The following is a 105,603-nucleotide window of genomic DNA, read 5'->3' as shown; positions in this document are numbered from 1 at the left end:
GAGGCGCCAGCGCGGGCCGCGGCTCCACGCTGACAGGATTTCTGAGCCCATCCCTCCAGGCGGGGGGAAGAAATGGCCCCCGAGCACCCTCCGCTCTCCCTCGACCCGCCGGGGACCCCATCCCCGCCGGCCGGGCTGAAGGCAAGCCTCCGCCTCAGGGTCCCCCTCCTCAGCCCCCTCACGGCCCCGCCAAAACGTCGCCCCCCGCCCGCGCCCCCTCCTCGCCTCCCCCCCTCCCGCCCTGGCGGAGCCGCGCTGCATGCCGGGAGTTGTAGTCCCCGCCGCGGCAGGGCGCTGCCCCCGCTATCGCTACCGCTCCGCGACTGGGAACTACCACTCCCAGGGTGCCGCGCGGCGGGGCCGGCTGCCGCCATTCCGCCGACCCCCGTCCCCCGTCCCCCGTCCCGCAAAAGGGCATTCGCCCCTCCGCCGCGCTGTGGGGTGGGGGGTGACCGGCCGCGCTCCCGGGTTGTTCCGCCGGTGGGGGGGGCGGGGGGCATCCCGGGGCGGCGGGGCCGAGCCGAGCCCTCCGTGCTGGCGGGGGCGGTGCTCCCGCCGGCAGCCGGGACTTCCTGTGACAGCCCATTTCCTGGTCGGATGGGGCCGGCGGGGGGTGGCGGTAGCGGTGGCGGGGTCGGTCCCTGACGGGCTCGGTGGCCGCCGGGAGCTCCGCCAGGCAGCGATGCGGGCCCCGGGCCCTGCCGGCAGGCGGTCTCCGCCGTGACCCGCCGCGGGTCAGCCGGAGGGGCTGCGGCAGGCAGGCGGGCCGGCCCTGGGCGCCGCTGCGGGGGTGCATGGAGGCACCCCCCGCCCGCAGAGAGGTACCGGGCGGGGGGCCCTGTCAGTCAGGGCTTCCCCTGAGGGGGCTGCGGTGGCCCAGGCCGTGCCGTGGGGGTAACCGCCTTTCCCCTCCCGTTATCCCCCCCTCCCCTGTGGTTTTGCAGGTGTGAATCCCCCGGAGGACAGCGCGCCTGCTCTGCTTGGCCCCCACAAGGCGAGCGGCCCCGGGTCCCCCCTCGCCGGCCTCGGCCGGGCTGCAGGAGGAACAAGGAGAGGGGCTTGGGACCTTAAAAATAGCGTCGCCCCCATAACCAGGCAGCTGCTGTCGCCTGAGAAATGAAGAAGTTTTTCGACTCGCGTCGGGAGCAGGGTGGCTCTGGCCCCGGATCGGGCACCAGTGGCGGTGGCGGTGGCAGCAGTGGCCCGGGCAGCGGGTACATCGGCAGGGTGTTCAGCATCGGCCGGTACCAGGTGACGGTGGACGAGGTGCTGGCGGAAGGTAAGACCCCCAGTCCCTTTTGCGGAGTGCTCTGCCTTTGCTTCTTTTCCCTCCTCCTTTCCCTCACAAAACTGGAAAGGGAGGCTTTGGCCTTTCCCCTGCCCTCTCCCTCTATCCCTAGCTCCCCCAATATTTCATTGTCCTTGACGGACTTGCAATCCGGTGGCATCTGCAAGCTGACATTTCTGGTCTTCCCGTGTGTAGTGTGGGTTTGCTGGATTTGGTTTGGGTTTGTTTTTTTTTTTTTAAAGGCTTTACAAATTGAGGGGATTTCAAAAGGTAATTGTTTCCCACCTTCCCTAAACTGGGAATTTAAAAAAAAAACAAAACAAAACAAACCCAAAATTGTCAAATGTTTGGCTGCAGAGCAAGGTGCTGTAAATAAAGAAGGCAGTGGCCTTCACTCTAACTTTCTTCAGCTGGTTGCCTCCTTTCCTACACTAAGCAGAGAGGAATAAAACACTGGAGTAAACTTCTTGTAGCTATGTCATGCACATAGGTAGTCTGAGTAGAGCAAGCTGTGATCTGGGATGAGGGATTTCTGGCTTTGCAGGGGAAGCAGTAATCCCAATTGCATTTTTTCAAAATAAAACAGTTAAAAGAACTAAAAATGAACAGTAGGGATTATAAAACTCTTTACATGTACAGTCCTTGCAGTGCAGCAAGCTGCTGGTGGTATTTTTTTTAATTGTAACCAGTACTGCTGCTTTAACTATCATTTTACATTTCATTTTGGGCTATAAGGAACCTTATGAGTGGCTCTGGCTGGTAACCTTAGCCTCGACCTTCAGAGAGGTGTTGGCCTCCTTAGACCTGCTCCTGGTCCCTCTCCTTTGCAGCATCCTTTGCAATTTCAGTCAAAACAGTGTTTTGTTTTGATCTTGTAATTGCGAAGGAGAGGGTAGCTGCTGTATGAGAGCTGAGTGGGAGGACCTGTGTTGGCTTCTACAGAAAGAACCCTAAAATGGAAAAGGGACTCTGTACGCTGTGTGCGTTCAGGTTTGTAAAAAGTCACCACAGTGTACAAGAAAATAGATCTGTGATCATCTTTCAGACATGGTTTCTGATATGTTCTGCTGCATGCTGAGCTGAGAGGAGCACTGAAAACAGTCCTTCAGCTAGTCACTATAGTGATTTTTTTCCTGACTCGAAATTTGCAATATCGGTTTGCCTTGGCTGATATTTCTAAGGCCCTTTTGGCCCTAGAAGCTTAGGAACTATATGAACTAAATGTGAGAAGCTGTCACAGTCTTTTTTTAATGCAGGTTGGCCTCATCCTGGTAACATGGGAAAACAGAGGCTTTTTTTGCTGATGAATAATCTGTTGGCAGGTTCTGCCCCGGTGCTGACAGCACCAGGAAGCGAGCCTGTGTGTCACTGGGCTCTCTCCTGCTTGGCAGGCCTAAGCTACAGCCACCAAAGGTGGGAGGTGGTAGCACAGATTGTGCAGGAGAAGTGCTTCCCCTCCGCACCTTGCTGTCCTGGAGGATCTGCTGCTTGTGGGGGCTTTTGCCGGTGACTCCTGGTTTCTTGACTGGCCTCTGGGATGGAGCATTGCCTAGGGTTGGCTACAACTCTTAGATCGGCACGCACAGGCCAAGTGAGGTGCAGGAGGCCTGTAAAATGGGTGCTGTGTTCTCTTCCTGCCCATGCTATAAGGCAAAGGAAGTTCTTTTGGTGAAATGTGCTATGCAGGTGTTTTCCTCACAGTTAGTCTCCTGGTGCGGGCAGTCTGAAATCCCTCTGCATGGTGAGTGAAGTCTCCAAAGGGACAAGAGTAAGGTGGCTTGTAGGTTTGCAGGTTGTCACCTTTTGATGGGAACAGAGGGGTGAAAATGCCATTTCCTTTATAGGAAGGGTAGGTCATCTGGGGTGTCAATGTGGGTCAGAAGCACTGCAGCTTTGCATACCTGTGGCCTTTTGGTGTAGCTGTGTGTACTCCCCAAGTGCTGGTAAACAGCATTTTTTAATTGACTTGGCTGGAGACCTGGGGAGCTCTCTGGCAACCTGGTCCCTGCACTACTGATGTCCGAGTCCTCAGCTGGAAAACTTTTTGTATCTGCAGTGAATTTTGGTGGTTCAGCAGTGTTGAAAAGGCAACTTATGAAGTCTTGGCTATTTCTGCTAAAAGGAAAAGTCCCCTGTGAAACGCTTTGGAGGAGGAGGAGGAGTATCCTGTCTGGGAAAGAAACATCTCTCGTCCCTGTTGCTTTAGAAGGGAGAGGAAAGGCCTGTGTTTTGGTGCAGCATGTGAAGCCTAGAAAAATGAAGGAGATGTAAGAGTGGTTTAAAAGAAAGAGTCTCTGAAATGATGATGGATGGTGTGTGGGGATACTTGAGTTGCAAGCCTGAGGAACTGGTTCAAGCAGAAGTTTTTGAATTAAAGTGTTGGGATTTACCTCTGGTTGTCAAAGCTGTGACTGGTCACTCAATTCTGCTGAGCAACCCTGCTGAAGATGACTGCTCCCTGGCCCAGGATGGGAGTCCTTAATGCAGGCGCTGTGAAGTGTGCCAGATGGCAGATGTCTCCACGTGCTCACAGTCTCTTGCGTAGATCCCCCAAAATATCTGCTGCGGTTAGGTACGCCCCCCACCCCCTTAAAAATAGTTGTGTCTGGATACTTGCTTTCCTGGGCAAGGAGGAACGTGTCTTCCTTTTGGAAGGAAGTAGATGGGAATAATATAGAAGGAACTTGAATGGTTGTTTGTCTGTGGTGCTATAATACCAGTGAATCAGGTGGGGGTTTTTTTTGTTTGTTTGTTTTACAAACAGTATATGGCAATAGGTGATTGATTCTTAGTTGGGTCTTTGTAGTCATCTTGCTCTAATCCATATAATAGCACAAATAATCTCTTGAAAAATTCCCCACAAAGTTTGCATGAGGATTAACTGCTGTGGGAGGTCAGCACTGCTGGCCTTGGAGTTCTGCAAGGCCAGGGTTAAAGTCGGTGGCATCATCGTAGTGTTCCAGTATGGGCTGAGCGGGGGTCGTTACTGACTTTAAGGTGACTGGTGTTTCCCGGAGCTGAGGTGAATGCCCAGGAGGCATTTGAGTGTGTGGGTGAGTCAGGCTACTATCTTACTGTTTTGTTTATGGAAAGAAACCAAAACAGTGTGATCAAATTGGATGCTGCTTTTTGTTTCTGCCTGTGTGTAGGGAAAAAAAAAAAACAACAAAAAAAACCCCACCCCAAAACCTCACCCTGGAGCTATAAGGAGGACGGTGTCCCTCTGATGAGGACCAGAGCAGCAGAAACATTGAGAAGCATGTTGCCAGAAAGCAGAAATTTGCTAAGGAGTTTGTGGGATGTGCCAGTGTGGCAAAGTACCACAAGCTACATGTGCTCCCCTGAGCTAAAGCTGACAAGGTGGGGATAGCCCCAGTGTCCAGTTTTCAGGGGGCTATGTTTTGTGTTACTCTGTGTACCTGCAATATTGTAAGAGAGTGCTGAATCGATCTAAGGTACGTCAGCGTTGATGGGGTGTGTGTTTGAGCTAGGATTTTGCTTGTCTTGGTCTATTTCTAGCAAAAGATACAGGCTGTGCTTCTTCAGGTCTGTGAAAAGTCACTTTTTCCATTAGTAGTATTTTTCTGAAGGTGCTACTTGTAGTCTTTTCCCCTTAAAATGTGTAAGTTAGGGGATTCAGGTTTAATAATTGTCAGATATTTCACTGAAAATTTTTTCAGATACCTGCCTCTGTGTGTGCTGCTAGCTAATGTATATTTCAAAGTATTTAATGGTAGACATTATAAAACAATGCAAAATCAGCTTAAATTGGCCAGCTATGTTTTTTACTCCGTTTTGAAAAGACAGATGTTGCGGGAAGGTTTCATCATGATTTTCTTTAGCAGACCTGCAGGCCAATGCATGCATGAAGAGCTTGGTAAGGCTGTGAATGCACAACCTGTGCCCAGTGGGGGAAGGTGGTCCCTTGAGCTGCCTAAATGTGTGGCTGGGCTAATTGCAGAGGACTTCTGCTGACCCCTGCCTGGCTTACCCTCAGCGCTTTCTTTCCCTAGAGTGTGCAGCACCATAACCTGAAGTCCCTAAACTTACACGTGAGCTTCTTCTGAAACAACTTCGCCTTAAAACAAACCCCACCTGAGGTAAATTTTGCAGATTTACATGATCCTCAACCCAATTCCAGTGTGGTTGGGTTCAAGACACCACTTTGAAATGTATTTTGTCAGTTACTGACTTCTAGCTTCTGCCAAGTGCCAGCTGGTAATCAGCTGACCAGTGACATTTGGATTAGGAGTTAAACTATTTCTCCTCTTGGAATGGGACATGTGATTTCCCTGCCCACCCCCCCCTCCCTCCCCCCTTGCTTTTCCTGTGTACCTTGTGAGGCAGGGCATGTACAGTGTGCTCTGCACTGCTAGGTAGGATATTGGCTCCTCTCTGTTTTAGTAGTCTGTTTTTTTGAGTGTACAAGCCAGGCAAACTGGTGAAGAATCCCAACTGAGTGTTATTTGGAAAATGTTGAGGTATCCCAAGTGCTTTGGTGCTTTTAGCAGCACAGATTTTGCTGAGGCAGAGTGTGTGCCATGTCCCTAGATGTAATCAGGAAGGAAAAGAAGGTGTTAGTGGATTTAACTGTGTAATAAGTTGTATAGCCCAGAGACTCTTGTCATCTTAGCCTCACTTGTAAGCTTTACGCAACATGTCAGAGAATGAGTCTGGGATTGTACATGGGGGTGGCTAGTTTCTTACGTAACAGCTATATGACCTAAAAGCATATTTAATGGCAGTGTTAGTCCAGTGCGGTCATGAAAGGAAGTTTTCTGCAGTCATCTTCCTAGGAAAGAGCCCTCCATGTTAAAACAAAGTAGTTTCTAATTCAAGCAGTCCTGCAACAGGCTTACGAAGTTGTCAGTTACTTAGTATAAGAAAGCTTAGTTTTGGGTTTCTGGCTGAGGAAAATACAGGGTTTAACTATCCAGCTCAGGTCTTGCAGAAGTGTTCTAGTAGTTAGTTATGTGTGAACAGGTAACTAACCTCTGGTTGCAACACCAGCAAGGACGTTTTGGATCTAAGGGGAACAACCATAATGTTACTGTCATGGGCCTTCTCCCCTTTGTAAAGGAGCTTGTCAGCAGTTGAAGAGAGCAGGTGGTAAGTTATAAATGTGCTGAAGACAAGCTGGAATCCCCTTTGGGTTTAGCACTTGCTGTCTTCTAAGCTCACCCACCTGCATCAATCATGGCTAATAAGGGGTCAGAACTGACTAGGTGCTGCACACTTGCATTGAGACTGGAAGCTGCTTCCTTTGAAGGTGACTTTTTTCAGTGAAAATAGTGATTTGGGCAGACTGAGGCTGTGCCTGTTGGAACAGCACCTTGCCAGCTGCAGGGCTTGCTGCTGCTTTTCTGGAAAGTCACAACCAATTTGCCTTTATTTGTACTAAGTAAGTGTTAACTAGTGTTTCACATGTGGAAGGAGACAGGAAGTCTCTGAGGAGAAACATGCCATAAGCAAACCCAGTTTACAGAGGAGTTGTCCCCTGATAACGAGAGGTAACTGAATAAATAAGTTTCCCAGGAAAGGATGCTTGCCTTCTTGGATGGGGGGGAAGCGCAGGATGTCCTTGTGGTGGTATTGTATTGGAAACATACCTCCTTAAATCAGATACTGGCTGCTGTACTTTTTTTGAATGTAGGAACAATACTGACAGTGATTTACAAGCACAAGGAAAAGATTTGGAAAGGCTTGAGTGAAACACAGTTGCCAGGTAGTTCTCTCTCATTTGTGGCTTTTTATCATTATGGAAACTTTCCTCTTCTCCTTTTGTAGGAGGTCCGGGAATTGCCACTAAATGAAATGAAGGTTATTGTTAGCTGCCTACAGTATGATGCAGTAGAATGAAAGCAGAGGAGAGCTGCTGCAGCTCCTCTAACATGAGGAGCTCTCACTACCCTGTTGCCAGAGTATCTGAGCCCTGGCACTGCCTACGAAAATGTCCTTCCGTTCCTTTTAGGGCTGCTGGGAAATAATATACTGAGATATGAAGGTGAAGCAATGCAGAGTATGTGCGGCCAAGTCAGGAATTGATCTCTGGCCTTCCAGATTGAGTGGTTTAATTGCAGTCTGTGTTTTCTCTCAAATGCTGCCTCTGTGTGTTTTAAATGGGTGTGCTCTTGGCGCACATGTGATTTGGGCATAAATTTACGCTTGCTCTGTGGCAGAACCCATGCTGACATCAGGACCCCGGGCCATGTGTCACAGGATTGGATTAAAGACTTTTTTGGAACAAGATACTCATAGCATCTGGTTTGCTTCATGATTTTGCAGAAACAAATTACGTACCAGTGACGGGTGATCTCATAGATGAAAAATAAAAAAAGCCATCAGCAGCCGAGTTCCCCAAGCAGAGATGTATGTGTGCATGTACATCCACCCCGCAGTTGAGCTGGAAGTTGGCTGGTGCTGTGATGAGGACAGGTAGATCTGATCTTCATTCATTCACTGTTAGGACATGCTGGTTTTACTTTGTATTTGGTGTTCGTAGGGCTGTAATAGGGAGGTGACCCCAAAATGTGCCTGTGTGAACTTAAAAAGCAGTCTGGCATGCTGTTCTCGAGGGTGTGATAGTAAAATACATGGTCTTCTGAAACTATGTAAATGCACAGCTGTTATTCAGATGGTATCTTAGCTTGTATCTTCTTCTGTAAGCTAAATGATGCTTGCAAGCTTGACATGCTTTTGGTGCACAACTCTAATGACAGCAGTAAAATAAACTCGGAGCTTGTCTCTTAAAGAAGTGCAGAATGCTTCATGAGAAGCACGGTGTGGCCTGGTTCGTGTGGTCTTTCCCTGAACATCAGTTTCTGTTCAAAGCACCATAGCAAGCAAGAGGAACCCTTGGTTTCATGTGGTTTACCTGTTTTTGTGACGTTACTGCTGTCTTGGATTGTACATGGAAGAAGCTATTCAGATGCTGCGGGAGTGAGAGTGATATAAAACACAGACTTTCAAAGTGTTTTAAAATACTTAAAATGAACACAAATAATCAGGGCTGATGTGAGAGGAGCACAGAAGTGCAGTCCTATTGCTTTATGTGCCTTGCCTGCACAACCTACCTGCTAAGTCAGTGATACTTTAGTTACCTGTCATGAGCCTCTGAAGGATTAATTGCTTCTGACTTGGGAAATGCTTCAGAAATAAAGACCTTCTCTCCAGCGTTTAGCTGCTGCTTTGGAGGAGTGAGCTGGATCGATAGGAAATCCTTGCCTTATGACTGCAGTGTGTTCACATGAAGATATTTGTGGCTGCTGTTGATCCTTGGGCTCTGGTCTAATAACTCTCTTCAGGACCTTTGGCAAGAAGTGTATAATACCAGGGGCTATGCAAATGATTGGTGGCATGAAAGATACGGTGAAATTCTTAAAGAAAATAATCCTTTAAGTTGGGAGAAGGATCTGTGAAAGCACCTGTGTGCGTGCATATACTCATGCGCTGACACACCTGCCTTTCTTTTTTTACCCAGATACCGTAGCACCTCTTGTTAGGCAGGCATATGTGTGGTGTGTAGTTGAATAACACGGAATAACCATCCCTCTGGGATTCAACACAAATAGGCGGGAGTGCATTGGCTGGAGGGAAGAGGCAGTGCCATGTCTCTTTGGGGAGAGAGCTGGGTTAAGGACAGGAGATAAGCAGAGATAAATACATTAGGATGGCTCAGTGGCTGGAATGGAAAGGTTTTCTCTTTGAAGGATCCCTGTTGCTTTGAGTAGAGTTCTGCAAATGTCCTGTTAGGCGACTTACAGAAGAGGTACCTGCTAAACTCATCCCATGTCTCTATTCCTTATTTCCCCCTTGCAGTGCAGGTATTGTCAGCAGGATGCTCGTGACTGTTTGGGAGCAGGTGATGGGGATGCTAGCTGATGTGCACTGAGTATTCCCTGGGGATTTCAGCAAGCGCTGCTTGCAATGTTGAGTGTGTTCTGACTTAAGCTCTTTGGTAGCTGCATATTCATTACGGTCCTTTCACAAGTCAGCAGATGTAAGATGACACAAGAAGCCAGCCCCAGTTGTCAACTGGTAAGATCCTGCTGGTTCTTATGTTCTTTTTTTTTTTTTTATTGATTATGTTTGTAAGGAAATAAGTGCATTGCAGAGCACTGATGTTTGGATTGTGGGGTGGCAAAAGGTGAAGGAGGGACAGTATGGCAGAGAGAAAGGGAAGGGGCAGTACAGACTTGGGTCAGACTGTCCTGGGGTGACTTGAGTGAATATTTCTGGCAAGAAAAATTCTGCTGAAAGTCAGAGCCTGTCTTTTGGTCTTTACCTGTTGCTTTTGAGTTAGAAGATGTACTTAGCTGTGTGAATATGAGTTTTCCCTTCTGTTTCTATACCTGATTACCAGTTGTAGTTTGAACTGTTGTGCTGTTGCTGCCCTTCAGCGACCACAAAGACCCCTGTGTACTAGGTGTCGTACAACTTGTGGTTCTGTACGTGGTTGTTCCCCTTCTGCTCTCTGCAAAGTAGACAAACAGATGGTGGAAGAAAGGCTTATCAAATTATTTTACAAATGAGAAACTGAAGCACGTGAAGATGTAGCGATTTGATAAGGGCTATGTAGGAAAGCAGTGATTAAGCCTTGTATTAAATGCAAATGTAACTCCTTGTCTGGTGTTTTAACCACAGTGTCATTAATATTCATGTCACCATAGTATTGAGGAACTTTTATTATGGACTAGGGCCCTGTGTCACATAATGCAAACACAGAACAAAGACTGCCCATACTCCTGGGAGGTGCCTGGCTGCCCTCGCCTGTGCCTGCTGAGGCTCAACATTTGCGTTTGGTACCAAAATATGCTCGTGTGCTGCTGCCTTAGGAGACATATTCAGAAAGACACATCAGTAGGTGCAAGCAGCTGTAATCTTACAGCTGATCATGACATGATAATTAACACAGTATCTTCTAAAGATCTGATGTTATTGAGAGACCACAGGAAACACACAAACTCAACCTTGCTCACACAGCATTCAACAGAACATGTGACAGGATTAAACATGTATTGGATTTTTTAAAATTTAAAATGATGCTATTTTTGGAGTGGGACAGATGGTGGTATTCTACCTTTTGCTTTTGTTTTAAACTTAACAACATAAGAATCATATAGGTTGTACCTTTCTTTTCCTGCTACCAAGCAGGCTAGAAATGCATATATTGATATATTTTGTGTAAGTTGGGGTTCTCAAGCACTTATGTAAGTTCATTTGAGCTGATGAATTAAATCCCTAATAATTATGGGGCTTGTGAGTGACAGTCACAAGACTACAGGTTCTGGACCCCTGCAACCCTTTCCTGTTTCTGGACATCTGATAAATGAACAGGCAGGCACATGTCTATTCATATCTCCTTCCTCACCTGTGTATATGTAGAAAAACTCAAAGCTGTGCTTCACGTAGGGCTGGTTTCTGCCACCCTCCGCTGGCCCTGTGCTGAGTGATGGATACTGTGTGCTCCTGACTGTACCTAGTGGTTTGAATTCCCCGAGAGCTGCCTGGTGGGATAGTAGATACCTCTCGCCATGCTTGGCATGTACTGAGGAGTTGAAAAGTTCATTGCTGTCTTCAGGGTTCGATTAGCATATACACTTCTAGGGGAATATTATGTAGTCCTTAAGTTGTGTTTTCCTGTTACTCAGTGAGATGGCGCTTCTGTGGCTCAAGAGTATATCTGTGGTTATATGGGAGACCTGGAAAGGTTGATATCTGGATTCCTGGGTTTAGGCAGAAGAAACTTGTTTGAAACAAACCTCCATACACTGTTGTGAAGCTCTTAGAGTATCATGTTAGCTGTGAGCTTGACCTCCTCCTAGAATGTATGTATTAGGGTTTCTCTTGTGTTTTTCATGCTGCTTTGCTCAGGGATGTCTGGGTGCTACCATAGTAATCAAAATTCCTAAATGTCTGACTTGTCTGTTGCCATGAGCTCTCTTTGGATCCTTGCATAATTGCTTCCCAAATGGAGTTTGCTGTTACCATAGCACTTAAGGTCTCCAGTAAGCCCGCTCTGGCTGGCCCTTGCAAGCAAGTCCAGTTAAAAACCAGTCCCAGGCCTGGCCAGCTGAGTATTGCTTTCTCCTTCCTCTACACCTCCAGCTACAACCTGCTCTCTGCTCAACTAGTTTCATTTTTTCTCTCCTATCCAGTCGACATGATTCACTGCTTTCTTGCCTTTCCAGTAAAGCTTTTCAGCTGCATGCAGTTGCTGCAGGTTCTTGCTGGCTTTGCAGTTCCAGTCATGTTCACTCAAAAACAGTCATGCTCTGCAGCATGTTTATGCCATTGCTAATTTCACTTGAAGATGAACGAGGTCTCAGATGCTATTAGCAGCTGCTTGGAATAATAGCAGCTGAAATGTGCTTTTTAGAGGGCTGATTGATAACTAAATAAATGATTTTCTTTTTTTTTAAGCTGTGAGTTATTCATGACCCATTAATTTTTTTTTTTCAGTCTTATAGTGGAAGTTCAAGGACTAAAATTGTCACAATAGAGAGAGACTGAGTCTGCTTTGCCAAGTAATCTACTTGGAGGCAGTGTATCTTGCTGCACAGTAATAAAATACTGCTCCATCAGCTTTGGGTTTCCAAGTCTGCCTGTCAGGGAGGAATTGAGTGGATGCAGAAGACTGTAAAGCAGAGCACATGCCTAGCAAATCTACCCACGTGAACATCTAAACGTGCTTCCTGCTGTGAAGGCCAGTACAGTTCCATAGCCTTTAGTGAGCTGTTATTTGTTATGAAATTGCTGTCACAAATACTGTGAGACTTAATACCCCTAAATTAAGGTGTCCAGGCTGTGTTCTGACTGTGTTCTTGGAGGATGGGTAGTGTGACAAGGTGTTGCTGCCCGTGGACTAGAGCTTTTGAAAAGGGAATGCAAAGTTAATGCCCAGGATGAATCTTGCCCACTGATTATTTTAGGCTTCTAATACACTGTTGCATGGCAGAGATTAATTTCTGTCCCCCTGCCCCCCCCCCTTTTTTTTTTTCTTTCTCCCTTTCTCTGCTATATTGTAATTTACAGCTTCCTTTTTTTACTTTCTCCATGGAACTGGCTGGGAATTGAAGGAGTATTGTCTAGGGCAGAGGAGTGGCTCTTAAAGATCTGAGACAGGGCCCTGTAATGAGACAGGGTCCTGAAAAATGCAAAGAAATGAAGCTGAACAACTTTAAATCAGACCTATCAAAATAAAACCCGGAGAAGTGAGGAAGAGGCAGTTAAGCTTTTTCCATGTCATCAATGCAGTGAAAATGCCTGTGACTATATAAATATTTTGTGGCTGTTTGCAATTGTGAGTGTGATAGTTAATAAACTAAATATTCACCCCCCAAACCCACAACAATCCCTAACCAACCAGTCTTGCTATCCTAAAAGTAGGAGAGGTAAAGACCTTGCTTCTATTCTGTATGGGGTGACATTTCTGGTTGTATTATTTTGCACAATTTAGGCACTTGTGGCCGTGACTGCCACGCTAACATTAACTGTGATGTACTGCCTATTTAAAAAGAGCCCAGAAGAGGGTGGAGCCTGTAAATCTAAATCTGTCTTGTCATGGCCTAGATATTGCAGCAATGACACTAAGCGAGGGCCCTGTAATTATGTTGGTAATATTGGATAATCACATTAGGATTCTCAGCTATGGTAAATCTGCATAGGGCTAACTATGTCCCTGCTTTACTCTTGCTGAGAATCTGACCCACGAGCTCTATGTGAGCTTAAGCCTTTCTTTTACCTGGGGAGAAGTCCTTTGCTCTGTTAGATATGCTAGCTGTTCTATTAAAGTTTGTCTGGTGGTATTTAAAGACTAGAGCTTAAGCAGTGCTGCAGCTGGAGCTGTGAGAGCTACTGCTTTCTTCGGCTGGTAGTGAGAGGAGTTCTAAAAAGCAGGGCTTTGCCTGCACACCTTGGGCTTTTTTGCAGTATTGGATGCAAGCCTTTGCCTTGATGGTGTGTGCTGTCTAATGGATGCACATGACTCTGGAGATATCTTTGTAGCTGGTTTTTTTTTTCCTTTTTATCTTTCCCCCTTTCCACTAAATCAGTTGTGCAGCAGTTGCATTTTGTATCCGGCACAAAGCTGACACAGATCCTGGGCTTTCTGTGCCCAGCGAACTTGCTCAGCATGAAGCTGCCTAACAGACTGTTGCTGGCCAGCAATGGAGGCTCCTCTTCTTTTAAGCCAATAGAACATGGAAACTATATTGCTCGTATGTGCAAATTTACTTTGTGGAGACCAAATTCTTTCCAGCTCACATGTGAGCTGCGTGGAGATTTCTTGCTGCTTAAAACGGTTATCACTGGTGGAAGAGTGCAGAGCCTCACGCCTAAACCTTGTGACCTCTGGAGCTGTAGGGTTGCATGTGTAATTTTCTGCCACAGGCTGTCTGTGTGAAATGGAGGATTGAATGTGAGTTTATGACCTGCTCTGCTCAGAACTGGTGTCGATGTGAATATGAACCAGGGGAACACAGAATCTACCTTGATTTCCTAACACTGCTTTCCTCTGGCAGTAGGACCAAACCTGTGAAGCCCCAGCCTCTGCTAGGAGGAAGTGAGTTGTGTACATGCTTGCTCTGCAAGGAGGGAAGGCGAGTTGGTGATTTTATGGGGCTGCTGCCGAGCAAAGTTTGAATATTCTTCGAGAGTTTGTCTTATGCCAGGAGGATGCAATCCTTGGATAGCTTGACACACAACCTGTGTCCATGTTCCTTGTATAGTTTCTTTAGCTAAAGTATCAATAGAAATATTTATGAAATGAAAAGCTGCATTTCCTGTAAGTTCAGTTTAACTCGGGGCTCTCTTGACTTTTTACAGTTGTGTCACTGTTATAATCTTCTTTTGCGTATGATCTCTGTTCAATTCCTGATCTTGTTGCAAATATACCTGCTTTGCTAATTTTCCATCTGCTTAGTATCTCATCTGGGGAGATGCAGGTTTCAGCTAGTTCTCCTGATATTTGTGCCTATTTCAGATTTCCTGTCTTGAAATACTAGGTGTCCTTTATGTTTTATCTAGGTGCTATCTACTTTCCCCGGAGTTCTGAAGCTCTGATTCACTCCTACAGCCACTTAAAATGATCAGAACATGGTCGAAATTTGAGTGACTGTGACCATTGCTGCTTACACAGATGAAGCTCTTTCAGCTGGAGTTAGTGGTTTGCTTTTTATTCTTTGCCCTCCAGATAACTCTTAAATGTTCAGACTATTTAATTGGCGGTTGATGTTTCAAGATCTGATTTGATAAATTTCCCAGAGCAGTTCTATCTCCACTCCAGTGTGAAGCCTTATAAAGTGCTGTTTAGGGGCAATGGAAGCAGCTCAAAGGAACAGACTAACCCACAACTGAAAGCTCAGTAAACCAACCAGAATCTACACTGATTTTTTGTTTTGTTTTAATGGTGTTTCACTCCCTGCACAGGTGAATATGGGGAGGTAAGCCATTGAGAGCTGTATCTTTCCTCTTGGAAATGAGCATGGGGAGCTTCCCAGGGACTGCTGCCGTGTGTGAAAGGAAGCATGGTACTTTGTTTTCTGTGGTCTCATTTGCCTCATAGCTATTAGGCCTGCATGGACTATAAGGACTCATATCTTTTTGTTTTAGAGCCCTTGAGCTGAAGGAGAACACCTGCAGTACTGTACAGAGACCCTAACTTTCTATCCTGCGGAGACCAGTGGTTTGTATTCCTGATACGTAGAGTTCATCTTAATAGGTTGCTCTAAATACTACTCTAGGAGGTGCTGGGGCAGGCATTTTAGATTGAAGTAGTCCCTTAAACTTGGCACTGTTATGCTTTAGCATAAGTCACGTGACTTAAAAAAACAAAAAAACCCCCAAACAAACCAAAAAAACCCCCCAAAAAACAGCTAAGTAAAGCTTGTTATTTCCTTTGAGGTAGAAAATCTCAGCTGAGAGTAGACCTGTTTAGTTTACCATTATCTGCTTTTCTCAGCTGGAGAGTCTGTTGGCAGGGGATAAGGGTTTTTGTTTTGTTCTTGTTCAGAACTGGACTCCTTGGTTTATAACACACATGTACACACACACAAACATGCACGTTGGTTGGAGTTAGAGGAACTTGGGTGTAGTAAGACCAGGAGATCTGTATTCAGGCCTTCCTGGTTCCGCAGAGACTACTGCTTGTTCTGTTGTCTGTGCAGCGTGTCCTGCATTTCACCCCTCTGTTCTCATTGCCACCTTCAGAAAGTCATTCAGGTAGCACTTAGAGCTGTGGGTTTCTGTGTATGAGCCTGTTCTGTTTCAGCTGGTGGCTGAGCACACCCTGTCACTACTTTGTGCTTGAGCTTGCAAGCTGTTGACATGGCTTAGCCTAGGTAAAGAGCATCCTAATTTTGTAGACTGGATTGTGGGAAACAAATACCAATTATGTCCAGGTACTCCTGAGACATGATGCAAGCTTGTGCCTCTAGGATAGGCTACATGTTTTCTGTGCATGCAACTTGAGGGTGAATAATCTTTGCTTATATGGATATAAAATAACATGTAAATACCCTAATGTAACCAGAGGATTATGGAATTGGGTGGGAGAGTGAGTCGAAGGCATTAATTAAATCCCAAACTCCAAGTGTCATGATGAACAGTCTGACATGTAGTAATAAAACAGCAAAATACAAACACAAAGGAGAACATTATTACAACTGCCACTGTTTCAAGTCTTTTTAGTCTTTTTGTGCTAGGTAATCTGGAAAAGACACTCTGCATAGCATACTCCAGCTATGCAGGAGGTTGTGGAGAAAAGGCTGGCAGTAGCTTGTTGATGTCTGTCGTGTATAGGGTAAGAATCTGGGGTTGAAATCAAGTCAATAGAGTTTGGTGAGACTTCCTGACAGTAAGGTAACAACACCCAGGAATTAACTGTTCAAGAGCATGTGGAGAATGTGTAAGTAGAGTAGCTAAAGAACAGGTTAGACAGACGTGTCAGGAGTGACTGTGGGCAATGTCAGTCGTGCCTATAAGTGAGAGGCTGAGTCAGGTGAAATCCTGTGCCAGACGGTGACGCGGTGACACAGGGCCACACTTTTTCAGTGAGACAGTTCTGTGTTGCTTACCAACATCCTACTACAATTTGGAGAGGGTGAAATGAGGCTGCAGAAAGCCTCCCTCTGTCTGTTAATCTTGTTATCCTCGACCTACCTCCATTTGACTCCACTGGGGCAAGAATAAAATCCTCTTTCTTTATGCAGATTTTGTATGTTAGTCATAAAGCTATAAAACCACCGGAGAGAGAGAGAGAGGGAGACGTTTGAGGCCCAACATGCTCACCTTTTGGTATGCTGCTTAGGTGGAGGTGACCATGAAAAAGGAAGAAAATACTGGAGGCCATGCTAGCGATCCTGTAGTTATCTGTTTAGCTGCAGCGAGTCTGGTGTCTTTGCTCAGGGAAAACTGAAGTGCCCCTTTGCCTGCAGGCTTTGTAGTAGCAGACTACCTCCTACTGCTTTCTAAAAAAGCAGAGGGTGTAGAAAATGCTGTTTGACTGTATCAGTGATTAATCTTTCGCCAGACCGAAGCAAGCTTGTGAGTAACAGATCTAATGCTCGGTTTCAAGACTGGATTCTTGGCAACAGGCAGGGCCCTTTGATACCTGGCAATACTGGGAAACCTCTAAAAGTGTTTCTTCATGTTGGTAGTGTGTTATGCCATACCCAAAATGTAATGTCAAGGGTTTCTGGGTGAAGCTTCAGTCCCATCCTGTTAGGATGACCTGCTACTATCTCTTACTATGAGATGCTGCGATTTGAGGGGTCTTTTCTGGTCTTTCCCTGGTTGGACACCTTCAGGTGTCCTTCCAGCACAGATTTGCTTTCTGGAGATGGCCTGCAGAGCTCATGTCTGCAAAGCAGGGCACAGGGACGTGAGCTGTGTAAGCAGGGCCCTTGCTTCATACTGCTGCTATGAGTAGTATGTTGTCACACTGACCTGTGTGTTCTTTGGTCAGTTTCTTAATTTTTTGCCTTTTTTGTTAATCACAGGTTCTCCTACCCTAGTGGCATCCTTTTTAAGACCATGACTTAAAGAACAGAGGATCTCTTTGCAAATTGCTTCTGTTTCTGACAATCTCCATCTCAAGGAAGTGGGAGCAGAGATAGCATTCCAGGTTGAACTCAGGAAATCATAGCTTGTATCAGTGTCGTCTTTACTTTCTTTGATATAGCTGTGATCTTGGATGTTACAGCCCTAACGCAAAGTCGGCCTCATTACTGTGGCTTTTTAATTAAACCTCAAACCACTTTAAAAACAAATCTTGAGGGAGTTGTATTTTTCTTTAAAGGTGTTAATGCTGACATCTCTGCCTAACTTTAAAGGTGGTGTAGATGCTTCATAAAGCAGAAAAAACAATGTGCAGTGATCCTGACCATTCCAATTCTTTGTTATGTATCAAAGCAGAACACTTCACAGTACTGATCCCAGTTTGTGGGCACATTTGGTAATAAAAAGGGGTAATATTGGAACAGAAAAGTTATTTTGGGGTGAAATTTCCGGTCCTGGAAACAGAGCTCGTAAATGATGGAGAAGTTGCATCAAAAGGGGTAAAATGGGATTTAAAATTGTACCTTTTTTAGCAGGTATGCTGCAGTAATACCCTCCTGCTGGGCAATGGAAGAGTGGAATAAAAGATAGCTGAAAGAATATGTTAGTGCAGATTAATACTGACAAAAATAGCACTATAATCCTAATACCCATCATAGTTGAGTAGTGGAGCTATAATTAAAATAAAAAGCCCATATAAAAATTAACCAGCAAATATTTGTCTGTGTGGAGGGTAACACAAGATAATCACACATGAGACATGATCAGTAAGGGACTGGTGCCCTTCGCTTTCCTTCCCATTATTGCTGTGCTCTTGGGACCAAGTGTGCTGCTTTTTATAGGAGCTGCCAGGCGAGTCTCCTCTTGACAGCGAGACTCACGTTGTGATGCACAATAATGCTTTCTAGCAGTAATGGGAAGTTTTTCTGAAGGTCTCTGCTGCTCAGCAGACCCAGTGTGGTCTGAGGACAGAATCCCAGGGCACCTTGGTGTTTTTTCTCTGTCTTACAGATGAGCCACTTGTCCATCTTCATCCTTGGTTTATAGGTGGGGAGAACCAAGACTGGGTTATTCTTTCACCTTTGTTGAAAGCTGGCACTAAGAGCTGTAGGAGAGAAGCACTGGCACATCTGAGTGCTTTTCACTGATGTGTTTGCCGAGCTTGATGCTAATGTTAGCCGAACTTGGCTGTTGTCTAAAATAATTATGGATGATTGTATTGCTTAACTCTGCCCAAAGTGTTTTCCTTGGCCTTTTTTCTTTGTGGTAAAGGGTAAGTGACTCCAAAGTTGAGGTTTGCTGAAGCCATCTCTGTCCCTGGAAAAGATGCCCCAAAAGTTTGGTGCTTTATGATCAAGGATCATATCCTAGAATCATAGAATAGTTTGGGTTGGAAGGAATGACTGTTGTGTATACACAACTAGGGAAAAACTTTTTTTTTGTTGTCAAATGACTGCATGTTATGCCAGCTAGAGAGAGGTGTCAGAGGTGCAGGATGGCTTTCTCAGTACAGCGGCAGAGAGAAAATGGTTCTGGTGTTGCCAAGTGATGATGTCCAGTGATGGGTAATGTGCAGTGTCTGTGTGTCAGCTGGTTGTGGCTACGACTGTGGGGAAAAGTAAGTGCCGGGAACTACGTTTTAGTAAAGCTTCGGGAATGGTGAGCTGCAAACACCCTGTGCAAGGGAGTTGATATGATTTTCCTGTAACTGGATCACAGCATCCTGACTTGGGGGGGTGGCAGGGGTGGGGAATAAAAAAATTGAGTGAGCCTGCCCGTTGTACTTAGGAAAGTAAATGCCAAGGAAGTTCTTCTGGCTTATGAGATAAGGCAAAATATGACATAATTCTTGATGGATAAGAATCGGTAAGTATTTGGATTGTGCAAAGGAGTGGCTTCAGCAAAGCACTTAAAATTAAGTGCCTGCTAGCACAACCGGAGCTTAAAATGCCTTGCTGGCTGTCCCTGGAGGCTAAATATTCCTACAGCAGTTGTTGGGGACATCTGAAAAGCACTTGGCTGTCCCCTCAGCTTCAGTACTAAAGCATGGTGGGCTGTCTGGCACGCAGAGCTTTGAGGTGGATGAGATAAAGCTAAAACACAGAAAGCTGGAAACAATTCAGTGGAAAACCACATGCATTGTTTGTCCAGCTCAGAAAAGAATTTCACCCCTGAAGAATAAAGTTTTTAGTGGCATCCAGAATGTTTATCAGGAACTATGGTAATTCCAGATATTGTTAATTTGTTTGTAGAACGGTGATGAAGAAAATCCAAAAAGAAGCAGTGATTATTTTTAAAGTTGGAATTGGTGACTTGATAGTTGGCTCTTTCAAGCCCAGTGATTTGACTAACTTAACTGAAGAGAGGAGTGATTCCTCCTCCTCAAGTTATCCAACATAACCTTGGAAAAAAATGAGGGATGTGATCGAAGACAAAACTTGAATATGTTTGCAGAGGGAAGACACATCTATGCAGTGGAGATGTTTTTGTAGCTGTTATTGCAGAGCTCAAACATGCAGCTGGGAGGTCATCACGCTACATGTCTTGTTTGCTCCCATGCAAACAGCACTTAATGTCTCTGGGAGGTGCTTTTAGAGTGGATTTTAAAAGGAGGTGTTCTGCCTAATTGTGTTTGGATGAAGCTAGTTCTATTTTGTAGGCGTACCTGCTGTCTCTTGCAGAGGGTGGTGGATTAGCATAGCAAGGTAACGCAGAAAATGCAGTGTGTTTTGGGAACACTAATGGCTTGTGAAAAGGCCTTTGGTCCTGCAGATTGTGTGAAATCTAACCTGCTTTACTTTGTGTGTACAGGGCAGAGGCCAGCCAGTCCTCTTCTGGACTATGATTAACTCAGGTGAAGTGGTCTGTTGAGTTGGTGCTTCAAACAGTCTGGCTACGGTTGAACTTGCTTTATTTTGGCTCCGCATGAGCAAAACAGACTTTCTGTGGGGACCCGTTGTCTGGCAGGCACAAAACCTGCCTGCAGTAATACCTTGTTTTCTTCTCTGCTGTTTAAATAGTTATCTGATAGGATGCGTTTGAAGATCTGGAGCAGAACTTCAATGCAGCTCAAACAGCTGAGTAAGTGATTGTGTGTGAAGATACAGTAATCGTGCTGGTAGGAAGGGGGTTCTTGGGACAAGCTATTTCTGATGGTTTCCCTACCACCACCAATGGTGCTGTCCCAGGAGGACAAGGTGGATCTGTTATTCCAGGAGACCTTGAGTGTGCTGGAGGGCAGTTGTGTCCATCGAGGGTAAAGCGTGCAGTGTTCAGCGTACAGTTTGTCTGCCATAGCAGCACTTACTGAGCTTGGCTAATTTATATGTTCACCAGTGAAAGGCAGCTCTGGAAGTGCGTATCATAAAAGGGTGATGGGAGGAGCAACCCATTTCTCTGTAAACTTCCGGACAATAACATTAGTTAGTGTATCTTGCTTGGAAGAAGCTTCTTGTGCTTGTTTGCAGATCGGCATTGCTGGCTGCCTGTGACTTGCTGGTTGCAAGAGGATTGCAGGCTTGCAATACATGTGAATCACTTAAATGCAGCAGAGTGCTATCTTCTTACCTTGCGAGGTGCTGAGAGAGGGTATCGCGTGCAGCTTTGTGTGGCTGGTTTTACCTAGTTTAGAAGTGCTTGTCTGGCTGTGAAGAGTTCTGCATCCTGCTGAAATTACAGAAGAGCTGAAAATATAACTACCAGCACTGGAAACCGGCCAGTACACTGACACAAACCTGCGTGGAAAATTGCTCTGGCATCTGTATTGACTGGAGATAATTGGAACTTCCCCGTTTTTTGGTTGTTTTTTGTTTGTCCTTTTTTTTTTTTTTTTTTTTTCCCCAGCTTATCCTAAAACCAGTTAGCAAGAACAACAGTCAGGCCAGAAGCCTGTAGCAAGATAACTGTGTTCCCATGCTGTTGTAGAGGCAGATGCAGGCCGAAGTGCAAAAGACAGTGATGGTTTCCCAAGAGACCTATGGCTGTGGCTGGCTCTAAGCTGATGATGATCACAATACTGACTGTGTGCTGCCTGTTCAACAATGTTAATATGTCTTACACATGAGTATATAAATAACTTTTTATGTCTTAGAATGAGAGTGGTATTTTAGCTTCTGCTGGCTTGTATAGGAAAAGAGTTGAATTTCCTTCAGAACTTTAAATCACAGGCACTTGTTTATGAATGCAAGGGAGGACTGTCCTCTGAGCTGACTCTCAGGCTTAGTGCTTCTCTCCCTTCTGGTGCTTGCAAAGTCTCTGGGTTTATTTGCTCTGTTTCATCTGAAGCCTGGACTGGTCTAATGCCTTTTGCTTTCCATACGTGTACTGGAAAAAAGACTCTACTAGCAAAGACGTGATGATGTTCCTAGTGCCTGGATGGCTTTGCTTCTAAGCTCTGCCTTGTGTGTGACCCACCCTCCCCGGCCACGTGTGGCGTAGGTATCTAACTTCACTTGAGGCAGCGCATGCTCTTGAGCTGACCTTGGTTGGCTTGGAGTTACATAGATCCTGGCATGTCTGTCTATTGTATTGGAGCTGGCATAGTGCAGTAGAGCTGGCAACTTCTGGCTGTTGGAAGGGTTATATTGCTTGCCATTCACTGAAAATAGAAGTAAATGGTCCTGTAATGTGCATTTGGCAGTGCTTCATAATAATTGCTTGTCAATTTGCCTTTGATCTATTTCCTTTCAACTTTTCCCAGATTTAGCAAAGTTGGGGGTTGGACTGGAATAAGGAGGGAGAAGTTGGTTGTGGTCTGAGGCTCTGGAAGCTGAAAGTAGTCCTTGAGGCTGATGAGGTGGTAATGTTGTAGATATGTAGTGTGCAAGGAGGAATGGTTAACCAGGGGGAGCAGCTGTTAGCAAGATAGTTAAAAGCTAAAGTAAGTGTATTAATTTCAGCATGATGCTATGAAAAACCGTCAGAGTTCAGATGAGTGCTGGGTGGTTTGTCTAAGCAAAACCTGCTTGTTCAGTGCAGTAGTGACCAAGCAGACAGCAAGAGCTGGGCAGCACCTGTCCTTACTGCTGCAACCCATAGGAGAAGACACCCATCAGCTTCTGCGAACAGGTCCCTCTTCTCCTGCATAATGCTGCATGGTAGGTGAAAGAAAACTCTTAAAGCCATTAGAAAGTCTTTGTTAGGCAGTGTTGGCTCCAGTCCAGGTGCTTGGTAGCTCGGTCCCTTCCTGGGCTGTGCTGAACGGCATCGCTGTTCTGGGCTAACGCTGCCAAGTGAAAATTTCAGCCATCTATTGGGTCCTCCTTGCCCTCTTCTCTGTCATATCTTTCTGAAAAATGTGATCTGCCTTTTCTGTCTGCTGCTTACCAACAAAGTTGCTGCTTTTGAGGTAGCTGTGGGAATACAGGTCCTTCTGGAACTCTTCTTTTAGCATGAATCTGAAGTATTGGCCACAGTTGCCAATAGAAAGGTTTCAAGTGTTTCAGAATGCTTCAGGTGTATTAGCTGGTAACCTACTCATGCACCTTAACCCCTAACCTTAAAATAGGTGATGTGGTGTTACTGTTAACCTTTTCTGCAATGCAACAGTTTCTGGCAAGTGCTATTTTCTTTAGCAGGATGTGCAGTTTGTGAGCAGTCACTAATAAAAGTGTGAGGGACTTGGGAGGTCCAAAGCTCCAAAATCATCTCTTGTGCACAAGAAACATAAAAGGAAATCTCTCTAGGTCTAGGTACAGACCACTAAGGGCATCCCTGCCATTTCCAGGCATTCAGATATATGGTGGTTGTTGCATGAGAAACCTATAAGCAGATACACCTATAGCTCTGACCTTGGCCTGGGAAGACCTGCAGCCTGAAACACTCCTGGAAGGAGCTGGATTCCTGTTGTAGCTCTGATTTGCTCTGGTGCATGGATGTGATCAAGCCCTGTTTCTGTAAATATGTGTGCAATGCATGCAAGCTTGTGGCCTGATCTCTTTGCCCTGCCTGTGCACCTGCTGCCCTGTCCTTTGGAAGCCAGTTTGCAGGTGTAAGTTCTTGGTATTCTTAAAATTGGCCTGTAAGTCCTGCTATCTTGTATTTCTAGAGCCATTTTTGTATGAGGAGCGTGGCAAGAAGCCACTTTTCTTTGTGCTCTTTTTCTATCCCTTTCTGCTTCCCTCATCTTCCTGCTGTTTTACGGAGTGTTTCGCAGTCCCATTCTCTGCATGCAAAACTGGCAGTACTAAAGCCAATTAGCAGTGGAAGGTGTAATAAATGCAGAGAAATTCAAATTAGGGTGATATTTTTCACACCATTTCTGATTTAAATGTGGAATGACTACCTGAGAGAAGTTAGACATTCTTGATTATGTTGTGCCTTTCTGGACTAAATCCTGGATACAGTCAGAACCTGGGCTCGGTAAACTGTAGTTTGGAAGGAATATTGTGGTCTGTTTTAACGGAGGTGATCGGACCAGATGACGTATTTGTTGTTTAGAGAGTAAAACCTGCACCCTCTCTTGAATGGATGTGGATCATCAAATTTTGCTTCTCTGATGGCAGCATCGCTTACTCTAGATTGCTGTGCAAAAATTGCTGTATGTACCCTGATTAAATCAATACTTGTTTTCTCTGGAGAGAAGCATGCTGCTTTTATTAGTAGCAAAATTGTCATGCTTTAATCTGCAGTCAGTGGGAGTTTAATAATAAAGTAACCAAATTGGTAGGTGTATTTGCAGACAAAGTAAGTTAAATGATTTTGCACAGCTTCCATGTGTGGTGTCATCAGCTGAAGTTTGCAGGAGTTAAAGGTAAGGGAGAGAAGGACATGAGGATGTAATTTTCCTACGACTTGTGTAAGTACTGTGACAACTCTGCAAATGTTGCAGGCTTCCTCTTCCTTGGATGCGGCTCAACCTGACGTATTCATCTCTCGCTGCTCCATCTGGAAGATGCTCCAGGCCATGTTTCTGTCAGGTCCCGATGTGTTGATGTTGCAGTCCTGTATCAGAAAGCATTAACTTACTTAATTTGTATTTATTTATTTTAGATTCTAAATTTCTCTTTCCTTGGAGCTCTCAGGATGGTTTAGCTATGTTTTCTGTTGCATAGACTACAGTTTTCTTTGCCACTTGGCCCTGGTTGCATGTAAGCAAAATAGCCTGATGTACATATTCTAGTGAGGGTGCTCTAGGAGTGACTGACTTTGTTAATTAGCACAGGATCCAGACTAGAGGAAAGGTACCTTGCCCAAAACTTTGCTAATGAGACATGAGCAGTTGGTCTGAAGAGGTACCAGTCCCGCTTCAGCTGAAGCAAAGATTTAGAAGATGAAGGTCCTTGAATTTAATGGATCTGCTTTTCTTTTTTAAAAATTTTAATTCATCTATTTTTGCTGCTCAGCTCATGTTTCCTTCTGCTGAGTGTGGCACTGTAAACAGAGATGCAGTATCCTGCTGGCCTCCAGGCCTGGCAGGAGGAGCTGTGGGAAGGGAACTGAAATTCTGGAGAGGATGGATGACTTCTGACTTTCTCATTTGGCAGAAGAAAAAAAAAAAAAAGTCTGTGATTCCCAAAAAGTTTTGATGATGACTGACACTCTGTAATAAAAAAAAAAGACAATTTTTTTTTTTTTTGGTTTAATGTTTTCTCTAGATTTTATCTGTGGTCCATGGAAATATTGTGCAGAAATTAAAAAAAAAAAAGTCCAAACCTGATCTCTCCAATGATTTTAAAAAGCATAATGTGTTAAGAAAGTAGGGATTGAGGAAGTGGTGCTGGTTATGGGTCCCTTATTTCTTGCTGGCTCCATTGTGGGTTATAAGAGGGGCAGGGGGAAGCAGTAGAGTGCTGTTTTGCTTTTTTCAACATAGACATCCTTTAAGCTAAAGATAGCACAGTGGGATGTGCAGATTTGTTCTCCAGAAATGAGACAAATGTGGCTAGGGTAGAACAATAAGGCTACTGCTGCGGGTTTAGGAGTTCTTAAAAATGACTTGTAATTTGAGATCCTCAAGTTGAAGCAGCTTAAGGGAGAGAGTCGGGGTTATTTTTGTGTCTGAATTTGAGCACTATAAAGAAATGAGGCCCTCCAGAGTTACAAGGGTTTTAAAACCCTCTCTGGCAGGAGTGAGCAGCATCTGTATGGCTTCCTGTATTGCAGAGCCATGTCCCATTTTTCTGAATTTGAATATCCATTTTGCAGCCTGGTTATAGTTTAAGACCTTTAATTAAAGTCCTGACACTCTTTTTTTTTTTTTCCTTCTTTTTTGTTTTTTTTTTTCTTCCTTCTGTTGCATCTTTTTGCAACTTCTCTGGGGCTGTGTCATGGTTTAACCCCAGTCAGCAACTAAGTACCACGCAGCTGCTTGCTCACTCCCCCCCACACAGTGGGATGGGGGAGAGAATCAGGAAAAAAAAAAGTAAAACTTGTGGGTTGAGATAAGAACAGTTTAATAGGACAGAAAGGAATAAAATAACAATGATAATAATAACAATAAAATGACAAGAATAATAATAGAAGATTGGAATATACAAAACAAGTGATGCACAATGCAATTGCTTACCACTTGCTGACTGATGCCCAGTTAGTTCCCGAGCAGCGATCTGCACCGCCAAGGTGAAGTCCCCCCAGTTTATATACTGGGTGTGATGTCACATGGTATGGAATATCCCTTTGGTTTGTTGGGATCAGCTCTCCTGGCTGTGTCCCCGCCCAACTTCATGTGCCCCTCCAGCCTTCTTGTTGGCTGGCCATGAGAAGCTGAAAAATCCTTGATTTAGTATAAACACTACTTAGCAACAACTGAAAACATCAGTGTGTTATCAGCATTATTCTCATACTGAACCCAAACCACAACAGTATACCAGCTACTAGAAAGAAAATTAACTCTATCCCAGCCAAAACCAGGACAGGCTGTTTCCAGTTAGTTCTGCTTCTAAAAGTTGGTGGGGCTTCCTTCGAAAACCTGGTCTAGTTCCTATGACAAACTATGATGTGTAAAACTAAGGTTTTTGCATGCTAAGAGAGATTTTTGTCTAACAGCTCTGGTGCTGAGAGGCATGTTATTTGCATGTGTAACTTCTGTGGTTGTTTTGGAAGATGGGCTGTAATGGGTGCCATAAAAGCTGTCTGATAACAAATGGGGAGGGTTATACTTTGAACACAGTAGCGCCGTCTGGTCATTTGCTCTTTTTCAATCTTTTCTTAGTAAAAATAAATGCCAGTTTTAGTAAAAGCTTCAGTGGGCCTTTTGGCTGTGGTGTTTGATTGGTTAACAGCTTGTAAGCACCAGTTGTTGCAAGACTGCAGCTGTCAAATGCAACCTATTTTAACAGTAAATTTTACCAAAATACGGCTTTCTTCCTTGTCACATTTTACATGATGGGGAGGAACTCATTTAAGTGCTAAATTAAGTGCTAATAGTAATTATGTACAAACATGTAAAATGTAACTATATAAGTCTTGTTGATCTGATGGTTTGTGGCAGCTTGTAAAGAACGGGATTCACCAAAGGGCTCAAACTTTTAAAATGAGAATTCTTTGGGATGTGACTAGCTTTTTACGGTGTGTGACTACAGTTCTTGGTGTCGTGGGGCTTCTGAATGCTACAGCAGCACTGAATCATAACTTACTATTGAGCTGATTCTTTAGAAATCCTTAAGCATAAAAGAAATATGTGCTGTAAGGTAATGGAGAGCAAATGAAGTGCTGTTAGGTTGTGGCATCGACAATGTCGTCATGCTTCTCTTTTTAGCATTGTGCAGCACTTCTTGGCTACTTGATACATACGACTTTTTTGTTCTGATTCATTCTGATCTTTGGAAGCCAGGTACAAAACTTTGATGCCTATATACCTCCATCCTCAATCAGCTTCCTATTTCTGTCCAGGACTACAAATGTAAAACTCATATATTTTGATGCATTGCTAACAGAGATGAAAGGCTTTCATCCTAAACAAGTCAAGTATGTCCTGGGAGTCCTGACTTTACTAATAGCAATGACCACAGAATGAATTGTGTTAGTTTTTCTTTTTTCCTTGTTCTTCTGTCCTTTTTTAAAAGCACTAACATCAAACCATGTGTGGGAGATGGGTTTCTTCTGCTTCTTGCACAAATGAGCTTTGTAATGTAACTTAGATGTTTCAAAAGTTGGGAAGCCTTTTAAGTTTAGGCCTTTAGTAGTTCAGTGGGTGATCTGTAGCTCTGATTTCTGTCCAAGGCAACGTTGCTGTTTATACTTCAGCTTTCTTCTTCATAATGGAAATTAATGGAGCAATGAAGGACTGTCTGGCAGGACAAGTAACTGGTGTAATTGTTTGTTTTTATGGAGATGTTAAATGTTAACTTTGCTTCCATTAATTGCCCCCTTGGATTCCCTTTAGTTCCCAGAAATAACTGTCTAGGCAGAGTTGGAAGCTCTGGAGCTAAGCGCATGTAAGGGGTGCTCCCACCACAGCTCTGTTGGTAGCTGCCGAGTGCCCTCCCCCTTCTGACTGTACTCTGAAGGCAGATGGAGGCAGGGACAAGGTTGGAAGCAAGGACCAAGAGGTTTCTTTGTTAATGAATAGGATGATTTTATGTCTTCTGCAGGAGGATTTGCAATAGTGTTTCTTGTGAGGACTAACAATGGAATGAAATGTGCCCTGAAGCGGATGTATGTCAACAACGAGTACGACTTGCAAGTCTGCAAAAGAGAAATCCAAATCATGGTAAGTCACCAGTTCGTACGGGGGCCCCAGACTGGGAGTGGAATGGTGTGAGAGCCTGCTCACCTTTTGCCTGTGATCTGTGTAGCACCATGTCGCAAATTGTGGGTTTTCTTAGCAAAACTGTCTCTCTTTGGAAAGACCTAACTCCTGGAGTTATGTGACTATGTGAAAATCTCGTGTTGAATTATTTAAAATGTAAATAGTTTCAGTGGACAAGAAAAACATGGTAGCTGAAAAAGCAGAGGGAACTTCAGGAAAATGCGGGGAGGAAAAAACTCCTGAGTCAACCCCACAACTTAATGGGAAGAGGAAGAGCTGAAGAGCTGAGCATGGTTGGGTGTGTTAGACTTCAAAGTCTAACAATCTTCAGTTCAGGGCTAAAGTCTTCAGCCTTTTAGACTTCGTCAGAAAAGGCTGATGATTCTGATGTAACTGTCCTTGAACTCGAATCAGTGCATGAATGGAAGACCTCCATCCTGAGATGAATTTGTATCACAACAGCTTCTTATCTTTTGGGTTGGGATGAAAGCTGTCTCTGTATTGGAGAGGTTGATAGATTAAAACAGTATTTGTGGGGTAGTTACTGCCTGGGCTTTTGAAACCGGGAAGTATTTATAATAAGCACTCGGATGTTTCTCTAGATTATTGGGTACAAGGAGTTAGATGATAGGATAGCTATTTTTAAAGAGCTGTTTTAAACTTAGTGTCTCTAAACAAAGAAAAAATTGAGATGATCCAAATAAATTTTCTTAGTCTTGTTTGGAGCCTGGTAAACATGGAAAGTGCCACTTTTGAAGTTGTATTCAAAGATATTGATGAACATTTAGAGCAACTGTGAGGTGGGGAAGGAAATAGACAATCCTCATTCTGCTAATTTACAACTTGAGTTGTAGGTTTGGGTAGATGATCTTCATATCAGAAGCTTTTATCTGTAGCAATTCTGGATGTGTTTTTTTGAAGTAGCTTTTACCTAGGCTAATACCTTTAAAGTTAACTTCTGGAGTTTGTGTGATAGTGCACTGAAGCTTTTGGGCATGCTTTGTCATTGCCATAGCTAAAGCTACATGGGAAAATTTGAGATTAGATCTTACATCAAAGGTTTTAGCTGTGCTCACAAAGCTTGTTTACTGGGATTTTATTTGCCGGTGCTTTCCACTGTCTCCATGTCTTTGGTGCCTCTTTGAAATGTGTGGCTAACCTGGAAATTGAGGGCGAGAAGTATGCTTCTTACTTGTCAGGTCCACTTGCTCCTGTACTGAATCTTATTATCAGCACTAATATTTGCCCTGAAGAACCAGTACGTCACTAAAAGGACATATTTTCTTCTTTCCTAGCTTTTGTGCAATAAATAAGTATTTTAAACTTAACTGCACTTTTTGCAACCCTACAGCATTACAGCAGAATGTGGCCAGCAGAATCTTGATTTCTTTTATTGGTGAAGCTGAACATTGCACTGGACTGGCTATCACACCTGGGAGTGTGTGTGAAGCTGGCAGTCCCAAAGGAATGACTTTTCCCTCCAGGTTTAGCATGTGTCATGGATAAGTCATTGATACGAGAACTTGTGCTTTAATCCACCGAGTTACTTAAAATAAGGTACTTCTAAAAGCAAGGTTAAAATTTATTTTATTACCTTAGTGGTTTTTTTTGAGCATGAGAAGATTTGAGATATTGTTTGCCAGCAGAAGAGTGGAAGGAGGTGAGAACAGTAAGCACAACATGTAAAGTGCATGGCCACCACAAAACATCTGCCTTGTTCTCCCCTCCCCATAAAGGAGGAGCAGCTCCAGGTGGCTTGGCCTGGGCCATCTGAGAGAACATGCAAAAATGTGGACTGATCACTGAACAAGTTAGTTCATCAGGTTGGCTGTTTCTCTGCTGTTTGTCTCAAATCCTTCTGGAAGGAAAACAGGTAGAGACAGACCTCAGGTTTGTTCGAGTTTTGCGTGACGATTAATCCAAAGTGACAGAAGCTTGCGCCTACACAGGAGAAGAGCTAGGAAAGCTGTGCAGTGTAGAGGAACCAGATTAAAATATTGCTCACTCTGTATGGCTGGTTTATGCTTTGAATTTATTTATCTTACAGAGGGATCTATCTGGCCACAAGAACATTGTTGGATACATTGATTCCAGTATAAACTCAGTAAGCAGTGGTGATGTATGGGAGGTGCTGATACTAATGGACTACTGTCGAGGTGAGTGTGGGCTCAACATATTACTCATTGGTAGATTTGTGCCTTTTCAGTGCTTACAGGAAACTTGCACAACATCTTCCTTTAAAAAAACCCAGAACTGTTCCTAGGCCTAGCCCTTCCTTGGCTACCAAGGAACCATTCTGAACAAAGCAAAGCCAAAACTAGGTGTGGGGAAGTGGATGATATGTGAAGCTATGCTGACTCTGTTAATGGGATTGGTACCGCCTTTGTCCCTGCTCAGGGTGGTCCTAGATCCTTTCTGTTGTGAAGGAGAACCCTTAAATATATATCTGTTTTCCGTAGGCTGGTCCGCACAAGAAGTGGCTCTTCTAAAGCTACCAGGCTGTGGAATGAAATTCTTTTTCACTTTACATCATATTGCAAGCTTTTTTCCACTTCAGCCTGACTTAGGATTGTTCTGGAAGAAGCATGAAATGGATAATGTGAAGCTGAAAAGTACTCCTTTTACCTCTGACCTTTTTGCTTGGCTGTCTCTAGCCAGACAGGCTCTTCCAGTCTTTTCCAGCTGTCCCAAAGCTTTGATCTCTTGTGGCTAGGATGTGGTGTTTGGAAAATGACGCATGTGCTGTGCTCAAATGCTTCTCGCAGGAATAGTGTTAAGCAAAAATAATGTTTTGGCCAGGTGACTTCAGAAGTCTGTGGCTGTTTTGGATGGTGGCAGCTGATGGAAACAGGTATTCTTGGGATTGTTCGGCTTTTAACTGAAGCCAGGTACATTGTAGCAAGAACAACTAGATGCTAAAATGCCTTTAAACGTGTATGGTACAGCTTTCTGTTCTGCCATGCCTTCTTTGCTGCTTTGTTTTGATGCAGGAATCTTGACTAACTTGCACTGGTTTTGTTTGCTGGTAAAAGGAAGAACCTTACTTGTAGTTTTGCTGAAGGAATCATTACGTAAGCTGCCTGTAAGCTTAAACCTAAAGATCACAAGGCTTGTTGTAAGAAATAGGCCTGACAGTGCTAGTAAATACATACTCAGCTCCATGTTGCAGACCCCACTGTGGAGTGAAGTGCAAACTATAGCAATTTAGAATGTACTCCCTCCAGCTGCATTAGCCTCCCCTCTGTGCCAGACTTTGGGCTGATGAAGTAAAATCCATCTTTCTAAGGCCTTTCCTTCCATCTGAAAGGAGGAGATCTGCAAGGTGGTATTTTTCACGTAGCTTGCTTTTGCCAGATGCTCTGCTTGGCATACACCTGTCTCTGTCTCCAACTTTCAGACTGAAGCACAGGAGCTGCTGTTATACGTTGGATTTTCCCTTGTTACTTTCCTGTTGTGTCAAACAGTTTCCAGACCAAATCAGTGTGTCTTTGTGTGCATAACTACACTCATTTTGAGTGCGAAATGTTCACAGCTGTACTGTTTTTTTAAGCTCAGCTTTTCTTTTGTACCATGGAAATAAAGTTTTCTGATACTTGTGATGTGAAATGATACAGTTTTGTTTTGCCAAAGGTTCAGAAAGGAGTTTTTTGTTCTCTCTGTATATGGGGTGTTTTGAGGGGGGAAGAATCCTCTGTGTGGATTGTTTTGGAAAGGCTTTGACAGCAACAAAACCTCAAAGTCGAGGCAAATTCAGGACTCATTCATGAAAACTTGCTTTTGTTTCCCTGGAGTTTCCCTTATTATAGATGGATTTTTAGGGTTTTTTTGCCAGTCTGTGACTTTAGCCAAGCCACTTAGTAGTGTATGGGTTTTTTGAGTGTATCCCTTTTTCCTTCCTCTTGCTTACATGTGGCAAACTATTTTGTGGACTGTGGGTGCCCCAAATTCAGCCTTTTATTCCTTTAGTCTGACAAAAACGTCTTATTTTGAAGAAGAAAGAAAAAAATGCAACTTAGGCAGAATTACATTTGAGTCTTAACACAGCCAGGTGAATGTGGGCCTTAGAAGCTAACTTGCTGCTCTTGAAGCACTGTTCAAAGATGAGATGAGATGTAATGCCTGCCAGCAGATAGGGAAAGCCCCCTGGGATTTAGGTGAGGAAATGAGAATGAAACAAGATGAGTAAGCAGATTGCAAAAAACCTCTGGGGAAGGCTTGGTGCAAATTTTGAATTTGAACTCATGAACTACTTGTGCGCTGACTGTACAGCCACAGTTTGATGGGGAGCAGACTAAGACAAGTTATCTCTGGTAAGACTGGGGCTTAGACCAGGCCAGACCTCATTTTGCATACCTGCTCTGATTCTTGGTGTCTGTTTCTCCTCAGGAGGTCAAGTGGTGAACCTCATGAACCAACGCCTGCAGACAGGGTTTACGGAGAATGAGGTCCTGCAGATCTTCTGCGACACCTGTGAAGCTGTAGCCAGGTTGCATCAGTGTAAAACGCCAATAATCCACAGGGATTTGAAGGTGAGTTGTGGACTCTAGTAATACAGCAGGGAGCGTGCATCCTCCTTAACGTGTGTGTCTGCTGCCTACGCCATGGGAGACAGGCTTTGAATACCAGTACTGTGTTTCTGTTGTTAGTAATGAGGAAAAGTGAACATAAATACTTCTCTCTATTGGAAGATAAAAAAAGGAATGAGCCTCTCATTGCTGCTTACCATATGTTTACCATCTATAGATCTACTTAAAAAACACAAATGTTTGTGAATAATTCTGTTTTGCACAGGAGATGTGCCAGAATGTATCTGATGAATTATTCACGGTGATTTTCTACCTCCTGAAACACTATTGATGTTATAAGGTAGTTCACAAAAAGCATGCTGTAAATTTGTTTCCTGGACCCACATTAAAAGGATCCCTCCAGAGATGTTGGCCTTGGGGCAGGAGTCATAAGAAGCTTTTGAAACTGGCCTCTAGCTCTCTGTTGACCATGAAAGTGCATTGTAAAACTCTGTGTGCTTAGCTGGGAACAGAGCTAGGCCAGCGGGGAGAGCTTTTGAAAAATCCCATGCCTATAATCAAACAAACAAACAAAAAGATGTTCCCTTTCCTCTCAACTAGCTCGTAAAATGCCTGAATAATATATTCAGCCAAGAAGGAGGCTCCTGTGTACATTTGAAATTCAGATGTGCTTTGTGGGTCAGGTTCTTTTTTCAGAGCCCTCAACAGATGTTTGTTTTGTGCTGTTGGCCATCGTTTTATAGGAGCAAAAGACGCCACATGTGCCAATGAGAGCCAGGTAGCGCAGGGGAAAAAAATCTTCAGGGTATGCTTTAGCATGTTTCAAATGATTGTGACCCCACGGCTCAGTCAGTTTGAGTATATGAAACAAGTCTGACATCTGTTTTTCTAGAGTGAAACAGGTGGAGTCTTATAAATTTGAGGCCTGGATTTAAAGTTGTTAAGGTCTGTGGGCGTCTTGCAGGAGTTTGTATAGGCAAGGAAAACTGGGGTGAGAGGATGAGGCTTAGGAACAGGGACCTCTCCAGTTGATATTAACCCCTGCTGTTACCTTTTTGGCGGATCCCTGGGGTTTTTTAATAAAGAACAAACTCATTGTGTGGCATGGAAATAAATTCTGGCACATTTGTGATGGATTAGTGAGTTGATCTTGAGCATTACTTTCTACACGGAGTTGCAGTTGAAATGGACTGTTACAGTCTGATGTCCAGCCCACTACTGTGTGCTTAGATCAGTAAAGTTTTTGCAAGGCCTGGCTCTTGGTAAGCTGTGCCCAAGGTCAGAGAGTTGGCTCTTCTCTGCTTTGAGACATGTTTCCCAGTTGAATATTGTATTATTTCTGTCATGATGACCTCTGGAGCTCTAATCGCAATTGGGGATCTAAGTACTAACACAGAAGTAATGATTTAGATATGTTTTGACTTTATTTGAGTTCAAATTTAATAATGCCAAGGGGGACCTGCAATTCCAAGAGAGATCAAGGGCCAGAGAAGTTTTGCACAAGTTCTGAGTGTAACAAAAGGTATCTGTTGGCTAGGTATTTTGTTGGGGTGAATATAACCCTGCTGAAGAGTGGGTAGATGTTGACTTTGCAGACATCTGTGTGGGGATTGGAGGCTTTTTTTGCCTTCCAGCTCTTTGATGTTGCTCTAATGCTGGAGGTTCCTGCCCAGAGAGCTCTGCCAGCAGAAAGAATCGTGTGAAGAGTCTTTAAGCCCTTTCAGACAAACACAGCTGGATTAGTTTCAGTGGCCTGTGGCTGTGATTTTGAATTAACCCAACAGGATTTGCCTGAAGCAGAACAACTCCTGTTGGCACAGTCTCCAGCTGATGGGAAGTTGTCTTTAAACTGAAAGAGGGTAGATTTAGATTAGATATAAGGAAGAAATTCTTCACTATGAGGGTAGTGAGGCCCTGGGACAGGTTGCCCAGAGAAGTTGTGGATGCCCCATCATTGGAAGTGTTCAAAGTCAGGTTGGATGGGGCTTTGAGCAACCTGGTCTAGTGGAAGGTGTCCCTGCCCCATGGGAAGGGGCTTGGAACTAGATGATCTGTAAGGTCCCTTCCAACCCAGACCATTCTGTGATACAATTCTATGAAGTGACCAACAGCTGGGGACAGCAGCACCTTTAAGCAGCATGCCTATAGGCAAAAGTGGACATCTCGCTGCAAATAAAGGGCAGGAAAAAGGTAGTATGCCATCTCTGTGTGTGTTTAAGGTTTTCTTTCCTGATCTGATGGTTAACTCTCAGGTGCTGTGTCAGTCTGTCCCTGTGTGCTTATGGCATGATGTGCCTGTACAGGGTGTGATGTTTAGTTTGATGTGCTTTGATTGACTGCCACAGGCCATGTATTGACGCTGCTTTTTCCCAAAAACTAGGAAGCCCCTCGTGCTGCCTCTGCCCTAGTTAGGACCCCTGTAGAGGCAGTGTAAGCTTACTGGCAGTAGGCTTGCCTTGTGTGGTTACCTTTGCTTGTTCTTGCAGATATTTTCCTCACCCTCAGGATTCATAGCCATTGCTGCTGCAGGGCAATCCCTAAAAAGTTTATTTTTGTTCTTCTCTCTCTGGAGTAAGAACACTTCCTATACCTTTAGGTTAGGCCTTTTAACAGCGAAGAACAAATGGCCAAACCTTCTTCTGGCTGTTATATTACCCTGGTTGTGAAGTCTCTCCTTTGAAGTTGGAATCTCTGCAGAGAAACTGTAATTGTCAGACCCCAGAGGAGTATTTAGTGAGGTGGAGGGAGGGGAAAATCTGTCTAGGACTGATGATAACAATTTACGCAGCTACCCTATACCTAGTGGCAGTTGTTTGCATAACTTGTTTTATATTTAACCTTGTCTTCCCAGTCTCGCATCCTATAATGCATATTGCTCAAAGCCCCGGCTTAGAGCCAACTTTGATTTCTACAGCTCAGAGCCTTCTGCAGTGAGAGGTCTCCCACTTCTACCTATGATGCTTCTGCTAGTCTGAACCCATCTGGTTGCAGGAGTAGATGACTGGCTTGCAGATGAGTGGCTGATTTGTCTTGTAGTAGACACAGCAGGATACAGCAAAATACTGTGTCAGTCAACCTGGAGGATGCTGTTGATCAAAATATCTTTCTCTTTTCCTTTCCCTACTTTCTGAATTAACTAGAAGGTTGTGCTCTCATGTTAAGGATTTAGTTTCTTCTGCTTTCATTTTAGCAAGAGGCCTCCCAGTGTTGCACTTTGTGGTGTGATAAGATAGTCACGCAGTGCTGCTGTTATCTCTGTGCTTTCTTCCATCAACCTTCTTTGTAATGCCAAGTCTTGCCCTGATGCCACCAACAAGCCTTTGCCTGGAATTTGTTTGAGCGGATCTGTGTTGAGAGTGTGATATGTAAAATTGTTCAGTCCTCTAATGGTAAACCTTTTTATCAACTGTGTTTAAGAATATGCCTGTGCCAAAATCAGTTAGTGCTCTGAGATGTCACACTGCATTCATTTCTTTGCTATGAAATACTAAATAAGCTTTCAGAAGTAAATAGTGAATAAATAGTGAATGGTGCCAGGGGAGGAAGGGAAGTTGAAACACCTCTAAAGAGACCTGAAGGCACTGGAAAGCAGTCGGAAAGTGTACCTTGGTCGTGCATCCCTCCCAGATTGCTACCTGAACTTAAAAATACCGGCCTTAGAAGCCATTGGTTTCGTGAGAGGATAATGCGTCTTGATTTTGCTAGTTAAACCCTTATCCCTTATTCCTTGTCACTCTGTGTCTATGCAGTGTTTTACTAAAGAAAGGTGTGTGTTTCAGAGAGCAAAGACAGAAGCTAGCTACATTCTGTAACTAACAAAACTTCAGGCAACTCATAGTTTCCCTTGAAGATTTTTGTTTGGCATCTAAATCTGACTTTGTCAGTGTTGGGCATGTCAGAGACTGCAGCCAGAGTTGTAAGTGCTCTGCAGTGCTGAAAACTGGATTATGGCTTTTTGAGTGTTTGACTGGAAGAAGGCATGTTCATACTCTTTTAAAAAGACAGCTTTGTCTGGCCTGGCAGTCAGTAGCAGTAATTCAGGTACTTTGTTTTGCTGCTCTTTTTTTTGGTTTTTGTTGTTGTTGTTGTTGGTTGGTTGTTTGTTTTTTCCTGGAAGTTACTGAACAAGCCTGGTTGCTGGATAGTCCAGTGCTGATGTTTAATAATACTTGGAGGATGTTTTGGTGAGAAGTCATGTCAGATTTCTCAGCCAGATAAGTGGAAGGATTCTTCTGGAAACATTTGAGTATTTGCAGGGAATAGGGACTAATGCTGTCAGTGTTGATCTGCTGGGGAGAACATCTGTGTGCAATGCTTTATTCAAAGCAGATGGATAGCAGAGGGGGGGAAGGGGAGTTGTTTAACCCTTGGTTTCAAGCCAGCATTTCCCCCCTCAGCTGCTCTAATTTGGCTGCATTTTCTGATACTTAAAATGCTGACTACTTCTTTTTCTTTCCTTCTTGTAAAGATCATCCTCGATGGGGAGCTCTACATAAAAAGATTTTGTTAGCGAACAACTTATGTAGTGATTTTTTTGAAATATATGAGCAGTATGTTTTATCTTGTTGTTGTATCTGAGCATTTGACATTGATTGAAGATAAATATGTTAAAAATTGTGTGCATTCTCTTGAGAGAACACACTGTTAATGCCACTGTACAGATGAGGAATTGGAATGCAGGGATGCTCTGCCAAAGCAAGGAACTGAACCCAGGTTTTTCCACATCTCATATCAGTGTTGAAACATTTAGACAGCTTTCTTGGGTGGATGCAAGCTAGACTTTTGTTAATGCATGATTAAGTGTGAGTATTTGGGGGAAAGGCAGTGACTCTGCTGATTTTATTTATTTATTTTTCAGCTATCCCAGGTGTTTGTTTCAGCATTTGTTTCAGTTGTCTGATTCAAGCTACCAAATAATATTTAAAAGAAAGGGGTCATCTTCTCAGCAGCCTGGAGGAACCTCTGCTGATACAACCACTGTCTAGGGAGTATAGGGTACCCAGCACATTCTGATAATAAGCAACTGAAGTGTGAGCATAAGCGGAGGTTTGTTTTGAATGAGACCCAAAGTGACAGGTGAAATGCAGGCAAAGAACTGGAGATGTATTACAATTTCAGAAAGCATAGAAGTGTGTGTGCTGTCATCCATTTGCCTCCTCTCTGCCCCACTAGGCAGCAAGGAGTTACAGCCCTTTATAAAGCTGTGGACAGCTTGTATTAGCTGTCCCAAATTCAGATGCCAGACTGTGGGTCATGGTAGCTCAGGGAAGTTGAGCACTAAAGACACTGGGACACAGTTCTAGTCCTGAAGCACATAGTAGTCTTAGTAGAGGCAAGGTGATGTGCTTGCAAAAGGAGAAAGGAGGGGTGGCAGGATGGAAGACAGTGTTACAACTATGCTTCCACGATTTGACTTCTATTTTACGAGATGTGACAGAGTTTTGATGCATATTTTCTTTGCTGTCATGTTATGCTTTTATGTCAGATGTGTCTGATATGTCTTCAGGCACTAAAAACCCTGGCTCATCTAAAGAAAACAAATGTTTTTGTTTGTTTTTTTTTTTTTCTCTGAGTGATTCTGTATTTGTCTGTGATGCTTTCAGGTTGAAAACATCCTGCTGCACGATCGTGGGCACTATGTCCTGTGTGACTTTGGAAGTGCTACTAACAAATTCCAGAACCCTCAAACAGAAGGGGTGAATGCGGTAGAGGAGGAGATCAAAAAGTAAGTGCACTTTTTCTTTTCAACTCAGACATAGTTTGTATTTGAAGGGTAATTTTTTTCTTGTACTGGGACTAAATTTTACTCAGGCCTGTTGCAGCAGATTGGATGCTGCTGCACAGAAGTGTCTGCTGCAGGTAAATAAGTGCCTAGGGGAAGGTGAAACAATAAATTGAGCTTGATGTAATTGCTTTGGACCTGAAAGACTGAGCATAGTAATGCAGAGAAGTTGCCCACCTTGACAAAGTAGTGACATGCTCTGTTATGTATGGGGTCAGTCTATCTCTGTCCCTCATCTGTCTTGGCTTCTTTGAACTGCAGTACAGCAGATGACAAAATCCCTGTCCTCCGTGAGCCACTCTTCATAAATCCTTGCAGTGACTAAGGGAACACATGGCCTAACTTCTCAGCTCTCAGAAAATGTAAGGACCTTGAGGTGTTTTATCTGGCTCCTTCTCTTCTCCCCATGCACGACCAGCTATAGTGCTAGCAACTAGGTGCACCCTGATGCCTTTAAAAAGGGAACTTGGCTGTTCAGTAGGACCTAGATCAAGAATGGAGCAGACTCGAGGTCCTTGGTCTTGCTTTAGTTTTAACAACATCACTGCTGCAAACTTTTCAGTTCTCTTTAATACAATATTCTGGCTAGAAAACAGCATGTTAGAAATGTGTGCAAATGCCTCCTTTTTGTTAGGATTCAATTACACCTGCATGGATTTCCTAGATTGTTTGACTGAAGTTTTTAGAGCTCTCCTAGTCTGACTTTGCAGTCCCTTTGGAATACCCTATTTGTACACTTATTAACAAGCCTGCAAAACCTTTGCCTTTAGCAATGCTTTCTTGTGATCAAGGTAAATAGCATGCAAGGTGTCATAGCAGAAATTATACACCTACTGATAGGAAATCTTATCATAAGAGTCTCTTAAACTGTGGCACAGTTTCCAGCTTTTCTATTTGTAGTAATTTGTTAAAGTGAGGCAGATTCTAGCTATAGTTTGAGATAGGAAATAACCTTTCCCTTGTTTACAATGACTCTGAGCAGGAGTCCTGGTATGGAAGTCTATTTATCAGGAGCCACGTATCTGGTTACAATCTTTTTAATATAGTTGGGCAAAGCCCCAGCAGTGAGGACATTGCAGAGGACATTTGACTACTGACCCTGTTAATACTCTGAATGCTTGAATATTTCTGTTCTAGTTCTTAAAATGTACTGTTTTGTGAGTAAATTGCTTGCTCTGGAAAGGATCTTGGTTACTGCTTTGGTTTCACAGGGCAGTTTGCAGTGGTTAGTATTTTATTGTTAAAGGTATATAGCAGATGCTGCTGTTAAAAGATTTTTCCAATAGATTGTCTTCTTTAGTATCCCTTTCACTAAAATGAATAGGGAAAGAGTGAATTATGAATTATTTGGAAATATGGCACAGTGAAAATGCATCTGATATCCGCTTTGAACTCACTGATAGATCTTTCTGCTACAGGTACACTACGTTATCCTATAGAGCACCAGAAATGGTCAACCTGTATAGTGGCAAACTTATTACTACAAAAGCAGACATATGGGTATGTATAAAAACTGCTTAACATCATACAACTGGCCTGCAGCTTGCTTTCATTACTGTAATGACAGGGTAACTGTCTGGCTGGGGCTAGCCTAGTTTCTGTAAGAGACTGGACAGTTTCTGAATAAAGAGTTCCTCTGCTTGACATTTCTGATGAGTTACTGCTGAGCAGGGTGGTTTGTGGATAAAACCTGCATGCTTCTTTGCATGCTACCTCCCATGTGGTTTTAATTTAGAACAGTGCAAACCTGATTTTGTATCTTAAGAGTTAAACCAGAAAATTCAGAGTATTGTGACTTCTTGTGCCTGGGTTGGGTTGCAAGCATGTGAAATCAAAGTTACTGGTCAGAATTTAGTAGAAAACTGCAAAAATAGACCTCGCCCCAGGAGCAATCCTGGACAGTGTAACACAGGTCTGAGTTGTCAAACCTGGCCAAAGACCAAGCTTTTGCACTGCTCTTTCTAATGATCAGTGCAATCTTGCCATGCTTTTCATCTTGAGAGCAAAATGCAACTGTGGTGTAATCCATTACTAGCTAACATGATCAAGGATAGAAAGCTTCCCTTTAGTTGGGATGGAGATGAAAAAAAGTCTGTGCTGTTTGTAGTGGCAATTCAGCAAATGGGAGGTGTTTAAAATGCTAATTCAGTGCATGTTTGTATGGTTTCTGAAGCCCTGAGCTAGGAAGTAACAAGGCAGCAGCAGTATAAGGAGAGTTTTAATGTATCCTCAATAGCTCTGCATCTGCATATACAAGAGGGAAAATTGCTGGCGTGACCTCTGCTGGGAAGAGTCCTCTGTCCTCTCTGTGAGCTCAGCTTGGAGTCAGGAATGCAGCAGCTCCTGTGGGGCTCTTGCACTGCTGAGTTCAGCAGGAGGTTTGTAGAACTGGGCCCTGTACCAGTGCTGGGTCACTCGCCTTGGTGTTAGAGACCCAGAGAGGGAAGGTTACAGCTGTACCAGCATGAAAAGATTGTCAGGGCCTCAAAGGCAGCCAGAGGAGAACCAAGGATTTGTGCTCCTTCCTGTGATAATGTGGAAAGGTGGAGACCCAAAGGCTGTCAAATAGCTCACCTCTTCCTGGCATGGAAGGAATTCTGTTCTAGTGACCCATGGAGTGTTTCCAAACGAGCGTGTGGTGGTGTGCACAGTGGGGCCTCAACCACAAGGCCTGTTGCAGCGCTTGTCCTGCTGGAAACCTCCCTTTCCTTAAACCTCATTGAGGTTATTTTAAACTAGAGTGCAATTTAATTGTGAACTCCTATGACAAGATATAAGCTGATGATGAGTTGCTTAGGATTAGGAAATGTTTCCCCCTCTCCCCTCTGAGATGGTGGGAGTGTTTCATAATTAGCCCTTTGTGCAAAACTTGTATTTTCTTTTGAAATAGGTGGTGATTCTTGCTGTCAAAAGCAGCACGGAAATAGATGGAAGGGTGATAAAACCTAGCAGCCTGCAGACTTATCTGTATATCTCTCCCTGGTATATATTTATAATGGTTGAAAGGTTGTTTGAACTTAAGCCTGGAAACAGTTTGGTTTTTTCTTTGTCAGAATAAATGTATTAAGGATGATGGTTATCATTTATTTTTGCTATTACTTTGCTTTTCCCTTCCAGTATGTGGCGGAAACAGGCTTTGCCTGTTTAATGACGTGAAGGGTTACACTATATGGAGCTGTGGGGGGTGTGTGATGATACTCACACAATCCCCCAGATTACAGGATCTCAGCCTGGCGAGGGAGAGCTCTTCATGTATTTATCTTCCCATAAAACTATGCTTGTTTTCAAGTCGATCACAGGGATGTTAAAATGTAGGCCTGACATCATGCAGGACCCCTATAGTAGAACAAGCTGGAGCACTTTCCCTGTTGTTTACAATGGTATTTGAATTGTGCCATTCCCTGGTTTGCTTCAGTTTAAATCCTTTGCTCTGTTCTCTCTCTTCAGGCCCTTGGCTGTTTACTGTACAAGCTGTGTTACTTCACCTTGCCATTTGGGGAGAGTCAGGTGGCAATCTGTGATGGCAATTTCACCATTCCAGATAATTCTCGGCACTCGCAAGACATGCACTGCCTCATCCGTGAGTGTCTCTGACAGTGGCATAATCCACTTCCGCAGAATCAAAAAAAATAGCAGAGGTGTTTTGTTCCTATATTCCCTACTCCTACAGTAAAACAGCTGGTGTTTCTCTTCTTCTAAGAGACTTGCTTTATCCACAGGGGTGGATAAAGTGATCTTTTAGTAGCTTGGGAGATCACTCTTCGAAAGAAATTATGACGAAAAGAGATTTCTGTTTGGCTAGGCTGTAGTGAACTCTCTGGAAAGGCAGGAAAACAGGCAGCCATTTGGTTTAAGAGTCCTACAGAAACTTGCACAATGAGCCTATTTATGCAGAAACGTATTTCTCCACTAATAAATCTATTTGGATAAGGAACTGAAAAGAACCACAGTGACTTAGACTAGTGATAAGAATTCATCTTCTATGAATTGAGAAACAGAACTGAAATGATTTATAAATAACCCACTGACTAGAGTGAATGTGTAATTAAGGGTACAATGCACTACTGGCAAAGCTGGGGCAGCTCCCTTGTTTTCAGCACAGCATTTGATTCCCGCCCCCCCATTCCCTAGCCACAGTCTTGACTAACAGAGAGTTGAATGTGTTTGCAGAGCAGCCTGGTATTTTCTTTGCTTATGTGGTCATATATGTGGCTGGCCTGTCTTCTTCCCCGCTGACGCACTGGGGTTGGATCAAGCTCTTTTACTTCGGGTTCACTTGGAAATGCAGAAGTCGAAACCAATGCTATTCCCTGACCAGGCAGGCTGCATTTCCCCTCCTTGCCCTAGAGCCTTTGATAGCAGCTACAAATTGTTCATAGCTGTATTGAAAAATATCTCCTAGTCCATCCTGACTGTCTGTCTTGCCCCTTTCTCTCTGACCCTGATGATCAGCTCAGCCCCGCTGACCACTGACCGGGTGCTTTGAAAGACACAGGGCACCCTGTTAGCATCTGGTTATACCAAATGTAGCTCTGCCACAAATGGGTCATGTGAATCTGTCTGTTCTATTGCTGATAGTAGCATCTCTGTCTTTTAAAGGGTATATGCTTGAGCCAGACCCTGATAAGAGACCTGATATTTATCAGGTCTCCTACTTTGCATTCAAGCTGGCAAAGAAGGAATGCCCAGTCCAGAATGTCCAGGTGAGTAGCAAAGGAGTGGACTGATACAGGGCTTTGTGGAAGGAGACCAGGGGTGGCAATTGGTGAATATTGAGTGTTCTGCTGTATTCTGTTGGTTGTTCTCCAGTCCTGTAATTAGGAGGGTCTGTCTTTTTTTTTTTTTGTAACTAGCAGCACTGTTTTGGGTTGGGTTTTGGGGGATGGGGGCAGGAATCAGGGTTTTGTTTCAGTATGTTGTTTATTTCTGTTTGTCCCTGATTTACCTCCTCACCCAGTTACCAGTATGAGGCCAACCAAGAGATCTTGTGCATGTGAACATGGAAAATTAGGCCATGCTTGTGAAATGGATTTGATTTCCAGGCACACTTATTAGCATGCATAATTTGTGCTGTAGTTGGTTTTAAACATAGCAGTTTTGTCTGCTGTCTGGCTGGGACTAGCCAACTTGCATTTGAACCACATCAGACCTTACACAACCACCTGCCCCTTCTTAGTGTATCTTTATAGAATTCAATTGAAAAAATAGAGTTGACAAGTATTTTCTTATGGTGTTACGGACATCTGTGACATGACACTTTATTTTGTTGTTTCCAGGTAAGAAGAAACCTTTTTTTTCCTTTTTTTTTTTTCCCCCCATGTTCAGGTGGTTATTTATGGTCTTTATGAATAAGATATGGTTTTAGTACTATTGTGCCTGTATTTTTTATAGCAGTATTAATAAGTATTGCTGCTATTGTCCCCAGGTTGTCTTTTAAAAATACCCAGGTTGTGCTATGAAGCTTTGTGTTTGGATTCCACGTGTAGTAAATGGTCAAAAAGCTGAACCGTATTTTTCCCTTGTAAAGACTCTCCCAAACTACTGTCTTCTCATGACATTAACACTGAGGGCTTTGTTCTGTGTCCAGCATGAGGAATAATTGCTTTGGGGATCCCCCAATATCCCTGTTTCATCGTGATGCTTTTGCAAATTATTTCTGACTCTGTTTTCTGCCCTCAAAATACAAAATTTGGTGTTTTTGGGATCTGCAGAACTCTCCAATCCCCGCTAAACTCCCAGACCCGGTTAAAGCAAGTGAAGCTGCTGCGAAGAAGAGTCAACCAAAGGCCAGGTAACCACCTCTGTATTATGCTCAGCCCTCTCTCTTTTTACTGTCTGTTGTCTTTCTGCTGTTTATTAGGAAAGATGATTAGTATGTTTAGCTGTTGCCTTGTGGGCTTACATTTACACGTGCAGACAAACACTGCAGTCCTGAGGCTTTTGCTTCAGTGACATAAATAACCATTGATCTAATTGATCTGAAAGGCAGAAAACGCAGATATTAGGGGAAATTTTTCTGCATGGTGGGGGTGGGGGTGAGACTTCGGCGATGCTCAGCATGACTCAACACCTAGGCTTTTTGTATTGAAGACATTGCTTGACGGCAGCACTTGAAGTTCATGCACTTAGATGAATCTAGTGTGTCATCCATCTGGAGACAGTACCTGGAGTACCTGAGAGCAAAGTCAGGAGAAAGACTGCAGCTGGCCTGCAGTGGGCCTGGAATTGGCCCAGAGAACATGAGTCTGCTGAGAAACCGCACTGGGGACTATTGCTGTTTGAGTTTGACCCTTGGCAGATGATAACCTGACCCAGTAATTACTGTATGAAATTGCTGTGATTTCTGCAAGAGTCCTATAATTTCTTCGGGGCGGGGGATGACGATGACACGGGGGGTGGGGAGCGGGACAACACACAAAAGCCCAACCAGTCTCCATCTGAAGAGCCCAATTAGTGGGGAAACCACTGTACTGCTGTGGTTTTCTCCTCTCCTGCTGCTGCTTGCTCTGCTTATGATACTGTAATTGAGACTTGTAAATTCTGTTGGACAAAACCTGTACCTTATTTTACTGCAAAGTGAGCAGTACAGCAGTGGGCACTCTAAAACCAGCAGTTTTCTTCAGACTCTGAAATAGGGCGTCTTTCCTCTTGTCTGTCAGTCCAAGGAGTCTGCTTTGTTTGTTTTTGTAATTTAGTGCAGCTACTCTCACATTAGTAGAACAACTTGATATCTAACAAGCAAATGTATCCACAGAAGGGTAGGGTGGTGTCTGCCTGCTTGGCTCTGTTGCTGTGAATTTTTGGAGCTCAGTAAATATCAAGCAAAGATCAGAAGAGGTCCAATGACCTGATTCTGTAGTAGATGTACTAAAGTTAAGTTACGTCTAAAGATGGCAATTTAGACAACTCTGCCCAAAGGTACCAGCTGCTCTTAAGCTAATTTATGTCCTTCATCTGCTCATCCAGTGCTCTAAGTGGATTTAAACAATATTTGTAGCAAATATTCAAATGAGTTGAGTGATTTTGACAAGTTCCAGCTGTCCAGCAGGAGAAGATGCCACAATTGGCAAAGTTGTCAAAACGATAGTGTCGGGTTAATTGTTGTGAATGCATCTGTTAAGTTTTACTAAGCTTGCAGTTTTCTGGAAAGTGTTGATGTGTGTGTCTGGATGCCCACAAATGCTTCACCTTTATTAGTCACATACTGCTAAAGTATGGATGAGTTTTTAAACCCCTACTGTGTCTTCCATGCGCCAACTATCGGGCAAACAAAGACTGTGCTCTTCCTTCTATTCCTTTCTGTATTTTGTAGGCTGACAGATCCCATCCCTACGACAGAAACTTCCATAGCACCTCGCCAGAGACCTAAAGCAGGACAGACACAACCCAACCCTGGAATTTTACCCATTCAGCCAGCCTTGACACCTAGGAAGAGACCCACAGCTCAAGCAGCCATTCAGGCACAAGGTGAAACCATGTTCCTCGTGCGGTGCTTTCCTGCCAGGCACTGCGTACTGCAGAGCCATGGTGTGTGTTGATCTAATGGATCTGTCTTTTTTTTTTTTTTTTTTTTTTTTAATCCCCCCTACTAGTTGCAGGACCTGCTACCCTGGGCAGTGGTCAGCCTTCGCTACCTGCAAGTGTCCCCCAGCAAAAAGCAGCACCTCAACAGGCTCCAGCACAGCCACAAGCCAAGCAGGCGCCAGCTCCGCAGCAGGCCTCGCAGGTGCAGCCCCAGGTCCCTTCTACTCAGCCACAAGCCACACCTCAGCATCAACAGCAGCTTTTCTTGAAGCAGCAGCTTCTGCAGCAGCAGCAGCAGCAGCAGGCTGCCTATTACCAGCAGCAGCAGATGATGCAAGCTCAGCAGGTAGGTGTGTATGGCCGTGTTTGCTGCATGCTTCCCGTGCTAGAGGTCTGCAAGGCCGTACCTTTGCATTTATGGCAAGTGCCCTGTTTTTTTGGGGGGGATACGTGCAGTTTTTAGGCATTTTCCAATGTGTCTAGTGAGATTTTTTTTTTTTTTTTTTGCTATGCAAGGCTGGCATTTTTAACTGTCAATGTGGAAGGCCTTGGCATAGTTTTGTCATGTACAAACACAAAATAAGCAATGCTGGTTAAGTTTTTACAGCTCCAAGTGTTTCAGGGTCTTGAGGTCAATGCTCAACTGATGAGCAGAGGGGTACAATTTCTCTTCTGCTCTCTTTGTAGTACAAGAAGCCTGGCATGCCTTTTCAACAGTAAGATTCAGGTCTGTGAATGCATGAGGAGTTAGATGGGATGTGTCTAGATGACAGACTTGCATGCTTAACTGAGGTGTTTATAGCAGCATAGATCTCTGCTAAAGCATATTTAACAGTGGAAGCAAAGGGACAGTGAATCTTCCTATCCTGTGGAAAGGTTTGGATTTGATAAAAATGGAGAAAGGAGTTTGGGCCCACAGGACAGTCTGTGCCATGGGAACCACATACAGGCAGGTGTAACACAGAAAGGATCTAACGTTAGACCAGAAGGCTGTTTTTCACCACTCCTTTGCAGATGGTCTCCAAACCATTGCAGCCTATTACTGCTTTGCCACTTGCAGTGGCTGTAACTGTTCCTGTGGCTGGCCCCAAGTTTTGGTGGTGGTACCCCTGTTCCCAGCTGTGCAACAAGCAACTCAACAACTGGTTGTTTCCCAGTTCCCAGTGATGCAGCAAGGAGCGCCAGCACAGCAGCAGCTGATGCAGAACTATTACCAGCAGCAGCAGCAACAGCAACAGCAGCAGCAGATGATGGCCCAGCAGGCAGCAATGCAGCAGAAGACAGCAGTAGCAGCAGTTCAGCAAAAGCAACAAGCCCCAGCGCCGCCGCAGCCCCAGGCCCAGCAAAGTGCAGCCCAGCCAGCGCAGCCACAGGAGCAAGTGGTAAGAGCCTTGCGGGAAGCAGTGGGGCAGCAGGATTTGGAGGACTGGCAAGTGTTCTCCTGCCAGGTCCTATAGGCCGGGAGCACCCCAGCAGGGTGGCTGGCTTTTCAGACCCACAGAGCCCAGGTAAACCGTGCTCTAGGGCCTGCTGGCCCCTAGTGCATTATTACTGAGTCGCACATGTCAGCACTAACCTTGCTACCTCAGACACACGTGCAGTTGTTTGGATTGCTCTTTCCAATGGGATGCTGGACTCTGGAGTTGTGCTCTGGGTCCATAGAAAGAAGATGAGTAGATGATGAGTAGAAAGCAGATGAGAAGATATTCTCTCTATCCCTCCCCTGTCACATTGCTCTAGAAGATGCGATAAACTCTTTGAAAAATTGTTTGTACTCAACGCATCACGATGGGCACTGGGCAACAGAACTACTTGATGTTGCTGCTTGTGTGGAAAACTTCCATCTTATATTCAGGGCTCTGATGCAAAGAAGGGTGCAAGCAGCCTTCCTGGTTGTTTTTGGCAGTAGGGTAACTTTTTGCTTTAATGAATACTATGGAAAGGAGACTTTTCAAAGCACCGTATCTAAAAATAAATAAATAAATCAGCCACTTTACTAATCATCCGAACATGTGTCCAAAATAAATGCTCTTTACTTAATGGAAAATACGGCTGTCTGCAACAGGGAAATAGCCAGCTGTCCGCAGTGTTAAAGGCAGGGGAGCTGTGCCAGAGGGCAGGATCCCCATTGCCAAAGTGTCTCTACAGTATCTATGGGAGGAAGCTGTGCCTTTTGCTTTCATTCCTGTGCAATTCCCTCCACTCTTGCTTGTTTTTGGGAGTGCAAAGGGATGTCCCTAACTCTAGTTGAGTGTTGGAAAGAAAGCATGTGCAGGCACCAGGCAAGGGGAAGCTGCCTGGTATTTTGCTGTACCAGGTTGCACGTGTGCAAAGCAAACGGTATCTGATAACAAACCACTTCAGGTACACAATGTTTGAGTCCAAACTAAGGGCAATTTGTGCTTGCTTGTTCATGAATTGCCAGTTATTCAGGACCTAATTAATCTCTTGAGCATACTTCTTTTGAAGTGACATCAGGAATTAATTTGACTAATAAACTCCATAAGCCAGTGACCTGAGCAATGCTAGGGATGCGTTGTTTGTTTTGCTCTCTGGTGTGTCTCAATGCTCTGTCATATTCACCCCCTTTTCTTTTATATTAATTTTCAGCACTAAGCTGATTGTTAGGGTAGGTGACAAGCTTGGAGCTGTTGTATTCCTGGTCTTGTTATTCTTTTGCTGAATGACCTGGGGCAAGTCAGTTTATTGAAATTGGTGGGAGATTTTCAGTGCATGCAGACAGGTTTTCGATGGTGCCCATTATTACCCTGTTCCTTTTAGAGGAGAAATGCCTGAAACAGAGTATTGAAGTGCATCTCTTAAAGAACTTTGCTGTGATTCACTAGCACGGAAACAGTTTTAATTTTTTTAAATCAGCTAGATTGAAAATTAGCCTTATCCCCCTGGAAGGCTGATCAGAATGGACGCATCTGGACACTTCTCCACTCCTGCAGCAGTCAGGAGGGAAAAAGTAGTGGTCGGCTCATTTAAAAAACGATAGTGAGACATGGTTTCTACAGAGCAGAGTCACTGAGCAGAAGATACCAAGCCAGGACCCGTCAAAACCTTTTCATGTTGTGAGACTTCAGCTTAATAAGCTCTGCATTCATTTCTGTGGCAATTTTGGCACTGCTTTTTTATTTCTCAGCACCAAATGTACTGTTCTGCAGTGACCTATATAGCAAGATGTAAGGTGGGTGCATCAGAAGCAGTCAGGTCAGTTTGCTTCTCAGCCGCAGTGAATTAGTCTGCCTGAAAATGCCAGATGAAAAGCAAGACAGCTAACTACTTTTTTGCCTTTCCCACTGTAGTTAAGCACCACACTGGGGATGTAACTCTTTTTGTCATTGCCCTCTTAGGTCTTTCCAAGTCTTTCATCTGTCTTCCTTGGTCAAAAATGGCCTGGGATGATATGGGGTGGGGAACAGGGAGCTAGGGCCCAGGCAGTGAAGGTGATGTTCACAGCTTTCTGCTCTCTGCATTCTAGTTTTCCTGCTTTAAATCCAACCATTATACTTCACTGACAGACAAATTTTGAAAAAATCACATAATCGGAAGTGATGCTGTTGTTTATCACTACAAGACAGTATTTCAAGTATTTATGGGTTTGCAAGTTTAACACAAGAGTGAGGTAATGGAAAAATAAGATCAGTCTGAGGAAACCCCTTGAACTTTCTAGAGGGTTTGTGGCTGGGCTATCTTGGCTTACACCTAAACCAAACGTGCCTGTTTTTCTCCTCCAGATTTTAATGATAAATGTTGCTCCTGTGGTCCTTGCCTTTTTTTTTCTTCCCCCCCCCCCCCCCCCCCCCCCCCAAGAGAAATCTAAGAAAGCTTCTTGCACAAGATTTCTGCAGAAGACCTGTATTCCTTTAGGGATTTGACCCCAATCACACACTGTATTCCTTTAGGGATTTGACCCCAATCACACATTATCTGCTGGAAGAAGCGCTGCTCCTCACCTTACCCCACTCCTTGTGTCCCTGTGACAAGACTCCTGCACACTATGATCTTGACTTCTGTTTTTTTACCTCTGTCCTGGATCTCGGCCTCTTTACCCATGAGCAAGTTTGAGACCAGCTAGCCTTTAATGACAAGCACTAATAGAGGCTTTGCCTCCAGAGTTACACCATAGAAAGGGGGAGAAAGTCTCTGCTTGTGCAATTGTAGTAATCCTGAAACACTATAGATCAGTGAATTACCTCCTGTCCCCGATTCTGTTGTTGGTTTGTTTTTTCCCCTCCAGACTATCCCCAATCCATCACTTGAAGGTCAGATCCTCCAGCGTATAGCCATTTTTTCATCATGGCTGTTGTTCCTGAACAAGGACGTACCATTTTACTTGTTCTCCTAGATGCAGGCACAAATGAGGCAACAGCAAAAACCTCAAACCACGCCCCCCCCAGCAGTGCAAGGTCAGAAGCTGGGCTCTCTCACCCCTCCGTCCTCTCCCAAGACGCAGCGTGCGGGACACAGGAGGATTCTGAGCGATGTGACCCACAGTGCGGTTTTTGGGGTTCCAGCCAGCAAGTCTACCCAGCTTCTTCAGGCAGCTGCTGCTGAAGCCAGTCTCAATAAGTCCAAGTAGGTGGCTGGTCACTTGGTGTCAAAGGGTATGGAGGGGAGGGGGTAGATGAGGCTCTTCAGAGATTTCCTAGGTAGCTAGGAAATCATGAATGAGATGAAGGTAGGCAGCAAACTCTGAGGTTTAAATTAGTATTTGCCTTCCAAAGACAACAGTTTAGGGCTTGGCAGAAAGTTGCTGAAAAAATTCCCCAAGGGCAGAGGTCCTCCCTAGTGCTTCTGTGCTCCCCAAAAGCTAAGCAAGCAGGGTGTTCCTCTGGATTACAAAAGCTGGTGTCGTTTCAGCTGTTCCACCAGTAGCCCTGGTGCATGCTTCACGCTTGCTGCTTAGCATCAGCACTTCCCCAGGAGTATTTGCTAGCTCGCTTTTATAGTGCCTACAGGCAGGAAGCCTCCACGTGGGGCAATGCAGAAAATTGTTTCAAATGGGATGCTTATGATGCTTGTTTTAATCCCTGACACCAGGATGCTCAACCAGGTTAAGAGTAGATAAGGTTAATTGGTCCCAGGTTTCTGGGTATGCAAGTACAATAACTTGTGCTGAGTGTTTTAAGTAGGAAGTAATTATAATGCAGTAGCTTGGACCAGCTCATAGTGCTGGCCAGAGGATTTCAGATGGGTTATTAATGATTGTTGTTTGGTTGGGATGATCACATCCAGATCTGCTTCCACCACACCCTCGGGTTCCCCAAGGACCTCACAGCAGAATGTCTATAACCCGCCTGATGTCTCCACGTGGAATCCGTTTGACGATGATAACTTCTCCAAACTCACAGCTGAGGAGCTGCTGAACAAGGACTTTGCAAAGCTAGGTGACGGTAGGTTCATGGAGGTGGTTTAATGCCAGCCCGCTCTCAAAATGGAAGATGGCATGGAAAGATGATGCTTTCGGTCGGATGCTGCTGGGGTGCTCCCATATTATCATGGTCCTCTGTGCCTGTGAGAGCTAAATCCTTCCAATTTCCCTTCTCAGTCCCTGTCCTCTTTGAGCAATTACACTTAAATGAGTATGATCCTCAAAGGGAGAGGTACTAACTGCTTTTAAAGTGGCCTTGATCTATTGGTTGTAGAAGCTACAGTTTAAACTCTGCTTCACCTGCAAGGTATGATTTGCAGGATGGGGCTTAAGTCACATGCTGGAATAGTGTCCTAAAAAAATCTAGTTAAGCAACCTACCTTTGGAATGGAAGTTTTTCCCCTAAAGCTGCGTCTGGCATTTCAGGGAAAGCTCCGGAAAAGATGGGCAGTTCCACAGAGAACTTGATTCCAGGTTTCCAGCCGGCTTCATCTGCAACCCAGGCAGATGCATTTGGTGGCTCTTCCTTCACTGCTGGATCAGGTGAGTTTGTGAACATGTCCTACAGGACAATACCTTGGACAGCACTGCAGAAAAATGGCAAATCGTTGTCATAGCCTCTTTGAAAGGAAGGTAAAACTGATATAAATTGAGCTGGGCCTTGGCACTGAGAACTGCAGGATAGGGTTGGCACTTCAGTAAAGAAGGGAAGGTAGGAACGGCTCACGTACTTGTCACGGTTGGGTAGCAGAGACAGGAGGCACTGTCTATAGGCAGAGGTGAGGCTTTTGGTGAGGGAAGAAACTAAGTGAGCCTCTTAAGTTTGCAAGAAAGCTTCTTAACATGTTAAAGTTCCATGCAGTTCATAATTAGAAGTAAAATATAGAGTGTGCAATAAGGAAATTGGAGTCGGAGACTTTGGTCAGACGTGCTGGAGGATATTCCTTGCCTGCAGGTGTTAGGCTGTATGAAGCAGGGGAGCAGGGATAATACTGTCTCTGCTGCAGAATGAGGAGAATAGCAGACACAGGAGTGCGCAGGGAAAGTCCTCAGAAGAGAGCATGGTTAGTCTCGTAATTGACATGTTAAATGGTGAAGGCAAGAAGTTTTGCACTGGCTGTGCTGTCTGGGTCCAGGGGCCAGGAGTCCTTGGCTGGTCTAAGGAGCTTTTCGGCAGAGGTCTCTGCATGTGTGACCTTGTCTGGTGCCTCCTTTGGTACTTGGGTACCAAGGTTTTGCCATGAGAAGCCCCTTCTGTGCCGAAAAAACTCTGTGAGTGCTGCTGCTTGTTTCTATTTCTTCAGCATCAATTCTCACTGAATGCAGCAAAGACCTGCCAAGCACAGTATTGGAAAACTGCTTTCAGGAGCCCTAAATGCAAGTAATCCTCTCCCCTGTCTTCTGTAGCCGTTGTTACTGGTGACAAATGCAACTGCTTGATGCTTCCTCATGTAAGCGCACCAACCCTTGGTGAGAGGAGTCCTGGGAAGAGACTGAAGAATCCTTTGTGGGGCAAGAAGTGACAAATCCATTTATGCTTATTTCTATTTATAAAGAGAGATTTAGAGGAGCTTATAACTGAGCTTGGTATTGTTGACTCTTACCTGAGAATTAAGAAGTTGAAGTCCATGACGCAAGAGTGCTCTAGGGGGTTGCTTTCTGAGTTTGTCCAGCTGTTCAGTTCCCTGTGAACAGTTTATGATGTTCCATCAGTCTTTCTGGAGGGATGTTGAGTAGCAGCAGCTCCAGATTCAGCTGTAATGTACCTTCTGCAAAGCCTGAGAAACATCTGCACATTCCGGGCTTTCTGGACGCTGTAACGTTCAATTCTTTTAGTAGTTGTCTTTAAAATGTGCCCCTTGACTTTCCTGTCCTGCAGTTTGGCATAGGAAGGTGTCTTGGAAATTCTTTTGGTGCTGGCACTGGGCTGGGCACTTCTAGCCCTTTTCTTTTTCTTTCCTCATAGATAGGAGCCTGTCTAAGCCTGTCTGATGCAAGATGCTGTATCTTTTATTTCAGACAAAGAGGCCCAACATGGGGGCTGGCCTGCTGTGTGTCCTTTGTTAAGGCATTTCACCTTTTGTGGCGCTGTAAAGCGAGATAATAGTACTTCCCTTTCAAGGAATGTTTTGAGATCTGTGGGTTAAATTGTGTTGGAGAGCTACATGGTAATGGTTGTTTGGTTTTGGAATTTTTTTTTCTTTTCATTAGCAACATAAACTTGTTCTGAGCGTGGATGCGTGTGTCGTTCTTGTCAGGCTGTAGCTTGGGCTCTGTAATATTGAGCTGTGCCTGTGCTGAGATTTTGCTTGATGCTTTCTGCTTTTCTCTCTTCTCTGTTTCATTCTGACTTTTGTCTTCCTGGTTACCAGCTGAAAAAACGAAAGACATTCTGAGTTTGGACACTAGCCCTCCTCTTCTGACTGTGCCTGATCCTTTCATTCCTCTCCCGTTATCCGACACGCCAGGTAACCAGAACTGAGTTTATGGAGGGGGGCAGATTCTTGTTGTTTGTTTTGTACTCTTAATCTTTCGGTTCTATTTCTAGGCACACCTGAAATCCTGGGCCTCAGTCAATGGTGCTGGGTGCTGATAAGCTCTGCTGAACTCAGTGGTAGTAATGATGTGTAGTGCTTTCTGCCATTGAATATCTGTGTGTTGGTGGGAGCGGTGCTGAGCACAAGAGCCCTTAGTTTTCATGGCAGACCCTAGGGTTATCATATTTTTTCTAATGACAACAATGTTGGTGTCTCTAAAGGTTCAGTATTCAAAGCCAAAAATAATCACTGGGTAATTACCCGTTCTGACCTAAGTGATTTTCAAATTGGTCTCCAACTTTGAAATTGTAGTTTTTATTATTGTGAATCTTTCTTTCCTGTAAGAGTCAGTGTTTCTTTGACTTCCAAGGTCTATTGCAAATGCGTGCTTCATGTGAAGCACAAGTTAAGATGTAACCTTTTCTGAATTGGCAAAATTTTCTAGTGCAGTTGGTAGCTATTTCCATTTACTTTGCAGTACTACTTAAGTCTTTCCTGTGTGCACATTTCTGACTGCAGCAGCCAACACTTTTTAGCACAAGATTATGTAAGTGCTTAGGAGCTTATTTGCAAATCAGTGGGATTTGGAATATGGGAATGTTTTTATCTTGGAGTTTCTCTAAGCCCTCTGGTGAATGTGTGTGACAGGTCCCTTCTTGTCAGCTAGCCCCAGAGGACAAACGCTTGTTACAGCTCTCACCTTTGTCCTTAGCTCAAGCTGTGGATCATTGGTGGTTTGACAGTAGAGGACCCAAGCTTCAAAATGACATGCTTGTAGAGATGGCATCTCTCCACGGAAAGTTAAGCAATTCGGGGGAAAAAAAAAAAAAAATCTATTTTTTCCATAACTGTGTGGAACTTGCTTCCTTTTGGTTGATGCTCAAAGAGCATGAGAAATGTGTTTTGGTTCAAAAGGGTTTTATTCATAGATGCTGCAGTTTGAGAGAAGAAGCAGAACTGTCTCCCCTCTGTGAGCGCTTGCCAGGAGCTGACCTGCCCAGCTATAGTTTGAAAAGAACCTACAGAAGGCAGATGACTGCACGTTTTTCTTTGCCCCCCAACCCCATCCCCCAATGCTATTGGAAGCATTGGTTTTCCTGACTTGAAGTCTGTTGGCCCAGACTACTATTTAATTCTCTGCCAGCGTGCTCAATGCATACAGTTGCACACCAAGACTATTGTTTTCCTTATTGCCTACTGCATTTTGATACAGCACAACCATACGAAGCAGTAGTTGCAGCCTTAGCAGTGGGAGCTCTGAAATTCTTTATAGTACAGAAGCCACTGCAGAGCAATTGCCTTTCAACCCTGCCCGTGGGTGCAAATAATCAGAGCAGCACTTGTCTGCAGTTTTTGTGGTGCCAGGTTGCTTGTCCCACAAATCTGTCCCTGACCAGTTGTGTATCTTTGCAGGCAGGTGCTAAACCTTCTTTTGCTAATCTCTCTGCCTGCATGTGTCTGGTCCTACTGAGTTCAGTGGATCTTCTTCCATGGGGGCAAAGCAGTGGGCAAGGGCACGCAGGAGATCTGGCTGTGTTGGCTTCCTGCAGGTTTCTGCAAAGACATCTCTTGATTATTTTTTGTTTTGTTTTGTTTTTTTATTATTTTTAACATAAAACTTGAGGCCATGAGCTCCTGAATGTTTTCAAGGACCAGAGCTACAGACTTATCCTTAGCTTTGAAAACTGAGAGGGGTTATCTGTGCTTGTAAATTCAACAGACAAGATAAAGATCCTGGATTTGGGCTTAGGTTTTCAATCTATGTGTCTTATCATGCAGAACAGAGTCGTCTTTGTTCTTCTGTGTCTGCGTTACCTGTGCAGAAACATCCCCAGAGCAAGCAGAGAGGTCTTGGATGAGAGGGATATGCTGACTTGCATGTGAAAGGCATTCTTTTAGGTGTGCCCCTTGGGTCAGTAGAGCTGGGATTGACTTTAGTCTCTTAGTATATCAGTATCTCCAGTTGCACATCTCCAAGCTGTCTTAGTTTTGTGCAGAAGCAGCTGAATTTTTGAATGCTTGCTAAATATTTGCTTTCTGTTTGGAACATTTTTATTTCTGAGAAGACCTTGATAGTGAATCTCATTGCTCTGAAAACATTTTACATCTGTCTCTTTATAGACTGGGAGCATGCATAGCCCTTTCAGAAGTAAAAGCGTGAGTCTTTACCCCTTGGTTACAAGAGCAGTGTTGTTCAGGAAGGCTTTCAGTACAGGCATAAGTGAGGCTTTGATTTGGTATTTTCCCTATTTGTCATACAGAGCCAGTTTTGTTGGCTTTCTGTGCTCTAAACCCGTGACAGCTGAGAGCTCAGCTTCTTTTTTTGCTTAAGCCACAAACTTACTCCCTTTGCTGGCACCTGAGGGTGCAGGTGGCATCACTTGAATGTTGGCCAGAGACCTCCTTGGGCTTTCCCACCTTTCCTCTGTATGCTTGGAAGGACAGATGAGCCCTTCTATCACAGATTCCTGAGAAACAAGTAAATGATGCTTAACACATGACAAATAGCCATAGGGTGCATCCTCAGACAGCCTAAATATGTTCAAATGGAGGAGCGTACTGCCGTGGAGCTACAGCCAACAGATGTGGCTTTAAGTATGACTGCTTGCTTGTAGGTTTAGCAAGATCACACTTTTGGTTCTGTGTAGTCAGTTAAATGTGTACAGCAAGGACAAACCTTGGACAGCAGGTTCTGGCAGACTATCCTGTTTGTGGATCATGGTGCTGGAAATGCGTAATATTCTAGAGGAGGTTGTTTTTTCATTTGTTGTGGGTAACAAGCTTTGCATCCAGAGAACAGGTAACGTAGCACCCTATAGAAGGCAGAAATACCAGCTCTGGACAGCAATCAAGTGGAAGTAGGATGGTTTTCAGTATATTCCTCCTTCTCCAATGTGTAATGGCTGCAATTCTTAATGGAATTGTAACTAGTAAGAGATGCTGGCAAGAGGGATGTAAAAATATGGCAAAACATCTGTTAAAATAAGGGAGAATTAAATATTCATGCTGAAAACATTTTTCCTTGTGCATGTGTAGGAAAGTGAGCCAAGTTCTTCTTAATAAGCTTATTGCAGGCTTCACTGCTGGTTAATCATAATGGAGTATTTGATCAGAATGGTAATTTTTCTGCTACATGTGGCTACTTAATGTCTATCAGTATGAATTTAGCTCATGTGAGCATGGGAGGCTAAATTTTGCACAAGGTATTCTGGAGACCTGAAATTAAATGGAGTTACGAAGCTTCAAGGCAGATCTTTTCCTTTGTCATTGAGGCTTCACGCTGTGAATAGTCCCAAGTCTAAAGTTTTTATGCCTGTTATATATGGTAGGATTTGTTTCTTTTGACTTAATTTCTATTGGCATGAATGAACTTTGGGCTCAATCCTGAAAACCTGCTTTGCAGAAGTATTTAATGAGAGGTTTCACCCAGAGCATGTGAATACTTCTGCTTTAGCCCATGTCCCTTATTAACCACTGAAACTAAAATGCTTAAGCGCTGTCTTGATGTAGTTACCCGCATTCTTCAGACATCCATTAGTGTCAGGAAAGGTTTTAGATATATCCTCTTTACTCTAGAAACATCGGCTCAGATAAATGAGGTTTTTGAGTAAGTGAAGGGTGGATCCAGTGCAATGCCCTCTGAGAAACTGCCAAAAATACTCTTTTCCAATTGTTTCAGGGTTGGTTGGTTTGTGTGTGGGGGGGGCAGGTCTCCTCCTTGCTCTAGTTCCAGATAAATGTTGTTCTCCCAGGTGGTCTGTGCTATCAGCAGTCCTGGCTTATTCTTTCCTCTCTGCAGAAGAGGAGAGAGATGAGGTGGTGGGTTGGCAGCAGAGCAAGCAAAGAGTTGTTGTTGAGCAGCAGCACTGAGGTGTGAGAGCTGAGAAAAAGTAGTTCTGCTCCTCCCTGTTACTGGATCACTGGATCACGGGATCTCCCCCGTGCTGCAGATCGCACCGCACTGATTCATGTGCGAGCCAAGTCCGTGTGTGTGCAGGGTGGTGGTACTGGTGGCCTCTGCGCATCAGTACCGAGTACAATACTGTCTTTGCACAATAAGTCAGTCTTTGTTACCCCTTTTCAAAAGAGAATGGATCATTCTTTGCGAATTTACACAACCATTTACTCCCTGCAATAATTCAGCATCTTGGCTGCAGCTGACACAAATGCATCTTTAGTGTAGTTAGTTGTTTGAAGAACAGCAACATCAAGCGGCCTCTGTGACATTGTCTTGCCCATAACAGAAAGTGAGATAAGAGAAATTCCATGTCCAGCACAGCTAAGTAAACATGCAGACATAGCTGGGGAAGGAAACACAGGCCAAGAAAGCATGCCTGTGCCATCTGGGGACACACTGGATTCTCATTTTTGATGAAAAGGCAAACAGCATTGCTTATTAAAGAGTCATTGTCATGTTGGAGTTCTCCAAAGCTTTTAACTAGCACTTTACAGATGATTTTTGCCTTTTTATTTCCTTCAAATACTCTCAGACTTGTGTGGTTTTACATTAGCCTGAGAGGATGCTTATCAGGGCTAAGGAAGTAGGTATCTTGCAATGCAATTTCAAAGCAAAATGCATCCACATCCTTGGCCTGTTTCTAGAGCTAGCTATCAAAAACGTGTGGCCCTGATAACCATTCCTGCTCAAAACATAATTGGCTTCAGAAATAGGAGTTTTAAACAAAACTGGATTTTTCTGATTGTGTTCTAATGTGTGGCCTTCAGGAACTGGGTTTCCAAGGTTTCTCTGCAGGGTGCTAAAGCAGCATTGTGAGGTGGAGGTGAGTTTCAGCCTATTGCAATGTTTGAAGAACTGGAAATGGGAAAGAATCATGAAGTGTTGAGATCAGATTGCTGAAGCTGGCAGTTTCTAGCACCTGGAAACATGAGCTAGGACTCAAACCATTGACATTCTTGTCAAAACACACAAGTTGAGCTGCTTTAACAAGGCCACTATTACTAATGTAGGAGGGCTCTATTTTTTTTTTTTTTTTTTTGGCACAAAATACTTGGTGACATGTTTTTCATCAGCATAACTCTCTCTAGCCCAGGCCCATCAATTCTGAGAAGATAACTGTATGCTCACCTGTGTCAGGGTGTTTATAACAACTGTAAAAGAAAAACTATATTTCTAATGAGAACTTATATTTGTTCCAAGGTGACCCATTGAGATAAAGTAATTGCAGACATGCACAAACACATATTGATGGGTACTAACGATTTGAATTTACATCTTGAGTTGGAAAAATGCAGAAGGGGAACTACTCATCTAGTAACTTGATGAATTAATTGCCATATTATTAACTGAGAGTATAATATAGTGTCTTGATGATTAGGAGCAGCAAAGCTGACAGACCACTCGATTCCCAACTAAATGAGTGTAAATAGTATCTAGTGTTGTTTCTGTCTGGGTTTTGAGTTTCATCCAAAGCGATATTATTTTACAAATATTTGAGATCTTGAAAGTTAAACTAAAGTTGTTTGATTTTGATCTCTTAAGGAGCCACTGTTAAATGTTGTCCTACTATTCTCTGTGGTTTTTACCAAGTCACGTGCGTGTGTATTTAAAGCATGCCAATCGCTGGGTTTTTTTCCTTCTCTTTCTATTTGTGCTATATAAGAAACAATTCAATTTCACAGAAACTCCATTAGGAAAATTAAAGTCCAATGCCTTCCCTTGATTAGTCAAAGTCCTCTGTTGCTGAATAATGTGCAGGGTTTCCTTTAATCTTTAATACTTGATTAATCAATAGGCAGAAATCCTGGAGTGACTAATCTATACCTACCTTGGTAATTTGCCCTCCCACTCGCAGCACAGTTGACTTGGCAGGATTTTTACAACCTTGTCTTTCTTTCTCAGTTGACATCCGAAGAAAAGAACTCTGCTGTGTGCTCTATTGAATTGTCTTTCTTTTTGCTATTCCTCCACAGTACATGAGTGAGTAATGTTCTTACTGTATGCAGTGCCTGGCTGGTGGACTTCTTTGGCTTTGAGATGTTGCATCTTGATCGTTCAGTGCGTTACCAACTTATGACGGATTTTTGCCCTCCGTTCCCTTTTTAACATGCAAGTTTCTCAGGAATCTTTATTTTCTAATAGCCTGCTCTAACTAAAAACCCATTTGCTTCCCTTGTCTATTGATTTATATTTTTTTCATAACTCTAGTCCTTATCAAAATGCTTTCTGCATATACTTTGTCGCTTAACAGGTATATTGCCAAGTATAAATGCAGCATGCCAACTTACAGTCTTTGGCAGTGGTGGTGTTGCAGATGCAAAATCTGTGCAAATTGACTAATTGTAAATCTCAAAAATCAGATGTGTGCATGTGTTAGAAGGCATCTGAAGAAAAAGGTCAAAATTTTCTCACTGGACTGTCCAAAGCTGTGCTGCTCAACTGATGCGTGGGGTTTGAACTAGCCTTCTTGTCCATGATAGAAATGGATAATTAATTCTGCTAATGCTATATGGCATTACTTCCTTCTTAGGTTGATGCAAATCAGAGGAAAGGCTCTTGCTTTCATTCCCAGAGGAAGTGATTTGGTTTTCTGGTCTCTGAAGCTACCAACATCTACCATTTGGGGATGCCTCTGAGAGCTGTTAGCTGTAGGCTCTTGCTTTGCTTTTTCTGCAGTGTGTTTTGCTTACTCTGACTATGATGGGAAACTATCAGTAATTTCTTACTGTAAGGAACTGGGAACTTAGGAAGAATGTGAAACATTTGTCTAAAGGCTGCAGTACGTGGCTGGGCTTTAGCTCTGGAAGGGGTTGATAGGGCACTTTTTAATCCCCCCTGCGTGCTTTTAAGCTTAGACACCTTCTTAAGACTTGCTAATGAATCTTGCCTACTCCACTAGTGTCTCTACTAGCTGATGCAAAGCCATAGCAAACTTGCTGCCATCCTGTCAGGACTGAAAATGGGCTAAGTAGAAAACCCGACAGAAAATGAAATACCAATGGTCAGATCAATCCTGAACCTGAATCAACCTTACTTTCCCTGTGACCTGGAAAGCTTCTGGCAGATTTTCTGTAGGCTGTCTTGGGAAGAGGATGCCTCCTCATGTGGGAGCACAGTTGTCAATTAAAGCACACGTTTCCCAGCTGGAGTTTGATAAAAGCCCTTCTCGACAGCCCTGCAGGAGCTGTATGATATAAAATATTATTGTATTGGGTTACGTTTTCTTAACCTTATTTATCCTCATGCTTGTTCATATCTCTACTTATGAATAATCTGGATATGTCTGTTGGATTTGAGGCATGATACTATAAAATACTGAATTTAACTGCATGTTGAGTGATACAGGATGTGTTTTGTCCTGTCATGCTCCAGTCTGAGCTCTATACAAGCACAAAATTAATTGCAATGGGGCCTGAAACTGCAGCATAGCAGAAGTTTTTATTTGTTTATTTCTTGTTCCATTGCTGTTTGCTGCATAACTGATCTTCTTTGCCATCATGACCACTTCTAAAACGCAGCTTGTAATTGTGTGCCCACATGCCCAGAGAGTCACAAGAAACTGGTACTGTAGTGGCAAAACATCTCTCTGGTTTTCCTCCAGTAGAAGATCTTTGCTAATGGGATGGCAGATGTGAGACGGTGTTCTAGAGAAGTCCATACCTGAGGCTGTAGCCTTCATCTCTTTCTGCAAATGGCAGATACAAGCTGCATGCTGTTTGCTTTATTGGTGGAGTCCGTTCTGCAATTGATGATCACTTCGTATATGTGTGACTTGGAACTGTTGCGTTTGTACAGATGCCCAAAAATGAGGCTAGTTATCCCAGCTTTTCCTCTTCTTGCACTGCTGTGTTTCTTACTCATTCAAATTATTTAGTATTGCTGGCTTCTCACCATCTCAACCATGGCTTCACTTGCAGGTGAAGCAGCTTTTCTCTTGGAAATCAAAATTAAACTTCTGCTAGAGAATTCCCTTGGTGGCAGGACCCAAAATGCATTTTGGTATCATGAGAAGAGCCTATTTTTTCTTTCTAGGTCTGCATATAGTTAAACTGCAGCTGCCTAATGTTCATGCACAGGGAAACAGTCTAGTGTGCAGAAGATACCCTCTTTGAGTTACTGCTTTGATCATGGAGCTATGGTGAAGCAGAGGCTTAAGAGCTGGGTTTATTTGCCACAGCAAAGGCATGTAGTGTTCTTGGACTTGAGTGTCTGATGTGGATTCAGAAAAACTTCCTTTAGCACATGTGTTTTTATAGCATGTCAAGCTAAAAAGAACAAACCTAACTCTTGTAGAGAAGGTATTCCTGCTGACTAATGCAGAACCATGGATTGCGCTGGGCCTTCACTAACTGTTCCTTTGCTCCTAGTTGAACATGAATTTCCCACCACTTAAAGCGACTGCTGTTCCTTTATGTCTTATTCCTACAGGTTAGTACAAGATGTAACACAAAACAGAAACCAGGGAAATGAACTGCTAGGCCTCAAAATTGAATGAGGCATCTGATTTTTGTTACCTTTGTTATCTCCTTTCCCATTCATCCTGACATCATCTTGTTTTTGTGGACCTCCTCAGCCTCACTCAAAAGGTATAAAGTCCCTTTTAATCATGCCCTAAGAGATGCAGTGGCTATCTGTAACAGCGTTGGCATATTAGCACCAACAATGAAGGAAACGAGAAGGGAGATCTCGTGAGACAAGTAACAAAATAAGACAAAGAACCACTGACAGTCTAAAGCTTTGCATAAAACCAGTTGAGCTCAGGGGGCGGGAGGGAAAACTAACATGTAGAGAGAAGAACACCATGTTTATTCTCATAATTTCTGCATGTTTAAAAAGTGTGAGTGAGCTCAATAGGCATCTTTCTAGTACCTGACGAAGACGCAGTTCTACTGTGTGTCGTGGTTTGAGCTCAGCCGGTAACAAAGGACCACGCAGCCGCTCGCTCGCTCCTCCCGCCCCCCTCCGGTGGGATAGGGGGGAGGCGGAGGAGAGAAAAGAAAAAAAACCTGGAACCTCGAGGGTTGAGATAAGGGCAGTTTACTGGGATGATGCAAAAAAGTTACAACAGCAGCAACGGTACTAATGAAAGAGTATACAAAAAAAGGAGTGATGCACAGTGCAACTGCTCACCACCTGAGACCCGACGCTCCGCCACTTCCCCCGCCGGAAGTCGAGAGAGAGCCCCCGCCCGCTCCCCATTTATATACTGGGCATGATGTCACACGGTATGGAATAGCTCCTTGGCTAGTTCAGGTCAGCTGCCCCGGCTATGCCCCGCCACCTCCCAGGTTCCTGTAAAAATCAACTCTATCCCAGCTGAACCCAGGACACTGTGTTAAATGGAAAGTCTGCAGTAATGAAAAAGGAGGAAACTTTGGAAAAGTAAGGCTGAAGGAGGGAGACTTCAGGGAGCAAGACACTTTGGATCATAAAAGGAATGATATATACTGTATATATGGGTTTGAAGATACAGGTTGATGCAAGCACCTTGGGAAGAGCTGGGCATTGGCAGACAGGCCTTCTGAGCCTGCCTTAAAAGCAGTATTTTAGGCCTGAATCACTAAAATGTGAATACATTGACAATGTACATACATGTCACTTCATAGGTTAAAAACTTCATCTCAGAGTAGGAGCCAAAACCAATTTGAAAGTGCCCAACTCTGAAACAATCCATAATTTCTCCCACAGTTATGTCCTGTGCCTTGCTATATGGATTAATTGATTTAAAATGCTGTTTAAGTCAGCTGTACCCTGGGTGGATACCTGTTATTTTACCGCTTCCTTTCCGGGAAAAGGAATTGAGCGTGTTCCCTGTCGTCTTGTCCCCATGTCTTTCTCCTGTGTTGTTATGTTTTCCCAACATGCTGTAATCAGTTCCATGCTTCTTAGCCCCCTTTTGATAGCATCAACACCTCTTTCTGTTGCCAAGCCCCTGCTCCCAGCCCCTCCATTCATGCGAGGAAAAAGCCCCTCTTTGTGCAGCTGAGAAGCCAAGAATGATACCTTTGCAGATGGGGTGCATTTTCTTTGGCAAATCCAGCCTTTAAAATTGAGTATTCCTCATAGAGGTGGGAAGGTTTCAAGTACATTCAAAGCTGCTGTTCCTGTCAGGATTTTCCTTTCGGTTGACCTTCTTCAGGTCTTTAATGGTGTAACAGCTGCCTCTTGGGTTGCTTTTTAGGTTTCCTTGCCCTCCTGGTTGCTTTAGTGTGTTGACTTCTGAAGTTTTTTGTGGGGAGTACAATTTGTCCTGCTTTGAATAAATAGTTCCAAAGCTGCTAGGCTATTTTATTATTTATATAGGGCAATAAAAAAGATTTATATTATTACCGTATATGTAACAGTGCAACTAAAGCTTTTCTTTGGCTTTCTCAGCATGGTAAGTCTTTTATACAGCAGTATTCCAGAGCCTGTGCTTTTGTGCAGTTGTGAGCACGTTTTCTTTGGATAATAAATAATAACACCAGCCTTTGAACTCAAAACATAAAATATAGATGTAAGAATTTTGTAAAGGTATAGCTGTGGCAGGGCCACAGCTCATTCTAATGTTAGATTATAAATGCAGTCATTTCAACAAGTTGAAATGGCCAGACTTGTCTGTGTGGAGCAAATTTTATCAGTGCTGTTCTACCGAAGGTGATTACTTCTAGCAAATCCTGAAAATGTTCTTCATCTTGTTCTGTGAAAGGTAAATAATTAAGCTCATTATTGATAAACCTGGTTAGTATGATTGCAAAATCACTCAACCACCAGATTAATAATTGAGACTAACTTTTTGCCCAGGCTATCTGGATTTCTTTGTGTGAAGGATGATGGGAACCACAGGAGTTGTACTGCTGAGAATGACGTGTCTGATTTGAAACATGATGTTTGAAATAATTGTTAACTAGGCAGCTGTTTAACCGAAGGACAAGTTCTGATGTCTGGCACTGTAGTGTCTCAATGTTTTCTGGTTTTGCTCAAGGTCTTAAGGGCTGTAAGTATTCCATTCTTGAGCAAATTAATAGGCATTGTATACCTAGCTCTAGCATCTTGGACTTCTGATCATATCTTCCGTTTCTTCTCATTATACAAAGACTTCCCCAGCATAGGAAGATGAGAGGGGAAAAATTGCAGGTTTGTTTTTGTTTGTTTGGGGTTTTTAATTTGATTTTCAGTGGGTCATGTTAAGCTTTTGTGCTTTGGCTAGGAATGAAAGAACTCCATGCTATTTTACAGCAGCTCCTTAGGGAGAGCAGTGCACAGTGGGTGAGGATGTTCTCAGTTGTCTTAGGTGACCATGGGCAGCTGGTGAAGAGCTGCCCTCATATATCGAAGTGATAGTGTTATTTGCACGCAAAATGGTCCAGATGCTCTTCTGAGGCTGACACACTGGACTATGAGCCACTGAATTGAGCACCTGATTAATGTTGTCTTTTCTTGTTTTTTGTTTTGTTTTGTTGGGTTTTTTTTGCTTTTTTCTCTGTTGCCTGCCTTCCTCCTTTTCCCGCTTAACCCAGAAAAACTCATTGAGGGACTCAAATCTCCTGAGACTGCGCTTCTGCTCCCCGATATCCTGCCTCTCGCTGACCCCTTCGGTAGCACATCAGACGCTGTGAATGGTAAAAATAACTCAGGGCGCCTCCTCCCCTTTGTCTTACATGGCATGTCTGGTCCTGCATGATAACTCTGCGTGTTTACCCCAACTGGGCTCTCAAAACAACCGCTAATGTTGGTGAAACGCAATGTGATAGGAAGTTACAGATTATGCTGAGACAGATCTGCCTTTTCTCCATGAGACTAGCCTCTGAACAGCAAAGACTTGGTATTTGCATTTAAAATCTAGGCTTACTGATTTGGCTCAATAACATGGCATGGTTGTGCCTTATGTGTTCTTCTGGTCTTGGTAGAAGAAAGTTAATTGTTGACTGAAGGAAAAGATGCAAAAGATCCCTCCATTTCTGCTAGGGACTTCATGTGTAACCATGGCCCAGGCACTGAGCCTGTCTGTGTCTCCATCAACCCTCAGCAGGATGAGGACAGCATTGCCTTAGACCTGGGGCATATGCTGAGAATAAATGTGCTAGGCTGCCATGAGCCCAGATGCAACAGGCTCAGGCAGTATAAAGATTTAGGAGTGTTGCAGAATCGTATTTTGATCTACTTGCCAAATGTACTAAAGACTAATAACTGCAGGTTGCTGTGAGTTGCAATCAGCTGCTTTTGTGGTTTTGGGTACCAGCCAGGGTCCACTAGCTAGCTGGTTGCAACCTTGTAGCTTTGAATAGAAAGGTAGGAAATGAGTCACCTTAAATAGTAAGACTTTTTCTGCCTTTCACAATTTCTGGCAGTTGTCTGAGTACTCTTAGATAATGATCCTGCAAATCACACACACTGCTATGCAAACAAAAATATTCATTAATCTCTCAAGTTGACTGACTAGACCATTTCTGGTCCTAGCATTTGAGTGCATCCTTGTTCTGGAATTTAACTTCTTGGTTATTACCTTGATGTTGGCCCTTGAGAAAGACACACAGATAAGCATTATACCTGGCTGGTATGACTATGACAGTTACCCTCCATGTCTCTCCCCCTTCCATTTATGGTTTCCATAAAAACAAATCTTTCTATCCAGCCTTTGTAAACATCTCCTTTTGTATCCACTTCATGGACGTCAACATTAGATGATACTGGGAACTGGTCTTTTCAGTAAGATGTTGAGTTCTAAAACTTTATCACATTTCTGTAGGGTCTGCAATCTTTGCTCCACTAGGCACTCAAAATGAAAAAAAGATCCTACAACTTGGCTTTTTACAAGCCTAACTGGGAATATGCTAAAGGGTCCACAGCAGGTATTTTAATGATCTGTTACTTCTAATGCAAGGGGACTCCTTCAAGGTCAGTGTTTTCCTTTTGCTGGAATAGGATCTTGCAAAAGCTTATAGTTATTTGCCCAGCCTCTGGCCTGCTGCTTAGCTGCAGGGCAGGCATTATTAACCTCCCATTCCACCCTCTGGATGTTTCACATTGGGCTTGCACAAATTAAAAAAAAATAAATAAAACACAGAAAAACCCAACAAACACTAATGTGTTACAGTCTTTCCTCATGATTAAATTAACATCAGTCTAACTTCAGCCTCTTGTTGCTGCCAGTATAGCTGACATGTATTAAAGGGTCACTAAAGGATTCAGACAACTGCCGCCTTAGTTCTTACTTATGCTGTGTCTTGCAAACTAACCTCTGGCTTCTTCTCTGCTCTGGTATTTTGCACATTTGGAAAGGAAAACCTGATGTAGCTGTTGAGAGTCTCATACCAGGCCTCGAGGCTCCATTGCCCCAACGCCTTGTGTCACAGACGGAGTCAGTTGCCTCCAACAGAACAGGTTGGTGAGGCAGGAGGGTGTTGGGCGGTAGGGATGCATCGTACCGGTGTGGGCTGTGTAAATCAGAAAGCACTATCCGCTTAAACATAAGCATCTCTGCTGCTTTTCCCACCAGTGTAAACTGGGCTTGTTTGTGTGTCTTGTTAAGTGGATTCTGCATGGCTCCTTGAAGGTCAATGTTACTTGTCTCCTTGTGAAGAATGGTACAGTATTCTTTCCCACTGTTACAGATCTATAGGTGCCAGAGTATTGCTCCGATTAAGTGCTTTTGAAAACTGGAGCAGTCACTGATTTTTTTTTTTTTTTTTTTAATCTGTTCCATTGGGGTGTGGTAGTAAGCAATTTGTGTCCCTTTCTTACTGTGAAGGCCTTATCTGGCCACTTTTGCATCAGATGGACTCGACCTCTTTTCAGAGGTCTCTTGTGAAACATGCAGCGCACTTTGTTTTGCCAGAGAGTCCCTGCAGCTCTCTTCCCTCCCATGCTCCCCTTCACTGCCCCTACTTTAACCTGTCACTTGTATGGGATTTCATTGTTCTATACTCAGCTTTAGAGGGCAGTTAACCCCAGAGAATGTGTTATATGCTGCTAAAGGTGTTGGGAATCCCTTTGCCCTCACTGCAGAGCGGTAAGAAATGTTTTTCATCACAAAAAATGGTAGCTTTTGTGCTGGTTTTGCATCAAAGCTCTGTTTGTACACTAAGTGGATGGGAAAAGGAATGTGAGAATATGAGCTTAACAGTGTTTGTGTCCTGTTTAATGCTACCTTGCGGCCTTTGGATGCTAACCTGGATTCAGACTCTCTCACTGGGGAAGACTCTCTGCTTGACTGTTCTCTACTTTCTAACCCTGCTGCTGACCTCTTGGATGAGTTTGCTCCCGTAGCTTTCGCAGCTCAACCTCACAAAGGTAAACTGTCCCTTTGTCTCTAACACCTAATCAGTCCTGGGACGTGGTCTTTAGCTGTCATGAAGTGAAGCTGATACCAGTTTACACAAGCAGATGGTCTGACCCATGTTCTAGTGGTGTGAGGTTTTTTTGGTTTGGTTTTGTTTTGTTTGTTTGGTTTTTTTCCCCAAGCCATTGTTTTGTTTTCTTCCCAAGCTGGTGAAACTTGGAATGTACATTGAAGTACTAAGGGAAAAATAATAGATAAAAGTATTCAGCTTGACTGTAAAGACAAGGTTTGTCAAGACAGGTGGCATCTTTCATGAAACAGGGATACAGCAGAAGGGATACAGTAGGCTTAAAGGGTAGGCTTTTCAGATTTGTAAGTGAAGGCAGTCTGGTTTTGCTTTTCGCACATGGGCTTTAACACCTGCTTTTATGTTGCATTAATAATTCTGGAAGGGAGCCTGATAATCGTCTATACTGGTGTCACAGGTTTTTGAAACGAAAGGAATTTTTTTTTTGGTTTGTCAGAGTTAGCGTCCGAGGCACATGAGTGAGCTCTTTCAGATCTAGAGAATGTTTTCCTTTTCAGAGGTTATCAGGAGAAGTTTCTTGAGTCAAACTGCAGTGTCACAGCAAACATGAATGAAGTCTAAGTGCAATATCCAACTGAAAAATGGAACAGTTTCATAGTAACAAAAAAAACAGAGCCGAAGAAGAGAAGCAGACCGTGTGTGGTAATTTCTAAGAGCTGCAGATTAGCCCTTGCAGTACATCAGTATTTAAGCTTGAGTAGAACTGTGGAAATACTGTGCAGTGATCAGAGTTCTGTTCTCTTTCCACTAACAAGCAAGAGTAAAGGACCCTGGGAAGCTGGGTCCTAACTCAGATGGCTTTTATTTTTCCAAGCTGCAGAGTATCCAGATGAAATCTGGGCGCTCTTCATGCAGTGTGGCTGGAGCAGTGGCAGTGGAATAGTTTGAAGAGCTATCAGCTGAAGTGTGACTTGCGTGGTGAACTTTTCCTGCTCTGTTCTGGCACATCCCTATTATGGGCTAAAGCAGTTGTGAGCAGTGCATCTGTCCCTTGGGGACAATGCCAGATGTTAGCAGATGACTCTCACATAAGCCAAGCTTGTAGTGAATACTGGGTAGTAAGCATCCACCTGGGAGAGAGGGAAGACCAGGACTTCTGTGCTATTTATTGCCTTGAAAAGAGAGGCACGGAGCACACTGAGTGCTAGCTACTGAGTGCCCCTTGACAACAGGCTTTGCTTAGCTCATTTGGTAAGTATCCCTATAGCAACAGAAAATGATCTGTCCTCAGAGGAATCGCTGTAAAAACAGTCTGTAATCAATTTTTACACTTGATGGCACTTCAAAATGAGTTTGTGTTTTTCATAGAGCTTTTGGGTTTAAACAAGCAGTTGTTCTAATTGCTCATTGCTATAATACACTTCCATGCCACTTTGTTTTGAGTAAATGGCTCGAAATGTATGTCGAGCAGTTATTACTCCATGTCTGGAACATACCAAAGCCAAAACATTGTCGGTGTGACTTAATGAGAAAATGAATTAACAGACTCCTGTGTGACTTCTCCCAGGCTGCCCTGCTGTTCCCTCTGGGATGAGAAAGGCTCACATTTGACAAGGAAAGTGAGACTTCTATTAGCAGGGTGGGGGGCAAAAATATTAAAATCTTCCAAAACTCATTTATGGCTTGTTTTCAAACACTGCTTTTATAGCTCTGGGTGTGGTCCTTAACCATAGATCTGTCTCAATCATTTTTTTGTTTGTTTGTTTGCTTTGTTTATCAAATCCTGGCTTTGGTGATGTAAATCACCTCTGGGGCAGATGCTGCTGTCCATGGCTGTAATCAGCCTGTGGAACTGCAATGCTGCAAGTTATCAGTGGGATCAGGAGAACTTGAAAAAGCAGCCATGGTCTGGGCATGGATTGATGCTCCAACTGTGCCATAGCATCCTTTCCTTTGTCCTTTACTAGGCTGTTTTCTGGCCTCTGAATTTTGTTGAGCCTTCAGGATTCCTTAATTTGCATTTGCTGAATACAGTACTAAGCTGCCTGTATGTAAGGGGAGAATTTTTCTACTTATGGTGGTGTACAGTCACTGAGGTGAGCTCAAACGCTTCTGAAGGAGTTTTGCCCACATAGGGACACTTGCCAGCCTTTCCCTCTCCTTAGGAAAGATAGTCCACAATTGAGCAGTGCTCCTTCAGTAGCTTCTTGTACAGCAAACTCCAGAGCTATGAGCAATTGTATGTATAAATAAAATGAAACAGAAATAGGATGCTTGCAAAGGCTCCCAGGTATCTTGAGAAAAGCCACAAATACATGCCTCCAGAGACAGAGGGATGACAAGATGAGACTTTCTGTTAAGATGAAATGTCTTTGTGTTTCTGACACTTTACACACTAGTCCCCAATAAAATTGTGGGGTTTTTTTCTGAATCTTATCCTCCAGAGGACATTGTATTTCTACAAGTGGTTTCTTGCATCATCTCACCCCCAAACCTGTGAGCGTATTTGTTAGCTTTAGGTAAAGAGCTTTTATTCTTGATAGGATTCAAACAGGAATGTTCCTGTTCCTTGGAAACCATCGACTTGTACATGTCCTTGCTAGGCTTTCAGAAATATTCCATGTAGTAATTGAGGACCAGATTTTGGAAGGTATTTTAGGTGTCTAAAGTAACAAATAGTGATGCACAGTGAGAGTGTGAAAGTCCCTAAAGGTATGTAATTGCCTGATAAGGCAGATAAATGTCTCATCTACTGTAGAGACTGTTGAAAGTGCCTCCCACCAAGTGTCTAACTGCAGTTGACGTGGTTTGAAATCAATGGAATTATGTGCCAGAACTGCTCTAGGGGCCTTTAAAAAATCTCTCGGTGTCTAGTTACGTCTTCAGGCATTTAAACTCCTTGGAAATCTGACTTCATATTGCACTTGTTTTATCACTGTAGGTGAAAGCTCAGGGGTTTTGTTTCACGTAGATGACTGGAATTTCTTCTGTGTGTGTGTTTTGGGGTTTTTTTTTGTTTGGGGTTTTTTTTTTTTTTTTTTCCCCCAGCCCTTTTCTTCTCCCTGTGCATGAGAGCTGGTAGCTGGAGAGCCAGATTGCTCTCTCAAACTGTACTAATATCTGACAGCCACTGGATGATGATAAAGAATATCTTCAACCCATGGGAGCTTAAGCCCCAGGCTTTTACCCCAGCTTTGAACTATGCCAATTGTTAAGCCTTCAGATTGGCCAAATTTTATTTTGGTTCTCATGACTTGGCTTGCGATTTGTTTTTTTCGCCTCCACTTTTGTATTTAATTGGCTCTCTTACTTCTTACCTTCTTTACCAAAGACTTACCAACTTTATTTCACCTTTTAAATGAAACGCCTGCTTCTAAATCCTGTCTCTGAAAACATAAAAGTGTTCTAACACTTTGTAGCAATTCTAACCAGCCTTCTCTGCTATCTTTGCTTCTTTACCTCTGTTTCTCCTATATGCTGCAGAAGATACTAACCTGATATCAGGCTTTGATGCTCCTGAGGGCTCTGAAAAAGTGACAGAAGATGAGTTTGACCCAATTCCAGTGTTGATATCCAAAAACTCACAAGGTAAGCCAGGATGTGGGGGTGAAAAGGGAAGGAAAAAAGGAAACAATGAACATAAATTAGTTCTGGGGCAGTGGTGCTGCAGCACATGTGAAGTAGATCAAATTGTAAACTGTAAGATGCTATCATTGTAGTATTTAGTGAGCTTAGTCTTTCTCTGATTTACATTGGCCTTGAAATTTCTCTAGATTCTCTGTTTGTGACAAGATTGCATGTCCAAAAAGATAATAGACGTGCAAGCATCTTTAGATCCCATGAAGTAATTTCTACCAGTCTGCCAGGCAGGGTACACAAATACCTCTGTGACTAAAGTGCAATGGAGAACTATGTTCTCCAGTGTTCTTATTTACTGTTCAAGCCAATGAAAGGAGGCCCTTTGACTTTTAAGTTAACTTGGCATGAGGCGCAAGAAAGGAAGATGATGGTAATCCTTTATAACTCTGAAACTCCTGCTGGAAGTGAGTTGTTTTCACTTCTGACTGATGCCTTTCAAAGGACCTTGTGGGAACTGAGTGTGAGAAGTTTGGTAGATGGTACCCACCTCCCTTGAAGAGCTCTGAGCAGAGACCTTAGGACAGAGACTGGAAAGTTTCTCATTTTATAGCATTCCTGTCACCTAGATCGCATTAATGTGATCTTTGCAAACAGTTCCAGCCTTATGTAGGGTTAAGTGTAAGAAGCAGCACTCTTTCCTTAGAAGAAATAGTAGTGCTGCATTTGTAGCTCTTGCAGGGACAGAAGTAGGCAGCATTTTGCAGTCTGGTCAGTCAAATAGGACTTCTCTCTGCAGTCACACCATTGAAAAGTTTTGATTACAGCTTTTGATATGCTAGCATAGGTTTAAAGACATACTCCAGGGCTTCCTTTTTTTGGTGTGGGTTTTTGTTGATTGTTTGTTTGTTTGTTTGATCATAGATTGTTTACAGCAGGAATGTGCTGTACACCTGCTCTGCATCTAATGCTAGCTTTCAAAGACTGGCACACATTAGAAAAAGTTCTCAGACATTAGAAACCCTGCTCCTGTTGAAAGTCAGAGAAGATTTCTACCAAAGTTGGGCAAAGATAGGGTACCTTGAATAAAGGGGAGCATCTTTCTTTCAGTATCAAAGTACCAGTTATAGAAAGCCACATGATAGCTCAACTTTCCTTGAGGTAGCTGGTAACTCAAAGATGCTCTTAAAACAGCAACTAATTTTCAAGATTTAAAACTTTGAACAGTCCTTTCTATAGGTTATGGGAGTTCTTATAATTGCTTTGTAGATCCTTTAGTAAGGACAGAATTCTGCAGCTTGGATGTAAACCTTGGGAAAAAGAAATGGTTTGTAGAGATTTGTTGGCTGCCGTGATGTTTTTCCACGCAAGTCTAGCGAGCTAGGTTTGGGGGGTGGGGAAAGGGTGGAAGACCAAGCAGGGGAATGTTGTTGCTCTCGTGATGCAAATAATGAGAAGAACTTGAGCAATTTTTCTGTTTTGCTTTGACTTTTTTCTTTCTTGCTTGATCTTGAACATCTGAAACTGTCGTGTGTGTGTCCTGTTCAATACTGAATTCCTATCTCTCACACTTTCAGGTGGGCATTCTAGAAACAACAGTGGAAGCTCTGAGTCCAGTCTTCCCAACATAGCCAGGTCTTTACTGCTGGTGGATCAGCTCATAGACCTGTAGCAGTGACACAGTAGCAGACGCAGTTTCTGTAACGTACCTAATCCTCCGTTTTCATTTCCAGAAGAGTTACCTTCAGTTGTGGTTCTTTGGGCCTTTTTTTTTTTTTTTTTTTTTTTTTTTTTTCTTTAAAAGAAAAACAAATCTGCCAACAGGAGACAGTCACCCTTCTTTCTCCCTGTCTTCCCATGCCCTGGGAAAGATTCTGTCTCAGTTCTCCGGGTAGTCCTCTCTAAAGCTGGTAAAAACCTGTTGTGGTTCCTTCTGCACCTGTCTTTAATAGCCTATGTCTAAAGGGAGCACCGTCCTTAGCCACCCTGCTGAGATGTACACATAGCACCATGGAAAGCCTAACTGTAAATGAATTAGATAATTGTAGCTGGTGTATGATCCCTGCATACAACAGACTCCTTTTTCCTTAGAGTAGTGTGTGAACAACTGTGTTTCAATCTTTGCGTTTGTGTTTTTGGGTTTGTTTTTTGTTTTGTTCCTGTTTTCTGATGAGTGGGCAGGAGGAAGGGGACAGGTGAAATAAGTAGGGACGTCCCTCTCCTGCAGAATACATGTTAGGAGAGCTGATGTTTCTAAATTGCCAGTATATGCTTCAGAGGAGGAGAAAGCACCCAATTCCTCTGAAGTAGTCTTGCCTAGTACCTCTGGTGATGGTGTATATGAAGAGTTTTCCGGACTGCCCCCAGCTAATGGTTTGCTGTTTAACAATCCTGCTTGTGAATGCACTGCTCTTCCTTGGGGGAGGGGAAAAAAAAAAGAAAAAAGAAAAAAAGAAAAAAACAAACCCGATTGTTAAAGCTGCAGAAATGACCCTAAGTGAAATATAACAAGGTTTTGAACCAAATACATGTAAGTATGGCTGTGACTAGCATTTTGTTGACCTTTTTTGGATGAAAAGGGCATTGTGGCAGCAGCAGATGTATTTTCTGTGACTACTTTTCTGTGTTTGACTGGAAAAAAAGAAAATCCCCCCAGCCTACTGTAAATTGTGTATGAAACAAATTGTCCTACGGTTGTTCGTCTATTTTTAATCCTGGTTTTAGTCAAGCATCTGGTATCTGTTCTGGGTTCCCCGTTTTTTCTTGTAACTGCCTATAGTGCAAACCAGTTAAGTATGGAACCATTTGTTTCAGTAGACAAAGGTGACTGTGGACTTTATTCCACTCTTAAGTCTTTGTGGAATAAGCATGCACTTGGTTCAGATGGTTTGAAATAAGTGCTGCTACAACTTGATGGGTTTTACCTTTTCTTTTTCCCTTCACATGCTTAGTTTGTCAACTAGCTGGATACGCTAAACTTGTTTTCGTTGGCTTATGGTCATGAAGTCCGGAATTTCTATCTTGTATTTGAAAGCTCTTTCTGAACAGAAGGACTCTTCCTCTGTAGTGGAATAATTAATAGCTTACTGCTAACCTTGTGTATGTGTATGTAGCTGTATTAGTAAAAGTGCAGTTTCCCATGTGCGAAAGTATGAACGACTGAAATATGTATGTACTGACCTCTCACTAAGAAGGAGAGAAATCAAAGTTTGTGACTACTCCTTTCCTATCTCCAGTCTCTCCGCTATTCCCCTGCCCCAACACTTAGTTTAACAAATTCTGTAAATAGAACTACCATCAATTGTGTCTGCTCTACATTACTCTTCTTTTAAAACCTACACTTAATAATAAAAGTATTGCTTAAGTGTGTTGTATCATTACATGTGTATACTGCACTTTCCAAGAGAAGCTTTACATGAGAACTATGGAAATGACCTTAGTAAAATTGTGGATAGAACTTTATTATTTTTTTGTTTTATATTCCTAAAGCACAGGCAAGCTGGACTGGAAAACATGAAGACGCTATAGATAGAAAGTTATTGTATAGTCAGATACTGAGATTATATGAAAAGAGAATGGATTTTAAAAAGTAACCATCTACTGTATATTAGAAACAAAGATTTCTGTGAATTAAAGTACTTTTAAAGAATGTTTAAGATTTTAAATCTAATGGCACTTGTTCAAGGGTTCTGGAAAAAATTATAAATGCACTGGGTTGTTAATAATGCTATTAAATAAGCAGATGTGAATGTTTATTTTATTGCTTTTTCAAGTAGCTATTCATGGATCTGGGTGGGAAATACAATACAATGGAAGCATATATTTTTAGACATGTCTATTATCTAGACCTCCTTCATCAGAAAATACTTGCCACTTATTTGCAGAATGAATGGAAAATGCGAGAGAGTTGAAATAAGTAGATATTGGGGATTAATTTTAAGCTCTCCAAAAAATGCAACTGTCCTATAGCCATTAGGTTAGTGTTGGTACGCTGCTCAAAAGTTGAGGAGTTTGTGTGAAAGCTGCTGCTGTGAAGGAACAAATTGAACTTTCATCCAGTGTCTGCATGGGAGACATTTGGTACCCAGCATTCCCAAAATGGTGTAAGAATGATTCTCTCTCATAGCTATGGTTGGAGCCTTGTTTGAAGCCATGGGAGATGTTTCTGTCCCCTTTTAAGGGTCGTAGGGTCAGGTGTGGTTAAGTAACGTAATAGAAACCTACAGTCAGCAAAATCACAGCAGAGTGATTCTCCTCTCTGCCCAGTATGTGCTGGTCATTCATGTCGGGATGACAGAGGAGCCTTTCTGTCCTAACAGGCTGGAGCTTGTAGTAGTGTTCTTGGCATTAATTATTTTGGTGGATCCTCCTGATAGGATACTACAAACGCAACCACAGTACACAGAACAATTTCCTTTTGAGTCAAGGTTGTGCTTTGGATGCAAGAATAAATTCTGGTTTTGAGGTGGCAAGATGTTCAAATGAATAGTTGAAACTTAGATGTTGGTTTGTACATACTCTGGAGGGGGCTTGGGCTTTGAGCTGCCCCTGCCTTTGGAAATCTCCCCAGTTCATCTTTTAACCGGATGAGCACAAGTGTCGCACCCACAATTCAGAAATCAGCAAATTTGTATTGTATCTGACAATATCCACTGCGTTGGGAGCATCTGTCCCCAAACCAGAAGGTGCTGCAGCTTCCTGAATTCTGGCTGTCCAAGTCTTCACAGGGTTCTTTGGGACTTGGCCAAGGATGAAGGACTTGGCCAGGGCTGCAGGCACTGTGCAACCTGCTGGAGAAGTCTGAGAGATGGGTGGAAGAATCTTAGCACTGGTGGCTTTGTGGCAGACCTTCTCCATCCTCTAACAGCCCACTTACCAGAAGCGAATGGCAGCTTGAGTGACTCTGTGTAGAGCAAAATTATTTTTGGAGGGGGCTTTTTGTAAATAAATGAATGATGGTGGCATTGTTCAGCCTGAAAGCTTGCAGGATATTGCCTCCAGTGACTTTCCAAAACCACCTTATTTAAAAATAGTTAAAAAAACCTATTTGTTATTAAAATGAAAGTTCAGATGCGATTCAGACCAAAAACGGAGTTCAGCAAGTTTGGGGCTATCCAAGCAAACATAAAATGTGGAGCATGTGGGCCTCTGACTATGGAAAATGTCATCAAACACATAGCGTGCTACACTAGCATCTGAAGTGCGTGCATGTCTGTATAGAGTAAGATATTTTCTTTTTAGCCAATGCATTTTCTAGTTCAGGAACTCTCATGGGAATCGGTCAGAGTTGGGGAGTAGCTGGCATGGATATGGGGGAAGCGTGAATGTGATGTGGGGGAGTGCTCTGATGAATGAAGCTTATCAGTCAACTCAGTTACCAATAGTTGGGTGAGACTAGTTCATGTGACTTTTTTTTTTTCTTTTTTTTTTTTCCCCCTGAGATGTGTGGGCACTGCACATTAAAACTGCATCACTCTAGCAGGAAACGTAGATGTGGGGTGGCAGGGGTGGGGCGGGGGGGAGATTTTCTTTGTATTTGGTTTTTGTTCCTGTGTAATTTCTGTAACTGAAAGAAGCAGTGCTCTGGGGACAGCCGTGCCTACGTACAGGAGCACAGACTCTGTGCACGGCATCAGATCTCATTGTTCCTTGGGAGGAAGGGTGGGTTGCTGCTTGGCTGGGGTTGTTTTAAGGACATTACTGATGTGTGAGACTTGTGCTCCTACACTCCACAGGAGGGAGTTTAGCCCCTAGAAACTCGCCTTATGTTTTTCTTAGACAGTCACAGACTGCATCTTAAAAATGACTTGCATACATAACACTTTGCTTATGCACAGGATAAAGGAGGGGAAAACCAAACGATGCTGTTAGTCTCCAGTTGGTCAGTCTTGTTCATAAACTGCTGGAATGTGGTGTGTGGGGTTGGTGTGTTTAACACCCACCCTGTCTCACTTTGTGTGGTGCAAATGACTGTATGAGCATGCCAAAACCAGAACATTAAACTCTTATCTTCTGGAACTGAAGAACCCTAGATCTGCTCCCATATCTGCTACTGTGCAGTGACTTTGAGCAGAAATGCTTGATTCTGCTGTCCAAATTGTTGTCTAGTGACGTAGTAATGGTGATGCTGACCTGTGGTGTTCTGCTTTGATACCTCCTCACTGAAAGCACTGTGTGGGGGTACTTCTGTACTGTTGTTTAATGATATTGCTTCTAGGAATCGGAATCCAAGGAGAAACTCCACTGTTTCAAGAACAAAGGAATGAGAAGTCTTTTGACCCTTTTCAAATGCTAAACTAGTAATCTTGCATACTAGTAATTGTGCTGATTTTTAGCTACCTGTTACCATATGTTGAGACCTTCCTGTCTTTGGCTTGATGAAATCAGGAGAGTTATTTGGTGGAAGCGTAGCTTTAGACTCTAGGAATGCCTCTGTTTCCCCTAACTTTCTTGTTTGGGGCTCCAGAAATGAGATCATCATCTCGGTGACTGCTCTGCCTCCTTGTGGCCCCTTGTAATAGGGAGAGTGAATGTTTTATAGCTTTCCTGTCAGTTATTTCAGTACTTTGCCACTTCGGTGCACTGTTTTCCGTAAAAGATGGGGGAACTCCATGCGTCAGTGCTCTAACTTAGGGTAAATGGTCTTTTCTTCAGGTTGCTATCTGAATACATGCAGGGTATATTCCTGGGGTACCAAGTGATAAGCGTTTTTATTACTAAGGTTCTCCCTGCAGAAGAGGAGCCTGAGTGTAGTTCAGGAATTGTTTCTTTAATATTTATATTTGACCCTGCAATAAAAAAAATTATACATGAATGTTGTACAAGGGTAAGGAGAAACCTCAGCTATAAACTTAAGCTTCTGTAAAGATTTTTATGCTGTAAAGCTTGCAGCTGTTAGGAGTGTGCATGCATTAAAACCTGAGCATTAATTGAAAACGTAAGGGATGCTTCCCCATGAAGTAACACACAGATCTCGGGAGTCCGGAGGAGGAGGGGACAAAAGAGGCAGCTGCCCCTTGACAGTGTCCATCTTGGCATAGGCAGATGTTAGGAAATGCTGCCTCTGCGAAAGAGGCATCTCTTTTTGCATGAGGGGTTGTGGGTGCTTTGTGTGTTGATTCAAGCCAACCATCTGCCTGTATCTTTTCAGGCCTCTTGCACAGTGTGCCCTTGGTGTGAATGGGAGCCGAGTCATCACAGAGAAGGGGCAGGGCTTCAAACAAAAAGGCACTGTTTGAGTTTCGGGAGATTTGTCCTTTACCCTCATGCTGTTACCAGCTCATGGAGTGACCCTTTCTCTCCTTTACTGTAACACAGAACAAAACTACCATGCCTTTTCATGTGAAACCATCCCTTGAATGCTTCAGTCTCGCTGGTCTCTGATCTCAGACCTGATGAAGCATCCATCGGCCCTGGCTAACTTAAATTCTCAGTCATCCTAAAAGTTATGCAGCATGTGCCTCTGAAACATTTGTCTGCAAAGCCTGTAGCTATGGCTGCTTATGGGAATGCACTGACCTTGTCTCATTAGCTCTAACCTGACCTTTACACAAAGGGGTTTGGGTTTTTTTGGTTTGATTGCACAGTTTGGTGTCTAAGTGTAGCTCGGACCTTTTTTAACATACAAGATTAACAACTGTGAGGGGAGATGTCTAAGCCACTGTCTAGTTAGACATGGACTTGGATGTTAGCTAAAGTAAAATGCTGGTATGATGTTGTCTTCCTTGTTGTAGTGATGCTGCCATAGCTCCTTCTGGAACTGTCCCTTTGTTTTCTGCCAAAGGAAACAAGCTGAGGGAATCCAAGAATGTGGGAAAGAAAAGGTGTCTGAGATCCATTACTGTGGGATGATGTCTGGAAGCCAGGTCTTCCTCCTTCAACGTCAGAAAAATAGAACATGGGAGCATAGATGGTGCTCCTCTCTTGTCAGTAAATCCCCAAACTTCTCAGGTAACCCACTGTGTTTTGCTATTGCTGTGCCCATTTTTGTTTTCAAATTATCAGGGCCCTTCCCTTCTTGCTGTATTGCCTAGCAGTTTTGAGTGAAACCAGCTCTTAACTGAAGGCTGGAATGAGTTCCTACCTAAGCATTGCTTCATTTTTCCCTCCCAGAGTAATTCACAACTCCTGTACTGACCTTAGCAAGGGAGAAAACTGCTTCCAAGCATTCGGTGCCCTTATCACTTATGATGGGCAGAGAGAGCAAGAAAGCATCGGAAAAAGTCATTTTTCCAAAAATAGAGCATTGTGCCTATCATATAGTGCTTCCAAGTTCAGAGACGCTTGCTGTTCCTGTCCTAAGCAAATGGGCTTATATCCTGTCAGCCTTTTTCTTCCTCTGTCCTAAATGTCATTGCTTATGTGAACATAGACACCTACTAATGCAAGTAACTCTTTAAAAAGAAAATTCTGATCAAATGACTTGTTTGTGCTGTTCTTGTGAAAAGTGGGTCATTGGTTTGCATTGGCATAATGTTCACTATGATAAATGCCTTTTTCCTTTCCTTGTTTTCCTGTACGCTGTGTTTCAGTGAGGACTGGGTAATTCAGAGGCATTTGCGTGATGTGGCAACTGGTCTTGCTCTGCTTCAGCCTGTATTCTCAAAATCTCACAATAATACCTGGTAAATATATAACCAGCCTCCTGGAAGAAAACACCACCATAAACGTACTGTTCCTGTCATCTGAGATTAGCATCTAAGGTTAAACCATTGCTGACAACATAGGCTTCAGGAAAGATAGATAGTATTTTTGTAGAGTAACTTATACAATGTTCACATATCTACACTGATTTATTTAGCAGTGTAATGTATCTAAGTGAATAGTTTCCCAATAAATACCGATTTTGATGCCTAATGAACGACTACTGTGTCTTTAATGGTGAGAAGTGACTGAGAACGGGTTAACTTGCATACGTCTACGGACTTGATCAAGAAATGATGCCTTGCGGGCTGCAATGGGTGTGCAAACATGAATGATTAACATGGGCAGACTATTAACCTGGGCGATGATGTTATTTTGTCACAGGAGGGTGGGGTTGGCTAGTACCTTGTCCATCAGTCAGTGGATACCAAATAACCTTCTTATCCTCCTCATTCTTTCTGCGATTCATACTGCTTAGTTTTCATATGCCTTTTTCCTATCCTCTTGCTAACATGAGTCCAATGACATACTCCTAACCTGCCAATAGTTCTTTGAAGGTAAGCTGTCTTCTGTTCTGTCTGTGTGAGTCGTAAGGCAAAGCCAGCCCCATCTTGGGCTTTTGTAACTGGGTAAAGAGCAGAACAACAAGCCTCTCCCTGCACTGTCTTGTTACACTAACACAGAAGCAAGCCAGATCGTTATGTGAGATACTTGATTTGAAGTCATGGTATGGAGTGTTTAAAATCATTTGTCTTGCAGTGGTTTAAAATAATGCTGCTATAGTTACCAGGATTCATTAAAATCTATAGGCTGACCTTCATTCTTTGAAATGTGTATGTTATTTTAGCAGATTGTAGGGCATCTCTGTGTGTTTTACATTCCCGAGTGTAATTCCACACGTCTGTGGGATGGCTCACAGAGATAGAGGCTATGCCAAGTTATATATCTGCTTGTAGGGCAGTCAGTAAGCAACAGTGCAGAATGAAATGACAAAACTTGTCCATTTCCTGGAGCTTCACTCCAGGAAGCAGTGTTATGAAGTGAAAACCTCTCCGATGGTGGTCATCGTCGTGGGTGGCAGAGAAAACCTTGTGGAATGGTGCTGAGAGAGTGCTGGGTGTGCCCATTTGTGTGTCAAACATCTTCCATCTCTTTTGGAAAACTGGTACTTGTGGTGTCCCCGAGCTGTGAGGCAGCGCCAAGTTGTGTGTCAGTTCATGTGTCATAAATACCTCCCCTGGCATTTTTTTTTTCTTTTATTTGCCCTCCCTCTCCTTCCCATTTTCCATGCGTGATGGTGGTTTAAATCTGAACGGCATGACATTTCTTGTGTAATAAGTACCTTTCATTCTTACTTATGACTAAAGAGATGGAGCTGGTTGAGTAACACTCTTCTCTTGCGTTTTTAGGTCTGCAGAGGGATCCAGCCCTATTCCCAGTTGTAGCTCTTGAGCTCTGTAAAGGACCTTCTGGCAGTGACAGACTTGCTTTGTACAAGGGTCAGTCTGAGATAATGGAGGCGAAAGCACAGCACAACTCAGAGTCGGACTACTTAACAAGAGATGGTCCTTCAAGCAACAGTTCCTTCTACAGCAGTGAAGGAGAGGGGACAGACCATGAAGGAGATATTTTGGATTGCAGTGGGTCCAGGCCATTGCTGATGGATTCGGAAGAGGAGGAGGAAACCTGCAAGTTATGCACAGGGTTCCTGCAGTCTGCGCCCAGGGAAAGACATGAGGCCTCCAAAGATCCCCACTCCCAGTCTTCCCAGACTAGAGCAGGGGCAACACTATTCCCTGCCTTCCAGTCGCACACTGGGGAGGTTTTTAACGAACCAGATGTTTTTGCCACGGCTCCTTTCCGAAGCTCCAGAAAAGTGCCTGATGAAGTGGATGTCTTTACCAAAGCTCCTTTTATCTCCAAGGGCAACGTGGCACTTAGACATCCAGAAGAAGCAGATGTATTTCTGAGAGCCCCTTTCACTAAAAAGAAAAGCATGGAAGAGTTGACTTCCCATAGTATGTGTAAGGAACCATTCATACCAACTGTTTTCCTAAGTCAAGGAGGCGATATCCAACACAGAGCTAACCTGATGTTCCCAAGCCTGGATTCGGCAATGGGTGGGTCCACAGCCTCGGCAAGATCTCAGTATCCTTCTGCTGGGTTTACTCAGCCAAGCAATCTTCATCCCTCTTCTGTAAGAGCCATGGAGTCCCAGGAAAACATCCCTTCTAAAGGTGTGCTGCAAGAGCAGGGTGGCACTGCCAGTGAGAGAAACCAAGGAGGACACGCGCTGCCCCAGGAAGCCGTGCTGGGCTCCGTGGTTAACAAGCCTTTCCGTCCGCAATCCTTATCAAAATATTCCCGTCACTACAGTCCAGAAGATGGGCAGGGTCTTGAAGTCAAGCCCATAGCTGCTTACAAAGTGGTTTCTCAGACCAACAGGCAGGTGATAGCAGGATCTGTCTCTGTTGCCCCTCTGTCTTCCAGGACTACAGAGCTGCCCGGCGGGGATCCGTTTGCTTCAGCACCCTTTCCTTCCAAAGCTGGAAAGCAAAAGCCTTAATCTGCTGTGAGCTGGGAGGTGTGCTTCCCGTAGGACCACCTCTCGCAGGACCTTGAACCTCTTAGTTGAAATGAATGACATAGCAATATATATATATATATAAAAAAAAATATTATTTTTTGGTCAGAACTCTATTTGCAGTGATATATAGTTGAACCATTTTAAGTTATGTTAGTTAGTCTGAACGCCTGGCTCTCAGGATCTTCATATCCTTTTCAGTTGCTTTTTACCTTCCTCCTCTCACTGTCGTCTCCTCCATTTATTTTTTAGTTGCTTTTCCAAACCAGTAATATTCCGTATTTTCTGGTCCTGGCTGGGGAAATGCATTATAAGATGAATGAAAAGGTTTATTAATTACAGAGCAAGTCAAGCGGGACTTGCTAGTGCTCTGGAAAGGAAGTGATTTCACAGGTTAAAGGGTTATTGTGACTTCTTTCCTATCAGGGGGGCTTGTGGAAGACAGCACAGTTGTATGTTCCTGCTGCTTGGCAGTGACAGCAACCCTGGCCGCCGTGGCTCCAGAGTGATTCTGTCGTGTGCGTTTGTAGGTTATGCGCACACCGAGTGGGAGCCGTGCAGGCAATGTCTGGTACCAGGTTTGTGCAGTGCTGACGTGAGCAGAGCTGTGGCATCGTGTGTGCAGCTTTTCTTGGCTCGCTGTGGCGTGTAGCACCTGGAAGTGCTTTTGCCGAGGGGCCTGTGCCGGAGCCCGGAGGAGTCGGTGGAAGGACTCGCAGTGCCTTCAGTCGCTTGTCTTGCAAACTCTCGGATGCACGAACTTCAGCAAAGCAATCTGTCAGGCTGTTACCATTGCTGTTGTTTGGAAAATTGAACGATCAGGCAAAGCTTTCAGTTTTCCATGCATGTTTCCTGTCTGGTTAATGCCAAAGTGTAGGACCCAGAAATTTGCTTATGGTGTTGTGAAGGAGGGAGCTGTGCATTCTTACAGTATTAAAAATACGCCTTATGGAAAAATTTATTATGCAAACAACTCAATAGATGTCCTGATCTACATACCTCATTTGGTGTAATTCAGCATTGGCTGCGATCCGGTTAGAGCGATTTTTAATAGCAGAGAACTTGACTCTATATTTGTAAATTCTGCCTTTTGTTTTCCTGTTGATTATGGATGAACCTAAACAAAATCCATTCGCGCTCCTTTGGTAATGTTTGCTCTACTTCTGAAATACTGTGCTTTCTACCGTATTCCCAAAGAGAAAGACAACTTCTGCTTGTTCAGTCATTGATGTAGTGAGTCCCAATATAGTGTTTGGAGGGAAAATTGCCCAGGCTGGTAGCTGGGCAGAAACAAAGCAGACTTTGCTCCCCTTTCTTTTCACTTAATATAGACAGAGATAGGAGTGAAACCTCTCATCTTTATTTTGCAAAATGCCTAATGCCTGGTTGCATAAGTTGTCTTGGATCTGCTATTTCTGGCCCGCAAAGGCTACTTGTAAGCGTGGACTGCCTTTCAAAATACGGAATTATAGGGACTCTTTGGGCTCCCAGTTGCTGATGAATCTTTGTGGTGCAGTAATCCTTCCCCCTAACAGGTGTTGGTGCTGTAGAATGTCTCCCAAGAACAAATTTTGGTGGTTTTATTTTTAAGGACTTGATATCTATGGAAAAAATCCCCATTGACTCCGTCAGCATCTGGCCAAGTCTCTTAAACGCCTTGCGGTGGCCGTTGCCCAAGGGAGTTGGTTCATTATCATGTGAGCTGGAGCCTTGCGCTGAGGGTAAAGGACGTATTTTGCGTTTGGGGGTCTCCCGCGAGTGGCTTTGAGGTCTTTGGGTGTTTTCAGGGGAATTGTTGGAGCAACGGGTAGGTTGTTGAGATCAGGACCAGGCATACGTAGAGCAGAGGTTCCTGCCCTGCCGGCTTTCTGATGTGTTTGTACTCAGAGAGAAAGTACTGTGAGTACTGTCACGCTAAGAGAGGGAAGGAACAGCCATAGGTCCCCCTAACTTACTGGAGTCACACACGGGAGAGCTGCTGCAGCTGAAAATAGACCTCAGTCTGGTTTTGCAGGGGGAAAAAACCTGACACCACCTCCCATACGTATCTTTGATGTCCAAATAATAAGCGTTAAAGGAATGCAACAGGCTTATTAAAGATGCACGTGAAGGCTGCTTAAACAAACCAGAACATTGCACAGTCCAGGGCTGACTTGCTGCTGACTTTTAAGCCCAGCAACGTAAGGGGAGGATGGATGGAAAAACCCTGAAGGCCAGGAGCTGACTAGCGAAGCATCTGCAAATCGGAGTTACTGACTGCTCCACGTTTCCTTTCCCCTCCCCGAGTTCAGTTCCCCTCCAAAATATCTCCAGTCGCAAGAGATGAGCCAAATGTTCTGCTGGACGTGCTCGGCGTGGGGATTGCCTGGAAGGGAGAAGGAGAAGCTTGGACTGAGGTCTTAAAGCCCTGGGGTGGGGAGGGAGAATACTTGAAAGCAGGGAGGCTACGTTGGCTTGCGCAGCCCAGTTGCTGGCAAATAGTGACTTGTCGAGCCCAGGTCAGGTCGAGTTGTGTGGAGCTGGGAACCTTCTGCCCTGCTCTCCTGTCCTCGGAGTAATATTGGTGCATACTGGTGGTTTAGGTTTTTTTTCTGTCCTCCATCACCACCTTTTGAAAACAGAAGTACTGTAAAGAAATTTCGGGGTTTCCCTCGAGATGTTTCTTCAGCGAAGCTGAGGCTGTTGTTTATTGTGTTTTGTTGTCGTTTTCTGTTTAAATATACACTCGAAAGGCGGTTGTTGGTTTTGTTTTAAATATATAACCCCCCCAAGTCAGTTGTTGCTGGATTGGATCAGTGAGAGATGCCGAGAATGACTGCGATAGCAAACTGTGAATTCAAGGGATACCAAGGAGTCTGAGCTCGAGGGCCCAGATTTGTTTCAGCATGCAACCTGTGTCATGGCCGTGCATGCAGCCAGGAGGCTGAATTCGGCCTCGAGCTGTTAAATTCACTCGGGAAGCTGTTGGAAGGGAGGTCAAGCCTTGGCGGTGCAGGGATGAATCTGTGGAACAGGCAGATGCTTTGCTGGAGCGAGCAGGTACTGTGTACAAATAAGATATGGGTTCAAGGTATTACCTCTGCTAACTGGATTCAGGTTCTCCTTCCTCTTCCTTCATTTTTACTTGAAAAATTGCTTTGGGATAATTCTGTGAAACTTCTTTCAATGCCACGTCCAGGTCTCATTTAGCCGATGCTGGAGCAGCATGAGCCTGTTCCCCTTCATGCTCGGACCGGGGCCCCTTGTCTCTTGCGTGTGTGTTCGTGTCGGCGAGGTGGAGATGAGCTGCGTGTAGTTCAGACCTTGCTATCCTGCACTGCCAGCCGAGGGAGAAAGGGAAAATGCACCAAGGCGCAGCAAGGTGTGCGGGCTTGTTTACAGCCCTGATTCAGGTCGGGTCAGGCTGAATTTCCAGCTAGCATTTTGGCAGCTTTTATGTTCTTCAAGCACTTTACACAAAGAGCAATCTAACCGTGCCCCAGAAGCTAATGATCCTGCCAGCATACATCCAGGGCTTAAATGGTTTTAAATCTCTTTTTGGGGGGTGGAGGCGGCTTGTTTGTATCTCTGCATGTGACCTATAAAGTAATGGGACTTTTGGTTATGGTCAGAAAACTGAATTTCAATGCCTGTTAGTCTGACGTCCTTCTCATTTCCAGCCTGTATTCCTTCTAATCCTGCACTGCCAGTACTGCAGCTTCAGCATGATGAATTCTAAGTGGAAATTTCATTTCCGTAGTCTCTGAAGCTTACTGTTTTTAATGAATGTGGAAGAATAATGCTAATTGTTTTCTTTGCCACACAACTGGTGATCTTAATGAAATAAGAGCGGTATGGCCTCAATGCTGCATTCCGAGGTCAGTTTTCTGAACAGAACCACTGGTTTCATCTTTTTTTAAAGCTGTAGTAAATTCTGTTAACTGCCCTGGGTCCTCATGCACAGCCAGAGGGCCACAGTTATCGCTGCAGTCCTGCGACAATCTTAGATTCGTGCTGGGAAAGGGACTGGTTCTTACCCATTGCCAACTTCAGCTTGAATGCACTTAAAGTCTCTCTTCAAAGTGATTAATCAGTTTCTGCATGCAAAAAAAAAAAAAAAAAAAAAAAAAAAGCAGTTGGCTTGGCTCTCTGTGCCTCACTGCCATGACGTTTGTACAGCGCACGTCACGGGACCAGCCGCCGTGGTGGTAACCTGCACTTTCCACAGCTCGCTGCAGTATTTTTGGGGGACCTTCCCCACATCTCCTCTCGCAGCCAGCTCAGCACTAGTCGTACATGGTGTTAAGTTTACAATCTTAGTCTCTTGAAGCCAGCGCACACTCAATCTGTAATGCACCCTATGCATGGATCACGTAGGTGTTAGTAAGCTCGTAACGGCAAACCCGTGTAAGCAATCATGACACACAGCACCTGAATCATGTCTTCAGTGGGACTTAAGCAAGGCTGAGCGAGATCTGTTTAATTGCTGAACTCTCAATCACTCCAAAGTGGTAATCGGTTACTTTAACTCAGCTTCCACCAAAGACTTTTGTGTTGGGGAGTTGAATTTTTGTGGGTTTTTTGGTTTGGTTTTTTTTTTTTTCTCGTGGTGTTAAATCAAGGCCTTTCAGTACACCAAAAGACTCCAAAGCATTTTTACAGTAGTGTCTTGACAGTGAAATGCTGTTCCAGTTCTGAAACACATTCCTAAAACCTGATCAGCTCTGTTAGTGTTTCTAAAAATAAGCCACGGCCTGTAGTTTCCATTGTAGGCAGGGTAACTACCCTCACACATGCCCAGAAATACTCCGCTGTGAAGTTAGAGGGATAACGATGATCCGCTGTTCCGGGATCCCTCCCTTCCAAAGGGAGACTATATTGCTCGCAGGGGTGGGGAGGGCAGGCTGCTTGATCCGTGCTGCGAGCTCCGATGTGGATGCAGCTGGTAGAGCATCCCTACACGCTGAGTCCGGCAGCAAAAGAAACTCCCTTGTTTCTGCGTGGAGCGGGAAGCTGGAGCTGGAATCGTCCGTGGTCTCCGCTAACTGTGACAAATAATCTGTGACTCGTGTCCTAAGAGCAGTGTTTCGTTTGCACCGCGCTGTTATTATGGTAATTCTTAGCGGTCTTGGAAGTACCTCTGACTTGCAGATTTGATGGAGTCAGGTTTTGCACTCCAGGTGTGATCATCTGTGTTTCTGGTAATCGTTATGAAGAAATGTTGAGTTGTAAACTTATGTACATTTTATTAAAACTGTATCTGATTACAATACATCTTGTCTGCTGTGCATTCCTTCTGCGCCCCCCCCCCCCCCCCCCCGTGAAATATTTTTGCTGGTTACAAAGAATCTGTTTTTTAATGAGTTCTTCCTAGCAAGGTACTGAACTCTGTCTGTCCCTACTATTTTACCTGGCAGTCGGAAAGTCAAACTGATCTTACTGCTTTAAGCAGTGGATATTCCAGTTTAGTGGAGAGAAACCTTCATGTCCAGGGCAATGCTACCAGACAGCGCAGAGCTATCGAGCCCTCCCTGCAAACCCAGGAGCTGCTGCTGCAAGAGAGGAGGTGCAGAACGAACCCATCCCCAAAGAGGATCCGCCGTACGTGAGTGAAACGCTCCGTGCCGTGCTGACTGGGCTGAGCGGCGGACGCGTGCCGGGGGGGGGCCGGGGGGGTATCCAAGAACAGGTTTTGGCAAAGCCCAGGGAAAACGTGCTTTCTGTGAGCAGCACAGCTGTGTGCCAAGGTACAGCGAATCCAGCAAGGAATGACTGAAATGAAGGGCTTAAAGTTTGTTTGAAGAACTTTGTTGGATTTTTAGGTTGTATTAGTTAATTGTAAGAGAATAAGCAGCTATGATCGGCTTAACGTAAGTGACTTTCTGGTCCAAAATCAGCAGGACTATAATCACACCAAAGGGAGGATAGGCAGCCACGGACGCGAAGTGGAACCTCTTCATCATGCTGAAATTGCAAATGTGTGTCCTTCCTCCGGAGGGAGACTCTTCCTCCTCTTGTTTCTTGTGCAATAGCCCTGAATGTCGGCAGTGGCCGCCATCTGCAACATCGAGAACTTCCACATCAAATATATTTTGATCAAAACAAACGCATTACCTCTAATGTTTTCTGCAGTCCCCATCTCTGGAAGGTCACTGGGCTAAATTTGCAATTTCTTGATGGCTTGTGAGAGTTGGGGGGAGAGGGGAGGAAGGCTTTTTGTGTGTTACTGGGTGGTGAAACCTGGTCTGGAGGGGGCTGTTTCTAAGCGCTATGTGTGGTAACCCATGCTGCTCCTTCCGGGGGGGGAGAAAGCGATACCAGCAGCTCGACACAGCCATTAGGGCCTCATTGGTGCTGCAATGGTAAGAAGAAAGTACCTGTTTAAAAAAAAAAAAAAAAAAAAGTGTTGTCTTTGGGGGTGGTGCTCTGGTTTTGGGGGCAGGGGGGAAGCATTTCTATATTTTTAGCAAACGTGCTGGCTATGGGAAACGTCCCCTGGGCGGCCAGGCCTTGCTCCGGTCGGGGGGTCCGGGGGGACGCAGCTCCGCGCTGCAAGGCGGCCGGGGGCCGGCGCGCGCCTTTCCCGCCAGGGGCCGCCGCGCCTCGGGCGGGGCGGGGGAAAGGGGCGGGGCGGCAGCGAGAGCCGGCCCTGAAGAAGCGCAAAGATGGCGGCCGCGCGGTGGCTCGGCGCGGCTGCGGGGCTGGGCGGCCGGTAGGTGACCGTGGGGCTCCCTCGGCTCCTCGTTGCCCCGGCCCGGAGGAGGGAGCCCGGCTTTTTTTTTTTTTTTTTTTCTGCCGGAGGGGTCTCCTCTCGCCTTTTCCCCTGGGGGGGGGGTGGTGGTGGTGTGGGGGGGACGACGGCCATGTCGCAGTGAGCGGCACCGCGACCTGCCGGGCCGCGCCGGCCTCTCCTCGGTCTTCCCCTTTCCTTCCTCGCTGCAGCAGGGCGGACGAGGGTGAAGTTACTTCTTGCGTCTCCTCGTTACAGACGGGCGGCGAGAGGCTGGCTCTTCCCCCGACCCCATTACAACGGCGAGGCGTTAATTCCCCCCGACGGGCAGGTGCTGAGGGCCTTCCCCTGAGGGACCGCTCACCCCCTCCGCACCGTGTGAGTGGTGAGGTGGGATTCCCCACGCATGTACTCAGGAGCGTGCAACGGGGAGTAATTCCCCTCACCTGTGCTCAGGAGCGTGCAACGGGGAGTAATTCCCCTCACCTGTGCTCAGGAGCGTGCAACGGGGAGTAATTCCCCCCCCCCCCCCCACCATGTGCACAGCATCATGCAATGAGGGGCAGTTAACTCTCCCACATTTGTATCCTTAGGGCCAAGCAATAAGGGGAAATTCCCCCCCCACCCCTCCAGTTGCTAAAGACTGCAATAAGGGGAAATTAAAAGGACTGTGTGGTGATGAGCACCCTTCCTGCCCTGTGTTTCCTGCCCTGTGTTGTGGACTGTAAAATGGACTATAATGTTTATTCCCCAAAGCTAAAGCGAGAAAGGAGAACTTTTCTCTTGGGGGACCTTACTCACACATCCTGTTGTGGTCTTTGTACCTGTTACCAAGACCACAAAAGTAAGCAAATAACGTGATTTAGACCTTTTCTGTATTCATGTCTCCCTCACTCGCAGCATAGAGGTCCATTTCATGAGACAGAGCTTTACTCCTGTTACTGTGTTTGAGGAATCTGGGCCTAGGTGTAGTGCTTGTGTTCCGTTTTACAACTCCCTGAGAGAATCGGCCTCCTCTGTTACTAACAGCTCCTGCAGATATAACTTATTTAGTTTACCTGCTTTCCTCTCTCTCTACCTGATAAGGAGGAGAGAAACCAGATAATAATTAATCCTTTGTATGTAATATTTATCTGCGCTATGTGTGACACAAGGTGGCTTTTGGTTACATTTTCTGATTTTTCACTTTGCTCTGACATACGTGGACGCTGTTGGCTGTGCATACATTTACAGAAATCAGATGTGCAAGCAAGTATTTATGCTTTTGAAAGAGGCCTGTTACTTTTTGCTTTTTGTCTTCACATTTTTTTCTTTTCCCCCCTCTGCTCTCCCCCTTTTTAGCTTCATCTGAGCAGATGACACCACCCCTGTTTTGACTGCTAGTGTGAGTTATGTGGCCAGTATGGAGCAGGGCCTGTTTTTAACTGGTCTGGTTTAATTCTGGAACAGTACTTGAGTGGGAATATACTGAACTTCTTTATTCCCCAAAGGGAAGAAATACATAGAGATGGACAGGGGTGAGGTATGGCTTGGTATGTGTAGCTAATGGAGTTTTTATTTTTTATCCAAATGTTGTCCTGGTATTCTTTTTCTTAGGAGAATTGTTTGTATAAGAGTAGCTATTGCATTACCTTTTTAGCCTGTCCTGTATCTTCCAAGAGTCTTACAGAAGAGCCTTATGTTTGACCAGTTAAACCCACAGAGTATAGGAGTAAATTCTGGCCTTGATTTAGCCTCAGGTGCTTGGGGTTGGATTCAGCTCAGCTGTCTTTAATCTTCTGAAAATTAGGTATTTAGTCCAAGCTAGATTTCCAGGTGCTTGCTACTGTGGAAAGGAAGACAAAAGGCTTTCCTTAGGGTGATTTATCCTCTTCTGTTATAGGTAAGTAAGGTGATTTGCCTGCTTTAGTGACTGTGAAGGAGTCTAGGTTAATTTTTCAGGTGGCTAAAATTGGAGAGTTATGTCTTATTTTGTTATGAGAGAGAGGGAGCACTGAAAAGAGGAAAAAAGTAAGGGATGTTTTGTGATCTAGCCTGCGAGCTTGCTACGTTATCTGAGAGGTTTAAGGCAGGTGAGTGGCTTGCTGAGTTCTGGGGTTGCTAGAAGCATGTGAAACACTCTTTCTGTGGGGTAGTGTAAACTTGCAATTTAGAAATTGTTAGTAAAATTATTTTTTCTAGGTTCTGTCGTACGATGTTAAAAGATCATAATTTGACAACTCAATGGTCTTTCCACCAACTTGCACAAAAGAAGCCATTTCTTCCATCTGCTGTATGGCATAATGCAGGTAAATACTAGTTAAAAATTAATAGATGAGTCCATTGTGAGTTTTTATGTCTTGTGGTAATAACGAAAGCCTACTATTCTTTCTGAAATCTGAGTCTGATAACATTTCCTAGGTGGTTTTTAATGAAGTGTTAGTGCATTTGGACATTTGGAGCCTGGGGAGATGATGTGGATGGCTCACTATGTGCTTGATTATACATGTTTTTTTCTGTGTCATTCAGCTGCCAAGACTTAAAGGGGCTCTGTTAATGCAAAATATTTTTTGGGCTTTGCTGCACTTCTTAATTTAATTTCTATCTTAGTGTAAATGTATCCGTTGTGAAAGACTTTGTTGCTTTCTGTCCTGCTTCAGCTGCTGAGCTCTGCCAGATAAAATTGCTGGCCGTCCAGATAAAACCTGGCAAGGATGAAAGCAAAGCCTTTCATTTTTATAGCTGCAATATTTTCTTTTTTTAATTTTCCCCCTCTTGAACATGCATCCATGTATGGTGCATTAATGACATTCTCCATTAATATTATCTGCAACTTGGTATTACCCTGAAAAAGCAATGTTTAAGATTGAGCTTGTTGTACCTAAAGTTTTCTTTGGTAGGATGGTAATGCTCAGAAAAGGAGGAAAAAAAAAAAAAAAACCAAAACTGTGAAACTTGCACCGCAGAAAAACATTGTGCTTTTGCACCTGCCTGAGGGATTTAACTGCTCTCCAATGCTGTAGCAAAAAGAGTCTAAGACAAAAAAATTCTGCAGGTGCTGTTGCATGGAATTAGTCACAAATGGAAATCTTATTTAAATGAGTCTGCTCAGGCAGAAGTTTCTTTTTAATTTTGATTTCAGAGAAGTCCAATCTTGTCTGGTCCAGCACCATTTTTTGTATTTCAGTTCTAATCAACAGGCAGACTCTGACAAGTAGACTTAGTATTTTACCTGCTTCTGCAAGCGTCCTACTAAAGTCAGCCTCTCTTTGGTATCTTGAGCAGATGGCAGAACAGAATAATAAGCAGGTATACACAGCGTTCACAGAGGGTTGAAAGAAATGATATAGATGCTAGATGTAAATACAGCCCATTACCAATGACTGAATAATAAATTCCAAACGAGTTATTCACAGCTGTGCAAAGAACTCTCCAGGTTGATTGACGATTGGAAAACCTGGTCTTCAGATCTGCAGATCTTCAGCTGCAGAAGACACTTTTAAAATACAGAGCCTACCCATGTGGACACCTTTTCTGAGAGCTGATACAGCCATTTGTGTTTTAGGGTGTTAGAAATGCTAGATGAACAACGTACGATAGCTGTTGGTGACTCACGGCTTTCAAAAAACAGGCGGAGTGTACTCCATTTACACCATCCAAATACCTGTTGTTGCTTATTTGTTAACTACACTGTTGCGCTGGATGTGATTTTTGGATGCCAGCTGGATCTGGAAGATGAGTAGTTCTTCCATACCCATAGATAAAGCTGACTAGTTGCTTGCTCTGTCAGGTTTATTCTTTTCGTGTTGAAACTAAATGCTTCTGTGCTAAGTCTTTTTTTTCCTTTAAAAAAAAAAAAAAAAGAAAAGAAAATGTAGTGTGTGTGTACTTTCCCATTGTGTATGTTCAAGTCAAATGGGTTGTTACCATGACAGGCACATGCAGTAACAATTTGGCAATATATAAATAGCATGATTTGTCATCTAATACTAGGGAGTCATGAGCAAAATGGCAGTTTACGAAAATGAAAATGTCAGCTCTTTTTGCTGCTTTAAAGTCCTCTATTGCATGTTTTTTGAAGTTATGTGAGCTTGTTTCTAAAGTATAATTTATCTATAAATATTAGTTCCTAGAGATTTTTGGTTTTAAAATGCATTTTTTTCGTTCCTGAATGCTCATATATCACTGTGTTATTTGATGTGCAGGAAGACTTAGGAAGAAGGAGAACTAGAAAGAGAATTAGAAGATTTGAGACTGTCCCTAGCTGATGTTCAACTTCAGTGGGATGTCAGGCATATGCTGTGTGAACATGTCTACAGGAAAATACGCTATTAAATGCACACAATTAAATGTAGAGTATTAAATTTTAGTCAAGATCAGTTTTTTTACGCTCTTCTAGTGAGACAGACCCGCGCTGCAAAAGGAACTTCATTTAAAATTTATCTTTTAAACATCTTTACTAGTGAATTGTAAATAATGTTATTTTTAATTGTTTGGTCAGTTCAGTTTCTGGAGGATAACTGACAGCTTGCAGTAATTTTTCACTCTGAAAAATATAAGCAGGGCACGGTTCACTGTAACTATTGCTATGCTTGTTTTTCTTTTTTTAAAGTGCTGAAAAATGAAATAAAAACCCCTATAAATTGTGTATCTTCGAGAGGGTTAGTAAAACTGATTATGCTTTGAACAGTAAGTGATAATGCTGGAGAAGGGACTTCACAGCATTTGAGGATCATAAAATAAAAAACTTAAATGCAACAGAGAAATGAAGGTTGCATCTCTTGGCCTTCAGTAGAAGGCGAGGATGGTACTGGCCTCATGCAGTTCGATGCTGTTGCAGTAGCATGCTTTTTAGTAAATGAAAATTAGTAAAAGAAGCAAAGACAGCTAAGCACCACACAGCCACTCGCTCACTCCTCCCCCCTCCCAGGAGGATGGGGAGGAGAATTGGGGGGGGGGGGAAGTAAAACTCATGGGTTGAGATAAGAACAGTTTAATACCTAAAATTAAAAAAAAAATAACAGTAATAATAATTGTAATGAAAAGGAATATATTCAAAAAGACAGAAATTAGACCCAAGAAAAGACAAGTGATGCACAATGCAATTGCTCACCACCCTCTGACCAATGCCTGAGCAGCAATCCACCCCTCCCAGCCAGCTCCCCGGAGTTTATATACTGAGCATAGTGTTCTATGGTATGGGATATCCCTTTGCCTAGTTTGGGTCAGCTGTCCTGGCCATGCTCCCTCCCAGCTTCTTGTACCACTGCTTGCTGGCAGGCCATGGGAAACTGAAAAATCCTTAACTTTGGATAAGCCCTACTTTAGCAACAACCAAAAAATCAGTGTGTTACCATCATTATTCTCATACTAAATCCAAAACATGCTGTACCAGCTACTAGGAAGAAAATTAACTCTAACCCAGCCGAAACCAGGACAACGAGGTTCCATTTATCATCTTGTTCCCTGCGAGATAACATGCCTGTGTTTATCAGTCTTCGTGTCAGTCTGGAGGCTTTCATGGAACCCATTGCATTGTGTTTTTAAAGTATCATTGCTGCACAGGCTGCTGTTTGCTATAGCACAGTCATCACCCTGGTCTTGGCTTGCTAAGTAACCAGGGTCCTTGACTTTCATTTAAGCTACTTAGGTTTGATTACATAATTTTTTTTATTCTTCTTTTTAATTTTATTTTTAATTTCCAGTAAGAGGCATGTTTATTCAAACTCAGGACACACCAAATCCAAATAGTTTGAAGTTTATTCCAGGGAAGGAAGTGCTGGAGTCAAGGACTATGGAGTTTTCCACACCAGCTGCAGCATTTTGCTCACCTTTAGCAAGGTATTGCTAAACATGTCATAATTTTGGGGGGGACCAGTATGGGCTGCATGTCTACAACTGATGGTTTTAAGCATAGCTTCTGATCATTCTGCTCCTCCTTACACTCAGGAGCAGCTTGGTTGGGTTTAAGTTTTTAATGCTGCTTTACTTCTGCATAAAATTAAAGCTGGGAAGATTGTCATTACTAAAATAGTCTTTCTGTGTGTCTGTATTCCCCACAGCTATATCACAGCAGAATGCATCACGGTCTAGTTTATGCAACTGGATTGAGTGTTGAACAGTATTCTTGAACAGTTGCTGCGTCACGGGCGGGACCTCTGGGCCTGATTTTGCAAAATCATTCCCATCAGAATACACTTAATTCAAGTAGTTACTTGGAAGGCACACAACTTTTCAGAATTGGGAAATAGATGGCATAAGGAAGCAAATAGTCCCCAAATACTACAAATTAAATGTAGTAGCTTGCTTGCTTTGGCAGATGTTGGTGCTAACCTGAACTTCAAAGCCAATGGATTTTTCCTTCACAGAAGGTTTGTAAAGTTTCAGTCAAAGGAAGGCCAGTTTTGGTCCACTCTTTCAGGCTGGATCTGTAACAGGTCTTGGGAGTTGCAGCTTTCAATACCAAAATGCATAATCTGGAGTAAGAATTGCTGAGCAGATAATCAATTTGTATCATCTTGGTATAGAAGGGGTTTGGAGCACCATCACAAGCCTCTCTGGGAATATTTGGAAGCATCCGTTTTGCATGTTTGTCATTGCTTTCACATTAGCCTGTGAAAAGAAACTTTAGCCATTACATGGGTGGAAGGGCTTCAATTTGAGGGTGAGATCCAGAAATGCTGCAATAGGTTACCTCCGGAGATCCCAGTTTAAGACGTCTTTGTGTATATTGGAAGAATTACATGCAAAAGTAGGAGCTGTTTCATGTGACAGTCTCTCCAGGAACTGCAGGGTTATCAAACATGGCAGCTCTGACATTTCCAAAGGTCTCTTGCAGAGTTGTTGCAGAGCAAACAGGATCTTTAGAAGCAAAGTTCTGTGACTTAAAGTAATAACGTGGAAGGTTTTTGAGGACATCAAAACGTGTTAGCAGAATGCTGAAGCTGTGGGATCTGATTATGCCAAAGTGCATCAGGTTGCAGAATGAAATCAACTGTCAGAAAGTGGCTTTTTGTTGTCATACATCTGCAAATAGACGTTTTCATCAAAGAAGATATATGTGCTAGAATATGTACCATGGCAAAACAGCTTGATTGTGCATGTTGTGCAGGTTAATGGAAAAAAATTGTCTACTATATATCGTTAAACCCCAGATTATGTTTTTTGTAAATGGAATACTCATTTCTTTTGAAAGGGAATATTCATTTTCCAAAGAAGTAATAAAAGCTTCATAAAGCGGAGGGAGGAGGGGAGAATTATTTAATACATCTAGGATGATTTGGTGCACTTGCATAATTCCATTGTTTAAGTAACTTGAAAATACGGTTGGTTTAGTGATATAAAAGCCCAATACATGTATAACTGTTTCATGTGTGGAAATTCTTTCAAACAGGTATTGTGAAATCTCTTCTGTCACCTTTCATCATGCATACCTTTATGATAAGATTTCCAATTCCTTCATTCATTGCATTTTTGATGTTTTCCAGTCTTTCAGGAGAATATCTTCCCCCCTGCCTTAAGTACAAAAAAACTCTTAGAGCCTTATGCTGTATTTAATGCCAGGTGCTTCCTACTTTTAATGATTTTTTTTTTTAACTCTTCAGGAGTAGCATCATTTATTTATTCTGTAGATTAATTTGTTAGGTTTTATTTAACCATTTGTGGAAATTGGTGTTTACATTCTCATTCTGCTTTTTATACTTAAAATATTGTCAAAAACATGCACTTTCCTATCATCTAAGTTCTTGTTTTGCTTTGGATGTGTGCTAATTTACCACCTGGTTGTTTGGTGCTGTTGGTGCTGTATGGGCCATCTCAAGCAATTCAGGATGAATCCTGAGCCTTTACTAAATCTTCAAATTTTTCATGTGCCATGCAAATGACTAAAAATACTGAAGATTGCTTACAAAGTGAATTGGTGTGTTAAAGCCTTGTGGACTGCTTGGCACCAATCCTTTTATTTGGCAACAGAGTTGAAGGCAGTTTTTATAGAGCTCAATTACTTTAAATAACTTGTTTTAATCTAAGGAACATTCCTTGTGTTTGCACTAGCCCTACCTGAAACAATAGATATCTACTGGTTTTGTTGCTGAACAAATACCTTTTTATATACAGAATATAATTTTGCCTCTCAAAGAAGAACTGGAGAGAGAGTAACTCTTTCACACATCTTGTGGAAAAGTCCTGTAAGATGTGTTCAGTTTTACGATGTACACTGCTTCACAGCAGGATCTCCTGGCTCTTACTAAGCTGTAGGTGAAGTAACTGCAAGTTCCTTGCAATGGCTCTGGTTTTAGTGCTTATTTTTGTCTGGAAGTGTATTCTAGAAGTTTTTCTGTGACATTTGCCTGAAATGTATGTGCATTTTTGGATTTTTTTTGTTTTCCTAACAGGCAGTTATTCAAAATTGAAGGAGTTAAAAGTATTTTCTTTGGACCAGACTTCATCACAATCACCAAGGTGAGCAGAACAGAGATTCAAATGTACTAAAAGATGAGCTGAGACTCAGCTGTCTAATAGACGGCCATAGAGAAGATCTAGTCAGACTCCTGGACATGCATAGCAAAAGTACCAGAGGCAATGTTCACAAGTGGCATAAAGGAAATTGACTTAAATAGAAAAAAAAAAAGAATCACAATGCATGGGTAAGCACTGGAATAGGTTGCCCAGGGAGGCTGTAGATTCTTTAATCTTGGAAGTGGTCGATGTTGGGCTAGATGAGGACCGGTGCAATGTGGTCAACGTGGAAGCTGGCTCTGCGTCAAACAGGAATCGGGACTAGATGACCTCCAGAGACCGCTTCCAAAGGAGATGATTGTATGACCAGGATGGAGTGTGTTGTAGGCAGTGTTGTGTTTACCCAAGGTGTGGAGCTCACGTCAGCAGAGGTAAGGTGTTGCGTAGTAACTGTGCAGTTATGCTCTTACATGTAAAGAGCAGAGGGCAATTCAGTGAATGATAATTTGGCTCGAAATTAAATGGAACCAAACAATCTTGAGTCTCTGAAACAACTTGGTAAAAATATGTGTCAAATAATGTATTTAGGAGTCTTTCTTTTTCACCTCTTCTTAGGTAATATTTTAATAGCACTTGGCTTGCAAACAAGGAAACCTTTCTGTTGACTATTATAAATTGAGTCTTACTGAACTTTTTTGGCAAAGCTGGACTTGACAAAACTATGAAATAAAATTCATGCATCAAATGTGAGAGGCCATTATGATAATTTTAACATAAGAATCTCTGCCTAACTTATTATTAGGAGGCAGATACTCTGTTTTAATTTTTTTTTTTCCCCCCACCCCCCACCCCGCTTCTGATTCTCATAGGAGAGTGAAGACCTGGATTGGAACTTACTGAAACCAGATATTTATGCAACTATAATGGATTTCTTTGCCTCTGGCCTACCTGTAGTTACTGATGAGGCACCTAGGACAGATACAGGTAAATCAAACTCTTCAGGAAGAGGCCAGTATCTGCCCTTGAGTTTAGTTTTTTGACATCCAGAAGAGCCTCCACTTGGCCCTCAGAAAAGCATGCAGGAGAATTTAAAGTGAAAACTGCTAAAACCAACACAGGAGAGTATTTGTAGAACGTGTATGTTCTAGCGGAAGCAGTGCTGCACTGTCTTAAAGAGATGCTTACCCGTGAATATAAAGCTTCGTTCTCATCTGCTGTAGTATGAAGAGTAGATCTTCACAGGAGCTGTGCTGAACTATGTGTTTTGGCAGTGTGGACTGTATTCTGTTATACTTCGTGTGTGTGAAATATTTTTGCAAGAACCGAGGCTGTCTTTAGAAAGCTACGGGGTGTTGCTGCATATCCTTTTTGTATGGGCACCTACAAAGGGTGTTATTTCCATCCTTAAATCAAAAAAGAGTGCCCAGGCTTAATGTCCATGTCTTAATGATAGGTTTATGGTCTTAAATGAACAAGATATAGTAAGAAGTCTTTTCCAAACTGTAACAGAAAGTAACTGAGACTAACTTATAATTTAACTCAAGGGCAGTATTTTGCCTTTAATTTTCTCATTTGCAACTTACTGACTTAAATAATTTTTCCAGTGTTTTAAGGAAGGTGATGACTGTTGAATTCCTCTCTGCTGTGTTACATCTGGATTTAATTTCAATATTAACATAGACTTTATTTTATTTGAAAAAGTTGTCTTTGAAAATGCTTCTGCGAGACTAACACTGAGCTTAAAATTGCATCCAGAGCTGCTAAACTCCGACATGTTCATAATTCTTCTCCTGCTGAATTTTTTAAATTGCTAAAACTTTCCTTCTGAGGACCCTGCCTTAACCCATGCATCCTTATTGAATGCTGGTTGTTGCTTCCTTTCATGCATCCTTATTGAATGTTAGTTGTTGCTTCCTTTAAAAGGTGGCACTGCTATTGTCTGTTAAGGCCTTTGCCTGTTGAGAACAACTCTGAACTGGTTTTTCTTGGCGAAAGCCTGGGACGTAAACAAGGATAATGCAGAAAAAGTTACTTACTCTGAATTAAGACTTCTGCCTTTTGGTTTCAGTCATCTCAGCAATGTTTTTATGCTATTTCATTCTGCCATTATGGATATACAGTGTTAGTAATCATATTGGAATTCTCTCCAAGTTCTGATTTGCACATTTTTCTTTTCCCAAGCTGCATCAGAAGAAGATGATGAAGTTGTACTGATGATTAAAGAACTGCTGGATACAAGAATAAGGTAGACCGGGAACATTACTGCTAGGTGGAGTGAGTTAGTCTTGGGGTTTGAGTTTATTTGGGGAACAGTGCATTTTTCTTTCAGTATGTGCGATTTTGTGATTCCATATCTAGTATGGCGATTTGAAGTGCAAAATTGGCCAGAGCTGAGAATGCTGTTTCCTCTAATTGAAAACTTTCTACCAAGTTTTCCTGTTCAAGCAAACTATGTGCTGAACGGAGTCTGTATTGCCGAGTGATTTTTAGATCAGTGTATTAGTCTTACCCTCCTCCATGATGCATTTAAACAGGTCCATTGGGTTTAACCTGGCTATTTTTAAATAGGGGAAACAACCTAATCTTTGCCTTTACGGTAACTCTTTTTTTCCTCTGTTGTATTAGTCTCTGTTGTATTCGTACTTGTCCTTCTCTTCCAAGTATTCCAAAGTAGTTTGTACTCTTCTATTATACACCAAAGGAAAATTTACTCGTGGGTTTCCCTTGCTGTCTGGGCTTCAATGGATTTTGTCCTTGCATTCTGTTGCAGTTTTATTGGTATTTTAACACAGCTTGAATTTGGAAACTGGTGGTAACTAATGAAGTCTCAAGAGTGGCTATGGATCGTGTTGTTTACCTGAAGTATATTTTTATGCTCGTTAATTGCCTTCCAAAGTGAACTGAAAGGAATAAGCAACTTGACATTTTAGATGCAGGGGAAAATGTCTGATGTGTTTCTGAAGCTGTGATATCTGATGGCGCCATCTTCCCCAGCTTGCAAATTGCAGGAACCAGAAATGTGTGTGTGGGTCAAAATCATGGAATTCAGTTTAATTTTTCCAGAAGCTATGACAAACTTTGGCTTTTTTATTTCTTTTTTTTTTTTTTTAGGTGCTGCATTTTAAAAGTGATATTTAAAAATACCATTTTGGTTATCTCACAGCTGACACATGGTACTGGTTAATTTTCCTGAAAGGAAAGAGGGAGAAAAGCAGAAATAAGCTGGAACATTTTTCCCAAGCATATGTACTAAGCGTTGAAACGTGTAACCCAGTTACACTGTTGTACAAAGCCACGATAGAAACTAATACTAAGGAGGCCCTGCTCTTGCTGGGTTTGTGGTCATTGAAGCTCCCTCTGGTGTGTTAGTCCTTGATTTCCCAGTGGCCTTTTGTAACAGTTGCAGAATTTCTACCCAATTTTCTGGTTTTCCCCACCTTTTTCTGTCTTTCATTTCCTTCCCCCTGTACCCCTCAGTGGATCAAGAAGCCATTGATGAGAATATTAGTAGTAGTGTATCTTACTTCATTTTATAGCAGGATAGTTTACAGAAGCTGTATATAAACCAGTGGTACATACAGAGCATTTATTGTTTGGTTGATCAAAAATACGTGCAGAGAAGTTGTCAGAAGGTGCAGGATGGAGGGAATGTAGATCTGAAAGGTCCTGTAGTGTGTCAAAAAAGTTAATTTCAAAGAAGAAAAATGGGATTTTTAGTCATGTTCTTTGGCTTTTTGGAATGGAGATAATTTGCTATGGTGAGTTGTTAATAAATGTGTCAGATTCATAGATTATTCTCTTAGGAGTGTAGTTCTCAGAGTTATTTTGGACGTCAGTATAAAGAGCTTCTGTTAGAGTAACTTGATGGTTTTAGCTTGGGCTGGAAAAATGTTGCTATGGGGATACAGTTACAATGCTGGGCATTTGTTGCTTGCAAAAGGGGACCAGGCTGCAGAAATGCTAATAGTACAGGGATCTTATCAGATGCTGGTTTCTTCCCCCATTAGCAGGATAAAGCTGTTATAGTTGGAGCTTTTTTCTGTCTTGTGTAAACTATGGTGAACTGCGTATTTATTTATGGAAGCACTTAAGGACTTCTTATCACTGTCCCTAGTCAGGTAACAGATGCACATGCATCATATAGTAGGACACACGCCTGTTATATTTGGCACATAACTGAGGCAATTATTGTTACATGCGGGGAGGGCCTCAAGGCAAACCAGTATGCCTTTGCAGGCTGACTCAAGCTCTGCTCTGAGGTGCTTACCCTCGCCCCTAGAATTTCAGCGATTCCTTCGTATGCTGCTGCATCCATTGCAAATATGTTTTGCTTAATGTCCTACGGAAAAACAGTAGCCGTCAATGTGAGAGAGTCCAGCAAAGTATGAGTTGTTGGAAATTTGGACCAGGTGGTTGTAGAGAAAGAGGGCTTTAGTTACTATGTCTTGACAGTTCTTTGTGTGTATTAAATTGAGCTTTACTAAAGATTTCTGGAAGGAAACATATTTCAGCTATACTTGCTTTAAATTGAGTATCGTGTTCCATCAGGCCGACAGTGCAAGAAGATGGTGGTGATGTTATTTATAAAGGCTTTGAGGATGGGATTGTGCAGCTGAAGTTGCAGGGTTCATGCACCAGCTGTCCCAGTTCCATTATCACCTTGAAGAACGGGATACAGAACATGCTCCAGTTCTACATCCCTGAAGTAGAAGGCGTGGAACAGGTGGGTTGGTGAGAGGTAATAGCTGTTTTCTTTTAAATGGCAAAGAAGGTCTTTGTTCCTTTCCAGCATGGACAGGCTGGCAATTTAAGCAAAAGTACAGGATGTATAGATGCAGTTTTTCCAAGTCAGAAGCTGTATTTTAGCAAAAGATACAGAACTCTGCAGAGTGTCCTGTACAGCCCCATGCGCCAAAATGTGCTGGACACTGCCTGGCTGGAAAGCAGCTTTGCAGAAAAGGACCTGGGGTCCTGGTGGATGCCAAGTTGAACTTGAGCCAGCGATGTGCCTTTATGGCGAAGGTGGCTGACAATCTCCCGGGCTGTATTAAGGGGAGCGTTGCCAGCAGGTTGAGGGAGGTGATCCCTCATTGGACTCTCTCCAATATGTCCACGTCCCTCCTCTACGGAGGAGCCCAGGACTGGACACGCTGTGTTTGCCAGTGATTGTTACCTTTGTGCTTTGGTGACTTTGTGTGATAATAAGGGACAAGCTTTTGTCCCCTAAAATGCAGATTCTTTTGCTTTCATATTGAAAATCTGATATGCTGTAGTGATTGTTCTAGTGGCCTTTGTAATAACTTCACCAGCTCCTATTATTTTGGCCACGTTTCCTCCTGGCATTTTTGATTGCAGGTTTTTCTTACCTTCTTCATGTGACCATTGTCATTCAGCGGTGTAGAATAACTGCTGTTCTTCTTGGGTCCAGCAAGGTTTTGATGTAATAAATTCTCTATGCAATCCTACGGGACTGAGAGTTTAAAGTGTTTACCTAAGCTACTTGTGGATTTACTTTCAGGTTGTTGATGATGATGATGACCTGGAGAAAGAAGCAAATTCTACCTGAGCTAGCATCATCTATGGCCAAATAAGTATTTACCTCTTGGTGTACGTAAACTATCTTTGTGCTGAGGAACAACCAAATTTGCCTTTCTTTTCAGAAAAATAGTTGCACTTATATCTGTGAAAATGTATCATCTGTTTAAGCAGTTTGTCCACTAATTTATTAAATGCCCTGCATTCAAAAAAGACTCCTTTTGCTCTACTTTGTACTATTTCTTAAGAAGGAAATGGTGGGCTTTAAAAATGGTGGTGCGTCTCTCCATTGTTCTTTCATACAAAAAATTTAAGAGTGGAAAAAAACCCAGAAGGCAGAAGTAAAGTTTCTTGACTGTTTTTTGTGCAATAGAAATATTAAATGTTTATTCCCCCAAACTTCCTTATGGGGCTTGCAGGACTATCTGCCCTTGCTCTATAGCTGGGAAATTTGGGAATGTTAATTTATCAAGTCTTGTTAAAAAGCTTTTGATTGATATCAATTTTTTTGTGTGAAAAATAACCCATAACTTCAGCTGTTCCTTTTAGAGGATGTAATATTGCCATCACTTGTGGAAAGTTACCTGCTTGCTCACTACCACTGTGCAAACAATAGCAACAGAAACAAAAAATGTGAGTTGTTTGTTATAAAAATCATATCTTTTAAAATAAATGTTAGAAGATGATCCTTATCAGCTTTAGTAAGTAGAGAGACTAATTAGCTTATTTAGAAGTAAAATTGTTCAGCCACCATTAGCGGTCTGTTTAAACTTGCGAAAGATGATTTCTCAACGTAATACTCCAACATCAAGATGAATGTGCAGTGCTTAAGGGCATAAATTACATTCGTAGGGTAGCAAAGAAAATTAATGTGTTTACCTATGCCATATCCTGTTTGCTCCTTCTGCAGTGCCAAAGGGCGCAGCGTTATAACTTGGCTGCCCTGGCTGAGCGAGGGAAGACGTGGCAGAGCAGAACACGTTCCAGTTTTAGAGACTATGGGAAGAGAAATATTTATTAGTCTGAAATTGAAATACGTAAATCAGGCTTCGCAAGTACTTCTGTTTACTTGCCCATGTAGAACTTAAATTTCTTCCTGGTGCCTAGCTTTAGCAGATGGCTTTGCTAATGGAAATACTATTTCTTCTATGTGCTGCCACAATTGAGCTGAGTTTGTGGTCATTATTTGGCTTACGGTTATAATCATATTCCCTGCGTGCTAGGATTTGACAGCCTCCGGTATGTACCCCTCTTGCACTCCTCGCCAGCGTAATTCCACTGAGTCCCTAAACAGGATCAATTAAGTCAGTGGAGAATCTTTTATATAGCATGCAGATCAGCATATGGTAGCCATAAACTTTGTATTACTTGTTAGAAATTTGAAAATAAATATTTTAGCAAAATATTTCTTCAGCTTTCATGGAGAGTAATAACCTACAGCCATTTAAATTACCCACTCAGGATTTGGAAATTGGTTTGAAATTACCATGTTTTCTTTACCCTGTTATGAAGTACGCGTGCCTGATCTTACAAGTGTATTGATGACAAAATTCCCCTCGACGTAGCCTCAGACTATCCAAAAGAGAGCTTGTGCAAACATTATCGCCATGTTCTTCTGTGTCAGCAAACCATAGAATGGCAAGTAATGTTTCTGGTTTCTCGAAAACAGAGCTTTTTAGGCCTAATTTGTCAATTTAATGCACTATATAAGCCAAAACTTAAACAGCAAAGTAGCTGTTTTGTGTGTTAAATAAAAGGTGCCTCTTAAAGATGTGGTCTTTATTCTTCAATTGAGCAGTACTGATCTCTTCCAGGTACAGTAAGAATCCAGTTCTGCTGCTGTCTGTCTTTGTATTTCCAGTCTTGTTTCTAATGGGGTTTTGATTTGTACAAATAGGACCAAATTAAGCCTGCATGTACTGAGGCTGAAGATTAAGCATCTTGTGATCTCGAGACTGAAGAGATTCCGTGTCCAGCGTGTATCCTGTGTGTCTTCAAGTTCCTCAAGCTCTGTCATGGAGAGAGAAGCGTGTAACACTCGCATCCCATCCTTTTTTATCTGTTCTGTCCCACTACAAAGTAAGCTCTTT

At 43.3% G+C, this 105,603-nt stretch overlaps 2 protein-coding genes across 12 annotated transcripts; both read left to right on the top strand.

Annotated features, from left to right (window-relative positions):
- The first annotated feature begins 471 nt into the window (after nt 1–471).
- Nucleotides 472–88,084, top strand: AAK1 (AP2 associated kinase 1). Of its 9 annotated transcripts, none has more exons than XM_030034438.2 (22): nt 482–821; nt 945–1,279; nt 27,877–27,995; nt 30,082–30,190; nt 32,421–32,563; nt 38,164–38,285; nt 39,761–39,842; nt 41,790–41,922; nt 42,942–43,045; nt 44,054–44,133; nt 45,655–45,809; nt 45,935–46,212; nt 47,024–47,248; nt 50,221–50,450; nt 51,111–51,268; nt 51,673–51,789; nt 53,616–53,714; nt 65,241–65,342; nt 67,003–67,104; nt 67,903–68,013; nt 71,514–71,618; nt 73,184–75,355. In XM_030034438.2, exons 2-22 carry the CDS (start codon nt 1,117–1,119, stop codon nt 73,276–73,278), a joined length of 2,832 nt encoding a protein of 943 aa, XP_029890298.1. In that variant the 5' UTR covers nt 482–821; nt 945–1,116; the 3' UTR covers nt 73,279–75,355. The 9 variants fall into 9 exon arrangements, with proteins under 9 accessions (XP_040984192.1, XP_040984191.1, XP_040984193.1 ...); XM_030034439.2 differs by having other exon boundaries at nt 483–821; nt 53,619–53,714; XM_030034441.2 differs by lacking the exon at nt 65,241–65,342.
- A 1,320-nt stretch (nt 88,085–89,404) lies between these two features.
- On the top strand, nt 89,405–105,282 carry NFU1 (NFU1 iron-sulfur cluster scaffold). 3 transcript variants are annotated; one of them, XM_030036088.1, is made up of 9 exons: nt 89,439–89,524; nt 89,755–89,844; nt 91,724–91,830; nt 95,227–95,362; nt 97,915–97,981; nt 98,848–98,962; nt 100,160–100,223; nt 102,527–102,701; nt 103,497–105,282. In XM_030036088.1, the coding sequence occupies exons 1-9, from the start codon at nt 89,478–89,480 to the stop codon at nt 103,542–103,544; spliced, it is 849 nt and encodes a 282-aa protein (XP_029891948.1). In that variant the 5' UTR covers nt 89,439–89,477; the 3' UTR covers nt 103,545–105,282. The 3 variants fall into 3 exon arrangements, with proteins under 3 accessions (XP_029891949.1, XP_029891948.1, XP_029891950.1); XM_030036089.2 differs by lacking the exon at nt 89,755–89,844 and having other exon boundaries at nt 89,405–89,524; XM_030036090.1 differs by lacking the exons at nt 89,439–89,524; nt 89,755–89,844; nt 95,227–95,362.
- Nucleotides 105,283–105,603: the final 321 nt, after the last annotated feature.

The sequence above is a fragment of the Aquila chrysaetos genome, chromosome 13 (genome assembly GCF_900496995.4).
Source record: "Aquila chrysaetos chrysaetos chromosome 13, bAquChr1.4, whole genome shotgun sequence".
Classification (NCBI taxonomy): domain Eukaryota; kingdom Metazoa; phylum Chordata; class Aves; order Accipitriformes; family Accipitridae; genus Aquila; species Aquila chrysaetos.
This window is presented reverse-complemented; position numbering and strand designations above follow the sequence as displayed.

Coding starts and splice junctions, on each gene's coding strand:
- AAK1 (XM_041128257.1), top strand. CDS start 1,117: ATGAAGAAGTTTTTCGACTCGCGTCGGGAGCAGGGTGGCTCTGGCCCC. Junction 41,923..42,941: donor AGACATGCACTGCCTCATCC/GTGAGTGTCTCT, acceptor TGTCTTTTAAAG/GGTATATGCTTGAGCCAGAC. Junction 51,269..51,672: donor CTTTGCAAAGCTAGGTGACG/GTAGGTTCATGG, acceptor CTGGCATTTCAG/GGAAAGCTCCGGAAAAGATG.
- NFU1 (XM_030036088.1), top strand. CDS start 89,478: ATGGCGGCCGCGCGGTGGCTCGGCGCGGCTGCGGGGCTGGGCGGCCG. Junction 97,982..98,847: donor ACTTCATCACAATCACCAAG/GTGAGCAGAACA, acceptor TGATTCTCATAG/GAGAGTGAAGACCTGGATTG. Junction 102,702..103,496: donor AAGTAGAAGGCGTGGAACAG/GTGGGTTGGTGA, acceptor ATTTACTTTCAG/GTTGTTGATGATGATGATGA.